Raw genomic sequence first — 144,179 nt, 5'->3', positions numbered from 1 at the left:
TATTCTTAATAATACAATGATCCAGGACAATTCTAAAGGACTTATGAAAGATACTATCCATCTCCATAGAAAGAAGTAATGACATCTGAATATAGATTGAAGCATACTTTTTTTTTTACTTCATTTTTCTTTTTTTTTTTTTATTTGGGATTTTTTAAAAAATCTATTTTCTTTCACAAAATGGATAATATGGAAATATGTTTTGAATGACTGTTCATGTTTAATACACATATAATCTATATCAAAGTGATTGCCTTCTTAGAAAGAGGTAAAGGGAGGGACAGAGAGATACAATTTATAACTCAAAAAAAATTTTAATGTCACATAAACATATGTACTCACACCAAAAAGATGTCATAATTAATTAAAGGAACAGTTAATTGTATTACATGAAGAAATTTTGGTATATTAAATAATTCTTCACAATTTTATGTATTCTTTTTAGAACTAGAGAAAACTAACAAAAAGGTAAATGAGAAATAAATACACCAAAACTGCCAACTAAGCACCAAAAATTGTTCTTTGAAAATTTATTAGAATTCACTAATTCTAGGTATTCCCTTTAATTCTTAGTTGGTGAATTCCCTTTTTTCATACTGGCATTTTGTGTTAGAGAATTAGACTAGCTAATGATTTAACCATTTTGTTAGTTTTTTTAATACCTAATTTTATTTATCAATTTAGTGAAAGTGGTTTTTGCTTTGAGTTTTTAATTACTTTTATAATTTTTATAATTCTTATTTTAGTGCTTAGTTAGTAGTTATGGTGTTTTACTTTTCTATTAAAAAAAACAAACAAACTCCACACCAAATTATTTGACACTTTTTCCTTTTTTTTTAATGTTCAGAGAAAAATAATCCCTAAGAACTACTCCAATTATATCTTAAATGTTTTTGTGTATTATCTTGGTACTTTGATGAAATTTATCCATTGTTTTGCTTTAGAATGAATTTTTTTTATTTTCTGGGTATTAACTTTTTTTTAAGCCTCCTTATTGATTATGTGAGGATAGTACACATTGGAAAAGATCCTAATGTTGGGAAAGATTAAAGGCAAAAGGACAAGGTGGATATAGAGGATGAGGTAGATAGTGTTATGGAAATAAGGAATAAATTTGTATAGAGTTCAAGAGATAATGAAGGAGAGAAAGACCTGGCATGGCATTATTCATGGGATATTGACCAAAATATATTATGACCAAAAAATTAATTTTCTCATTTTTCTACATTTATTTTTGAGGACTTTTGTGTTCTAACATGACAAGTTTTTATAAAAGTGAAATGTACATGAGAGATTTGTGCATTCCCTTCTAGTTCTATTCAGTAATTGCCAGATATCTATCATGCCTAACTTTTCTAAAATTCTATTCTAGGTCTTTAATAGAAATAAATTCTAATAAATATTCAAAGAACAGTTAGTTCCAACCTTACACAAGCTGTTTGCTAAAATAGGAAAAGTAAGAATCTCAAATTCCATGTATAATGCTTGCTACCTAAACTAGGGAGAGAGAAATTGGAGGGGAAATTTATACTTTTTGCATATATGATTTTCTTAGAGGACCCTAGAGATTCCATTGAAATTAAAGGAATTGCAGAGAGCTAGATGATATGGTGGATAGAGTACTGTCCTTGGAGTCAGGAGGACTGAGTTCAAATTCAACCTCAGATACTTGCTGTGTGACCATAGACAAGTAACTTGACCTAGATTGCCTTGAAAAAATTAATAATTTCAGCAGCATGTAAAATGAAGAAGAAGTAGAAGGTGAAATTCCATTCAAAACATTTCTAGAATGAATAAAATATTCATGAATCTTGCTACCAAAATGTGCATAGGAACTACATACAACTACAAAATACTTTTCAGAAAAATGAGCTCTAAATAATTAATATTAATTATTCATGTGTGGAAAGGTGAAGAACTTACAGATTAAGCACATATTGATCAAAGACTGTTAGCTAAAGTAGATCAAGCCTATAGGCTTCATTCACGTGATTTTAGATAAGGCCTGGACTGCATTCCGTTGTCCAAAGAAGGGGTGGTCAAAGAGGCTGTATATCACCTTGTCTACTGCAATCTACTGACCAAATAGGGGAATAAAGGTTTATGTGACCAATCACAACATATAGAGGGTGGGATTTTGGAGGTTCTTTGTCTAAAATGTATAAAAACTGTGAACATTTTCAAAGGAGTGGCTCTCTCCTGCTGTGAATTTGACTCACAGACCAGGATGAGGTCTGCTTCTCGAGATTTTAATAAATCTGCTTTCTATGAGTGATCTCTGAGTAGTCAATTTGGGTAGGTCTTTTTGTCCCAAATATTCATAATTAGTATAATACCAATACAATAAAAATTACAATACTAAATTAATTAACTTAGTGGGACATCAATAACAATACAAATATATTCACTACCAAACAAAACAGTTTTGATCTGGAAAACAGGGTGTGCAAAGATAAAAAAAGGACAATGTCTCCCAAAAGAATGTGATAATATAAAATCTTTAGCACCATAATTCAAGAAATAATACAACAGAACTTCCCAGAACTTTTGAACCCAAATGCACAAAATGAAATAGTAATTGAAAGAATTAATAGAACACTTACAGACAAAAATTCCTAAGTTGCAAATTCTAAGACAGTGGTTAATTTTGACAATTCATTTCAGAAATGGCAAGTTCTGCAAGTGATAAGGAAAATACAAAGACAATTCAGAAGGAAAATACAAAGAAAATTCAAAGTAATTCAAATACAAAGGAAGGGAAATAATACAAGATTGCTTTGCTCCCACCTGGAATGCAAGAGGGATAAAATAATATATTACAAAGAGCAACGAATGTCAAAATGTATCCAGGGGTGATGCAAGTATGAACTTAACTCTGGAAAATGTTAGGATTACTAAGTGAGAACTGAGGTTTTCTGGACAATTACAAGGTGAGAACTCAGGTTGACTTGATAGAGGGGGCAAGCTCATTGGCTGGGGTGGTTCTTCCCAGAAGCCCTTGCATTATCCCACGCCCATTCTCTGGGAGAATAAAAGAGAGGACTCTCAGAGAAAGAAGAGACTCTCTGCATTACATCAGGCCTGACGGGGCTCTCTGCAGGAAGGGAAGTCACTTCTAAGGACAAGAGTTAACAGCAACTGCCTGGAGACAACGGTTCACTACAGGAAGAAGAATCTGTCTTAAAGATTTGAGTAGACACAACAGATCTCTTCCCAGAGAGCGATCCGGCAGCTTCTGGAGACGATAGCTCGCTACAATTGGCGCCCAACGTGGGGCAAGGACATTTGCTTATCCTGACAAGAAGAGCTAGACCAGACCTTCGCATTTTGGCGCCCGAACAGGGACAGACACGGTCCTGATTCCAGTGGAAAAGCTTCCTATCTAGATCTCAGTCTCTCTGACCCAGAACCGTGAGTAACGAGGAAACTTTGTTAAAGATTAAGTGAGCGTGCTAATAGATAAATAAGGAACTTAACTTGTTAAGGGATAAACCAGGAATCTCTTATAGCTGAAATGGGGCAGATGTTAGCTATATTCAATCCTTGGACCTCAGCCGACTCAACCCCAGCCCCAGAAGCAACCTCAGCTCCACCCCCATTCAGGAGTGGTACTATAGAGAGTATAATCAACATAATTGAGGAGCAGAGTTTACTTGTAACCTGGGTACAGATTGCTAAACTCTTGGCTGCATTAAGACACACATCCCCTTGGTTCTTAGAGGAAGAAAAGATAGATGTAGATAAATGGAAGCTAGTGGGATATGAAATGAAAGAATTTCAAGCAAAAAATGGGCCTCGTTCAATTTCTGCAGAAGTATTTTATATCTACAACATAGTTCAATTAGCCTTAAACTATCAAGCAAGTTGTAGGAGAAGGAAAAGTTCTAAAAATGAACAGAGGAGGAAGTGTGAGGAAAAAAGGAAAGATCAAGATCTTTCCCTAGAGCAAGAGAATTTAAATGAGGAATTATGGTATGATTCTCTTGAAGAAGCTTCAACCCTGCCTAGAGAACAGATTATTGACAGGCCCACATCAACCCCACCTTCAGAGATGGAGGAAGAAAGAGGGGAAGAGGCAGAAACACAAACAGAATTGCCTGTGAAGAAGCCTAAGCCTATGACAAGATTAGAAAAAGCATTGGTTAAAGCTAAGAGAGAAGGACAGGATATAAGTGATTTTATACATGCATATCCTGTGATTGAAAATACTGACTCTGTAGGTAAAAAAAGGAGAAGATATGCACCTTTAGATTTGAATACAATTAAGGATTTGAAAAAAGGTTGTACCCTTTATGGGGCTACATCAGCTTATGTCAAAATGTTACTAGATGGTTTGTCTTATGAAGTCCTAACCCCGAATGATTGGAAATCCATAGCAAGGATATGCCTGGAACCTGGAGAAAATTTATTATGGCTTGCGGAATTTCATGAATTATGTAAAATTCAAGTCAGATGCAATTTGGAAATAGGAGTTAACACACAATTCACTTTTGAGCACTTGGCTGGTGAAGGTCGGTATGGAGAGAATTCAGAACAGACTGATTATACCATGACAATATATGAACAAATTGCTAAGGCTGCAATAAAAGCTTGGGGTGTCCTTCCTGGACAGAAAGATCGTGGAGAGGCTTTCACTAAAATACAGCAAGGTCCCAATGAACCTTTTGCAGATTTTGTGGGACGTTTGCAAACTGCTGTCAAAAGAACAATTGGAGAAAATTCAGCTACAGAAATAATGACCAGACATCTGGCTAAGGAAAATGCCAATGAGATTTGCAAAAGAATTATATGGGGATTAGACAAAGATGCTCCTTTAGAGGAGATCATAAGACGCTGTGCTACAGTGGGAACAAATGCTTTTTACACCCGGACAATGATGAATGTGGAAAGACAGGGTCCCCTCCTGGCAAGGGCCTTCTAGAGAAACTCGGCGATGTTTTCAATGTGGAAAAATTGGGCATCTAAGAGCTCAGTGTAGGTATGGAGATACAGTGAGAAGACAGGGTGAGAGAAGACCTAAAACCCCATGTCCAAAATGCAACAGAGGACTCCATTGGGCATCAGAGTGTAGAATAATTCAGAGAAATGGGATGAGGGGCCCAGGTCCAGGGCCCCAGGCAAAAAAGACTTGGGGCATGATGGCAGCTGATGTTACACCCAAAGAACCTTTAGAAGGCCAGGACTCTGATTTAATCAATCAGCAGAGAAGCAATCACATGGCAGAAAGGGATTACCCAATCAGTCAACCAAAAGGCAATCAGATTGCAAAAATGGATTACCCTTGGGGAGAATACAGGCCTTTTAAACCAATAGGGCTGTGTCCAGTGCAAACAATTCCAATGTAATTGCCAGATGATGAGAAGAGATTTAGAAAGTGGTAAATAGAAGGTAATTAGATAGGTTAAATGCCTGGGAGAGAGGGTTTGCTTGTATTTCTTCAGCAGGAGAAGGAATCAGATGGGTGCCAACGAGTCATATTCGCCTTATCCATCAGAGAGAGACAGAAAAAGAGAAAGACCTCAAAATAAAGGAGAAGATCTAAGAAACATCTGACACTGAAAGAGCATGGATAATAAGAAGACTGTTAAAGAATTTAGAAACCAGCAGGAATCATTGGACTTCCTCACACAAGATGAGACTAATGGACAATGGACTTATGGACATTTATAAATTTCAATTTATGATTATGTTATATACTTCTAGCATGTGTTACGTTACTATGTTACTATGTGCTTATGTAATTTATGTAATTATCTGTAATACTTCCCATATTGATGGATTTATGTTTCAAGGTCATGACTGTCCTATGTTCTAAATCAAAAGAAAGGGGGAGATGTTAGGATTACTAAGTGAGAACTGAGGTTTTCTGGACAATTACAAGGTGAGAACTCAGGTTGACTTGATAGAGGGGGCAAGCTCATTGGCTGGGGTGGTTCTTCCCAGAAGCCCTTGCATTATCCCACGCCCATTCTCTGGGAGAATAAAAGAGAGGACTCTCAGAGAAAGAAGAGACTCTCTGCATTACATCAGGCCTGACGGGGCTCTCTGCAGGAAGGGAAGTCACTTCTAAGGACAAGAGTTAACAGCAACTGCCTGGAGACAACGGTTCACTACAGGAAGAAGAATCTGTCTTAAAGATTTGAGTAGACACAACAGATCTCTTCCCAGAGAGTGATCCGGCAGCTTCTGGAGACGATAGCTCGCTACAGGAAAAAATCTGGAATTAATATAGCTTTAAGAGAAGATAGTATATGCTATATATATGTGTGTGTGTGTGTGTGTGTGTGTGTGTGTGTGTATATATATATATGTATATATATATATATATATATACACACATACATACACACATATATACATACATATACATATATACATATATATACATATACATATATATATATATATGTATATATATAACATGCTAATATATAGTATAACAAAAATAATCATTGATTCAGGGACCTCAAACAAACAAACAAAAAAAAAAAAAAAAACAAGACCCAAATGGAGACAATAATGAAATGCTAAATAATGAGTGGATCAAAGAATAAATCTAGAAATAAGAATTATGTGAAAGAAAATTAAAGCAAAGGAACTAAATCAGTCTTCAAGAGAAACATCATAATCATACATATATTAACAAAGTAGAAAAAGAGAATGTTGTGTAACAGAAAAATTAGAAAACCACCAGGTAGGATTCTGGGAAGATGGAGGAGTAGGTAAAAAATTTTTGAACTCTCCAGATTTCTCCCATTAGCAGAACAAATTTGCCTCAGGGTAACCACAGACTAGTGAAAAACAAAGATGATATGGAGCAGAAAAGAGGTCCTCCTAGGATAACCTCAAGATAACCTCAAAAGACTGGAAGAAAGACTGCAGGATGGAGATTAACCAGTATGAAGTGCAAACACCTCCAGGTTAACTCCTCAGAAACAGCTAACTGTAACCTGGGGCTAGCTGAATTTGGTTGGAGCCACAGAAATTTTCACCTCTCTGATAACCTATAGAATCAGGGGTCTGACTCCCAGAAGACTGAGGGAACCTCAACTGATTAGAAAAGCCAAGCCCATTTTTGCTACTGAGATGCAGTCCTAAGAGAGAAAAAACTAACACATTCAGTGCAGATGCAGTGGGGGAGGGATGCTGCTGGCTAGTGGTACTTGAAGGAGAGTAAAGCTTTTGGTTTGGGGTTCCATGTCAAAAGGGAGAAGGGAAGCTAGAGGTGTCATCCTTCTGCCCCAACTATTAGAGGTGCACTAATACTAATACACTAACACTTCTCATTTTTAAAAAATGAACAGGCAAAGAAAAAAAACATAAAAATTTACTGTGGGAATAGGAAAGATCAAGGTTTATCTTCAGAGGACAGTAAAGTAAAAAAAGCTTCTTCTTTCCCAAAGAACAACATTAAATGGCTACCTGCCCAGGAAGAATTTATAGAAGAACTTAGAAAAAATTTTTAAAATCAAGTGAAAGAGAGAGAGAGAGAGAGAGAGTGAGGAAAAACTAATAAATAGGTAAATAAAGACCACCACCTCCACAAACCCCAAACAAAAAGATTACAAAAAAAGTTAAACAACTAACAAAGGAGATACAGACTCTTAAAGAGGGAAATAATCCTTTGAAAAAATAGAATTGAGCAACTTGATCATTCTGAAATGAAAGATGGAAATCATAACCTAATCTCAGAAAAGCCTGAGAGATCCCCTAAAGAATATGTACCATTTGGATTATTCAGAAAATACTACTGAAGCCAGGCTATGGAAGAAAAGGTAATGTAGAACAATCTCTATTCAGGCCTTCTAGTAATTTCTAAACATTTTACTATGGGGTAAAAATGAAAGCTATTAAACAGAATTGAACCATCTCATGTGGTTAATGATTAAAAACATCAGGATAATCAGGAGGGTGACAAATATTTCTTTTCTAAAATGGAAATGAAGGAAGCTATATAGTACATTATTATACCAGCTCATTTTACAACCTTGTGTTGCATGTGAGGAAAGCAAGGAGCATCATGTAACTTATAGGGGACAACAGGGAGCTGAATAAAGTCATCAGCCCCATTACTACTGATGTCACTTCAACAGTGTTAGATGATAGGTAACATGGGGTTACTGATTTTACCAATGCTTGTTTCTCTATTCCTGAATCTGAGACTAGTTGGGAGGAATTTGCTTTTACCTGTGAATTTCAATATATCATCATTTTCTTTCCCCAAAGCTACTTCAACTCTCCTCATACTGTCACATTATAGTGGAGACACAGAACTCTCTCTTTCTTAAGGCTTTGATGAATACCATAAATTAATGATATATAAATTGAATGGGTCAGATTAGGCCAAAATTACAAAGGTCCTATATCAGACAAAAGAAAAGTGTTGGAAATTAACTCTAATGCAAGGCCCACATCACTCATACAAGTTTTGGGGAAGACAGTTATTAAGTAGGAAGACATTCCAGAAATGATGCAGAATAAGCTACTGATAATCATTTCCCAATAACCTACGTAATTTCAGAGACTTATTGGACTCTTCAGGTTTTTGTGAACTCACATTTCCAACTTGTCCTGGCCTGCTCTCAGGAGTGAATCCTGATCATGGATGAGGAGTGAAAGGGCGAAATTCTTGAAAATTATCAAAACAGGAGTTCATTTAATTAAAATTCCCTTAGCATTATATACCCTAATACCCTTATATAACTATAGCACACTCTGCATGTACTAACTATGCAGGACCACATAAATAACTTGCAATAGTATGCAGATATCTCTTTGCCACTTTCATAAACTCTGCTTTAATAATAGCACAGGTTGTCAGGCTCCCTGACTTCTCAGGAAAGCCGAGTTACAAGATCCTGATCTGATCAGTTCAAGATCTGCTCCTTGCAAGATCTGCTCATAAAATAGGTTGCTTATCAGCACTCCTGTCCACTGAGATATTCTCTTCTTAGTGCCATCCTCCATTTCTTTAATAGGGCTTTGCCACTGAGGAAGTCAGTTTTTCTAGCAAAGCTAACTTCTCATCCAACAATAAACTTCTATTTTTGCCACTTACTATTTCGGGTTTGTGAATTCTTTCACGAAGGACCTGGGTCAACCAAAAGGGGATTTCCACAACTCTCTGACTGCCACTAGAACCTCATCAAAATGACATTTTCCTATGTCAAGGAAAAAGATTTGCCTTGCTAATCAACTATTGAATCATTATGTACTTGATTTTTCAGGTTATATAAAACAATTTTTAGTAAACTGTGTCTCTGTAAAATTGATGCTATTCTCAAAAGGGGAAATAAAATTCCCTAACTTACTTAATAATTCTGAATTACTGTATGAAGAAGAAAGTTTATATGAGCCCCTGTGAGAAAAGGTGGCAGCTTCTTCACATAGGTTACCAAAAAAACAAAGATTTTATATCATTCCCTTGATATGACTCTGAGAGAGAGGAGATTTTGGTGAGTTAGGGAATACTGAGTGATTCCCAATAAGAGATTCACTGAATTGTAAAGATCACATTAGTACATGGACCAAATCCCAATTGTGAATTCCAATAGAGTGGAGCAAAGTAACACTACTATAGTCTTCCTTTTCAAGGTTACTTTTTTATCTGGTTTAGGCAGCTTTTTTTTTTTTTTTTTTTTTTTTTTTAATGCATTGCTTTGGTGACCAGTGGAACAAATGAATCATTTTATCATCTGGGCTAGAGGAAAAAAGGATATAGTACTGAATAAAACTGATTATCAGCATAATTATGGTAAATCAATTCAAATTATCTCTCAATGGTCTCATTTACACTTAATTAATCATCAAAACAAAATTAGGTAGTAGTCTATAGATGCCAAAATTGAATGAATAAGAACTACTTATTACTTCAACTTACAAAATTCTTGGTAACAAGAGACTACAAAAATATTCAGGCAACATGAACTTTTTGAAAAATAAATAATTCCTGAATTTCTGAATAGATTAGAAAGTGTCCAACCTATCTTAATAATAATTGCAATCATCATTCAAAGCTATATATTTACAAAAATCATAACAATTGTGGCACTGAATTACCTTCAAGCATTCTGAATCAAATATCTCTCAGAAGAAAAAGCAGTTATTTTTAAAGATATAGATATTCTCTGCTTGGAGTTGGACATAGAGCTACCCTTCTTCCAAACTCTTTTCCCACAGAAGATATTGAAAGTTGATGAATCAATACAATTAGATATAAAATAAATCTTAAAAAAAACCTAAGTAAATAGATGCATATAACTTTATCTATAGTTATAAATGATTTACACAAATATAGATATAGAGGTGGATAAAGACAAAAAAGTGTGTCATGTATCAAATTTGTGTTAAGATCATAATGCTCTTTTGTTCAAATGTGTTCTACAAGCATCATTTACTTAATGATTTACAATAATTTACAGTGTTTACATTATCATTTGATGCTGCTGCTTTTCTTTATAAAAATGCATCTTGCATATTATCTTTGCAAATCAACAATATAAGAGATTCAATTCTTAGAAGGGAAAAGAAAACTGTACGAGATACCCTATGGGAGCTCAAAAAATGCATATTGATTGTATCAGTATAAAGTTCATCTGATTTCTAATCGAAATGTACATAATTATATCACTCACATACTTTGAGCTCTTGGGCATGTTTGTCTCTTTATTTTGCAGTTGACATCAGGAGTAGAAAATGATTTTGAATGTTATAAAACATTTCCATTTTTTAAATTTAAAAATAGTTAGCTAAAGGTCTGGCCCTAAAGAGTCAGAATCTTATTTGCAGCTTCAAGGAGAAGGCTTCCTATTAAGGGGAAAACTTAAAATGATAGAATTTTTTATTCATGAAAGAAAAAAAGCTCCCTACACATTAAATAAAAAGCATTGTATTAAGCACACTGGGAAATAAAATGATACAATTATGCCCTCTAGGAGTTTACACTCTATTAAAATGAAAGATATAGCTGATGTTCATAGTTCTCTGCTTCTAAGAACATAAACAGCTTCAGTCTTCTTGGAAATTTTAATAATAATTTCACTGCTCTATATTACATATAAAGGTTAAGAAACTGATTGAACTGGAAGATCAAATCCTTTAATTAAAATACTTAACACCTTAGAAAGAAGCTCACAATTCTACAAATCAATTCAAAGGTTAGTCTATCAATCCAATTCAATAAAATAAGCTAGTTAATTTAAGTGCCTATTATATTCCAGGTATCCTGGAATCTGGTTCGGAGACTATAGGGGAAATCAGTACTGTCTCTGCCCTCTAAAAGTTTACATTTTATTGTGGTTTTATTCTTCAAATTATAATTCTAACAAAGTGATATTGAGGAGGGAAACTGAGGTCGGAGACCCTAAAAAAAAAGTTATTTTGACTTTAACCTCATGACTTAGAAGTCAGCTAACTCCACCTCTGTTAAGTGCCACTAATTTACCTTTCTATAGAGTTTAGCTGACACTACCCAAGTTTTCTATAGAGCTGAACTAAAGCTAAGTACCCCTACTTAACTTTCAATAGAACTGAATTAATGTTAAGTACCACCACTTAAGCTCTATATAATTTGAACTATCATTAATCAAACTTTCTATGGCCTTACTGAAGCCTATTCAAATCCAAAAGCTCTGTATTGTCTCAAATCATATATAAGAGGGTGGGAAGAATGGGCAGGGTGAGCAGAACTGACAGAACTCTAATTCCATCAGAGAGTTCTGCTCCACTGAGATCTCTCGATGACTTAAAATAAGCTTTTACTTTTACTTTTACTTTTAATTTAGTAAATTCTTTTACTTCACCTGGGCTTTGTCTCATACATCGAAAGCCTGGAAAAATCCCCAACAATACAAATAAAGGTTTTAGTATATAGAGTATTAGTGAGGACTAGATAATAGTTCCATTGTTTTGGGGTTTTGTTTTATTTTGTTGTTGTTGTTGTTGTTTTTTCTTAAATCTGTACCATAGGTACTTATTCTAAGTACTTAGTAGCTAATACACACATGATTTATCCTTAAGGATCCCTTGGAATGTCCTAATTTGGGTCTTTTTCTGTGCTTTGGCATGAATGTTTCCCTCAAATGACTATTTAGTTAGTATATGTAAGAGTCCAAAAACCACCCTTTTAAAAAATCTAAGATTCACAAAGCTAACAGAGATTTTTTGCTCTGAAAAATATCTTTTCTTCCTGCCAATACACTTTTCCTTTTCTGGAACCCTCTATACCAGGATATTACTATATTCCATGGTTTTCTAGGTGATCAATGGAGTTTCATTGCCATTGACATCAAAGATGGGAAACCAATAAGATATGCCTACTAGAAATTCACATCTCAGTTAATCAATCAATTAACCTATAGTAAATGCATACCATGTGCAAGGAATTGCACTAAGTGGGGAGGGGTAAAGATACAAAGAGGTAAAAGATAGTCCCTTCTTTCAAGAAGCTTACATCTAATGAGGAAGATAAATATATGCAAATATATACAAACACATGTAAAACAAGCTATATATAGGATAAATAGAAAATAATTAACAGAGGGAAGGCATTGAAATTATGAGTAGTTGGGGAAGGCCTCCTATAGAAGGTTGGATTTTTATCTGGTACTCAAAGGAAGTCTGTCATGGGGGACAGCCTGTGAAAATGTCTGGAACCAAGAGATGGAATATCCTGTTCTCAGAACAACCAGAAGGCCAATGTCATTGCATCAAAGGTCAGGTGGGGAGTAAGGTATAAAGAAGATTGGAAAAGGAGCTGGAGAAACAAAGAAAAACAAAAGATAGTCCCTATTCTGAAAGTGTTCACAAATTAATGGGGGAAAAACATTAAACAACTATGTACAAGTAAGATATCTAAAGAATAAATTGAAGATAATCAACAGAGGAAGACACTGGCATTAAGGGAGATCAAAAAGGTATTTTGTAGAAAGTAGACTTTTAAATAAGATTTGAAAGAAACCAGAGAATTTGGGAGCAGAAATGAGAAGGGAAAGAATTGAAAATGAACAGAATTAAGACCTGGAAGGAAGGAGGCTAGTGTTATTAAATTGCAAAGTATTAGTATAAGAATGAGATGCAAAAAGACTTTAAAGATAACAAGGGATCAGATTTTTGTTCCAAAAAGAGGATTTTATATTTGATCATAGAGGAAATGGTGAACTGCTAGAGTTCATTGAATGGAGTGTGTGTGAGAATGTGTGTGTGTGTGTGTGTGTGTGTGTGTGTATGTCCTCTGCAATCATAAAGAAGCCATGCTAAGAGAATGGAATGTGATGGAATGGTGTCCCTACGTCTCCTGAAGGCTGGAAAAAGCCAGGTGAGGAGACTGAAATGATAGAAATGTAATGGAGGGTTGGTTATATAGGTTCTAAAGCATGTGCAGCTATTCTCTTCCTGGTTGAAATATAAAAGACATTTGAAAACTTCAGGGGAGTTGATTTTTGGTCATAATGACTCAGGGTTAGTACTATGTGACAATGAAAAGCCTTTTGGTTAGGTTCAGAACTGAAAAGACTAATAACTAAGAAAAGACTGAGCTGGAATTGAGTGATCATGTAAAATGTTGGAGTTTTTAATTTATGGGTTAAAAAAGGATTTCTATAACAGAAAAATTTTAAAAAGATTACACATGAAATTACAAATCTTTTATGTACAACTTAATATTCCTTTTAAATATATACTAAAGTTATATAAGCTTCTTTTCATTTTTTTCTTTTCTCCATTCTTCTCCCACTCTAGAGATGTCTATCATCAGACACAAATATGTGTATATCTATCTATCTATCTATCTATCTATCTATCTATCTATGTGTATATATATATATATATATATATATATATATATATATATATATATATATATGGATGGATGTATCTCTCTGTGTGTGTATATATATATGTATACATATATACACATATTGAAAATCATTTAATATGAACTTCTATTTATCAGTTCTTTCTCAGGATGCAGATACCATTTTCCTTCATATGTCCTTTATAGTTAATTTTGATACTGAAATAATCGAATGATTGTTCACTCAAAGTTCTTAAACAATATTGCTGTTACTGTATACTTATCTCTCTCTATATATACTAATATATATATACTCTATATATACTAATCTCTTAATTCTGTTCCTTTTCCTTTTCATTATTTCTTGCAAGGCTGTCCATGTTTTTGTAAGATATCAGATCTTAGAGAGCTGCTATAAGTATCTTAGAACATATAAAGCTTCAATTCCCTCCCCTTTTTCCCTAATCATCTTTGGAAATAGACTTAGTAGTCACATTTCTGGGTCAAAGGGTATAAGCAGAAATAAAAGTGAGATTAAGGAAAAATTAGGGAAAAATAAAAGCCATTGAAGAAAATAATGAAAAGAAAGTTAACCAATTGGAAAAAGACATCCAAAATCTTAAAGAAAGAATAACTCCTTGGAACTTTGAATTGGGTAAGAGGAATCCGATTATGTTTTATTTGATTGTTCTGCCTCAGTTTCCCTAATTGTTTTACCTCAGTTTCCCTGAATTGTCCTGCCTCAGTTTTCCTAAATTGTTCTGCCTCAGTTTCCCTAAATTGTCCTGCCTCAGTTTCCATGAATTGTTCTGCCTCAGTGCCTTGGCTTATTCTGTCTCAATCCCCATGGTTGCAACCCCCCTTCCTGATCCATTAGGACTGAGATAATTAGGATTGTAGCTGGCCACTCTGACATTCCAAGAGAGTCATAAAACTCCAGATGTCCTATCTCAGATACCTACTTGGTATCCTCTATCTCTAAGTTCAGACTTCCTGGCTTCTAACTCCTCCTAAGTTATCAAGAATTTATGGTCCTACCCCTCAACCTATCAGAATTGGATTGATGGTCCCTTCTTGGAGATTTCCGTTCATCAGTGTTCTGACTCCACTGATGGCTTAGAGCCATGTATATAAAAAACAACTGGAATCTCACATGGATTCTTGGAGATGATTATGTTGCTACACAAGAAAGATCAGATCAAAAAGGAAAGAAAATGACTAAGAAAACAAAATGCAAACAAACAACAACAAAACATGAGCATGTTATGATCCACACTCAGTTCCTGGAGTCCTCTTGATGAGGAAACCCCAAAACTCTTAAAACCTCCTTGGACTCAGGGACTCTGCCCCACCCCAAACACAAACTCCTTATCTAAAAAGCCATTGAATTCTATTCAAATTCTAAGCCAGGCTGAAGCTCAAGCAGGAAGCCAACCTGGGATTTCACCCATGGGCCCCTTCAGATAGTCCAAAGCCGTCCCTATTAAAAGGGCTAAACTGGAGTCCATTCTTTGCAGAGATCCCAAACATGGCATTCTTATGCTGGCCACGTCAAAGATTCCTCCCCACTGGACCTGTGGTTCTGGTGCCTTTTATCTCTACCCTCAACTTTACTAACTAAACTTTACTTCCAAACCCCACAATAAACCTCTTTTATCAATCTAGGTTTTCGAGTCTGAAAATTCCTTTACAGAGAACTCTTGTGCTGCTACTAGACCTCATTTAACTCTATATCCTTGCACCAAATCCAAAGGGGTTGCAGGTAAGCTCTATTTGACTCCCTGTATCCCGAACCTGCCACTAGACCTCAATTAAGTCTAATTTCATTTAGGTACTCCTTATCTAGTTCTCATTACTCTCTCTAGTGTAGATAGCTATCTTTATCACAAGATTTTTTTAACTGGCTTCAATCATCTCATTGTTGGAAAGAGTCATGTCCATCAAAATTGATCGTTGTATTATATTGTTGTGGCCATGTACAATGATCTCCTGGTTCTGTTCATTTCACTGAGCATCAGTTCATATAAACCTCTCCAGGCCTCTCTCAAATCATCCTGCAGGCTGATCGTTTCTTATAGAATAATAATGTTCCATAACATTCATATACCATAACTTATTCAGCTCTCATTTCTCTTTAGCCCCACTCAGAAAAAGAATGTTGTGGTCCCAAGATCTCCTCAAATTCCACCTAGTTCTGAATTGGATCATTTTCTTTTGTTTTGCAATGTTTATTCATAAATATCTAAATTGGTTTATTAGATCTACTAGCCTTATTTTTATTTTTTTATTTTTTTTTTTTACTATTTTCCTTCTTCATTTCCCTGCTTATGTTCAAGGTCTCTCTGAGTTTTCTTCTTTCTGAATTTGGTAATTTCATTAATTTTTATTTATTTTCTTCTGTTGCTTACTTTTGGATTGTCTCCCTTCTGATTATGTTTTCCTTGGGGATTGGATCTTGAAGCATCCCAGCCTCTTCCTGTTGGATAATCCAAAATTCATCAGCCTAATCTCTTCCCCAAGTGACTTTTGTGTGGTTAGAACTGGTCCAAGATGAAGGTTTTGCTTTTCTCAGGTTTAATGGAATGCTGCACAGTGTCTCATACATATAATGTCCTGTCCTACTCCCTTTTCCCTTAGTTCTCTACCTCTATAGTGGAAGTTAGGGATTTTGCAGTGCTAGTCCTACAAGATTAACTGTGCATCATTAAGAGGTTTATAATGCTCTTTTTCCTTCAGTTTCTTTTTCTTTTCTTATTGCTATAGCTAATATTTCTAGTGCAATATTGAAAAATAATGGTCATAATGGGCATTCTTGTTTCACTCCAATATTATTGGAAAAGCTTTGAATTTATTTCCATTATAGATAACACTTGCTGATTCTTTTAAATTGAGACAAATGAAAAGCCTAAGGGACATAGTTTCTGGGTAACTATAAATTTACTAATTATTACTAGCAAATAATCAATAAATTGAAACCAGTGATTTCTCTAATAAGCAAAGACCCATATCCCACTTCCCAGCTTTGCTCCTGAAGAACATTACATAATTAAAAGCCTTTGAAAAAGGGAGTGTCCTTGAGGATAGAAATCAACTCTGATTAATTAACAATCAATGAGTGGATGCACATATTAATGAGGAAGTGAATAAAAAAATCTTCAGCTCCTCTTGCTGAGAACATGACCTGATAATAAAACTCATTTGCCATCTGGACAAAACAATCTCTACCCACACCACTCTGGGTTGGTTTTCTTATTCATCAATTGGGTCACTCTAAATGCTAATGGAAAGTTCCAAGAATAAGAACTTGCCTAAGGGCAAGTATTCACCTGGATTCTTCTTAAAGGTTTTCTATTTGAGTGGGCTCTCTTTCCCCAAGATGGAGAAATATGTATCCAAAAGATTTAAGCAATCTCATCTATCAGCAAAGTCCTTCAGAAACTGGCTGAATAACCAACTGATTTCTCCATGAAGAAATTGCTAATTGATTATTAATATACCAAAAAACCCCTTCAATCTCTCTCTCTCTCTCTCTCTCTCTCTCTCTCTCTCTCTCTCTCTCTCTCTCTCTCTCTCTCTCTCTCTCTCTCTCTCTCTCTCTCTCTCTCTCTCTCTCTCTCTCTCTCTCTCTCTCTCTCTCTCTCTCTCTCTCTCTCTCTCTCTCTCTCTCTCTCTCTCTCTCCCGAAGCCCAGTGTCACACAGCCAAGAAATGTTAAGTATCTAAGGCCAGATTTAAACTCAAGTCGTCCTGACTTCAGGACTATCCACTATACTAACTACCTGCCTCTTTCTTTCTTTTTTTAAAATCATTTCTCTCAAGATGGATACTACTTGTCATTTTAAGGAAAGCTCCATTTATTCCTATGTTCTCATTTTTTTTTTTAAAGAAGGGGTGTCATCTATTTTTTAGTATCTATTGAGATAAATATATGATTTATATGGTCAATTATGCTGTTAATGAAGTGGGTTGTGGACCCTTTAAGAAACTATATTTTCTAATGATTTGTGATGCCTTTCAGATTCTCAGCCCCTCCTGGCTGAGGTATATCCTCCACAGACAAGTTGCCTTTCCAGGATGCCAGAGCTTTTTGATTCAATTACAAATCTCCTGGTCAAAAAGCATCCCTTTGAATTCCAATAGGAGATCCGGCCTTGTCTCAGCCCCCACTGGGATCTGAGCCAACTTGGGCTCCCCAGCCCCCACTGATTCTGATCTGTTCCAGTTGACCCAGCCCCGACCAAGATACCCAATATAATAAGCTTACATCAACTAAAGTCTTTGCAGATGGACCTTGGCAGCTTCCTTTGCTGCCAGGACTTTCTGTCCACTATTGTATTCTCAGTGCAAAACTCCATTTTCCATAGATCTGCCATTATAGAAGTCAGTCTCTGGTTAAACTGATTTCTATCTAACAATAAACTTTCGTTTTGCAACTAATATTTGGGAATGAGTGAATTCTTTCACTCCTAAAACCTACGGCTGATTTAAAGGGGATTCTTAATAACTCTCTTATAGCTACTAAGCTCTAGACCACCAGGAATCTAGATCACTCAAACAGCAACAGGATTTCAAAAAAAATATTGAACTAACCCTGCATTCCTGGTAATAATCCCACCTGGCCATAGTTTATGATTTTCATGAAACTTTGCTCTAATCTCCTTCCTAATTTTATTTAATTATTTTTGCATCAATATTCATTAGGGAAATTAGTCTATAACTTTCTTTTTTTCTATCTTAGTTCTTTCTAATTTAGGTGTCAGTAACATATTTGTGTTGTAAATGGAATTTAGTAGGACTCTTTGATAATTTTTCCAAATTATTTATATTGTGTATGGGAATGCCTGCCATCTAGGGGAGAGGGTGGAGAGAAGGAGGGGGAAAATTCGGAACAGAAGGGAGTACAACGGATAATGTTGTTTAAAAAAAAAAAATTACCTATGCATATGTACTGTCAAAAAATGTTATAATTATAAAAATTAATAAAAAAGAGAAGAAAAATAAATAAATAAAACAAAAGTGGAGGGGGAAAATTATTTATGTTGTAGGATTTTGGTTTTCAATCCACGTTGCTGTTTTCATTTTTATGAATTTCCATTTTCATCGCATTCCCATTCATAGTTATGATTACTGTATATATCATTTCTTCTTATTTCTCCCCTCTTTATACCTCAACTTAAATAAATTAAAAAAAAAAAAACAGATATAGCAATCATAATATCAGGCAACAACAAAAAGAGTAAACAACAGCAAACAGAGACAACAACAGCAAAAAGAGACCTAATTAAAAGAAATAAAAGGAAAACTAGACTTTACTAAAAGATAATATAAACAATTAATTAGTATGATCAATTCTTTTTTTTTAATTTTAATTTCAGTTTAAAATTCTTTTCTTTCAATCTCTCTCATCCCCATCGAGAAGGAAAGAAATATGATACCTATTATACATATGAAGTCATGCAAAACATTTTTACATTAGCCATATTGGGATAGAAAAAAAATAAAATAAAAAAAAATTCTTCAACTTGTTCTCAGAAATTAATTAAAAAAGCAAAGAAAGATAAAATTTTAATTCTTTTAATTTAATTTAATAAAAATATTCTTCAACTTGTTCTCAGAGATCTTTCTATAAATGAAAGGATTTTTTATCATGAGTCCTTTGGAATTGTGGATTTATATTGATCATGGTAGCTAGATCTTTCACATTTGATTATCATTACAATATTGTTAATATGTACAGTGTTCTAGTTCTGATTACTTCTTTTTACATCAGCTTCTGAAATCTCAGGTTCTTTTGAAATCACCCCTCCCCCCATCATTTCTTATAGCATGTTATTAGGCACTACAACTTGTTCAGTCATTCCTTGATTTATGGGCATCCCCTCAATTTCCAATTGTTTGCCACCATAAAAAATAGCTGTTATAAATATTTTTGTATGTGTGAGTCATTCTCCTTTGTCTTTGATCAATTTCAGATACAAACCTTGTTGTAGTATTGCTGGGTCAAAGGTATTATGCTTGTTTTGTCCAATTTAATCCAAAAAACCTATTTAAGTTTCTAGTATGTTTTTCAGTTGGAGTACATCCCTTTTCTTTTTGGGGGTAGCTACGTGGTGTAATGGATAGAGCACTGAGCCTAAAGTCAGACCTGGACCTGGATTCAAATCTTGCCTTAGATACTTAGTTTTGTGACCCTGGGCAAACACTTTGCCTCAAGTTTCCTCATCTGTGAAATGAGTTGGAGAAGGAAATAGTAAAACACTCCAGTATCTTTTCCCAAGAAAACCCCAAGCTGATTCATGAAGGGTGAGATATTACTGAAACAATTGAACTACAACATCATGTGTCAGGCAGGAAAGTGGCAAAGGAAGGAGAAAATACCTGAGGGTACTCAGCACAGAGGCAATTTGATCCATGGTATTGAAACCAGGAAGAATAGCAGATGTAGAGCAGAGTAAGCCCAAAAATCTAGTTTCTCCCCTCTATTGTTGTTTTTATTGTTTGTGCTTCATTTTTAAAAAGAACCAATGAGATCATGGTGTAACATTTTGATGTGTAAATAAATTGGATTTAAGTGAGACAGAATTGTACAAAGTTTTCAGCCTCAATCTCTTTTCCAAAAATCAAGACAGTTGGTCATGATCCAAGATAGAGTAAATGATTTTGTCATTCTTGATGTCTGACCAAGCTCTAAGTACTTCCCAGTGTCTGGGAATGTACTTTAATGGCCATTAAAATAAATTGTTCTCATCTCTCCTGGGAATGTCTTCATGTGCTTGGAGTAGACATCCACTTAATTCACCAACATGTATTAGGCCTATCCTAAACCTGGTATAATTTCTCTGCTAAATGGGTTTTACTGGAATATGGTCATTATACATTTTACAGAGTCACAGGTGAGAATTGGGTGACAGGTGGCCCCTAAAGGTGAATAAGCAGCCCTGAAAAGGGCTTGGCAAGCCCTCACATCAGAAGTGCTAGTTTTTCAGGAACTTAGTATTCCATTCTCCAGCCCTCCAGTTATAAAAGAGAAAGCTGAGGGAAATAATGTCAGGTATGTGGTGTTACCATGGGGATGATTTCAATTAGGGAGGAGCATTTCATTCCATGAAGTTAAAACTAGGCTAAAGGAGTTCCTACATAAGATTTTTGTTATTATTTTTTCTAACTCTAAAAAAATAATTCTTTAGGTGTTTGATTATATGGCACTGAATAAAGTAATGTAGATGGTATTGTCATTTTTATTATATTGGCTCAGCCTACCCATAAGCAATTAATTTTCCTCTAATTGTTTGGAGTTGTATTTATGTGAAAAGCATTTTGTAATTATGTTCATATAGTTCCTAGGTGTATTCTTATAAGTAACCTCCCAAGTGTTTTATACTATTTATAGTTATTTTAAGGATTAATTTATTTAATCTCATCCTACTGGGTTTTGGGATTTTTTTAGACTGGGAGTAATTTATATAAATGCTAATGATTTTATTTGAGTTGATTTTACATGCTGCAATTTTGATAACAGTGTTAATTATTTCAACTAGTATTTAGTGGATTCTTCAGAGTTCTCTAAGTATGCCATTTGCAAAAAGTGAAAGTCTTCTTTCCTTGTTCCCCATTCTTATTCCTTAAATTTCTTTTCTTGTCTTATTGTTATTTCTAACATTTTTATTACTATATTGAATGATAATGATGATAATGGTCATCCTTGCATTGTTCTTGAACTTATAGGAAAGGTTCCTTATAGTTTATCCCTATAACTGATAATGCTTGCTCTTGATTTTAGAAAGATACTTATCATTTTTAGAAATACTCTATTTATTCCTATGCTTTCTAGAGTTTTTCATTGGAATGAGTTTTGTCCAAACAATAAAGAACAATGAATTCTAGTGCTACATAAACTGAAAAAAAAAAAAAAAATAGAACAAAAGAAGGGATTCTAACAAATTCCTTTTATGACACAAATATGGTCTTGATACCTAAACAAGGAAGAGTCAAAACAGAGAAGGAAAACCCCAGGTTAATCATCTTAATGAATATTGATGAAAAATTTTAAATAAGCTATCATCAAGGAAAGTACAGGAACATATATCACAACTATAACCAGACTGGATTTATGCCGGGAATGCAAGGGCTGGTTCAATATTGGGATAAATATAAACATATATGCAGGAATAGATGAGTTGCTAGACAACAGCAACTTAGTGAGAAATCTATTTGTATGTAGTATATTGAAAATTGGCTGAAGACTAATTTTTTTTTTTATTTATTTTTTTGTTGTTGCAAAGGAAGGATTGTATTCGCAAGGTAAAAATAATCTGGGAAGAGAAACAAAACAAAACAAAACAAACAATGCTCACAGTTTACACTCATTTCCCAGTGTTCCTTTTCTGGATGTAGCTGATTCTGTCCATCATTGATCAATTGGAATTCAATTAGCTCTTCTCTATGTTGAAGATATCCACTTCCATCAGAATACATCCTCATACAGTATCATTGTTGAAGTGTATAATGATGTCCCTAGTTCTGCTCGTTTCACTCAGCATCAGTTGATGTAAGTCTCTTCAAGCCTCTCTGTATTCCTCCTGTTGGTCATTTCTTACAGAACAATAATATTCTATAACATTCATATACCATAATTTACCCAACCATTCTCCAATTGATGGACATCCATTCATTTTCCAGTTTCTAGCCACTATGAAAAGGGCTGCCACAAACATTTTGGCACATACAGGTCCCTTTCCCTTCTTTAGTATTTCCTTGGGATATAAGCCCAGTAGTAGTACAGCTGGGTCAAAGGGTATGCACATTTTGATAACTTTTTGGGCATAATTCCAGATTGCTCTCCAGAATGGTTGGATTCTTTCACAACTCCACCAACAATGCATCAGTGTCCCAGTTTTCCCATAGCCCCTCCAACATTCATCGTTATTTGTTCCTGTCATCTTAGCCAATCTGACAGGTGTGTAATGATATCTCAGAGTTGTCTTAATTTGCATTTCTCTAATCAATAGTGATTTGGAACATTCTTTCATATGAGTGGAAATAGTTTTAATTTAATCATCGGAAAATTGTTCATATCCTTTGACCATTTATCAATTGGAGAATGGTTTGATTTCTTATAAATTAAAGTCAATATTCTGTATATTTTGGAGATGAGGCTTTTATCAGAACCTCTAACTGTAAAAATGTTTTCCCAATCTGTTACTTCCCTTCTAATCTTGTTTGCATTAGTTTTGTTTGTGCAGAAACTTTTTAATTTGGCGTAATCAAAATTTTCTATTTTGTGATCAATAATGGTCTCTAGTTCTCCCTTGGACACAAACTCCTTCCTCCTCCACAAGTCCGAGAGGTAAATCATCCCATGTTCCTCCAATTTATTTATGATCTCGTTCTTTATGCCTAAATCTTGGACCCATTTTGATCTTATCTTAGTATATGGTGTTAAATGTGGGTCCATGCCTAGTTTCTGCCATACTAATTTCCAGTTTTCCCAGCAGTTTTTGTCAAATAACAAATTCTTATCCCAAAATTTGGAATCTTTGGGTTTCTCAAACACTAGATTGCTATTTTTATTCACTATCTTGTCCTGTGAACCTAACCTATGCCACTGATCAACTTGTCTATTTCTTAGCCAATACCAAATGGTTTTGGTGACTGTTGCTTTATAATATATTATAGTTCTAGATCAGGTACAGCTAGACCACCTTCATTTAATTTTTTTTTTCATTACTTCCCTTGAAATTCTCGACCATATGAATTCTGTTGTTATTTTTTCTAGGTCATTAAAATAGTTTCTTGGAACTGGAAGTTGAATGGATGTCCATCATTTGGAGAATGGTTGGGTAAATTGTGGTATATGAAGGTTATGGAATATTATTGCTCTGTAAGAAATGACCAGCAGGAGGAATACAGAGAGGCTTGGAGAGACTTAAATCAACTGTTGCTGAGTGAAATGAGCAGAACCAGAAGATCACTATACACTTCAACAACAATACTGTATGAGGATGTATTCTGATGGAAGTGGAAATCTTCAACATAAAGAAGACCCAACTCACTTCCAGTTGATCAATGATGGACAGAAATAACTACACCCAGAGAAGGAACACTGGGAAGTGAATGTAAATTGTTAGCACTACTGTCTATCTACCCAGGTTACTTATACCTTCGGAAGCTAATAATTAATGTGTAACAAGAAAATGGTATTTACACACATATATTGTATCTAGGTTATATTGTAACACATGTAAAATGTATGGGATTACCTGCCATGGGGGGGGGAGGGAGTGGAGGGAGGGAGGGGATAATTTGGAAAAATGAATAAAAAAAAAAAGAGAAAAAAAATAATTAACCAGTAAATAAATATTACTTTAAAAAAAAGTTTATTGGGAGTCTGATTGGTATAGCACTAAATAAATAGATTAGTTTAGGGAGTATTGTCATCTTAATTATATTTGCTCGACCTATCCAAGAGCACTGAATGTCTTTCCAATTATTTAAATCTGACTTTATTTTTGTGGCAATTGTTTTGTAATTTTGCTCATATAATTCCTGACTTTCCTTTGGTAGATAGATTCCCAAATATTTTATACTATCAACCGTTATTTTGAATGGAATTTCTCTTTGTATCTCTTGCTGTTGGATTGTGTTGGTAATGTGTAAAAATGCTGAGGATTTATGTGGATTTATTTTGTATCCTGCAACTTGAAGACTAAATTTAAAACCAGAAATAAGTGCCTTATTTTGTTGTGGAAACTTTTGTGTAGAAAAGAAAATATGTTTAGCAAGGTAGACTGAAAGAAATAAGTGGACTAGAGCACATTTTGAGTCATTCATAATTCCCTATAAATCAGGCAGAGTTTTCAGAAGCTTCCTCATTATTTCAATTAGTCAAATCATTACCCCTAAGGTAAAAGTGACCAAAAGACAAAAAGAGATCCTCTAGTTCTTCAAAAATGAAGTAACAAATTTTTCCTTTTTAAAATTTACACTTATAAACTAGATGGTAACTCAACAAAATGTTACACATGAAACAACCCTTAGAGATCATGTAAATCAGTCTCTTTATTTCCCAAGAAAGGTTACTTCATAGTTCCTTGAATAAAAGTCATAAAGTTATGTGTTGCATCAAGAGAATGCTTCCTTTACATATATAAGTATTATGTATTAAATACATATAAACATATTTTTAATTTTTATCATATTTATGTTGTTATTTAATATCCTATTCAGTTCTGTAGCCTTCTTCATTTCCTTTGTCAACCTGCCATCCATTATGGTAAATATTTTAGAAAGGGGAGACGGGTCGGGGAAGCAGTTCAGGAAAAACCAAGCAACACATCCACCATGTTTGACATTAGATGTAATATTCTATCTTCACGGTTCTTATCTTTACAAAGACGCGACATAGGTGCAAATTCTTATCTCTTCTCAGGACCAAACTTGGTTATTAATATTGCAGAAGGTTCAGTTTCCCTTGTGTACAGTGTACGTTGTAGTCATCTTGTATGCATAATTTTTCTACTACGTAAGTTCGTATAAATCATCTGTGCTTCTCTGAATTATTCGGATTCCACTACACGTCTCTATTTTAGCTCAGTTCCAGACAAATTACATCATTTGGATAGTGGGAGAGAATGCAGTGACGGTCTGGGCAATGCGCCCTTCCTTAGCTAGGAAGGAGAGACAATCGGATACTTGTTTTTTTTTCCTTTGTTAGTTTTATATCTGACAGTCGACGAACTGAAGAGGAAAAATTTTTTTTTTTATTTGTCTCTGTGGAAATAAACTCTTAGTTATGCTTCCCCATAGAATCCTGTGATACAGTAAAGCGATTGCCACATATTATTTCCTGAGTCTCTGCATCTCCGCAGTGTAGAACGCGTCCTCGGCTTCTCTTGGTACTCCGCCCCTAGATTGCCCTGGTACAGGCCAGACGCACCTCCTATTATCGCAGAACCCTTCCCCCCGCTGATCCCTCCCAGTCCAAGTAAATGAGCATCCCGGAAGAAGGTTGGTAATAAAGTCATTCTCAGACTGTTCGACCAATCGAAGCAGTTCTTCTCGTGGGAGGAGGGGCTTCAGACATTGCTTCCTTCTTCCTCCTCTGCCCTGCCCCGCCCACTCAAACCACCACATCCCTTGCTTTTTCCCCTTTGGATTGGGTGCCTATCTTTCTTTGGCAGAGGTTCTTTAAGCCCATTGGCCCAGGTTAGACGGGGAGGGAGGGGCTTTCAGGAGCGCAGCCTCTGGCGCTGCAGGAGCCTCTGCCTCCGCCACCTCGTTGGGTGGGGCGGGGTCTTGTAGCAGCCGCCTTACGTGGGGAGGAGGCGGTGGCGGAGGGGGCGGTGGGTAAAGGAACCTGCGCTGCTCACGGCTCGGACCCGCTGCGGGTCTCGGTGAGAGGATTTTTCTTTACTTGGATCCTCAGTTCTTTGGCTCCTACGAGTTTGGGGGTGGGGGCGGTGCCTCCTGGGGCTACGGGCCCCCCTCCTCGGGGTCAGGGGATCCGGAGGACTTGGAGAGCCTCCCTCCGGCCCAAGGAAAGAGGAGCCGGGCCAGGCTGACTCCCTGAGGGGCTGCGGCTGCGGTGACATAAGCCGGAGGCCAAGACCTCCTCTGGCCCCCCGGGCCCGGCTCAGGTGGGCCCTTTTTGTCACTCGTGCCCTTGCGTACCCCTCCCTCTTTCTCCCTAGTCGTCACGTCGCAGTCCGGGATGGGTTTGATCTTGTTTGGGGGACTTCGGCAGCTGTGTCCTTCCCCCACTTTAGCCCCCACCCCCATCTTGCCATCCCATCCCCACCCCCTCTATCCTAGCTCCTTTGCGGGAGGACCTTATATCGCGCCTTTCTTCCCCCCCTCCCCACCCTCCATCCCCTTTTCACAAAAGCTTTGGATTTGTATTGAATTGCAGAGAGCGTCCTCCCTTCCGTCCTTTTCTGCCCCTGTTATGCCACATCGGATTTCTTTTCTACTGTTCTGTCACTACATGGGTCTTCTCTAACTAGTTTGTGCTAAACCTGTTTTCACTTGTCCCATTTTCCTTAGGCTGACCTGATGCCCCAAGCAACTTGCATTAATTCTTCTATATTTATCATTGTCCCTATCTGGCCTTCCCCAACCCTTGCGTTGTTCCTGTGTCCTTGTCACTGCATTGTTTTCCACATTCTGTCATCCATCCTGCTATCCCATATCTTCTGTCAGTTTTCCCTAAAGTCTAACTTAACTGCAAAAAATTCTTATACCAAATTTAAAATCTGTTCGTATTATGGAGTAAGGGTGGGATTGAATGTCCTGAGTTTTAGTAGTGGTAGATAAGCATTGTTAGATTAATTCTTCTCTCTGCGACAATTTGGTGCAGTTTTAAGCTTAAACACCCTCAAATGTCCTCAGTGACTTAGCATTTTGATTCTGCACAGGCCTATTTGTTACAGGTTACATAAAGCAAGGATAGGTTATCGGTGCTACTTTTGACATGATTTAGTTAATTACAAAGTTTGTTTTTTAATCGTGGAAATTATTTATCCTCTTCGAAGACCACGTACATATTACATTGTAGCCACTTAAATATATTGGGTGTTAGTACTTGGAGATGACGGAAACTGCTAAAAATAAAGTATTTCAAATAGGTCTTGGCTATTTTTTTAAATTGAAAATTGTCTTAGTATGCATGTATGCTTTACCTACAACTAGAGTAACTTTGGCTTGAGTTCTTTATTAGATTTTAAATATGTAAACTATTTATCTTTATAGTGGAAAGACATTTAAGGTAATTTCTTTTTTACATCTTAGTTTCATTGTTTAAATCTTGTATTTCCTTATCAGTTGTCCATTTTTGAAATCTTTCTGAATGTATTCCTTCCAGCATTATAAAACTAGTGTTTAATAGCATTTCTATATTTATACTTTCATGTTTCTTCAATACGTTTTTCTTTCATTTGTCAGCTAAAGCATTATTTGTAGCTGATAATCCTCTCCAAGATGCTATTTATTTTATTGAATTTTAAAAAAATTAATGAGGCCGTTTTGTCTTTTTAATATATGCGCAGGATTGCTTTTCTCTGAAAAACAATTTTCTACCTTCAGGTTTTTTTTACTGTTAACTAATTAGACAAAGAATTGTCAAGTTTTTCAGAAATTGAGTTGTGATTTAATCTTTTAAATTTTGTTATTTTTATAAATTCGATGCTTAAATATACTGCACTAGCATTTTTCAATATGTTATCATATGACTATTTTTTAATTTTGTAAGACTGCCTTGTACACAACTGGTATACATTTTAACATACAATCATTTTATTTCATTAATAAATAAAAACAAAAGGTTAAATATAGGAAAAATTAATTTTTTCTTGTAATAAACTAACTGAAACTATTTTTAGGGTTTTTTTTGTTTGTTTGTTTTGAGAAAATCTGCCCTTTTTCCTTCCCCATTTTAGAGTCTGGAATGCTTCATTTTACTGAATACTTGTGTGGTATCAAATAAAGCCAGTTGATGGTGGTTTTGGGAAACAACTGACTTATCTTGTGTTAATGAGATAGTAATGTCAGTATTTACTTGTATTATTCTTATTATTTATTGAGAGTTATCATGATAATTATGAATAGAGGGCTGGCCTCAAATAAAGGAATCAAAATTTCAAGTACTGTTTTTGTTTACTAGTCTTGTGACCTCTGGCAATTAATTTGACTTCTCTATGTTTTTGGTAACTCCCTAAGTATATAAATTGCAGTTCATTTATCAGTGTTTGGTAAAGGATGTTTCTTTGACCAGTATTCTCTATTGGGAGGAGATCACAGATATAAAATCTCCACAAAAAAAAAGGGGGTTCCAAAACAACAAACTTTTATTTACTCTGAGTTTGTTCAGATTTCTTGGTTTTGTCAAGATATTTCGCCTTTGACATGATGAAAAATAGAAATTAATTCACCTTCACATTTCTTTCTAGCCATCTTTTATTGGAGATGGTGGATTGTAGAGAAGTGGGGAAAAAAACTAGTGTTTTAAATTTGTCAAATGCGTTTTATATATTTGTAACATTGCTTTGTTAATATGTTTAAATGGACTATAGAATAATGCTCTAATCTTTATAAGGAAGTGAAAACTTCTCTTAAAAATAACAATGAAAATGGCTTTGTCATAACTTCCAAATTACCACAAATCATTATATTGCTGTTTTGTATTTTTTTTTTTAAGCATTTTAATTAGGAGTTTGGATATCACAAAAGACAAATTTCCTGCCTTCTTATTTGATGTTGTGATTTTTAAATGGAAAAAGAGATTTTAATTATCCTCCCCAACTTAATTTCTATTTTTTGTGGCTAATACTTCCAAAGGAATAATTATGATAAATTATCATTCTTAATAGGCGAGAGATCTGGCCTTTCTCTCTATCTTCCCAACCCCCCCTCCCAAAAAAAAGTGTTCCTCTCCTCACAACTTCACATATTTAAATGAAATTTACTAAAGAGTATTTTCACTGAGGACTGAGGCTTTAGGAAGGCTATATAAGGGGAGTAAGTGGAGAAAAGTTCTGATAATACATACAGACAGAATTTTTCATAGAATATTCAGTTTCCCTCTTTCTTCTTTCCCTTTTTATTATGAGAGAAACCCATCTCTGATTTTAGTTTTCTTTAATTTTCTGGGGTTTAATACATTAAATGGTGGAGAAACAAGTTATCTCATGATTCCCTTCTAAGACTTAAATTTTCACTTTGGTGAAAATGGTTAGTGGAATACAGTATAGAGAAAAAAGTAAAGGAAATATGTATGATTCTACCCCATGGAAGATTTTGGGCCTTGCTATTATGGCCTTGATTAAATTCTTTAAAAACTTCCCTTTAGCCCAAGAGCCATTAGTTCAGAATAAGCCTCATGGCAAAAAAAACAAAGAACAAAAGTTCCATTAAGTTTATTTATAACCTGAATTTGTAATTTAATTTTTAATTCTCTTAAGCTAGCATCCAGACACACAAAACTATGCCAATTGGATCAATACAAATTTATATTACATAATCCCAACTAGACCCTCATTGCACAAGACAATCCTTTTGTCCTCCCTATCCATTCACTATCCCACTTACCACATTGGCTATTCCATACTTTTTCACCCTTTCTCAAAACTCCGATGATTTCTGTCTCCCACCCACTCATTTGAGAATATTGTTTTCATGCTTAACCAAAAGATGAGGCCATTCAACAAGAAATCTCTCTTCTCTTCTTATGGTAGTAAAAACCACCACCAGATTTCTTTCAAATGATTTATTTAGCAATGCATTTATAATGAGTCTCTCTATAAGTCAGAGATTCCAAAATCTGGTTTCTCACAGTTAATAGAGAGTGAAAAGCAGGGAAAACTGGATTATAGAGATTTTGGCACCTGGTTTTTCATTGTTCTGAGGATGGGCATCAGGAGACAGGGAGGTGAGAGGGAAAGTGAGACAGGTGACCTTTGGGAAGAAAAGATTAATCTTGTGACTTAAAATTAGGTGACTTACAAGCAGCTGAAACTTAACTTCACGTAATGGTGGATAAAAGCAAAATGGAGTTACTTTTACTCATTTTTAATGTAACATTATTTCCTTTAATTCTGGTATACTCAAACTCTAGTATTCCTTATTTAAAGTTTTATCTGATAGGGATTTCTGTATAGAATGGTAATCTACTTTAAGGAGCATCTAAGTGGTAGAATGAGAGATACAAAAAAATACAAGCAGAATCATAATCTTATATAATCCCTAAGGAGACAATCTTTTTAAAATAGAATCCTAGGTAAATTAAGTCATACTATAGGTCAGACTATAGCTCATTATGGACCAGATTAAGAGAGGAAATTTACATGCTACCAAGGTCACCAAGAAAACTCAAACACAATGAAACAAAAAAGTTAAAGTAATATAATAATGATCATCAATATTAAGTAACATGAGGTTTTTCTTTTCTTTTTTTTTTTTTTGGTAATCTGAAATCCACTCCCAATGTCTATTTAATCAGCCCTTATCATTTTGGAGTCCTAGCTGTCCCATATAGTCATCTGGTTTCTAGAATTGTCCTTCCCTGGACATTTTGAAATAGATCTCATTCTCAAGGTAGTTCAGAAAGTGGTTCCTCCTAACAGATTTGCTTCTCTGGCTCCAAGTCACTTGTAGAGATTCCAGGAAATTCTGCTAGAATCTGCCAGTAATTAAACTCAGTACAATTTAATACAACCTTCTAAGTTTGCTTTTCCAATAACTTGTTCATAGGTTAAACTAGCTTGAGTCTTATGATTTCTAATCCTATAAAAACATCAAAGTAGGAACCCACAATTCATTTGAAACTTCAGATATTTTTCAGTCTTTATATACCACTTGCTGTTTCTATAAACTGTTGTACTTGATATGGAAACTGCCATCAACAGACTGAAGAAAGAATCTTAAAAAAAAAAAAAAAAAAAAAAAACCATTAGGACCTGACTTGGAAAATGAGCCTTTCTGTCTCTTAAATTATCAGGTGAAAACTTCAAATAAATAATTTTACTTTCTTTACAATTATCAATGTGATTTTATATGTAAAATCTTACTCCAAGTTTGAGAACTTGTTACTAAAACAAACTTCAGGTCAACATTTTCCATTAGAAAATTTGGAAACCAGTACTATACATATATAGATATAGATATGTATCCTAATTCTTATAAAACAGTCTGCTATTGCTTTCTCAAAATTTACAGTTCCATTTAATTAGAAAAATTTCACAGCTTTGTCCTCTCTCTCTCTCTCTCTCTCTCTCTCTCTTTCTCTCTCTCTCTCTCACACACACACACACACACACACACTGTTGAAGATATTATTGCCATATCATCCTGAAAGAATATATTTTAAGGACCTAATACAACTAGTAACAAAAAAAAGCCAAGAACTTATTTACCTAGTTAAATTGGATATAAAATTGACTACAAATTCAGATAAAAAACAGTTGATATCTTTCATACTTGCATCCTATTATAGTAATTCAGAGATATTTTTGTATTACTCTGTTGACATTTAATATTGCAATGACAAACATTAACTGCTTACCTGCTTTGATTATAGAAATTTTCTATTTTAAAAGGAAAAAGAGAGACATAGTTATACTAATTGCAAGACTTTTCTTTTGAGGGCAAAGGGTGATCTGACACAAGATATAATAAAGAAGGAAAACTTTCCGCTCTTTTTGATTTCAGGCAAGTCATAGTTAACAGCATATATGTATGGGGGTGTGGTGTGTATGTATATACAGTTCCTAGTGATCATAGGCATATGGCAAAATTTCACATTATTCACAGGTTGTTATGACCAGGTTCAGAATTAACCAAGTAGGAAAATGTATTTATTCAGGAAGGAACAACACAATGGAAACTGAGTCACAAGGCTACTACTTTAGCCTATGTCAAGATTATTCCTTCAACTTTTCTCAGTGACAGACATCCACTTGTAGCAGTTATCTGGTCTGCTTTTGAGCAGCACTTGGTGTTTTCTTTGAATGGTGGATTACTAGCTTAGTAACAGTTTGAACAATTGTTGAGTTTTTCAATTATGTCTAACTCTTTGTGACCCAGTTAAGATTTTTTTGGCAAAGATACTGGAATGACTTCTCCAATTCATTTTACAATAAGAAAACTTAAGTGACTTGTCTAGAATTATATAACTAGCATGTGCCTGAGGCTGTGTTTGAATTCAGAAAGATGAATCTTCCTGACTGCAGGCTTGGCACTCTATCTACACTTAGCCACCCAGCTGCCTCTCATTCATACCTGAAATCAAAACTTAAAACAGTGTCAATATCATTCTTATAACTGCCAAATCTAATAGCTTTTCTTCAGTTCTTATCACTTTCTTATTTTTGACCTCTCTGCAACCTTATCAGTGGTGATCAATCTCTTTTGGATACTCTCCCTGTTTTTCTGATAACTGCTCTTTCATTCTTCTATCTTCCCAACCACAGCTAAGTCACTTTTGCTAAATATTACCTCAGCTAACAAGATTTTACTCATCACAGGTAGGGCTTGGTTCTTATGTTAGCAATGACCAAACATAAGGATATTTCATTTGAATATTAAAATTAATTACATTCCGAACACATAAGTAAACACCTCCTAGTTAACTCAAAACCCCCAGAAAAATGTTAAACTATAGTAACCCTTCAAACTATATATTGTGCATCCACACCTAAGGCAAGATTGAAATCTTTGAATTGTCTGTGTTACTAAGCTGACTCAAAGATTAAGTAACGTAATATTTAAAGGGTACAATTTCATAATTTTTATAAGTATAGCCAAATAATTTGAAATGAAACTTATTCTTTACTATAAACAAACTTGTAAGCTTCCCCACCTTGGCTGGGAGCTTCTACTTTAAAATTTTATCACCCTTCTGTCAGCAGGGCTGATAAGATCTTATTCATTTGGCAATATTTTCAGTTGCTAAAAAGCAACCAAAAATTAAAATCTAAAACTTTAGGTAAATCAAGGACCCAAAAGAATCTCAAGCTAATATGCAGTTTGGAAAGAGACAGATTATAAGAATTTGAACACCTGATTTGTCATTGTTGGATGGGGAAAGTTTTGGGACACAGGTGAGAAGAGGGATTCATTTTGCCACATTTCTTAAACCTTGGCAGAAGAGATTAATCTTGTGACAAAATCAGGTGACTCATGAAATTTAGCTTCACATAATGATGGATAAAAGCAAAATGGTTTGTTTTTTAATGTAACAATCTCATATCACTCAGATTTATTTTCCTTTTTTCTTTTACCTGTATCACTTGTTGAAATGGTCCTTTTTGCTAAAACAAACTACTCTAAATGCATCCATGTGAACACATTCTATCTTTAGTTTTTCTGAAGATTGTTCCGTTTTATTATCTTTATCTCCAGTTTCTTTCTAATCTCTCTTACTAATCTCCAATTTCATCCATCCTATAGTATTTTCTTGTTGTCTAAAAACACTCATTTTTTTCTCATTCTTAAGAAAAAAATCTCTTGATTCTTTGCTTCTCTTCATGTTAGAGGCTAAATTCCTTAAGAAATCCTACCTGCCTCTCATTTCTCTCCTATCACTTCTACAGTCAAGTTTCTAACACCATCATTCAACTTAAATTGCTCTCTCCAGAATTAGCATCATTCTTATAACTGCCAAATCTAACAGCTTTTCTTCATTTCTTATCACTTTCTTATTCTTTTTTACCTCTCTGGAACCTTTTACAGTATTGATCAATCTCTTTTGGATACTTTTCCCTCTGTTTTCCTGATAATTGCTCTTTCATTCTTCTATCTGCACAACCACAGCTGAGTCACTTTTGCTAAATCTTTATCCAAATTATGGATGTCCTAACCATGGATGTCCCTCAGGAATCTGACTTGGAATTTTAGTCTCCCTCTGAATTCTCCTATTTGATTATCTCTTTAATTCCTAATAACTTCACTTATTTTTATGCATTTGGTGTTCTGATCTATATATCCATCTGCAGTCTCTCTCCTGCGCCACCAGGGTCATGTCATTGACCATCTCTTAGATGTGTCAAACTTTATAATGTAGTGGTTATAAAACCACTACAGAGATGAGGAGCATGTTTGCTTCCTGTGGGTAGTGAACTATACTTTTGTATCCCCAGTAAGTAGTGCTGAGGGAGTATAAAGCTTTGACAAATACTTGTTAACTGATGAATAGCAGGAAGATAATGAATAAGGGGAATAAATAGGTCATTGTTATATTCCATGCTAATTTTTAAAAAAATAAAGATTCACATCAGAGGTGATTGGTGAATTCAAGCACTCAAGAGAAGATTGAAAGATAAGAATTGGAAAAGATTGTTTATACACACACACATACAAAAGGGATAATTTATGATTAGCAGAGAAAGGAGGAAGAATTAATTAGATAAGGATAAAAAAAGTTAAAGAGTTGAGCTGATTTATCTTTAAAATAATAATTATCAACAAAGAAAAGAAATAATCATGGGGGTTTAAGCTCATAACAACTACATATTTATTTTCTGTGACTCATAATCATTAAAGAGCAGAAATTTTGAGAGACAGATGTGTATTTACTCCTTTTTAGAACAACTTTAAACCTTTTGGAAGTCTAGTAGAGATAGAAAAGGACATAAGATATTTGATTCTTTTTCTCTTTAAAGGGAATATAACATAAATATTTTTAATCTAATGGTTTAGTTTAGTACATTCTATTGAAGTAATTTATATAAATTCATATTTAAGCATAGTAAATCATAGTCTCAGTAATGGATATTTTAATTCATTTTATTGCATTTCAAAATTTTATTTGAGGAACTTTAATAATCTTTATTGAAAACTCTGAACTACAATTACTTTGTATTTAAAGATTAAGTTTCAGGCTAGATTGCCTGAAATCTCACTGACGTTCCCACTAACATAGTTCAGACCATTATTCCTTCTACCTGAAGTATTGACAAATACAATTTATCTCCTTTTGTCTTTCCATTTCTTAACCCATGTTTCACACAGCTGCCAAAATAATCCTTAAAAAAGGCTCTGACAACTGAAAAACCTTCAGTGGCTTCTTATTAACTAGAATAAAATGCAAGCTCCTTTGCCAACATCTTTGGCCTTCTTTAATATAGCTTCAGCCTACCAGTCTAGCATCATTTCATATTACTTCTTTTTACAACCTATTTGTTCCAGTGCTTAGTCCAATACCTGGACTTAAGTAGATACTAAAAATATTTTTTGGTTGATTGAACAAATTGCTGACTTACTAGACATTTCCCAGTCTTGTCATTCTCTCTTTTGCCTCCATGTATTTGTATGGGCTTTTCCTCACCTTGTAATATAGAATTATTTAAGGGTTCATTGATTCTACCAATCAAAATCATCAAAATAAGGTCTAAGAGGTAAAACTATTATTTACTCTGCACAGACTCAAGGTATCTAAAATTAACCACTGAGTACCTGATAAGAGTTTTTAATAATTTTTATAGTTTCTAGTTACTTTCAAAGGGGAAAAAGTTATAGTGGAAATTCATAGCTTCAAAATGAGAAAGGGGCAAGATTTGCATTTCAAAAACATGCCTGTAATAATTGTAGTAGGATAATGAAGAGAAAATAACATATGTCCAGACATAACAGAAGGGGAAAAATTGTTGTAAATTGATTAACAACTATTCAAAGTAGTAACTTTGGAATTTATAATTAGCAAATAGTTATCATAAAACTGAATCAAATTATTTTACTTATAAACAGATAATCATCTGAATTATTGGAGGTTTTGTTAAATTTTACACAATAAGAAAAACCTCATGTAGCCACATGATTTTCCTAACAAATAAAATTGCCACATCAAATATTAGAGAGGAAATTTTAAAATTTATGATACCTACAATTAACTCTCCTCATTTCTACTGGTTCAGATCCTTTTGTTCCCTCAATATAGATGCCACTATACCTTTCATCAACTTTTCCTTGTTCCCCATCCTTACAATTACAAGTTCTCTTAGTCCTTCAGTTTTGTCTATATCCTGGTTTTACTGTATCTTGTATTGTGCTTATTTTTTATTGTAATCTCTTCTTAAAAGGCAAGAGCTTGTATTATTTGAATCTGTGCATCTCCAGGGCTTAACACAATGTCTTTCAAATAACAAGTGCTTAATAAATGTCTGAATTGAATTAAATTATAAGTGTTTCAGTTTTTTCTTATTTTTTTTTTTAAATTATCTCTCCATCCCCTATGGAGCAATGAAAAAAACAAAATCTTAACAACAGTTTTCATACTGGTGATATCTAAATCTTCGTATCTCATTCCATATTTTAAGTGTATTACCAATCTAGCAGGAAATGGGGAAGCATGATTTCATCCTTAGTCTTCTAGATTTGTGGCTTATTGTAGCATTAATTGCAGTTCTAAATCTTTCAAAGTTGTTTTTCTCTACAATGTTGTCATTTTGTGAATTGTTCTGCATTTTTGCTCACTTTATTTTGCATCTGGTTACAGAGGTCAAGTTAACAAGTATATGTAGTACTAGTTGTCCAGGATATCTGGAATGCTCCTCCTCACCTGTACTTCAGAGCATTTCTGCTTTTCCCCCTAGACTCAGCTCAAATCCCATGTTCTGCTAGATTCCTTCCCATCATTAGTGCTTTTCCACTGTTACTTCTTTCCATTCATAGTGACTATATCTTGTACATAGTTTTTTTTAATGTGTGTTCATCAAATTCTAAGTTGTTCTTATTCTCCCTGATGGGCTACAAAACTGTACATATTCTTTGACCTTAACAATAAATATCACTACGAAGTCTTTTCCAACTAAGTTGACAATTTCACTTGCAGTGCATTAATATCCTGATTTCTCCATATCTCCTTTAGAATTTGTTGTTTTCTTTTTCTGTTATGCTAGCCAATGATAGGTTGAAATATTTCAGAATTGCTTTAATTTGCAGTTTTCTAATTGTTAGAACTTAAGAATATTTTTTCATGTGATTATTGATATCTTTCATTTCTTCTAAAAACTTCCTATAAATATCCTTTACTATTTGTCAACTGAGAGATGGCTCTTATTTTTATGATTAGATTTAGTTCTATATGTATCTGAGAAATAAGGTCTTTGTCAGAGACTTACTATAAAACCTTTTCCCCCATTACAGATAAATCTTGCTGATGGTTTTAGATAGATATTGCTTATCATCTTAAGAAAAGTTCCATTTAGTCCTATATTTTCTAGTATTTTAATAGGAATTAATATTGTATTTTGTCAAAAAGCTTTTATTGGATCCATTGATGTAATCAGGGCAGTTAGGTGGCACAATGGACGGAATACCAGGTCTGGAGTTGGGAAGATTCATCTTCCTGAGTTCAGATCTAGCCTCAGACAAGTACTTAAGTAGTTGTATAAATATCATACCCTTACCTGTGAGTACTCTGCCCTAAGAAATATAAGTTTTGGTCATTCAGTTCACTTGCTTGGCATGGTGTCATCACCTTGATGTCATGGTCCTCTTCAAGAATGAAGGATAAATTGCAAATAACAACCAGCTGTCTGACCCTGGGCTAGTCATTTAATTTTGCTACTTCAGTTTTTTTCATCTTAAAATGAACTGAAAAAGGAAATGGCAAACTCTTCCGGTGTATTTGCCAAGAAAACCCTAAATGAGGTCATAAATAGTTGGGCATTACTGAAAATTAGTACAATCATATGATTTTTTGTTGTTTGTTTATACTTTTCCTAATATTAAATCAGACTTGCATTCTGCTACAAATTCCACCTGGTCATTGTATATGATCTTTGTGATAAATTGCTGTAATCTCCCTGCTAGTATTTTATTTTAAATTTTTCTATTGATAGTTTTTAGGGAAATTGGCCTGTAATTTTCTTTCTTTGTTTTTGTTCTCCTGTCTTTAGGTATCAAAACTATATATGTAACATAAAAGTAATTTGGTAGGACTCTTTTAGCTATAAACTGTAATCTTGAAATGTATTTTTATATTTTGAAATGTATTTTATCTGGGACAGCTAGATGGCACAGTGTATAGAGCACCAGCTCTGAAATCAGGAGGACCTGAGTTCAAATCTGGACTCAGACACTTAACACTTCCTAGCTGTGTGACTGGGGAAGTCATTGAACCACACGTGCCTTAGCAACAAGAAAAAAAAAGAAGAAGAAGAAATATATTTTATCTCATGTATTTGAATTTATGTGTTTTATCTTTTATGCATACTTCTGTTTCTCATTTTGTTAAGAATTTTCCCCTACTCACAGTTATGAAAGCTGTCTTATCTATCTCTTTTCTCATTTTTATGTTGATACTTTTAATATTCCTTTTATTTATTTTATTGATTTTATATCACATTCTCTACAAAGACCTTTCATAACTTTTCCTTCAGCCCAAAATTTGATTCTCTTTTCTGTAGATTATTTCACTTTTAAGACATCTATTGTGAACTACTTCCTTTCTTATCTTCCACACCTCACACTGTCTTATTTTCACCCATCTTCTCTTTTTTAAATATAGTATTAAGTGGCCACTCTATTTTGTTGTAACTTTTGTCTTTATGCCCTTCATCCCACTTTTTCCCTTAATATCTTTCCATTTTGGTTACCAGCTCCTACTTCACTTTAGTGTCTTTAGATAGTTAACCTCATTATTCTTGTATTCCATATTTACAAATTTGCCTGTTCACTAAAATTTATTTGTCACCTCTAAATCAATACTCATGCTTTTGTAGTTATTTTCTGATGTGTACAGAAGTGGTAAGGAGAAAATGTTCTTTTCTGGTCTTTTTTTTTTTTTTTTTTTTTTTTTTAACATTTTCTTAGTTTTTCTTGGTGATTTTACCAACAGTAGTGCTAAAATACTTCAACTGTTCCTAAATCCAAGAAGACTGCAATATACTTATAGAGAAAATATGTATGTGAGATAAATAGTTAAGCTTGAGTTAGAGTGCTGTCATCTCTAATTTTAGTGTTAGTGAAACAATAATATTATACATCCAGAAAAAGAAAAAAGAAATGCACTTATCTATATATGAGGCCACTCTAAAAAGTGTTATTGACATGATGAAGCTATGGAGAAGATAGAAAAATGGTTAAATTTTTGGATTCATAAGATGATGACATAATTTTAAAACACTTAGCATATGGCTTTGTTATGAGGTTAAAATCCAGAGATATTTACGGTCATGTTACCCTAGGTAAGGAAAAAATTAAATCCCTTTTGATTAGTGCTGGTTGGCTCACAAATTATACAGCATGTTTATATAAGCATGTTTAAACTTGCAGATGAAGCAGTTTCTTGCAGATCAGAAACTGTGAATGAATTTTTACAAATATTTCTTGTTATACCTACAAGAGATTACATAGAAGAACAGTTTTTCATGAGACTCCTTGGCAAAGAACCAATATTATGTAAACTCCCTGGCTTTAAATCAAAGATTTATTGTGTGTCAATGCCAAGGGTAACTTTTAGTGCAAACCCCTAATAGTGTACAGAGTCCCATATCCAGAAGTACCTACAAAACCAAATTGTGTACTAGTCCATTAAAAGTAGAACAAGAAAGTGTGGATTATCAATATATTCTGGAATTGTTTCTGTAATTGCTTCATCCCAGAGGCTAAACTCTTCCAGAACAAAATATTTGGCATCAAAGTTTTATTAATTTTGGATAATTCTCCAGTGCATTGTTGTGAGGAACTTGAAAATGAATACCCTAACATAAAGGTTCTTTTCATGCCCCCACACATTACATTGCTCATATAGAACCTAGATCAGGGCATGATAAAAAGCTTTCAAGGCACACTACAGAAGAAGGCTCTTGACACCAACAGGAAAACCACTGGAAGTCATCCCATAACACAATATTATTGATTATGTTGGCATAATTTGGAACAGCATTAAAGCTACTAATTATTTTAGAAAAAACATTTGGACTGTGAAAAATTTCTGATGCTGTTATAAAAAAACAAACAAAAAAAAAAACACTGTCAAAAACATAAATGAGAGAAGGAGTAGGCTGATGACATAGAGCAAGAAGATATGCAAGAAATTTTGGTAAAGAAAGCAATAGAACTCAACAATGAAAACCTGGACAAGCTGACATAGAAGAAGGCATTGGAAGCAGCAATGTTGGCCTAAAACTCTAAGAATTGTCTCTCCCACAATGGATAAAATATTAGTATGGAATTCCATGTTTTTGCTGTGAGTACGTTTATTGTGTGCATATGTGTATGTATAACTGAAAGAGTTAAAGTATACAATCATAGCATAGTTGGCTATGCTAAAAAAAATGCTATAATTGAAATTGCTTTATTATAAAGAATATTGCATATAATTATTTGAAAGCAATATTTGTATTAAATAAGGAATTTTTACACAGAAACACGTAAAACATCACCAGAGGCTCAAAAGAACCTAGTCCCTTATTTTCCCTAGCAACAATGGCTTAGAATTTTTATTGTGTTCACAATAGCTTTATAGAATATAACTACCATGAATGATGAAAACTGATTTCAATACTATTTCCTTCCCTGTTGCCTACAAACATGTTCAGATCTCTCCTATCCTTACAATTATCTTCCCTAGGGGCAGCTAGTGGCACAGTGGATAGAACATCAGCCCTAAAGTCAGGAGGACCTGAGTTCAAATCTTATCTCAGACACTTAACACTTCCTTGCTGTGTGACTCTGGACAAATCACTTAATCCCAATTGCCTCAAGAAAAAAATTACCTTCCCTTAAATTGTAATTTTATGTTATTTGTCTTTATTGCTAAACTTCTGGAAAGAGTAATTAATGCCACTTATTACCCATTCAGTCTCTAACATCATTCTGTTACTGAAATTGCTCTTTAAATTTCACCTTTAGCCTCTTATTGCCATGTGAATATTTTCATTTGTAGTATCTCTGATAAAAGTTGTCAGTGGAATAGTAGAGAAAGAGCCAGTCAGAAAAATTGATTTCAAAATCTTGAGTGTAACACATATTTTCCATGGGACCCTGAGCAAACTTGCAGTAGTCTAAAAAGCTCTAAATCGCAGAGAAGAGTATTCTTGTATTGGTGGGTACAGTGATATAATAGCCAATATTTATATAGTATTTTAATGTTTCTACATACATTATCTCATTTTGTCCTCATAAACAACTCTGGAAAGATTGTGCCACTCTAATTTCCATCCTGAAGTATAGAAGTCAAGTATCTTTCTCAGGATGACTCAGTTACTAAAGTTGGGGAAGAACTTCTTGACTTGAGTTTCTACACTCCAGTCACCACACAACTTAAAGAGATAGATAAAATATTTACTAAGTTCTTATTTTGGATTACAAATAAGAGCAAACAAGGCAGTTCTTCCCTCAAAGAACTACATTTTAATGGGGTAGACAGTACATAAAAGAGAAATGACAGTGGAGGAAGAGAAAGAGGTATTACTTGGTTAGCTGCAAGAGAGAGATGGAGAAGTCTGCACATTGAGTCAAGATGGGAATGAAGTAAATTTTGCTGAGACTCCTTGTGATAAATGATGGACCTTGACTAGTCACCAACTAGAAGAGCAAGACTCCTGAAGACTAGAACATCGAGAAATTAAGTTATATAGGGAGTTTATTCATGCAGGAAATACCCTAATTCACCAAAATCACTTATCCTTCCTATCCTTATGACAGTTTTTACCATCTTGACCTGTTTCTGAAGAAGATATTTCTGGGTAGGAATCCCTTTAACTCCCAGTCTTGTCTTGAGAAAAAATGTTAAAATGATAGCCATCAAAGTCAGTTTTTCCTGCTCTGTGTACTCTGCCAATCCAGTGACAGTGGCTTCTTTGCTATTCCTCACACATGACTCTCCCTCTCCTGACTATAATATTTTCTACAGCTTGTGCCTAGAATTCTTTTCCTCCCGATTTCTGCCTCCCAGCTTCCCTGACTTTTTTTTCCCCTACGACTCAGCTGATGTCCTTCCTTCTATAAGAAGTCTTTCCCAGGTTTCTTTCTTCTTAATCTGCTTTTTCTAATTATCTCTAAAAATCCTGTACATGTTTTGTTTGTACACTTTATTTGCATGTTCTTGTCCTCATTATACTGAACTCCTTGAGAGCAGGTCCTGTTTTTATTTTTGCCTTATTTTGTATGTTTAGCACTTAGCATACTGCTTGTCACATACTAAGGACTTATTAGTTGCTAATTGTAATTTTGACTTCATAGTGTTGTACAGATGAACCTCTGTTCTCTATCTTTTCAACTAGGATTGAGTCATTTTTGTACAAAATGTTATTTATTTACATATATGATATATGTGCACATATATACATACAAAATGTTGATATATTGTAATTGAGTTCAGGAATCATATTATTCTTTCAACTATACATATCTAAATTCATTTGGCAACCTGTTCTGTGAGATTTTATCAGTTAAATAAGGATTTTTAAGTGACTTTTACAAAACATGATTTCTTAAAAGCATGGTTTCCCAAGATTTTGTCATAAATGGAGAACCAACTTTAATTTTTAAAAGTAACTACCTCTAAATTAACTATCAACCTCGTGGTATATGTGAGTCTCAAAATTAAGGCCCTGAAAAGAAAGAAAACTTCTAGAAAGGTAGAAAAGGGTTTTCTGGGACACTCAGAATTTAATCTTAGTCATGAGGTTAGCATTTTACTTGAGTACTTGAACATTTAAAAACTTTTATTCATATATTAGTTATACTGGACTATGATTTTTCATGACCTTGAAGTGATCCTGTGTTCTTTTTTTTTTTTTTAAGTTTTTATTTACCAGATATTTGCATGGGTAATTTTACAACATTGAAAATTGCCAAACCATTTATTCCAATTTTTCCCCTCTTCTCCCCCACCCCCCCAAGCTGGCAGGTTGACCAATACATGTTAAATATGTTAGAGTATAAATTAAATACAATATATGTATACATGACCAAATGGTTGTTTTGCTGAACAAAAAGAATCAGACTTTGAAATAGTGTACATTTAGCCTATGAAGGAAATCCAAAATACAGGCGGACAAAATTAGAGGGATTGGAAATTCTATGTAGTGGTTCATAGTCATCTCCCAGAGTTCTTTCGCTGAGTGTAGCTGGTTCAGTTAATTACTGATCTATTGGAACTGATTTGGTTCATCTCATTGTTGAATATGGCCACATCCATCAGAATTGATCATCATATAGTATTGTTGTTGAAGTATATAATGATCTTCTGATCCTGCTCATTTCATTCAGCATCAGTTCATGTCAGTCTCTCCAGGCCTTTCTGAAATCATCCTGTTGGTCATTTCTTACAGAACAATAATATTCCATAATATTCATATACCACAATTTATTCAGCCAATCTCCAATTGATGGGCATCCACGTACTTCCAGTTTCTGGCCAGCACAAAGAGGGCTGCCACAAACATTCTTGCACATCCAGGTCCCTTTCCCTTCTTTAAGATCTCTTTGGGATACAAACCCAGTAGCAACACTGCTGGGTCAAAGGGTATGCACAGTTTGATAACTTTTTGAGCACAGTTCCAAATTGCTCTCCAGAATGGTTGGATGTATTTGCAGTTCCACCAACAATGTATCAGTGTCCCTGTTTTCACAATCCCCTCCAACATTCTGCATTACCTTTCCCTGTCATTCTAGCCAATCTTGACAGGTGTGTAGTGGAATCTCAGAGTTGTCTTAATTTGAATTTCTCTGATTATTAATGATTTGGAGGATCTTTTCATATGATTAGAAATAGTTTCAATTTCTTTATCCGAGAATTGTCTGTTCATATCCTTTGACTATTTATCAATTGGAGATTGGCTTGATTTCTTATATGTTAGGGTCAATTCTCTATATATTTTGGAGATGAGGCCTTTATCAGAACCTTTAACTGTAAAAATGTTTTCCCAATTTGTTACTTCCCTTCTAATCTTGTTTGCATTAGTTTTGTTTGTGCAGAAATTTTTTAATTTGGTGTAATCAAAATTTTCTATTTTGTGATCAATAATGATCTCTAGTTCTCCCTTGGACACAAACTCCTTCCTCCTCCACAAGTCTGAGAGGTAAACTATCCTATGTTCCTCTAATGTATTTATAATCTCATTCTTTATTCCTAGGTCATGAACCCATTTTGATCTTAGTGTACGGTGTTAAGTGTGGATCAATGCCTAGTTTCTGCCATATTAATTAATAATTTTCCCAGCAATTTTTGTCAGACATTGAGTTCTTATCCCAAAGGCTGGAGTCCTTGGGTTTGTCAAACACTAGGTTGTAAGAGTTATTAATTATTTTGTCCTTTGGACCTAACCTATTCCATTGATCAACTAGTCTATTTCTTAGCCAATACCAAATGGTTTTGGTAACCACTGCTTTATAATATAATTTTAGATCTGATACAGCTGGGCCACCTTCATTTGATTTTTTTTTTTTTCATTAATTCCCTTGAAATTCTTGACCTTTTGTTTTTCCATATGAACTTTGTTGTTATTTTTTCTAGGTCATTAAAATAGTTTTTTTTGGGAGTCTGATGGGTATAGCGCTAAATAAATAGATTGGTTTAGGTACTATTGTCATCTTTATTATATTTGCTCGCCCTATCCAAGAGCATTTAATATTTTTCCAATTGGTTAGATCGGACCATGATTGATCTTACTATTTCTAGTGTTTTTTCCCCTACTTTCAGAATGATAGAAAACTTTGGTGAATGTTTAGTTTTTATTTCAGTTTACCTAAGGCAAAAATTCTTCTACCAACATTTGGATAATATTATTGAAAGACAATTATTTACTTTCTTTGTTGCTATGATTGTCAGTAAACTTTGAAATTTTGATAATTATTTTAACAAAAAGAAATCTCTGAACCAGTTCAAAAGTGATAGAGTAGCATAAATATCCTTCCATGAAATTTTACTACTAGCTAATTAAAAAGCTGTCGTTACCAGCAAGATCAGATATTTTTCTGGCAATTGTTGATGGGGAATTCAGTTTTTCATTTTGACGTGAAAAATTATGAAAATTATCTAGGTTATATGAAACACAGTAATATATTTTATATTTCTTTTTTTGTTGTTTGTTTTGTTTTTTTCTTTTTCTGAGGCTGGGGTTAAGTGACTTGGCCAGGGTCACACAGCTAGGAAGTGTTAAGTGTCTGACATCAAATTTGAACTCAGGTCCTCCTGAATTCAAGGCTGGTGCTCTATCCACTGCGCCACCTAGCTGCCCCCTATTTTATATTTAAGAATCTTTGACAATAATTAGAAAACCTGTTCTTTTTGTCACTCAGTAGATTTTACCCTGATAGATTTTTGATTTGCAGTTTTAGAATGCTAAGTTATTGGTTATTATCATTTACAGAAATTGTTAGAGGAATTTTATATAGATTTTTGAAACAGTTTTCCCTTTAGTTTATTGTTTATATAAGTAATAATAGATATGACAAAAGTAAGAGATATCTAATTATTGATTTTTTAATTTAAACTTTATTTGCATATCATTTTCATTACTTTATAAAAATACAATTAATAACAAGTATAAGGCTGAATTAATTTTTATTTTATTTTCTATTTAAAATTTTCCTTCTTTTATTTTTATTTTATTTTCTTGTTTCCATAATATATTAGTTTCATTTTAACCATTTTTTTTTTTGGTTGTACCATTAATGTGCTCATTTTTAGGAAATAATTTAGAGGTAGAAAGGACCTTAAAGGTCATCTGATTCACACATTGTTACCTGAGGACTATGAACATTGTTTTTTGGTTTTTTTTTTTTTTTTTTTAAATTAATTAATTAAATTAAATTTTACAAAAATTTTATACACATGTAATTTTTCAGCATTGACAATTGCAAAACCTTTTGTTCCAACTTTCCCCCTCCTTTCCCCCATCCCTTCCCCCAGATGGCAGGTTGACCAATACATGTTAAATATGTTAAAGTATAAGTTAAATACAATATATGTATACATGTCTAAACAGCTATTTTGCTGTACAAAAAGAATCAGACTTGCAACAGTGTACCATTAGCCTGTGAAGGAAATAAAAAATGTAGGCAGACAAAAATAAAGGGATTGGAAATTCTATGTAGTGGTTCATAGTCAATTCTCATAGTTCTTTCGCTGGGTGTAGCTGGTTCAGTTATGAACATTGTCTTTTAAAAATATTGTAATTCATGCATTTTGGTATAATTTGTTTCCCTCTTAATTCTATGTATTTCAATTTATAAATTTCAAAACATTATTCTGAGAAGCCATCCATATATTTTACCGAACTGGCAAAGCAATCTATGGCATTTTTTAAAGCACACGGATATATCAGACCAGTCATGTTTTTATTCTTCTCCAGGCTACCCTCCCGACTCTCATGGACTTTCTCTATGATGCCCCCACAACCTTCTTTACCCTGAAAGGTCATTTTGCCCCTGGAATAGAAGTAATTCTTATATTGCTGAACTCTTAACATTGAAGAGCTCACATAACATTTGAAAGAAGAGAAAATTAAACCAGTATGGACATTACAATTATTTAAAGGGTGACAATAAGATAACTTTATAAATTGATAAAAAAAATTTAGTGTGTAGATAATTGATAATTTTAATGTCTGCTATGAGTATATATTGCAGGAAAAAATTTGAACATTTAAAACAAACAGGTACTTGGAACTTGTATATTTCATATCATCACCAAGTTTATAAAGTCTTGGGCAAGAAATTGAAGATCTTATATTTAATATTGCTTCCAGGCCTGGAGAGACTGACATGAACTGATGCTGAATGAAATGAGCAGGATCAGAAGATCATTATATACTTCAACAACAATACTATATGATGATCAATTCTGATGGATGTGGCCATATTCAACAATGAGATGAACCAAATCAATTCCAATAGATCAGTAATTAACTGAACCAGCTACACTCAGCGAAAGAACTCTGGGAGATGACTATGAACCACTACATAGAATTTCCAATCCCTCTAATTTTGTCCGCCTGTATTTTGGATTTCCTTCATAGGCTAAATGTACACTATTTCAAAGTCTGATTCTTTTTGTTCAGCAAAACAACCATTTGGTCATGTATACATATATTGTATTTAATTTATACTCTAACATATTTAACATGTATTGGTCAACCTGCCAGCTTGGGGGGGTGGGGGAGAAGAGGGGAAAAATTGGAATAAATGGTTTGGCAATTTTCAATGTTGTAAAATTACCCATGCAAATATCTGGTAAATAAAAACTTAAAAAAAAAGAACACAGGATCACTTCAAGGTCATGAAAAATCATAGTCCAGTATAACTAATATATGAATAAAAGTGTTTTTAAATGGAAGAGTGGATTTTGTAGACAGTGTCTAAGAATGGGATTGAATTTTTGGACCCTGACTAAAAAGAAAGGGATGAAAGACCACCAACAAAGGAGAGAGTACAATTAACAAGAGCTAGTAAGAATATATTTTTAACCTGTTTTGCAAAGAAAACCATTTTAAAAAAAAATTTTTTTTTTAAGGTAGCAGTTAGGAACCTGTTATCATCTTCAAAAGGGTCTCTATCATGGTGTATCAGAAAATGCTTAGTCCAGCATTTATTCTGCCATTATTATTGATAAAAATGATAAAAGATCTGGGCAGTTAACAGATTGGATAAAAAAAAAAATCCTCAAGGATCTTAATAAATTACAATATTGAATTTCTCTGATATCTAATTTTACAATATGGAGAAGGGAGATATGCTTTATTTGCTGTAATGTAACTTAAGAAGAAAAAAAAGATGATTCTTTACATTTAAGACTTAAATTGTGGTTCAAAAATTCTACTTAAATCTGATTTAAAGTTTCTGTCCTGCCAATTTGTATTTATAAAGTTATCTAAAAGAAATTAGGAAGCAGTTTCTAAAAGTTAAAATTTGGTAGGAAGTCACTGGGTGTTAATATTAAGTAATTCATATAATATAGTTAATTTTAAATTGTTTTTGAAGCCTTTTCTTCACAACAATCTTATGAGCTAGATTACACAAATATTATGTATGTTGTACAGACAAGGAAATAGCCTCCAAGATTCTGATTTGCTGGTTGTAATATGGCTAATTAAGTAGATGATCCCAGACTTAAATTCAGGTTTACTGATTAAAAGTTCATTACTCTATTACACTATGCTACTATGATTGGATATGGCTTATTAGGGGAGGGGAAATGTTGAAAGGATATATTTTTCAACTCTTTACTTTATAAATAAATTTCAGTCATGGATTTTAAAGGTATTTTGAATTGTGTATTTTTCAACAATAGCCCTGTGGCTAAATTTTTACTCTTTGGATCATGTGGCCACAGCAAAGAAAGCACTACTTTGGTGAAATAGCATATAGAATTATAGGCAGAGTAAGAAGAGATAAATAACTTCTTGAATCTGAACTTACAATCCTAGACATATCAAAGTTGTAATATTATCACTTTACAGAAGAGAATTTCATCTAAAATTTTAACTTCTTCCCAGGTACATTTAGACACAAGAAGACCCAGCAGGACCAGGAAGACCCTCTCTTTCATAAAATCAGTATCTATAAGGTAAGTTACCTGTAATGTGATAGATTTTCTAATATTTATGGTCTTTATCTTTTGTTGATTTCACCAGTCATATTTGTTAGCACACAAAATCTTGACAAATAGTTCCCTGATGTGTAGACAGAATAAAAGATGCCACTCTGCATTTTGTTTAACTACAAAATATTTAGGACCACAAATTCTCCAACTTGAATTTATTTTGTTTTATTGATGGTTTTTTTTGTTGTTGTTTTTACATCTTGTTTCTGAACATATCCTTCCCTCATTACCCTATAAAAAGTTAAAAGGAGAAAAAGAAAAACCATTGTATATACACATACTCTGATGGCACACGAGACATTGCAGGCATGTAGTCCCTTACTTTTTAAATGAAAATAACATTTTCTAACTTCTTCTTTGGGGACATTCTTGGTCATTGTAATTAAATGTATTTTTTTCCATTTCATTTTTTTCTCTTTACAATGGTGCAGTTCTTTTTGTAGTGGAAAGGAACTGGAAATGGAATAGATTCCCACTAATGAGAATGGCTGTATAACTTAAGGATATACAAAGGTAATGGAATATTATTGTTCTAAAAGAAATGATGTTCAGGCTAATTTTTTAAAAATCTCAAAAGATTTATATGAATTTATGCTAAGTGAAGTGAGCAGAACCACAAGAACATTGTATACAGTAACAGCAAGATACTGTGATAGACTAGGTTCTTCTCAGCAATTCAATGATTCAAGACAATTCCAATAGACTTGGGATGAAAAATGCCATCAACACCCAGAAAGAAAACTATGGAGACTGAATGTGCATTGAAGTGCAACATTTTCACCTTTTTTGTTTGTTTATTTGCCTTTTCTTTCTTTTTAGTGGTCTTTTTCTCTTTTGCTCTTTTCTCATACAACATGACAAATATTGAAATACGTTTAAAAGGAATGTACATATTTAACCTATATCAAACAGCTTATTTTAGGGAAAGGGGGAGGGAAGAAAGAGAGGGAGAAAAATTTGGAACACAAAATCTTACAAAAATGAATGTTGGAAACTATCTTTATGTGCATTTAGAAAAATAAAATACCATTGAGGGGAGAAAAAAAAAAAAGAATTATTGGGCTACCTGAAAGCTATGATCAAAAGAAAAAAATAGAAACAGAGGATTCCAGGAAGATGGTGGAATAAATTAGAAAATTCCAATGTTTACACTGTATACAGGATGAACATAAATTTATTAAATACAAATAAGAGTTGAGGAGGAGCAGTAGTCCTCCCTGGGATAATCAGAGAAGATCCAAAGAAAGATGGAAGTTTGGACACTGAGGTGTAAACACTTCCATACTACTTCCACTGCAGTAGCCCTGGTAGTGAGCCCTGGGATTAATGGGATTGAGAGACATAATCAAAAAAAGAATTCTGACACAATAATACAAGAAATTTAAAGAAAATTGTCCTGAAGTGTTAGAACAAGAAGGGAAAATAGAAATAGAAAAAATCCCTCCCTTACCACCTGAAAAAGATCCTATGAGGAAACTCTACAGGAACATTATAAATAAATTCAGAAACCCCCAGATCAAGGAGAAATTTTTACAAGTATCAAGAAAAAAAATTCAAACACAGAAGATGATAATCACGTAAGACCTTTCTACTATAGCAGCTGCATTAAAAGACTGAAGGTCTTGGAACACTATATATAGAAGTACAAAACAACTAGGGTTGTGACCAAAAATATCACACTCAGCAAAGTTAAGCATAATAATGAATGAAAAAAATGAATATTCAGTGAATTGCCAGAGTTTCAGAATTTTGTTGCAAAAAAAATTCAATATATATAAGATCTAAGAAAAATATAAAAGTAAACATCCAAGACTAATTTCAAGGGACTCATTCAGGAAAACTTTATATTTTAAACATGGAAATGCAAAATAAGTCTAAGAATGTCATTAGTAAGTAACTGGGTAGTTCAAAAGAAAGATTGGGGTAGAACTGAAAGATTGGAGTAGAGCTAAAAAAGCAAAACCATGTATAAAAAGATAAAAAGAGTAATTATAAGAATGAAGTTAAAAGTTTAAAGTACAACCTGAAGGGCCTAGGTCAGCCAGAGTTAGAATAAATCAAAGTCCTTGGTCTTTAGGGGGAGAAGTGAAGGAGGCAGGCAAGCTGCCACTCTCATTGCCAAAGATATATCTTGGATTTTGGAGTCCGGAGTCTCCAGCCTCTCTCCTCCTCCTCCTGCAGTCAAGTGCCTCTCACTTCTCTCCCTCTGCCCTCCAATCCTTGCCTGTGATTATCTTACTGCCAAACATTTATTATCTATCATTCAGATATATGTTAATAGAGCCATTGTTTCACCTCAAATAGGGAACCTTAAGTGCTCTCTTGTCTGATTCAGTTTTAGCCCTCTACATGAAAGCAAGAATTAGTACAGAATAATTAGGTGTGGAGGGAAGACTAGTAGTTCTGGAATTCTACTCACATTGGGAATAATGTGGAAACAGAGGGAAATATATATAAATCTGGAAGGATATAAAAGTCTTCTAAATTTATAAAGAAATGAGAGAGGGAGGGAATAAGATGAGAGGCATAGAAAGGTGTGTAGATTAATGGGAATGGGATAAAAGGGAAGGAAAGAGTAGGGGAAGAGGATAGGGGAGGGATCCTGGAGATACAGGGAAGGTTAAGTAATAATAGCAAGGAAAAGAAAAGAGTAGAAATATAAAGCAGAGGAGTCAGTAAAAATAGCAAATAAGAGATACGATAACAGTGATTAGGAGTAGAACCTGTTATGAAAAAAAAAAAAGCAGAGCTAGTAATCATTGATCTCAGATAAAATCAAATAAATAGATTTAATCAAAAAAGAAAAACAGGGTAATTACACTATATGCCATCCATCTTAATATTGTTTTAGAATTATTTAAAATAGATAGTATAAGGTCAGACAGAATATAGTTATGGTATAGGAAATGAGGAGTTAGTGAATTTAGAAAAATTTAGACTGATGAAGGATGATGGTTTCCTTTGGTACAGGAATATGTGAGAGCACTGACCATAGCAATACTACATGGTTTTCTGACTCAGGGACTTAAATCAATCAGTTAAGTAGAGAAAAGGACCTTTGGTCTTTGTGTATTCTGTGTGTTAAATTTCATTTGTCCTAATTTTCATTAGGGACATTTCCTGTAATAGTTTGAGAGCTATTATGAGTTCAAGAAAAGTTTTTTAAGACTTGAAAAGTTTTTCCTACCCATTTCTACTCCTATATTTGTCAGCAAAGACTGCTCCAAGTGACTGATTATGTGGCTACAAATGGGAATAGGAGAAAACAGACATTGCATTTGTGGCATGGCAATTTTCTCCTTCTGTGTAGGAAAAACTCACTTCTGAAATGTGACAGGAATTCCATGGTATTGATTGATGTAGACCTATTTCCAGATTTTTTATTTGAGATTTTTAAGTATCATTATTGGCTTAGAGGGCTTTTTTACAAAGAGAAGGAAAGAAAGAATCTGACTCATGACATCTAAAATCATAGAAGGTAGAATGGAGTCTGTTCAGGGTGGTTTCTTACAAAGCAAAAAGATAGCAAAGTTTGCTTATTGCCTGAGTTTCAAATTCTATGTACTCTAGACTGCCTTTTGCTTATTACTTCATATACTAAGGTTATTTGCATCTTTGAGATTGTCTAATAAGCAATTAATCAATTACCTAGACATAGAGCTGGCTCTAACATGATCTATCAATGAAATTTAAGCAATTTAAGAGGGCAAACATTTTTGGGAAAAACCTTATCCTAACTTTGGAGTATAGTAAGGAGAAACATTCCCAGGAAAACATACTCCAGTTCTCCCCTGTCGGGAAAGGTTCTGGGTCTTGCTCTCTTCTTTGTCTTCCCTCTGCTAGGGCAAATGTTATCTTATTGAGTATTTCCTACCCCTATATAGAGAGGGCAATTGGTACATTTTCAGCCTGGCCCTGCTACTCAATCTCCTAATCTTTGTGCCCCCTACATTCATTCCTCACTGGTCTTGAGAAAGTTTGTAAAGGTAGGAGGGTAAAACTTTAGGAGAAAGATAAGCTTCCCATAATTAAGGAGGCAAAGTTGTCCCCCCAGAAAGGACAGTCCTTCAGCAGGATCAGTAATGCTGTCTCCTATTCCCGTCTTCCTCCCAGATACCACCTGGAAAAGACTCATGTAATACCTCTTCTATTCTTAGCATCCTGTCAGCTATCTTCCCACATCTTTCTTCTCCTTCTAGGCCTTGCTTGAAGAAAACAACTATTTCTTAATAGTTCTTAAACTCTCCTGCCCTTAGGCAAATTTCTTATCCTCCTGTAGTTGCTTACCCTGAGGCAGAACTCTAGTTATAGCTTTTAAATATCTCAACGTGTTATTCTGCTATTTTAAAAAATACAGAAATAAAACATATTTCTTCCTTGCCATTGAAAGTAAGGATATTTGAAAAGAATTTCTAGGTTCCAAGTTTCAAAGCCAATTATACATTCAAAGATTCCCTGGTTTGAAGATATGGAAGTTTAGCACTAAATAAACTGATGTGCTATCTTTTTTAAATATATATTTTACCTACCACTAGTTGAATTTTGATCTTTTTGTTATTGAATTTTGATCAGTTGTGAGCATGAATTTTCCCCAGTCTGTGAATCTTTAGCCCATAATCTTGTATGTGACAATGCAGTTGGAAGATTCTTGATTGGAATTAGGATAGGAATCTGGCTAACTGCAATATTATCTCAGTTAACAAGCATTTATTAGTGTCTGTGCCAAGCACTGTTCTAAGTTCCACAGGTACCAAAAGAGTCAAAAAGTCAATCCTATTCTCAAAAAGCTCAGTCTTCTGGGTAGGAAATAATAAGCAAACATGATATATACAGGATGAATTGGAGATAATAAACAGCATTTATATAGAAGTGTAAGATTTATAGAGCTCTTTATAAATGTTATTTCATTTGATCCTCACACACTATTGCTATTGTCCATGTTTTATAAATGAAAGTCTGAAGTTAAGTAGCTTATCATGGGTCTTATATCTACATTATGTCTGCCCCTCTACCACAAGACTATTATTCTATCATACCACACTGCCTCTGAATAAAACTGAATCAATTAGTTCCTAGCATTCTTAATATATTACTATAACTAACAGAACTAAAACCATGAACTATTTAAACAAATGCTTTTACTGTAAATAAACACAAAGTTTAGTATGTGAATATTGCCATATGCTTACCATAGAGTTGTGGATTAGTAAATAGCACTGGTTTGAGAATCATAAGACCTGAGGTTGAATCCTTCTTTTGCCACTTACTAACAGAATAATTTAACCTATCAGAGTTTCATTTTCCTTATTTGACAAATAGTAATACTTCCATTGCCTACATTACTCAATTAATGTGAAGAAAATACTTTATAACCTTATGGTACTTTATAAATATAAGCCATAAGTTGCTTGTGATATTTTAAGGAGAACATATTTAAAAAGTATCTATTTTGTTCAGATTGGAAGATGACATATTCTTAATTCTGGTTAATGTTAATGAGGTCAAGAAGACCTAGTATGAAGTCCTTCTTTTGGGACCCTGAGTCTGTTTCCCATTTATAAAAAGGAAATAGTAATAGTATGAAATTCACAGAATTGTTGTGATAACCAGATCAGATAATGAATATAAAGTGCTCTATAACTTCTCCCTTCCTCCCATATATACACACCTAGAATTCTTAAGAGGTATCTTCAATAGAACATTGGCTAAAGTTCTGGATTGAAAGTCCAGAAGCCATGAGATCAAATTTTGCCTAAGCCATTTACTACTCTTTAACCTGGCGCTCTTCACCCTGGCTCCCTAGCCTGGGTGGCCAAGCCAAGATGGATAGCCAAAAGAGGTAAGGATTTTGGTAGTGAACACGTGGGTCTTCTGACCAGGTGTTCACTAGGGAACCAACAAGTCAGGGCATTAGTTAGGGCATTATGTGAGTAGGTATAATAAAGGCTTTTAAGATTACACGTGGCTGTTCTTGAGTGCGCTACCGGTTATTAAGCTATAGATTCAAGAGATTGTGGCCAGAGACCTTAGAAGGCCTCAGAGGAGGCGAGCCGGGTAGAGTTCACACTGCAAAGGACAGTGGTCAAAGGTACTCTGGTGGGTCTAGGACAGACTAATAATTGTAACTGCCAGGAGAGCACATAAGCCAATTCACTTAATCTCTCTTAGTTTCATTTTCCTGATTGGTAAAATGAAGACAATAATAGCATTTACCTCACAGGGTTGTTGTAAAGATCAGATGAGCTAAGATATAAAATGCTTTGCAAACTTTAATGTGATATTTAGCTATAGATAGATATAGCAGTATCATATATGTGTATGTATAAATGTGTATACATACATATGGGTGTATATATATGTATATATGAGATTATCATGATTATGATAATATCTATTTTCATTCTTAGTTTTCCTTGCTTGCTGGCCAACTTCACTATTCAGACAGCATAACTTCCCCTCTTATGCCTCTTAAATCGTTGTCTGATTTTTCATTTCATTTAAGGGAAAGAAGATATCTAGGACCAGGACAGAAAAAAAAGGATTAAAAAAAACAAATCTCAGTTGGAAAACAATTTTGGTTTTAAGACTTACTGATTAATATTTTCAACAGCTAAGAAATGTTGTTATCTAAATTACATAAACCCTTAGAAATAGTACTAGTTGGAATTTTGGAGCCTTGGAAACTCTAGAAAATTGAGGCCATAATAGAGTAAGCTTATGCATCAGCATTGTTTAAGTAGGCCAGTTCCCAAAAGTATACTCCTTGGGGTTTTAGTTCCCCTAAACTATATGCTTCTAATTTTTTAATTCACAGTTAACTCTTAGGGCAGTGAGGACTTTGAAGGTTGAGCTATTTGTTATGTCATTTAAAAATAATGTTTTTATGTAAGTTGCTAAATCTTTTGGAAAATAGAAGTTAAAGCACTTTAATAATTTGCATTTTGCAAAAGAAATGATTTTGAAAGAAATTATATAGAAATTTTTTATTTTATAGATTTTGAGGAGGAAAAAAAATCTTCAGAGAAATTAAGTGATTTTGCCATAGCCAAATCATATAGTTAGTCATATAGTCATATACTAAGTTGGTACGGACATGTACACCTGATTCCATAGCTAGTAATCTTTCTGCTACATCAAACAATATTATTTTGGTATACACTTTTGAAGTTCTGATAAATCTCAGAAATTTAACATAATTCATTTTTATTTTTTCTATTTTTTTTTTGCAGTTACATGTAAAAAAGTTTTTAACACACGTTTAAAAGATTTTAAGTTTGACATTCTCTTCCTCCCTTCACTGCTCTTTGAGAAGGCAAGCAATTTGCTACAAATTACATATGTTCACTCATGCAGAGCATTTCCCTGTTAGCCATATTGTAAAAGAAAACACAGACCAAAAAAACAAGAATAATAAAAATAAAATTTAAAAAGTATGTTTGGGGGGCAGCTAGGTGGTGCAGTGGATAGAGCACCAGCCTTGAATTCAGGAGGACCCGAGTTCAAATCTGATCTCAGACACTTAACACTTCCTAACTGTGTGACCCTAGGCAAGTCACTTAACCCCAGCCTCAAAAAAAAAAAAAAAAAAAAAAAAAGTATGTTTGAAGATATATTCAGATGCTATCAGTTCTTTCTTGGAGATGGATAGAATTTTTCTTGATAAGTCCTTTTGAATTGTTTTGGATCATTGTAGTTCTAAGTTGGTCACAGTTGATCATCATACAATATTGTACTGTTGTACAATGTTTTCCTGGTTGTATTCATTTCCCTTTGCATCAGTTTATATAAGTTTTCCCACATTTTTTAGAAAGTATTGCCCCTCATCATTTTTTATACAATAGGATTCCATCACAATTATAGACCATGACTTTTTGGTCATTCCCCAATTGATGGGAATTCCCTCAATTTCTAGCTCTTTGCCACCACAAAATGATCAGCTATGAATATTTTTTAGACATATAGGTTCTTTTGTCTTTATTACTGGATCAAAGAGTATGCACAGTTTTATGGGTATAGTTCTAAATTACTCTCCAGAATGATTGGAAGCCCATGACTCTACCAACAATGCATTGGTGTCCCAATTTTTCTACATCTACTTCAACATTTTTCATATACATTTCTGTCCTGTTAACCAATCTGATATCTGTGAAGTAATACCTTGAAGTTGTTTTAATTTGCATTTCTCTAATCAATAATAATTTATCATTATTTTTATATGACTACAGATAACTTTGATTTCTTCTTAAAATTATCTATTCATATCCTTTGACAGTTAATCAATTGGGTAACGAACAGTATTCTCATATATTTCACTCAATTCTCTATATATTTGAGAAATGAGACCTCTGATAGAGAACTTATTGTAAAAGTTTTCCCCCTTCCCCCAATTTGCTGTTTTCTTTCCAATCTTGGCTATATATTTTTTTGTTTGGATTTTGTGCAGAATCTTTTAAAAATTTGCTGTAATCAAAATAATGGATTTTACGTCATTTAATGCTGTATCTCATTTGGTCATAAATTTTTCCCTTAGCCTTTTCTCATATAACAGGGCAAATATTCCATCCTCCTCTAATTTGCTTTTGATATTCACTCCTTATGTCTAAATCAGGTACTCATCTTAGTATATGGTTTAAGGTGTTGGTTTATAGTTTCTGCCAGTTTTCCAATTTTCCCAGCAATTTTTGTCTTCAAAGATTGGATCTTTGTATTTATCAACATTAGATTACAATAGTCATTTAATATTATGTCATATACCTCATCTATTTCACTGCTCCAGCATTCTGTTTCTTTGCATTGTTTTGATAATTTCTTTGTAATACATTTTGAGATAGGTACTGTTAAGTCCTTCACATTTTTTTTTCACTGATTCCTTTGATATTTTTCATCTTTTTTTTTTTCCCCAAATGAAATTTTGTTACAATTTTTTCTAGCTCTTTGAAATAATTTTGTATTATTGGTATAATTGTCATTTTTATTATATTGAATTAGTCTATCCATGAGCAATGAGTAGTTCTCCATTTGTTTGTATATTTTATTTGTGTAAAAAGTGTTTTATAATTTTGTTTACATAGTTCCTAGGTTTGTTTCAGCAGATAAGACTCTCAGTTATTTTATATTGTCTAAAGTAATATTTAAATTTTAACTTATATTATTAAAAATGAAATAAGAAAAAAGAAAAATACAAAATACAAAAGAAAATTAAACAAAAGAGAATATTTTCATGTGCCCAGCAGAACATCAGGGAAGATTCAAAATACGTAATAACAAATTACCAGTTCAAGAAAGTATATATATTTATTAGTAGAAGAAATTATATTCACGTGTCCATCTTTACTTCCTTGTAAATTGTTTTTCTACTAAATTGTCTTCGTCCCTCACACTTTTGTTTCCTTATCTATCTATCCTTCCCCCTTATTTCTTTATAGATTTTGGAGGGATTGGAATAACAACTACTATTTTTATCCTAACTTTGCTCTCTTTCTTTTGTTGATGTCAACCTTAAACATATGGTATACATTTCCTATGTAAAGAAATAAACAATTTGTTTATGTTGAGTTCCTTGAAATTGATCTTTGATTTTGGCTCTTACAGGTTAAATATTATATTAAGTTTGGGTTTGGTTGATATTAAGTACAAGAAATCCACAAGTTCATTGAATGCCCAATTTTTCTTATTCAATGTTATAGATAATTTTGTTGGCTATGATATTTTTGGTCATAGGCCTAGTTCTTTTGTTTGTCAGTAGATTGTCAGTGATTCCAGGACTTGTGGTCTTTTATTGCGGCTGCTGAAAAGTCCTGTACAATTCCACTTATAGTTCCTACCATTTTTCTTGTTTCCTTGCAGAGTTTTCTCTTTGATCTGGGGGTTTTGAAATTTGGCAATAATATTCCTACCATGCGTTTTCCACAAAGTATCTCATTGAAGTGATTTTTTCTATTTCTATTTTCCCTTCCATGTTCTGTCACTCCAGGACAAATTTCTTGGATTATTTCTTGCGTTGTTGTGTCAAGGTTCTTTTTTTTTTTTTTTTTTTTTTCCCCACAAGTTTCAATCAGTGTAATTTTTCTTATATTTTCTTTTTTTGATCTATTCTCCAGATCTGTTGTTTTTTTTTTTTTTAAAGAAGATGTTTCATATTCTATTTTTTTCATTCTTTAGAATTTGTTTTATTATTTCTTGGTCTCTCTCTCATAGCTACACTATCTTTCCCTTGCCCAATTCTAATATTCGAAGAGTTAGTTTCGTCTTTGAGATTCTGCATCTCCTTTTATAATTGTTTTTTTTTTTTTTTCATAATCTTCTTTTTCTTGGATGGCTTTTATTTTATTTAGTTTTTCCTCAATGTCTCTCATTCAATTTTTAAATTCATTTTGGAATTCTTCTATAAATTGGGGCAGGAAGCCATTTCACATTACTCTTTGGGTCAGAAGAAGCTTTTTACTTCATTGTCTTCCTCTGAAGATGAACCTTGGTCTTCCCTGTTCCCATAGTAAGTTTCTATGGTAGGATTCTTTCTTTACAAATTCTTTTTTTTTTTTTTTTTTTTTTTAAATAAGAAGTATTGGTGTAAGCATTTCTAATCATGGGTGGGAGAATGGTGCCTTTAGCTTCACTTGTATTCTCTTCTCTGACCTGGAACCCCAAACCAAGAGGTTCACTCTCTAGCAAGTGCCCACAGCCAGCAGTGCCATTGCCCCACTTCCTCTGCACTCACCAGGTGCTGGTTCCTTCTAGTCCAGGGCTGCATCTGCAACACAGCTGGACCTGGCATTCCTATTCAGCCTAGGTTTGCTCAGTCTTCCCAACTCCACAAACAGTCCAGGAGATGAACTGGGGTTCCTGCTGGGGCTCCAGCCAAACCCAGCTCCTTCTAGGGTTCTGCACTTGTTTCTGAGGAGCTACCCTGAGGTGTTTGCACTTCTTTTGCGTTAATCCCTGGCCTGGGGTCTTTCTTCATATCTTTTTGAGGACTTGAGGACTAAAGTTCTGCTCCTAGTCTTCTTGATTTTTCACTAGTCTGTGTTCAACCTGAGGCCCAAATTTGTTATATTTGTGGGAGAAACCTGGAGAGCTTGAAATTTACCAACCTGATCTGCCATCTTCCCAGAATCCTTCTCCCTAAAGTTATTTTAAAAGAAATTTCTTTTGTCATCTCTTCCTGCTGGATTCTTTAATAATATGTATAAAGGCTAATGCTTTATGTGGATTTAATTTTATATCCTGTAACTTTGCTAAAGTTGTTAAATATTTCAACTAGCCTTTTAGTTGATTCTCTAAAATTCTCAAAGTATACCATCATCCTCAAATGCAGAGTGACAATTTTGTTTCCTCGTTGCCTAGTCTAATTCTTTTAATTTCTTTTTCTTCTCTTATTGTCAGAGCTAACATTTCTAGAAGAATATTGAATAATAGTGATGGGCATTCTTTCTTCACCTCTGATCTTACATGAAAGGCTTTTAGCTTATCCACATTATAGATAATGCTTGCTAATTATTTTAGATAAATGCTACTTATCATTTTAAGAAAAGCTGCATTTATTCTTATGAATGCAATGTCTTTAATAAGAATGAATGTTGTATTTTGTCAAAAGCTTTCTCAGTTTCCATTGAGATCATCATATTGTTTTTGTTGGGTTTGGCCAATAATGTTGATTATTGTGTTGTTCATTCATGCCTGACTCTTTGTGATCCCATGGACCATAGCATACTAGGATCTTTTATCCTTCACTGTCTCCCAAAGTCTGTCTAAGTTCATGTTCATTACTTTCATGACATTCTTATCCTCTGCCATCCTTTTACCTTTTTGCTTTCAGTCTTTTCCAATGAGTCTTGTCGTCTTATGTGGTCAAAGTATTTAAGCTTCAGATTTAGTATTTGTCCTTCCAATGAGTTGTCTAAATTAATTTAAGTATGACTTGATTTCTTTGCTGTCCAAAAAAATAGTGATTCTGTAGCACTCAGCTTTCCTTGTAGTCTAATTCTCATAGCCATACATTGCTACTGGAAAAACCACAGCTTTGACTAAATGGACTTTTGTCAGCAATATGTTCTGTCTGCTTATTATTATACTGTCCAAAATTGCTATAACTTTCCTTCCAAGGATCAAGTATCTTTTAATTCCTACCTGCAGTTACTGTCTTCAGTGATCTTTGAGCCCAAGAATATAAAATTTGACACTGCTTCCATTTTTTCCTTGTTTGCCTGGATAGGATTGGGACCAGTTGCCAAGATCTTAGTTGTTTTCGTTTTTTGTGATGTTAAGCTTCAAGCAAGCTTTTAAACTCTCGTCTTTTAATTTCTTCAAGAGGCTTCATAATTCCTCTTCATTTTCTGCTATCATAGTGATATCATCTGCATTTCTGAGATTATAGATATTTCTCTAGGCAATCTAAATTCTAGCTTTTGCTTCATTCAATCTGGCATTTCACATGATATACTCTGTATATAAAATAAATAAATAAGATGACAATTTGCAGCCTCATCATACTCTTTTCCTGTCTTCAGCTAATCATTTGTTCATATTCAGTTCTAACTGCTTTGGCTGTTTACAACATTTTCTTCTTGATCGGGAGCTCTGGAATTTGGTTATAATATTCCTGGGAGTTTTCATTTTGGAATACAGCCCAGTAGTTCCATTACTAGATCAAAGGATATGCATAATTTTATAATCATTTGTAGCCCAATAATTCTTAAATCATCTCTCCTCAATGTTTTCCAAGTCAGTTATTTTTCCAATGAGATATTTAACATTTTCTTCTATTTTTAAATTCTTTTGATTTTGTTTGATTATTTCTGGGTATCTCATAGTCATTATCTTCCACTTGCCTGATTCTAATTTTTAAAGAATTATTTTTGTTAGTGTGCTTTTGTACTTCTTTTTTGATTTGTCCAATTCAACTTTTTAAGGATTTCTTCTCTTAAATGCTGTATTCTCTCTCTCTCTCTCTCTCTCTCTCTCTCTCTCTCTCTCTCTCTCTCTCTCTCTCTCTGTCTGTCTCTTTGTGTGTGTGTGTGTGTGTGTCTGTGTGTATATCTGTGTATGCCTCTTTTACCATTTGGCCCATTCTGTTCTTTAAGGTGTTATTTTCTTCAGTATTTTGTGTTGCCACTTTTACCAAGCTATTGACTCTCTTTTTATAATTTTCTTGCATCTTTTATTTCTTTTCACATTTTTTCTCTACCTCTCATATTTGATTTTTAAAAACTCTTTTTGAGCTCTTACAGGAATTTTTGTATATAATACTTTTTTTTTTTCTTTTTTTTTTTTTTTTTTCTTTGAGGCTTTGCTCCTAACTGCTGTGACTTTGTTTTTTGGGTTTTTTTCCCCCTGGGTTTGTGTTTTGATCTTCTCTATTATTGTCAGATTCCTTTTTTGTTGTTTGTTTATTTTTCCAGTCTGTTTCTTGACTTTTAATTTATGTTAGTGTTGGGATGTGCTCTTGGGATAGAGGGGGCACTGTCTCAAGCTTCAGGCCTTTCTTGCCTTGTCACTTGACTCCAGTGTCTCTGCAGGAGATTATGAAGCTGATGACTTGACACAGCTGTGCCTCACTTAAATCAGTTCATTTGCAAGTCAAGACATCACCCTCCTAATGTCATTGGTTCTCTTTGAAAACGAAAGCCCAACAACAATCTTTCAGATATAAGTTCTGGAGATCTTTAGGTTTTCAGTCTTTCAGAAGAAAAGAGGTGGGGTCAGTCCTTGATCTGTGCTCTGCCCTTTTCCCAGGAAGGAACATTATTTCCCTGCAGCCACCAGTGCTAGGACTCCTACAGACAACTGGGACTATGACCAGGTCCAGCACTCTTCTACAGTCACAATGTTGGTCCTCTCCTCTGTCTTGGTATTGAGACCCAGATACCTACTCCCCTAGTAAGTCCTCTCAGTGCTGGAACCATAACCTGGGGCCCTGATCATCCTGGGTGTGTCAATGTAACAGAGTCCTAAACTCAGTGCTAGCAAAGGATCCCTTACAATCTCCTTTCAACCCATCTTCCAATTCCCTCCCCTTACCATCTGTGGCCTGAGAGCTTCTGAAGCTGTTGCTACTTACCAAGATAATCTACATTCTGCTTGAGTGAGATAGATCTTTTCTGCTGACCTCCTGGGTTGTTTTGACCTGAAAAATTGCTTCACCCAACCTTTTGTTTGTTATACTGTTCCAGAATTTTATTTAGAGTTGTTTAGAAGGAAATTTAGAAGAGCTCAGTGGAGAGCTTTTCTTCTTCACCATCTTGGCTCTCCCTCCACTTTATTTTTTTATTACTATTGGAATTAGTTTTTTCAATTTTTTCTTTGATGATTACTTACAATTCACAATGAAAGCAAACTTAAATATGAATCATTGTCAACTTCTTGAGTACTTCTGAATTATTTTTGATAAACATGAATTTGATAGGCCTTTATTCTCTGGAACCTAATATATGATGGTATTTTAACAGGAAAAAATTTATTATAAAATGGTGTTATTTTACACCATGAACTAGTGACTATTGATAATTGGTTCTGTTTTAAATTTACTTTCCTTGAGGAATGGGATGAGGCCTTCCCTTGAGATTGGCTGAGGAAAATTTTATTGTGAAATAATGATTCATAATAATGTCAAATGCATGTTCTCACTATGCATATTATTCTCATGCAAAGGCACATAGTGATTTAATGTGCTGAGAACTCATGAGACTTAGATAATCCAAACTCATTGCTTTTTTTCCCAGCTATATAAAATACACCTTTAATAATATGGCATATCACTAAGATTGTGAATTAACATTGTTAGAATATTCTCCTAGCTTTTTAAGGATTTTTTTGTTTGTTTTGTTTTAATTTAAGGATTATTCTGTAATTGAACCTGCTTTTTTAAATTTTGACTCGCAAATAGTTATTATATTATAATTATTTTGGATGGGATTCCCCTTCCTATTAGTAGCTACAGGATTTTTTTTTTGTAATTTAGAAATGCTGTAAAAAATTTTTTTTTTGTAGCCTGTTAAGTTTGCAGAAGCTATTTATAATCAGTTTCTTTGCTGATTCTCCAGGATTTTCTAACTATCATCATAATTATCATAATATAAGTCAGACTCTCATCACATTATACCTGGATATCAGTAGACTTCTTGTTGGTCACCCTGCTTCAAATGTCTTCCTCTCCAATCCATTGTCCTGCCAGCTACCAAAGTGATCTTCCTAAAGCAGGTATCTGATATGTCATCCTTCAGTAAACACTAATGGCACTCTGTTACTTCCAGTATTAAATGTAAATCCTTTGATTGGCTTTTAAAGTTCTTAAACTTGACTCCTTCTGACTTGTTTCATCTTCCTACACATTTTTTTTTCCTTTCATGTATTCTACAATCCAGGCTCATTGATCCTCTTGCTTTCTTTACCTTTTTAATGATTGTCCCCTTAGTCCTTGAATACACTTTTCCCTTGAAATCTCCTGTATCTTAGGCTTCCTTGTGATTTCAGCTCAAATCTTACTTTCAGAAAGAGACATTTCCAGGGTAGGTCCCTACCACTGACAGAGATTACTTTCCACTTCCACTATATACATGCATACAAATATGTAGATATGTATGTATATATGTGTATATATGTATATATGTAGTTGTTATATGGTGTAATCCTTTCCCAGAAACAAACTTTTCTTTGCATATATTGTATACTTTGTATGTACTTTTCTTGTTTGTTTTGTTTCTTTTTGAAGACAATTGATATTAAAACGACTTACCCAGAATCACAACTAGTGTCTGAGATGAAATTTTCTTTCTGTCTTTCTGTCAGTCTTTCTGATTCCAGGACAAATGTATTACTTAGCTGCCCTACACATTTTTAATGTCAGCATTTTGTCAGAGATTTTTAAGTATTGAGTTATGGAATTTTATAATCTCCATGTAATTTAGAATGCGTATCACATGGCTACTTATGAACCATACACAATGTATAACAAATAAGGAACTTTTCATTCTCTGAGAAGACATAAAAGATCTGTGTGTGTGTATGAGGGAAATTATATGAACAAAAGATGACTTGGTCATGAAGCAAAGGAATTAACAAGGAAGATAGTCATCACTGTATAACAGAATTTGAAAGAAAGAAAATCTTTGACCCTGGAACTCATAGGACTGACTTTTCACCATCAGTCTAGGAAGCTTAAATTAGGACAACCCAGCTTTCTGCTTATCAATTTTATTGTGTGCTTGTGTTCTCTGGTCTGAATAACAACACTTTTTATACCTTTTCCTGAATTTTAAACCACTTGACTTACAAATAGTGTATTTTATATTTATTTTGATGGGACTTCCCTTCCTATTAATGCCTCCAGATTATATATATATATATATTTTTTTTTTGTGCTCCACCATTGATCACTTCTGTCCTATTTGACCATTGATTCAGTTTTAGCAGAGTGCATTTAATTAAAATATTTCTCAGCATCAGCCAGAAAAAATATTTGGAAAAGTCCTGAGTCTATAACACAAAGTACCTCTCCTGCTTTGAATGAATCTGAAGGAATCAAATCCATATAATATGCAACATTACTTTCTTCTATCACTTCTTTGGGTTCAGTACTTTCAGTCTTCTCAAAAACCGTTTTTTCCCCCTCTGTGCAATTTAACATTTGTCTTATCCATCTTTTCTTCCCCATTTCTCTTTAAAAAAAAAAAAAAAAAAAAAAAAAAAAAAAAGAACTAGAGCTGAAGCAATAGGCATTTTGGAAGGATCACCAGCAATAAACTCTGCCAAAGGTGTGGTGTCAACTTTCTTTGGTGCTGTGTATACAGATGGAAAGCTAGAAAGCTGGCTCAGGGGTACAGGCTCATTCATCTCCCTCTTCATCATACAGTGATATAAAAAGCCAGAAAATCAAGTAGTCCCCTATATCCTGTCAAATTTCCTCTCCAGTAGAGTAAAAAAACTGCAAAGAATCCTTGAGTAGCACTGATCAAAGACTCCTTTCAGCTGCAGGTATAATGATTCAAAAATTGGCTTGAAAACTTTTCTTTTGATTGTATTGTCATTATTTCAAAATGTAGAAAGAATAAGTCAGAGCTTTGGCAACAAAATGGTGATGTCATCAATGGGAGGGGCTATTTGGACAGTTGGGGTGGCTAGACTATAACCTCACAGGATGGGTAGGGCCTGGGGTGGGGCCAGTCACATCACAGTGTGGGTGGGGTTTTAATTTAATAAATGGTTGTGGCTTTAACATTTTGACAGGTAGTAAATATAGCTTCTTACTTCTAGCAGATTTAAATGTAACTAAAAGCAGCATAAGCCAAGTGGAACAGGTTGTACTGAATGGAAGAGTAATATGACTGTCTGCATTGCCTTTTGGTGTCTAGGAGGTATCTGTAGCATTTTCTCCACTTGTGAGGTCAAACACTTGTAAACTCAATCAGCTTTCATTAGTATCTTTTCATTTCTGAGTGTTGGTAGTTTGATACTTCGGTGCAGTTGGTCTTAACATAAGATGATAGATTAAAAATTGAAAGAGATGTTAAGGTAATCAAATTAAACTTCATTGTATTGTTCAGTTTTTCAATTGTGTCCAGCTCTTCATGATCCCATTTGGGGTTTTCTGTATAAAAATCTGGAATAATTTTCTATTTCCTTTACTAGCTCATTTTACAAATGAGGTGCCTGAGGCAAACAGAGTTAAATGACTTGCCCAGGATTACACAGCTAGTGCTTGTCTAAGGACATACTTTATCAGGAAGATGAGTCTTCCTAACTTCAGAACTAGCATTCTAGACACTGCTTTTACAGATAAGGAAATTGAGGCTCACAGAGGTTGTGATTTGCCCAAGCTAAACAAATGGTAAATAACAGCCAGAATTCAAACCCATGTCTTTTGATTCCACTATCAAACTAATGGCATCAATCATATGCCAGTCAGTGCCTGCTCTAGTAAGAAAATTGTTACTTTGTCATTTCACTAACAAAAGTGTGATGTGATGTCACTACAATTATTATTAGAGTCTCCACCCATTTGAAAAGACAATCTATCTACATATTTGAATTGGCACTACAAGACTGAGCAACTAAGTTTATAGTCAGTGAACAAATGTGAGAAATGATTTTAACTATTAACACTTTGCTATCCAAAGTAGATATTCTCCCTTGAACTCTTCAAGAATTTATTTTGTTTGCTTTAGCAAGTGAATGTGATAACAGTACATGAAATGTTAATTTGCACAATTATGAAACATTGTGATTTGTTGAGAAAAAGACTTGCTTTAGAATGGGAGGACATAAGTTTGAATATAAATCTGCAACTGAGACCCTCTGTGACATCAAACAAAATCACAACTTCTGTGATTCTTTTTGAGGAACCATGATTTCTTTGCTCCCTCAGTTCCAGGTTCAAATGATATGAACATGGGTTTTCTGAAATTCTATATAAATTTAGTCAGGCATAAATTTGTATTCAAAAGTTTCTAATCTATTTATGATCTGTAGCATTATTCTGTTCAAATAACCAAAATTAGTACATCTCATGTATGTTTGTGTGTGCCTGTGTGATTATAAAATCATTTCACCTTATAGAAATCTAAATCCAATGACTATTGAAACCTGTTATTTTTTCATAAAGGGAGCTTTGAACTAGTTAAATAATTTCATGGACCTGGAAAAAAGTTATTAGGTAAAACTAAATCGTTTTCTATTCTGTTTCTGCCTCATTCTTTTCTCCCTTTTCTTCCCCCCCCCAAAAAAAATTGGTTCTTGCTATTATTTATTCATTGCTTAAACTTTTCATTTCTAGAAAAGACCCTTAAAATACTAGTATAGACTTTGTGTTGAATCCAAAAGATCCCAAACAGAAACTTTCATCTTAATAACTACTGAAGAAATACTAACTTGTTTATTTTTTCCACTTAATCATATATATATATATATATATATATATATATGTATATATATATATATATATATATATATTTCTAATTACATGTAAAGGTAGTTTTCAACATTTACTTTTCTAAGATTTCAAGTTAGTTGCAAGTTTCTTTTTCTCCTTCCCTTTCTTCCCTCTTTCTCCAAAGCTTTTTTTCTTTAATCTTTTCGTTAGGGGTTAAGGTTAGTGATTGCTCTCTATAGCTTATTTAATTAAATTTAACTTCTAAAAGAGTAGTACTTTGATCTTTGTTGGTGATCAGAATCAAGATCAATTGATAATTGATTTCATTATTGCCAGTATGAATATCTCTATTACTTTCATGCTGGTGACAGTCTTGATAAAGTACAAAATAAAAGTTACCAAAGAGTATTGAAAATCTTTGGAATTTTAGTAGCTTTCAATATGTTAGTCTTCCTGCAGGCATTTATTAGGAGTTTACTATGCCAAGTACCTGAGCAAAGAGCTAAATTATACAAAATAAGATTAGATTACTATATTTAGTTGAAGATAATTTATTTTAACCTGTATTAGCGTTGCCACACTGGGTGTGTGGAGGGGAACATTTAACAGATTCCAAAAGAAAACATTTAAAGAATTAACTATTTAACTGAGATAAAGAGGATTTTGAATATATGTCACATTTTTGGCATAGGAACAGCTTTTTAGGAACTGGAAAATTTTTCTAGGCTTCTCACTTTCCAACAATCTTCCCATTTTTCTAGTTGCTATATACACCATTTTGGCCTTTTATTTCTTATTACTGTGTGGGATATAGAAGACCTTTACCCACAATGACTACTCAGAGATCACTCTGTAGACATCCCAAAGGTTGTTTATTAAAACTTCTGGAGGATGAGTTTTCCCATTCGGAGAGGCTAAAGAATTAGTAAAGATACACAGCTTTTATACAAGAGATTACACCACAAGTAAGAAAGCATTGAGAAGGGGAGGGGGAGGCAACTAATTGATTTGTTGCTATCTAGAGAGATTGGAATGGAAAGTTTCTGTTTCCCCGAAATCGCCTGATTTCTAGGAAACAGAAAATCAGGCCTTCAGGCTTTTAGATAATTAAACTGACTGTGGTCAAGCTAATAGACTAAATGTCAATGTCAAATACTGATAAATGTCAACAGTTCAGGTTAAGTAAATATGTTTAAAGCTGGCCAAAGCTCAAGTAAATATGGGCCTGCACATATTATACAGGTCATAGGGGAAACAGAAATAATGAAAATAAAATATAGAAAAAGAGTTCACATATTCCTGTAAGTTCTTCACCTTATCTCTCCATTTCCATCCGGGAAAGGAAAAGTCTGTTTTGCTCCTTTGCAAAGGAGATAAAATCATAGCTAAAAGATTTTTAAACATATTTATGGATGTCAAATCAATCCATCTTTAAATATGGTGGAAATTCATTTAAAAAATAATAAATAAATTGAGATATTAAACTACCAATAATTATATTTTGATGGGTAAAAAGTGGTAGATTTAGGCCTTTATCTCAAAAAGGATTCTGGTCAGGTATTCTCTGTTTTTGAGAATAATTTGTATAGTATGGGTACAGATTGTTCTTTACAAATCTGACAAAATTTTCCTGTGATTCCATCAGGATCAGGAGATTTTTCCTTTGGTAGTGCTCTTCTAACTGGTTCTACTTCCTTTTCTGATAGTGGGTTATTTAAGATATCTATCTAGACTTTTGACAATTTGGGTATTTTATATTTTTGAAGGTCTTCCTCTATTTGCTTTATGTTCTCATTTTGTCAGTATATACCTACCTCTGCAAAGAGCTTCTGATTATTCTTTTTATTCTGATTTTGTTGTGATTTTACCTTGCTTATATGCTATTTTAGGGATTTTATTGTCTATACTCTTCTTTTTAGTCAGATTAATTTAAGATTTATCCATTGTTGCTGATACTTAGCACTCCCTCTGATCCCTTCCACCCCTCCCCCACAAGAGTGAGGAAAAGAGCTTAAACTGCATTCTTATCTTGACTAGCTATCAAGGCTTCCTCCCTACCCTGACTTCTTAGTGCACACTCTTAATCACTACCCCAGGAGAAATTAGCTTTCCTGGAAATTAAGAATGAAGGTGTTAAACTCTAGGCTACTTAACACCTTTTGCTAATAGACAAATAATCTTTTGCTCTCAGCATTTTCTCCTACTTCTCTTTGATAGTTAGATGGGCCATTAGTATTCTACTAGCAGCCCACCAAAGGGACCTGATGCATTTCCCCATTCCCGAAAGTCACCATCTCCACCCTGGATGACACCCCACTTTTAATCTGCTCATGAGATGTTTTCAAACTTTGGATCCTCAACTGCCCTTCAGCCTGAAGAACATGGGACAGCTGACTAGGGACAACTGACTGGGACAAACACCCCTTAGATGTCCTGCTGACACTCCCAAACCCCATACGCCTCACCTCCTGGCATAAACTTCCAAATCTCTATGACCCTTGTCAGCTCAAAGAAGTAAAGAGGAGATCATCACCCCTTTTCCCACATGCATTTGGAGATGCCTGGTTGAGGGGGTAATGAAGAGGGGAACCCAGAACTCTGAAAATCCTTGAAGGAGAAAATCTTCAATTCTGCCTCAATAAGAGACTGCCCCAAGTCTTTTTTTTTTTTTTTTTTTTTTTTTTTTCCTTAAATGAATTTAAGTTTTAACTGCTTGGGGGGGGGGGGGGGGCGGGAATGATGTGGGTTATGGTCCCTTTAAGAAACTTGTCCTTTCAGATTGATATATTCTTTTCTGATTCCCAACCCCTCTTAGCTGATGTATTGCCAATTCAAGAAACAAGGACCACTGATTCACAAATTCTGGTCAAAAAGTACTCCTTTAAATTCCAATAGAAGATCTGAGTTCTCCCAGCCCGTCAGATGAGCCAACTTGGGCTGTCCCAACCTCCATTCTAATGATCTGCTCAGGTTTCCCAATTCCCACCAAGCAAATTCTAGCCCTCGATGAAACCCTGTGAGGGAGCCAATTTGGGACTCCATCCATAGGCCCCTTTAGCTAACTCTCTCAGTATAAAAGAGCCAAGGTGGAGACTTCTCTTTGCAGAGGTCCCAAACATAGCAGCCTTATGCCTGGCATGCCACAGATCTCTGCCCACTGGAACACTGTTTCCGGTGCTCTCAATAATTGGTTTGTTGTCTAGACTTTTTTCTAATATAATATAACTTTCTTGTTTTGTTTTTTTTGTTTTTTTTTTTGAATGTTGGAATTTGCTTTATCAGATAGCATGATTGCAATTCCTGTGGGGTTTTTCGCAAGAGTAGGGAGGAAAGTCAGATTCATTTGATCCATAATAATTGCTTTCCTTTTTATTCTGTATATTCTTTGTTTTTAAAATGAGTTTTTTATAAGGAACAAATTGTAGGATTTTGTTTTGTTAATCCAGTGTATCGCTCTTTGTTTTATTAGATTGTTCAATTTACATTTAAACAATTAGGGTTGGGTGGTTTTTTTCCCCCCCAGGTTATAGCTTTTTCTCTCTTCTGCTGTAATCATATTAATGTCTCTTCAGTACTTTAGTTTAATCTTTCTTAAGATGACTCTGTTCTCACTGACTCTCTTCTCATAACTGCTGGTCTTCCCTTCCCATTCCCATTCTCCCCATGCCTTTCCCTTTGGGATTTTGCTTATTAGTTCCTTTTTCTTTTCTTTTATCTAACTGTTCAATTCTTCCCTTTTTTTTTCCTTCTTATATAGTCAAGGATATTCATCCTTACTTTCCTCTCCTTCAACTAGTCCTGTTTTTTATTATTTTTTAAAATTTTATCTTTTGGTGATATTTTTCCCCCCCCAGGAAGAATTTTTTGCTCTGTCAGTCTTTTCATCATTAATGCATTATCTCCCATAATCAATTATTAATATTAAATGTATTTGTTCTAATTGCCTTTGTAATTCCACCTTGTTCAGTTGTATCTGACTCTTTATGACCATATTTGGCAATGATAATAGAGTGGTTTGCCATTTCCTTCTCAAGCTTGTTTTAGAAATGACTGAGGCAATGTCAGCATTGACATCTTTTGTTATATTTTGTATATTTTGAAGTTCTTTAATTTTTTTGGATTACAACAAAGGAAACTAATGATATATTTGGACTTGCAGTCAAGAATACTTGTGTTCAAATCAAACTTTAGACAATAGCTATGTGACCCTGGACAAGTCACTTAAATCTCTGCTTTAGATTTCTTAACTGTAAAATGAGGATAATATCTATTTCACAAGAAAGTCTTGAGGATAATATTTGTAAAAATGCTTAATACGACATGTCGTATGGCACATAGTAAATACTATATGAATGCTTATTTCTATCTTTAAGGATTTTTATTTTTTTTTGTTTGTTTTTTATTTTTAATGTATGCTTAATTTATTGCCCTGTTCTTTTTCATTTTGAATGATGAAATTGTTTAGAGATTTTTTTTTTTTTTCCTCTAGGGACTGATTTGTCGTCATTCCCCAAATTTTGTTATGCTGTCTGATTTTTGTCATCTGTGATGAAACTATTGGCTCTGTTTAGTTTTTGGACTTACTCATTCTTGAAGATTGTTATTTCCTTTTCAATGAATTTTTAATCTATTATTTAATAGTTATTTACTTTTTTGCAAATATTTTATTTTTCCCAATTACATATAAAAACAGTTTTTGACATTAGGTTTTTTTTTTTTTTTTTAATTTTGAGTTCCAAATTCTCACCTTTTTTTTTTTTTTTTTTTTTTTTCTTAAGGGAATTTTTCTTAGGGAGATTGATGGCTTGTTCAATTTATTTTTTTCTAAAATGGGCTATTTAAGTATTTTACTTCCTTTCTGTTAATCTGGGCAATCTGTATTTTTGTAAATACTCATCCATTTCACTTGATTGTCAGATTTATTGGCATACAATTGGACAAAATAGCTCTTTTATTTTTTCTCTTCATTTTAAGTATTGGTGGTTTGAATTCTTTTCCTTTTTCTAAGCAAATTAAACAAAGATTTATCTATTTTGTTAGTTTTTTCCATAAAACCAACTCTTAGTTTTATTTTATTAATTCAATAGTTTTCTTATAATTTTGTTAATCTCTCTTATGATATTCAGAGTTTCTAATTTGGTATTTAATTGGGAATTTTTAATTTGTTCTTTTTTAAAAAACTGTTTTATTGCATGCCCAATTCATTGATTTCTCCTTTTTCTATTTTATTCATATAAGCATGTAAAGATATGAACTTTCCCCTAAGAACTGGTTTGGCTGCATCCCATAAGTTTTGGCACGTTGTTTCAATATTGTCATTCTCTTGAATGAAATTATTGATTGTTTCTATGATTTGTTGTTTGACCTATCCATTTTTTAAGATTATATTTAGTTTCCAATTAATTAATTATTTATTTTTCCCATGGCCTTTTATTTTATACAATTTTTATTGCATCATATTCTGAAAAAAAATGCATTTAATATTTCTGCCTTTCTGCCTCTTATTGTAAGGTTTTTATGTACTGATAAATGATTAATTTTTTTTGTAGGTGCCATATATTTATGAGAAAAAGGTTTAGTCCTTTCTAGCCCCATTCAGTTTTCTCCAGATATCTAGTAACTTTTCTAAAATTTTATTCTCAATTTTTGTGTGTGTTTATTTTGTGGTCAGGTTTATCTAGTTCTGAGGATTCTATTCTATTGGGTGCATAAATGCTTATTACTGATATTGCTTCATTATCTATGGTATCCTTTAGCAAGATGGAGTTTCCATCCTTATCTCTTTTAATGAAATCTATTTTTGCTTTTGCTTAGTCTAAAATCAGGATCACTATCCTTTTTTTTTTTTTTTAAACTTCAGCTGAAGCCTAATATATTCAACTCTAGCCTTTTACCTTTACTCTATGTGTATCTTTCTACCTCAAATGTGTTTCTTATAAACAGCATGTTGTAGGATTCTTATTTTTAATCCACTTTCCTGTTTTTATTTTATGGGAGAATTCAACCCATTCACATTTACAATTAAGATTACTGACTATAGGGGCAGCTAAGTGGCCCAGTGGATAGAGCACCACCTCTGAAATCAGGAAGACCTGAATTCAAATGTGACCTCAGCCACTTAATGCTTCCTTGCTGTGTGACCCTGGGTAAGTCACTTAAACCCAATTGCTTCAGCCAAAAAAAAAAAAAAAAATTACTATATTTCCTTCCCTTCTGTTTTTCCCCATGTATACTTTCTATTCTCCACTTAGCCCTTTCCCTCTTCACTAGTGTTTTGCTTTAGACCTCCTCTTTCTTTCATCTGCCCTTCCTTTTATCAACCTCCCCTATTTATTTTCCTTTTCCCCTTCTAATTCTGCCCTCCTTTCTGCTAGCCTACCCTTTCCTTTCCCTTTCCCATCCTACTTCCTGTGGGGTGAGACAAATTATTTCCTTTTTGAGCCAAATCCAATGAAATTAAGGTTCAAACAGGGCACATTCCTCTTCTTTCTTTCCTTCTACTATAATAGTTTTTTTTTTTTTTCATGTGATGTAATTTAACCCATTATGCCTCCCTTTTCCTCTTTTCTCAGTACAATCCTTTTTCTGTTGCTTAATTTCTTTTTTATATCATCATATTCAACTTATATTCACTTCTTCTCTCTATGTATATCCCTTCTAACTGCCCTGACAAAGATACTATTCTCAAGAGTTCCATGTATCATCTTCCCTTGTAGGGATGTAAACAATTTAAACCTTTATTTTTTTCCTGTTTACCTTTTTTTTTTTTTCCTCTCTTGAGTTTTGTATTTGAAAATTATGTATTCTGTTCAACTTTGGTCTTTTCATAAGAAGTGATTAAAAATCCCCAATTTCATTGAATAACCATCTTTTCAAACCCTGGAAGATTATGCTCTATTTTGCTGGGTATTTGATTCTAAGTCCAAGGTACTTTGCCTTACAGATATCATATTCCAGGCCCTCCAATTCTTTACTGTGAAAGCTGCTAGGTTCTGAGTAAGACCAATTGTGGTTCTTCAATATTTAAATTGTTTCTTTCTGTTGCTTGCTTGATCTGATAATTTTGGAATTTAGCTACAATATTCCTTGGAGCTTTCATTTGAGGGTCTTTTTCAGGAGGTGATCAGTAGATTCTTTCAATGACAATTTTATCCTCTGATTCTAGGATATCAGGGCAATTTCTTTGATGATTTTTTTGAAAGTGTTGTTCTGGTTCTTTTTTTGATCATGGCTTTCAGGTGGTCCAATAATTCTTAGATTATCTCTCCTAATTATGTTTCTAGGTCAGATGTTTTTCCAATGAGGCATTTTACATTTTCTTCTATTTTTCTTTTTCTTTTTCTTTTTTTTTTTAATTTTGTTTTATTGATTCTTGATGTCTCATTGTGAGTCATTCACTTCCATTCTAATTTTTAGTCACTTGCTTAGTTTTTTTTTTTTTTTTTTTTTTAATCATCACTTTTTCCATTTGATTAATCATACTTTTGAGAGTTGTTTTGTTTATTGGGGTTTTTTTCTCATTCCACCAAAATTATGTTTTTAAGGAGTTATTTTCATCAGTATGTGTATAGATAGATAGATTGATAGATAGATAGATGCATATACATATATGTACCATATATTTTTTTCATTTTGCCAAATCTGTTTTTTAAGTAGTTGGGTTTTTTTAGTCAATTTCTGTGATTCTTTTTCCAAGCTGTTGACTTTTTCACCTGAAGGTTTTACACTTCCTCTGTATAGCTCTCATTTTTCTTCTGTATCTCTTACTTGATTTCTAAAATCCCCTTTGAACTCTTTCAAGACAAACTTTTGAGTTTGAGACTAGTTCATATCCCCCTTTGAGGCTTTACATCTAAGCATTTTGTCGTTGCTGTCCTATTATGGGTTTGTTTTCTGATCTTCTTAGTTATTTTAGTAGCTTTCTATGGTTAGGGCTCTTTTTGCTCATTTTAAAAAGTTGAGCTATGTTCCTAGAGTACAGGGAAGATTGTACTCTAGGAAAGATTGTCCCAAGCAAGGGTGCAAGGGGCTCCCTTACTTTCCATGGTCAGTTGGTGGTGCTGCCAGCTCTCCCACTGCACTGGGTTGATCTGACCTAGGCCCATCTGATATAGTAGTATTTGGGGGCTCATAATTTGTCTTATTTGGTGGGGTTGGAGGTTTCATAGCTGACCTGCTGAGTCATTGGCATTCTGAACTAGGATAGAATGGCCAATGCTGCTATACTTTAAGCTAAGATCCTCCTGCTAGATTTCCCATGCAGTGTCCCCTTCTGGGCTCCATTCCCCCGAGCTCAACTGAGACAGATCTTTCCTTAATTCCTTCCCATTATATCTTTTTTTTTTTTCCCCCCAACCAAAAAACTTTATTTTGAAGACAAGAAGATGAATAGCAGTTTGAAGGCCTGGTGTATTCAACTCTTATCATTAGATTTTAAATATTAAAGTGGGTATATATGTTTTTTTTTAATTGTAGCTTTTTATTTACAAGATATATACATGGGTAATTTTACAGCATTGACAATTGCCAAGTCTTTTGTTCCAATTTTCCCCCTCCTCCCCCAGATGGCATGTTGACCAGTACATGTTACATGTTAAAACATAAATTAAATATAATATATGTATACATGTCCAAACAGTTATTTTGCTGTACAAAAAAAATTGGACTTTGAAATAATGTACAATTAGGCTATGAAGGAAATCAAAAATAGGGATATTCCTTCCCATTATATCTTAAGCTGGAAAATTGTTTTACATCAAATATTTGTGGGTTCTGTCACTGTAGAATCTAGCATTGATTCTGAGGGGAACTAGGAAGAGCTCAGGGCAGTATCCTGGCTTCTTTCAGCCATTTAAGCTTGGCCTTCATAGCATTTTAGTGTTTTTATTTACATTATTCATGTGTAAGATCCATGTGTAATTCATGTGTGAGATACATTTTTCTTTTTGTTTTCCATTTATGTATAGATTTTTCACATTTTCCTGTGTATCTCTGAACCCTTAAATTCATAGGCTTTGCTGGTTTTTGTTGTTGCTTTTACAATGCATTAATATTCTGTTACATTCCTCTACTACTTTTTGTTTACCCGTTACATAGGTGATATTCAGTTTTTGCTTCCACAAAATAAAGAACCTTCCTTTCTGCTGAGGGATGAAGCTAGGAATCACATCACTGGATCAAAGGATGTAATCAGTTTAGGGACTTCTTTCACATAATTCCAAATTGTTTGTTTGTTTTTCCTAAAAGTTGTACCATTTTATAACCCTGTTTTTAATGCATTACTATTTTTATCTCTCCAAAGTTCTACCACTATTGACTGTCTATTGTCTTTATCAACTTAATGGCTATAAGATAAAACTTTAGAGTTCTTTGATAGGAAGATACAACATATTTAAAGACAGTTAAGTATAAGATATATACAGAATAAAGTACTTAGGACAAATGAAACTGTTTTTGCCTACTTGGATAAAATAATCATTTGATAATTTAATTGATACTGTCTTAAATCTGTCAACATTTTATTATATTGGCATTGACCAAATATGAATAATAAACATTTCTCCAATTGTTTAATTCTTCCTTTATTAATATAAAGCATATATTGAGTGTTATAAAATTGGTAAACTAACTCCTAGATATTTTATGAATTAATTAGTTATTTTGAATAAAGTTTCTTTTCTTATTTCCTTTTCACTTCTTTGTAGTATGTAGAATATTGATGCATTATAAATTTAACATGTGTCCTACAACTTTTAATGAAGTTATTGTCATGTTGATTTTTCTAGGGGTTTCCAAGTTACCTATGTGAGTTGTAAATGGATGTAATAAATAGTGTATTCTTTTTACTGATCTATCTGTACATAAATGTAAATTATATCATTATATGACAGATAAATCAGTACAGTAGATAGAATTGATGGGCCTCCAGTTAGTAAGACCTGAATTCAAATCTGGCCTTAGATACTTAAAAGCTGTGTGATCCTGGCAAATCACTTAATCCTATTTGCCTCAGTTTCCTCAAATGTAAAATGAGCTGGAGAAAAAAATTGATAAATTACTCTAGTATTTTTGACAGAAAATGCAAAATAAGATTCCAAAGAGTCCAGAAGTATTCATTTCATAGTAGTAAAATATTTTGTGATTTATAATAATTTTTCTATGATTATATGATATATAACTCACTTGTCTCATTAATCTAAATAGAATCTTTCAGACTTTATAAAATCATGAATAGAGTAGTTATGCTAGAGTTATTCCTGTATGTATTGGAAAAGCTTCTAGAGTTCCTCCATAATAAATAATATTAATGTCTTATATATACACATATTGTGATCATATTAGAGAAAGCTCCTCTTCCCCATGTCTATGCTTTTTAGGTGTTGTGGTTTTTTTTTTGTTTGTTTGTTTGTTTGTTTTTTTGTTTTGTTTTGTTTTGTTTTGTTTTGTTTTGTTTTTGTGGGGAAAGGGGAGAAGCCAGATCATCAAGGAAATATCTACCTGGGAAAAATCTATAAACACATAAACAAATATTCATGTTAAGGGAAGGAGTAAAGTATGAGCACATCAAGAGTCATATATGAGGGTTATTGGAAGATCAAAGGATTACTAAGAATAAAAGATTGTGTTTAAGAGAATAGATTCTAGAATGCCTTTGAATATATAGGAATTAGAAAAAGGAGGGGAAAAATGTTACTAGTCATAAAATGGACATTTTTTTTTTAGATGCAATCTCCTACTTCATTACTGAGTGTACATTTATTATCAAATTTTGAAAAATATGTTTAAAAATTTTTTTTGTATGGGATAAACTTTTTTTTAAATTTCATTTTTATTTTATTTTATAATAATAACTTTTTTTTTTTGACAGTACATATGCATGGGTAATTTTTTATAACATTATCCCTTGCACTTACTTCTGTTCAGATTTTTTCCCTTCCTCCCCCAACCCCCTCCCCCAGATGGCAGGCAGTCTTATACATGTTGAATATATTACAGTATATTCTAGATACAATATATGTGTGTAGAACCCAATTTCTTCTTGTTAGAATTGGATTCAGAAGGTAAAAATAACAGTTTATACTCATTTCCCAGTGTTCCTTTTCTGGATGTAGCTGATTCTGTCCATCATTAATCAATGGGAATTGGATTAGCTCTTCTCTATGTTGAAGATATCCACTTCCATCAGAATACATCCTCATACAGTATCATTGTTGAAGTGCATAATGATCTTCTGGTTCTGCTCCTTTCACTTAGCATCAGTTGATGTAAGTCTCTCCAAGCCTCTCTGTATTCCTCCTGTTGGTCATTTCTTACGAACAATAATATTCCATAACATTCATATACCATAGTTTACCCAACCATTCTCCAATTGATGGACATCCATTCATCTTCCAGCTTCTAGCCACTATGAAAAGGGCTGCCACAAACATTTTGGCACATACAGGTCCCTTTCCCTTCTTTAGTATTTCCTTGGGATATAAGCCCAGTAGTAGTACGGCTGGGTCAAAGGGTATGCACATTTTGATAATTTTTTGGGCATAATTCCAGATTGCTCTCCAGAATGGTTGGATTCTTTCACAACTCCACCAACAATGCATCAGTGTCCCAGTTTTCCCACAGCCCCTCCAACATTCATCGTTATTTGTTCCTGTCATCTTAGCCAATCTGACAGGTGTGTAATGATATATCAGAGTTGTCTTAATTTGCATTTCTCTGATCAATAGTGATTTGGAACACTATGAGTGTTCCACATATGAGTGGAAATAGTTTTAATTTCATCATCTGAAAATTGTCTGTTCATATCCTTTGACCATTTATCAATTAGAGAATGGCTTGATTTCTTATAAATTAAAGTCAATTCTCTGTATATTTTGGAGATGAGGCCTTTATCAGAACCTTTAACTGTAAAAATGTTTTCCCAATTTGTTACTTCCCTTCTAATCTTGTTTGCATTAGTTTCGTTTGTGCAGAAACTTTTTAATTTGGCATAATCAAAATTTTCTATTTTGTGATCAATAATGGTCTCTAGTTCTCCCTTGAACACAAACTCCTTCCTCCTCCACAAGTCTGAGAGGTAAACCATCCCCTGTTCCTCCAATTTGTTTATGATTTCGTTCTTTATGCCTAAATCTTGGACCCATTTTGATCTAATCTTAGTATGTGGTGTTAAATGTGGGTCCATGCCTAGTTTCTGCCATACTAATTTCCAGTTTTCCCAGCAGTTTTTGTCAAATAATGAATTCTTATCCCAAAATTTGGGATCTTTGGGTTTGTCAAGCATTAGATTGCTATTTTTATTCATTATCTTGCCCTGTGAACCTAACCTATGCCACTGATCAACTAGTCTATTTCTTAGCCAATACCAAATGGTTTTGGTGACTGTTGCTTTACAATACAGTTCTAGATTAGGTACCGATAGACCACCTTCACTTAATTTTTTTTTCATTACTTCCCTTGAAATTCTCGACCTTTTGTTGTTCCATATGAATTCTGTTGTTATTTTTTCTAGGTTATTAAAATAGTTTCTTGGAAGTCTGATTGGTATAGCACTAAATAAATAGATTAGTTTAGGGAGTATTGTCATCTTAATTATATTCGCTCGGCCTATCCAAGAGCACTGAATGTCTTTCCAATTATTTAAATCTGACTTTATTTTTGTGGCAAGTGTTTTGTAATTTTGCTCATATAATTCCTGACTCTCCTTTGGTAGATATATTCCCAAATATTTTATACTATCGACCGTTATTTTGAATGGAATTTCTCTTTGTATCTCTTGCTGTTGGATTGTGTTGGTAATGTATAAAAATGCTGAGGATTTATGTGGATTTATTTTGTATCCTGCAATATTGCTAAAATTCTGAATTATTTCTAATAGCTTTTTAGCAGAGTCTTTGGGGTTCTCTAAGTATACCATCATGTCATCTGCAAAAAGTGATCATTTCTTACTCTAATTCCTTGAATCTCTTTCTCAGCTCTTATTGCTGAGGCTAGAGTTTCTAGTACTATATTGAAAAGTAATGGTGATAGTGGGCAACCTTGTTTCACTCCTGATCTTTTTATATATATATATATATTTTTTTTTTTTTTATAATATTATCCCTTGTATTCATTTTTCCAAATTACCCCCCCTCCCTCTATTCCCTCCCCCCGACGACAGGCAATACCATACATTTTACATGTGTTACAATATAGTCTAGGTACAATACATGTGTGTGAATATCATTTTCTTGTTGCACAATAAACATTAGAATCCGAAGGTACATGCAACCTGGGCAGACAGATATTAGTGCTAACAATTTACATTCCCCTCCCAGTGTTTCTTCTCTGGGTGTAGCTACCTCTGTCCATCATTGATCAACTGGAAGTGAGTTGGATCTTCTTTATGTTGAACATTTCCACTTCCATCAGAATACATCCTCATACAGTATTGTTGTTGAAGTGTACAGTGATCTTCTGGTTCTGCTCATTTCACTCAGCATCAGTTGATTTAAGTCTCTCCAGGCCTCTCTATATTCCTCCTGCTGGTCATTTCTTACCGAGCAATAATATTCCATAACCTTCATATACCACAATTTACCCAACCATTCTCCAACTGATGGACATCCATTCATCTTCCAGTTTCTAGCTACAACAAAAAGAGCTGCCACAAACATTTTGGCACATATATGTTTCTTTCCGCTCTTTAGTATTTCTTTGGGATATAATCCCAGTAGTAGCGCTGCTGGGTCAAAGAGTATGCACAGTTTGATAACTTTTTGGACGTAATTCCAGATTGCTCTCCAGAATGGCTGGATTCTTTCCCAACTCCACCAGCAATGTATTAGTGTCCCAATTTCCCCACATCCCCTCCAACATTTGTCATTATTTGTTCCTGTCATCTTAGCCAATCTGACAGGTGTGTAGTGGTATCTCAGAGTGGTCTTAATTTGCATTTCTCTGATCAGTAGTGATTTGGAACACTCTTTCATGTGAGTGGATATAGTTTCAATTTCTTCCTCTGAGAATTGTCTGTTCATATCCTTTGACCATTTATCAATTGGAGAATGGTTCGGTTTCTTATAAATTATGGTCAGTTCTCTATATATTTGGAAATGAGACCTTTGTCAGAACCTTTGTTTTTAAAAATATTTTCCCAATTTGTTACTTCCCTTCTAATCTTGTTTGCATTAGTATTATTTGTACAGAAACTTTTTAGTTTGATGTAATCAAAATCTTCTATTTTGTGATCAATAATGATCTCTAGTTCTCCTCTGGTCATAAATTCCTTCCTCCTCCACAAGTCTGAGAGGTAGATTATCCTCTGTTCCTCTAATCTGTTTATTATCTCCCTCTTTATGCCTAAATCATGGACCCATTTTGATCTTATCTTAGTATATGGTGTTAAGTGTGGATCCATATCTAATTTCTTCCATACTAATTTCCAGTTTTCCCAACAGTTTTTTCCGAATAATGAATTTTTATCCCTAATGTTGGAATCTTTGGGTTTGTCAAAGATTAGATTGCTATAGATGTACCCTTTTTTGTCCTTTGTATCTAATCTGTGCCACTGATCTACCGGTCTATTTCTTAGCCAATACCAAATGGTTTTGGTGACTGCTGCTATATAATATAGCTTTAGATCAGGTACACTTAGACCACCTTCCTCTGAGTTTTTTTTCATTAGTTCCCTTGCAATTCTTGACTTTTTATTCTTCCATATGAATTTTGTTGTTATTTTTTCTAGGTCATTAAAATAGTTTCTTGGGAGTCTGATTGGTATAGCACTAAATAAATAGATTAGTTTGGGGAGTATTGTCATCTTTATTATATTCGCTCGGCCTATCCAAGAGCACTGAATGTCTTTCCAATTATTTAAATCTGATTTTATTTTTGTGGCAAGTGTTTTGTAATTTTTCTCATATAATTCCTGACTTTTCTTTGGTAGATGGATTCCCAAATATTTTATACTCTCAACATTTGTTTGGAATGGAATTTCTCTTTGTATCTCTTGCTGTTGCATTTTGTTAGTAATATATAAAAATGCCGAGGATTTATGTGGATTTATTTTGTATCCTGCCACTTTGCTGAAATTTTGAATTATTTCTAGTAGCTTTTTAGCAGAGTCTTTGGGGTTCTCTAAGTATACCATCATGTCATCTGCAAAAAGTGATAGTTTAATTTCCTCATTTCCTACTCTAATTCCTTGAATCTCTTTCTCGGCTCTTATTGCCGAGGCTAGCGTTTCTAGTACTATATTGAATAGTAATGGTGATAGTGGGCAACCTTGTTTCACTCCTGATCTTACAGGGAAAGGTTCTAGTTTATCGCCATTACATATGATGTCTACTGAAGGTTTTAAATATATGCTCCTTATTTTAAAGAATAGTCCATTTATTCCTATACTCTCAAGCGTCTTTAGTAGGAATGGATGTTGGATTTTATCAAATGCTTTTTCTGCATCTATTGAGATGATCATATGGTTTTTATTAATTTGATTATTAATATGGTCAATTATACTAATAGTTTTCCTAATATTAAACCAGCCCTGCATTCCTGGTATAAATCCCACTTGGTCATAGTGTATTATCCTGGGGATGATTTTCTGAAGTCTATTTGCTAATATCTTATTTAAGATTTTAGCATCAATATTCATTAAGGAAATTGGTCTATAGTTTTCTTTCTCAGTTTTCGATCTACCTGGTTTAGGTATCAGTACCATGTCTATGTCATAGAAGGAATTTGGTAGGACTCCTTCAATCCCTATTTTTTCAAACAGTTTACATAGCATTGGAGTTAGTTGTTATTTAAATGTTTGATAGAATTCACCTGTAAATCCATCTGGTCCTGGGGACTTTTTCTTAGGAAGTTGGTTAATAGCTTGATCTATTTCTTTTTCTGAGATGGGACTATTTAGACTACTTACTTCTTCCTCTGTTAATCTGGGCAAGCTATATTTTTGAAGGTATTCTTCCATTTCATTTAAGTTATCGAATTTATCGGCATAAAGTTGAGCAAAGTAGCTCCTAACTATTGTTCTAATTTCCTCTTCATTAGTGGTGAGTTCACCCTTTTCATTTTCAAGACTAACAATTTGCTTTTTCTCTTTCCTTTTTTTAATCAGGTTTACTAAGGGTTTGTCTATTTGGTTGGTTTTTTCATAGAACCAACTCTTAGTTTTATTAATTCAAAAGTTTTTTTACTTTCAATTTTATTAATCTCACCTTTTATTTTTTGAATTTCAAGTTTTGTGTTTGTCTGGGGTTTTTTAATTTGTTCCTTTTCTAGCAATTTGAGTTGTAAGCCCAATTCGTTGGCCCTCTCTTTCTCTATTTTATGCAAGTAGGCCTGTAGAGATATAAAACTTCCCCTTATTACTGCTTTGGCTGTATCCCACACATTTTGGTATGATGTCTCATTATTGTCATTTTCTTGGGTGAAGTTATTAATTATGTCTATGATTTGCTGTTTTACCCAATCATTCTTTAGTATAAGATTATTTAGTTTCCAATTATTTTTTGGTCTATTTTCCCCTGGCTTTTTATTAAATGTTATTTTGATTGCATTATGGTCTGAAAAGGATGCATTAACTATTTCTGCCTTACTGCATTTGATTTTGAGGTTTTTATGCCCTAGTATATGATCAATTTTTGTATAGGTTCCATGAACTGCTGAGAAGAAAGTATACTCCTTTCTGTCTCCATTTAGCTTTTGCCAAAGATCTATCATATCAAACTTTTCTAGTATTCTATTTACCTCTTTGACTTCTTTCTTATTTATTTTGTGGTTTGATTTATCTAATTCTGAGAGTGCAAGGTTGAGATCTCCCACTATTATAGTTTTGCTATCTATTTCCTCTTGCAGCTCTCTTAATTTTTCTTTTAAGAATTTAGATGCTGCACCACTTGGTGCATATATGTTTAATATTGATACTGCTTCATTATTGATGCTGCCATTTAGCAGGATATAATGCCCTTCCTTATCTCTTTTAATTAGATCAATTTTTGTTTTTGCTTGATCTGAGGATGGCTACTCCTGCTTTTTTGGTTTTGCCTGAAGCATAGTAGATTCTGCTCCACCCTTTTACTTAAAGTTTGAATGTCTCACCCTGTTTCAGGTGTGTTTCCTGTAAACAACATATAGTAGGGTTCTGACTTTTAATCCAGTCTGCTAACAGCTTCTTCTTTATGAGGCAGTTTGCCCTATTCACATTTATGGTTAGAAGGACTAATTCTTTATTGCTTGCCATCCTGTTAACCCCTGCTTATGCTTTTCCCCTTTCCTTCCCTCTTACCCCCCTACCCAGTATTAAACTTGTGAACAGCCCTCCCTTTTTAGGATCCCTCCCCCACCTTAAAGATCCTCCCCTTATTTTACCCCTTTTCCTTGAAATTTCTGTTTTCCCTTCCCCTTAGCTTACTCCTTCCCTTTCACTTTTCAATGAAGTGGAAGAAGTTTCACCATAAATCGAATATGTCTATTGATACACACTATGTTCATCTCCCTCCTTTCTTTCTCTCAGATATAATAGATTACCTTTGCCTCTTCATGAGATGTAGTACCACCACTTTACACTTTTTTATGATATAATTTCCTTTCCACCTCTAGTTTCTAAGACAAATTGTACATATGTTCTTTACATATTTTTTTTGGCAGAAGTATAGTTCTCAAGATTTCTTTTTACCTCTTTAGAAATCTCATGAGTTCTGTATTTGAAGATCAAACCTTTTATGTAGGTCTGGTTTTTTCATCAAAAATAGATGGAATTCATTTATTTCGTTAAATGTCCATCTTCTTCCCTGGAAAATGATGCTAATTCTTGCTGGGTACGTTATTCTTGGCTGCATACCAAGTTCCTTAGCCTTTCGGAATATCATGTTCCAGGCCCTGCGTTCTTCTAATGTGGACGCTGCTAGATCCTGGGTTATCCTTATTGTGGATCCTCCATATCTGAATTGCTTTTGACTAGCAGCTTCCAATATCTTTTCCTTTGTCTGATGGTTCTTGAACTTGGCCACTATATTTCTTGGCGTTTTGATTTTAGGGTCCCTTTCAGTAGGTGATCGATGAATTTTTTCAATGTCTATTTTGCCCTCTGTTTCCAGAATGTCTGGGCAGTTCTCTTTGATAATTTCCTCGAAAATGGTGTCCAAGCTCTTTTTTTCCTCACATTTTTCAGGGAGTCCGATTATTCTCAAATTGCCTCTCCTGGATCTGTTTTCCAGGTCTGTTGTCTTTCTAATAAGGTACTTGACATTCTTTTCAATTGTTTCATTTCTCTGGTTTTGCTTGACTACCTCTTGGTTTCTCCTTGAGTCATTCATTTCTACTTGTTCCAGTCTAATTTTCAATGATGTATTTTCTTCACTCAGTTTTTAAATATCTCTTTGTAATTGTCCAATTGAGTTTTTATCTTCTATGGAATTTTTTTCCATTTTATCCATTTTATTTTTTAGAGAGCTGTTTTCTTTTTCCAGCTCACTAATCCTGTTTTCCTTGGAGTTGTTTACCTTTTCCAGCTCACTAATCTTGTTTCTCAATGATTTGATTTCTTTATCCACTCTGTCTTTGAATGCATGGGATGACTTCTCCAGGCTCTCTTGCCAAGCTTCCCTTTCCTTTTCCCATTTCTCTTCCAGCTCTCTTGTGAGAGCCTTTTTGATTTCCTCTATGAGATTCTTTTGTATTGAGGAGCAGCTCATATCCCTCTTAGGGGATTCATCTGGGGACAGTCTGTTTTTAGTCTCCTCAGTGTTTGAAGTCTGCTCTCTCTCCATACAAAAGCTGTCTTAGAGCCCTTTTGAATTTTTTTGTTCATTTTGTCAGAGTAGGAATCGAAGAAAATAAATTGACAAGAGAAACAATAGATCTGTTTTGGGGGGGGATGAGGCTGGATGGTATTAATGGGCTTCCTCTACAGACTGGGGGTAGGGCAGCAGAGAGCCACTAACAGAACAGCAATGACTGTACTGAGTCTGCGCTCTGAGGCTCTGAGAACGCACCGAGTCAGTCCAGGTGGGGGTTGGGGGTGGCCGTGTTCCAAGAGATGCTGGCTTTCCGGGGTTTTAATCTTCACCTCTGGTGTTTACACCTTCTCTGCTACTCCTGGCTTGCTGCCAAGACAGAGTATCCACACTGGGGAAAAAGTCTTTTTGCAGAAATGGCAGAGATCGTACCCCTCCCCCTTGGGTCTGAGCTGTGTGAGCTGCCTGTCTCACTCTGGCTTGCCTGCCCTCAGTCTGCACCCAGTCTGATTGACCCTCCCCCGAGCAAACACAGACCTTTTCTGGCGAATTTCAAGGATGTCTTCTCTTGGTGATTATTTGTGGATTTCTTTCTGGGTCAAGCATTAAGTCTGAGGCTTGTCATGAAGTAAGTTCTGAGAGAAAATGAGGAGCTCAAGCAGCTGTCTGCTTCCACGCCGCCATCTTGGCCGGAAGTCTCTCAAATGGACATTTCTTAATGGAATTAATGGACCCATGGAATTTAAGAGTTCATAATCTTTGCATTGTCATTATTTTAGTGGCTGCAGTCTTCTTTTTTGAAACAATTTATCTTTTATAATCAAGTTTTTTTTTTTTTTTTTCCAAAACTTGGAATGCTATAGTCTAGGAAGAATTAAAAGTTATAGGTCAATCAGAGGGCAGTAGAGTGATTTGTAATTAGGTATTAGAAGGCTACAATATATACGATATGAATAACTGCACCAGAAGAGATGTCATAAAAGATAAAATTTATTTTCAGAAACATATGGACAAGGAAAAAAAAGTGGGTCAGAGAGCTTCAGGGGGGAAAAGTGATCTTGAAAGCAAGAAGGATAGAAAACTCTTTTATGCATTGATTATTGGCACAAGTGAGCTAGATGATGGACCCCTGAGTGAGTAAGATGGACTCTGTGGAGGTTTTATGGGGATTACATGAAAAGCAGTTTCTAAAGAATAAATTGTCAAAATGTTATTAACTGTGGCCTTAGATGGAAAAATCTATTTTCACATGATCACAAATTTATTAAAATATATAATCAGTAATGACTAATGAGACATGTCAAAATAAATTGTTACAGTTAAATCTAATGTTTTATATAGTCTCATCCAAATTCCACTGTGATAGCCCTATGATTTACTATGCTTGCTTTTATAAGAATCAGTTGAACCCATGATTTGGGGGATTCTAGTTTCATTAGTTCCTGCAAATGCCCCCTACCTCCCAAGCTATATCTGTTTCAAAACTCTGGTATAACAGATTATCTAAAAAAATTGTGAATTCTCCAATTGTGTGCATGATGCTAAGGATTATTTTACATTAGTTTGTGAGAATTGCTAGGGAAAATATAAATATAAAAGCTTTACTATCTAGTATAAGAAAGCAATAACAAAGAAAATTAATTTCTTTTGGGTTTTTGAATATTTGGGGGCAGTTATATTTAAAAATGGGATATTTGGATATTCACCCTGAGACCTTAAGAGAACTTTCTTGAGATTTTAGTCTTTGTACTTTGTACTAAATAGCACTGCTTGTTCCATTTGTTGAATTCAAATTTATTGAACATTTGGCAAAAGCTTTAACACATATGAGCATGTGCTCATGCACATACACACCCATATGTTTTTACACACACACACAGTTTCTCTTCTATTAAAATATATATAGAGATAGATAGATATAGATAGATAGATAGATCCATAGATATATGCATTTATATAAATGTATGTATAAATATATATCTTTTCTCCATTAGAATACACTGACATATTTGTTGTAAACCTCCTCTAACAATAAAAAAACTAGCATGTATCCCTAATATTTGTATGTTTATGAGCCATATATATGTACATATATACTTATGTGATATAAATATATTAATTTTACTAATGTATATTAGAAAATAGGCAGCTAGGTGGTATAACTAATAGAGTACTGGACCTAGAGCCAGGAATACTCCTCTTCTTAATTCAGATCTCAGGCTCTTACTGGCTGGTTTAATCCAGAGCAAGTCATTATTTGCCTCAGTTTCCATATGTATAAAAATGAGATAGAGAAGGATATGGTAATCCACAACAGTATCTTTGCCAAGAAAATCCTAGATGGAGCCACAAAGGGTCAGATACATCTGAAATAATTAAACAACACAATAAAATATTATAAAACATATATTTTAAAACAGATAAATCTGAAAAAAATATTTTAAAATAATTTAAATTTTTATGAACAGTAACATTTCTTCTCATTAAAATATAAAAATTATACTTTTTATAAATACTTTTAGTGAGAATAATGTGATTTAATATGTTATATTGTTTTCAAAAGTCTGTTTCACTTTGCAATAGTGATTTCAAGAGCTGTTTCTAAGTTGTTTATATTTTGATATTTACCTTTTTTTTCCCCTCTGAGGCAACTGGAGTTAAGTGACTTGTCTGGGATCACACAGCTAAAAAGTGTTAAGTGTATGAGATTTGAATTCAGGTCCTCCTGAATTCAGAATTGGTGCCTGATGCATTGCATTACCTAGCTACCCCATACTTACTTTTTAATTGCTAACAAAAAAAAAAAAAAAAAAAAAAAAAAAAACTGACCAAAATACTTTTGCTAGAGGTATAAATTTGTTCAACCAGTCTTCTACACAATTTGGAAGTATGTCCTCCAGATTACTAAACTTTTCTACTAGGGTCCATAAAAGTATTGTACCTCTTTTTATAGTAGTAAAGAGCTATAAACTGAACTGCCAATGGCTGAACAAAGTATGAGATGTAAATGTAATAGAATGTTGCTGTGGTATAAGAAATGATAAAAGAAATAGATTCAGATAAATCTGGGGAAGTCTAGAGGAATTGATACAGAATGAAATGAACAGAAAAAAGAGAACAATTTATACAATAGCATCAACATTATAAATATGACTTTGAAAGACTTAAGATGTTTCATCAACATAGAAACCATCTCTGATTTCTAAGGACCAGTGATGAGGCATGCCAGTTACTTCCAGACAGAAAAGTTGATGGGAGTTCAGGATGCTGATTGAGGCATATATATTTTGGACATTTCTGAGGAAGGAGGGTCTGTCTGTCCCTATTGCAGCATAGGCCCTGTGGGAGATCTGGACAATGTGGGAAGAGCAGTGTTCCTTAAGTCACCACCAAGGAGTAAGCCTTGAAAGAATCTTTGCCCCTGGGTGAGCTCAGTAAGTCAACAAATATTTATTAAGTGCCTACTATTTATCACACTTTCTGCTCAGTGCAGGAGATATAAGGAGAGGTAAAAGGCAATTTCTGACTCAATTTCCATTGTAACATGTGCCCCCTGGGGTCCAGATCATTTGTGAAGCCTGGACCTGGGAACATGAAATATCTGCTGTGGTTGTGGTGGGAAAATAATTACCTAGCATCATTCTTGCTTGGGAAGGAGCATTCATGACTGACTTAGCACTCAGTGAACTATGAATTAGCACTGACGGGGAGACTGAAAAGCCGAGATTGTTGGCATTTGCATATGTACTAAACAGTTGTACTCTTTTCCTTAGTCTTGATTTTTTTCCATGCACCACAAAAGATTTTCTTGTGCACCTTACTTTGGAGACTTTTGATTCACCTCTGTTATTTTTAATTTGGAGAATCATAATTGTGTTTTCTTTTCAATTGAAATTGTAAAGTACCTTTCTAATACCTAGTTAATTTTATGTTAAGCATTTTGAATTTTATCTTATGATAATCACTGTTTATTATATAGACTATTACTGTACACATAACTTCTTTATGCTTCATTTTCTTTGTCTTTAAGAGTGTTTGACCAGATGATCTCTGAAAGTCTCTTCCAAATCTGAATCTGTGATCCAATCAACATATAGTATTACTGTATTTGACATAAAAATAGTGTAAGTGACTTATTTTTAAGCCATCAAAATAAAAGTCACTTCATCCTATTGTGATATATAGGTTAAAGTAACTTTGCTCTTGGTTGCTGAGTATTATTAATTTAGATAATAATGAAACATTAAAAAATATTTGCCTATTTGCCTATTGCTCCATTCTTCTAGATCAAATAGAAATGAGGCCAAAACTCAAGTAGAAACAGGAGCCATTAAGTCATATATAAGGATTTCTGCAGGCAGTATGTTGACGACTTTAAAATGTAATTTTATGTTTTGTTTTATTTTTTAAAAATCTTTCCCAATTTTATTGAATATTTCCAAATTCATTTAAATCTGATTCAAACTTCTCTTGAAATTATGAGACCTATGGGCTACATATTTGCATTTCTTTTCTAGATAATTCATTGTCCTCTCCCCTTCTAATTTGGATATGTCCATTTTTTTTTTTTTTTTTTTTTCCAGACTTCTTCAGCAATGGGTCAGGAATCTGGAAAACCTACTTGGCCAAAACCAGCTGGAGGCTATCAAACAATAACAGGCAAGAGATATGGAAGAAGACATGCATATGTTAGTTTTAAACCATCTTTAACCAATCAAGAAAGAAGCTCAAGTCAACAGAGTAGTGAATGTGAAGGATTGGAACTAGATGATGTTCAAAAGAAAAAAGCATCATGTGAGTAATAGTATGAATATGGATATTTTATGGATTATTAATGATTAATTGTTTAATATCTTTGAGATTGCATAATTTACAGTTTTCTATAATTCTGAGTGAGCTGAGCTCTAAACATTTCACCACAGGGCAGAAAATTTTTAAATCAAATTTAGTATTCTTAGTGTTTTAAGAAAGGACAAATAATTAAATTATAAGTACACTGTCATATCCCTTCAAAAGAGTGCTCCGTGATATTTATATAATCATACTAGAAAACCTTAAAGTTTTAAGGTATAATTAGGTACTATATAAAAAACCAAAGAACTAGAAGAACCCAGTTTGTTGAGTAATTAGCCATGTGACTTTGGGAAACTTACTTTAATTCTCTTAATCTTGTTTTCCTCATTTGAAAAATAGGAAGGTGAAACAGTACTCTCAGGTTCTCACCAGTTATAATAGTTATAATGAACTCTCAATCTAGGTTCTCTTGTCTAGCCTCCAAAACATCACAAAAATGAAGTATTTATCAGCCCTGACAGTTTTTAAAATTTTTCTAACCCATTGGAATACCTGAAGAATCAAGATAGAGCAAGAATATCTCATATCTTTGACAGTGTTAATAATAAAAAGAGTTTTCTTTTATTGAGCCAAAATCTGCTTCCCTGTAACTTCTAGACATTTGGTCCTGCTTCTATCCATTACAACAACACAGAATAATTTTATATCTACTCAGCCTTTCCAGGTATTCTGAAAAGTTAATTTAACAAAATGCTATGAACTCATTTTTCTTCCTCTTGCATCTACAGTCTGTTTCCTTTGATTTAATTCTTATTCCTAAAGATATATTTAATAAATACCAAAGTTTTTTGTTGTTAGACTTCCCTAAATATTGTTATTTTAAAAGTACTGTAAAGATGGTTCCCTTTGATTTCATTCTTTAGGTTGTAATTTTTTTTCCTTTGGACATGAGCAAATCTAATTACTTAGTTTTTCAAGATATCAAATTAAAGCTATTATTATTATTGCTATTTTTTTCAATAATAATTTCTTATAAGCCTTGTCTAGCAATTTATTGAATAAAATAATAGAAAAAGTTTAATGTTCTGACAAGCCAGCCCAGGTCATTGTCCATTTTCTTGTCTGCTGAAAAATATCAGTGGTGGGAGCCAAGTGAAAAAAATCACTTGTAGTCCATTAATAGAAGAGATTGACAAAATGTGATGTTGTGAATAGGTTTATCATTGTGACCTTTTTATCAAGTTAATTACTCGAGTTTTCAGCTGGAGTTGTAAAAGACCCACCCCCTCCCTCAAAAAATATAAATGAATTTAGGGGGAGTATTGTTATTAATAAAATAGTTGTGGAAGCAAGTGGACATAATATGTAAGTGTCTTATAGAGACTTATTCATAGAGTTAAGTGGGTAGTTGGCTGCTATAGATTTCTCATTGCATATTTATTATTGAATCAAATTTTATTATCTTTCTCTAAATATGTTTTCTTACATTCTCCTATGAAGGCTGCAACCCACTGGTTCAAGTTCGCCCTTCCTTATCAGGCATACCTTTCTTAGAAAATGCTGGAGCTGAAATTCCCATTTGTAGAGCAGCATTGACTCAAGCTACTGAGAGAAGTCCATCACCATTTTCTGCTATACATCATAGTTTGGAAGGCAGTGAGACTTCAGGGAGCAGTTTGAATATTAATAATAATTCTGAGTACTCGTCAAGGTATACTCCAAGAAAGTATAATGTTTCATATGTCAAAAATGGAATTGCTTTTGTAAATATTGACTCTTATGAGCCAGATAGCAGTGATGGAGAGGACAATAGCCAAATTGGTGTTTCAGGAGTTAAAATGGAAACTGGCAAATTTCAGGAAACATTGGATGATATGCTGTCTGACCTGGAAAAGGGGGTAGATTCTCTCAGTGGTTTACAATCTAAGTTCTCCTCTTATAATTTAAGAGAAGGGTTTGAAGACAGAGCCCCAACATCACTAGTGAAATGTTCCAGTAGTGATACTGAATTTGTACAACACAGTGACAGGACACTTGAGAGTTCTTCTGCCGAAGATGAAGCTGTTGCAAAGAAATACCTAAACTATTCCGGTTGTGAGAGACAGAGGAAAAATTTATTTGAAGTCCCAATCAGAACTCCGGTGGATGTTCATAATGAACTAAATACCAATGATGGAAAGAAGAACCAGGGAAATTCATCTGAATTAGTAGTGAGGCCCAAAGTTAGAAAACAGGCAGGTTCAAGCCAGTTGGACAGGAAAAATCTTTTTAATAGTGATGAGGATGAAAAAAGCAGTATCGAGAGGTGGCAAGAGAACTCAGAAGCTGAGGAAATCCATTCAGAAGGTCTTTTGAGAAGCTTTAAAGACAAAAAAAATTCAAGCATGTTCTTTGACCCAAGAGACTATGATGGTGCACAAAAGAAAATGAAATATAATCAAATTAAACCAGAAACTGTAACTGTTCAAGAAAGGCAAGCCATTGTAGATGATAACACCTTTTGGAATAGTTTTGAAGATTATTGCAGATACTACTACAAAGGTGAAGATAGGTAAGCCTTTCCTCTCAAATAGACATAGAATTCTATTTTATAATTTTGTTGAATGAAATGATTTTGCCTATAAAGCATGAAATTAAGTTAAATTCCCAGTTGTCTGCTCCCTGGGTCAGAGAATGAGCTTTTACTAAGATAAAAGGGAAACAGTCATTGCCCTCAAGGAGTTGGGCCACTGTCTACTACTCCAATTGATTAAGCCTTAACATTACAGAATTCTTACTTAAACAGATATGTTGAAACCTGTCAAAAATCACATTTCTTTTAAATATACTGCAGAATTGGACATGAAAAAAATGAGTTGTAATGGTGATTGAGATGCATATACAAGTTTTTAATCTAGGTAAGATGTGTTGCATATTTTATAAGCTAAAGTTGAGCTATTGTAGAAGCATGTTTGTTTTAAAGAAAAAAGAAAACTTAGTTCATTAGCTCTGAAAATTGAGAGGTTTTGCTTAATTTTCTTGCTTAGCTAATTTGCCTTTTTTTCCCTAACACCTCTGCTTTTTAAATACTTTAATTGCCTTGGACAGTACTGAATTTTTTGCTAGAAGCAATTAAATGCCCTTAGGAGAATGAAAATTCCTCCTTCCTAAATCAACAATAATTACATATTTCCACTGTGAGTTTTTATACTGTTCTTTGGTAGAACATATGGCTTTAAAAAAGAGAACAGTTCTTTTTGTATTATTTTCTTATATTAATCCTAGTTTAACATTTATTGATTATGTAATATGTTTAATGAACAGACTGAGGGATATCTAGATATGAATTAAGACACCATTTCTGATCTGAAAAGAGCTTATAATGCTGAGAAAAATAAAAGTCAGTGAATTTGATGGACAATCTCAAGACAATATTCAATTAAGAGAAATGGAAACAAGGGACTATTGTTTTTAAAATTCTTTTCTAGTAAATAAAAACTTGGTTAAAAAGCAGAACTTATTTTTGCCTTTAAATATTGAATCTTTAGGTGTTATAGGAATTCTTAGATTTAAAATTGAAAGGGATGTTAAAGATCATGCAGTTTAACCCCCTTTTCAGAATAATTCTTAATAATTTTCCTTAATATAGTTCTTAAATAGTATGTGTTGTCAAACTCAGGATTTTAATTTGGAATAAAAAGTTTGAAGATAGAATAATAGGGAATGGGGAGATTTCTTTAGTTAACAGAAGCTTTTTTCCAATCTTGTTGGTGATGTATTAGCTTATTGAGCCTACACTTGAAGGGCTGTCTCAAATTCTAAATGACTGAGTCCTAACTTTGCAGCATTTTGACTTAAGCAGGCATTTTGAAATATCAAAACATTAGTTATTTCTTATATAATTTATCAGAAAACAATATTAAAAATGGAGTTATACTTATAATTGAGATTCTGCTTAGATGTGCATAAACAAGCCTTTAACATAACAAATATGCACTTTAGTAATTTTCTTCAACAGTCTACATAATTTCCAAAAGTAATTCAATTTTTCTTCTCTGTCCCCTTTTCTCATTATTCTACATTGATTCCTCACACCCTCTCTTCTCTCTGCTCACTTTGATTTTACTGCTAGCTACCTGTGAAAGTGTTATTAGTATAGCCTTTTCAGTTTAACAGTAGCAAATCATTGAAGAGGAAGCATAGGAAACCCATCATGAGCAGTCTGAGAAGAGAAATATATATGATGCAAGCTTCATTTGACTTTTAAGATTATTTTTTTGCTTTGTTTCATAAAAGTTACCTTTGGTTATATTCTATTTTTAAAATGTAAACAAAAATAGTTAACTTTCTTTAAATAATCACATATATTTTAATGAATGCATGCTTCCTTTTTCTTCCTGAAGAACTCCCTAAATATTCGCCTAATTCACAATCAACCTATTAAAACTCTTTAGGATAATTACAATTCTGGTACAAAATTACCATGGGCTTCTACAGGAACTGAACAATTCACTGTTAAATTTGGAGTGCAAAAAGGAATTTTTATAATCAATTGGACCAGAAATCTAAAGTTAATATCCTTCCTATACAAAATGAGAACTTCAATAACCACAAGGAGCCAATATCTTGGTTTTTTTCCTTGCTTTAAAAAAGTGATTATTCTGAATTTGGCAAATATTAAATAAAATGGTCATTTCGATTTACAGAGTTAGGACAGGAAAAGTTTTACATGAAATTGTACTTTTCCCATTAATATAAGCTCAAGCTGTAGCTTTCAGAACTGTCCTTCTCCTCTCTGCTTATTTCTGACTTTCCTCTCCCAAGATTTTGATTTTGAAAGCCCCTTTTTTATTATTTCAATTTCTATGGAGTGTTCACAAAAGATGCTAATATGTTTTGTAAAACAACTACACAGGGATGACTGGATTTCACATTCATTCAGAAAGAGGTCGTCTACTACCCCACCCTCTCTAACCTTTGTAACAAATATTTATTTTTTAAAAATCTCTTATCAAGGCAATGTTCTATAAATTTTGGGAACATAAAGTTATATAATATGTAGTTTCTAAACTCATAGTGTTTACAGTCTACCATATGAGTACCATAACATTTCACTTAACTGAAATTCAACAATCTGACAACCTAAACTGATGGGTTCGGCAAAGAAATTACTGATTTGAAAGGTAAGATGCAAAGTGAAAAGCCCTTGTGATGAATTCACAGTGGTATTTTCTTTGCCAAAAGGCACCTTTCTTTATGAGAAAAGGTTACAGACAAAATCCAAAGGTGATTCTGTGACATGTTTTGGGAGAAGGCTATAGAGAGAAGGAAGGGGGGGAGAAACCAGGAAAGAGATAAGGAGATAAAGGATGTTTGAAGGAGAAGTTGGGAAGATTCTTGATAAAGGAGAAAATGGTTTCAGAGTAAATGATCTGATTAAGGAATTTCCATCTTAGAGAGAAAACAAGTTGACTTGAGTTTCCATCAAAACTATCCAGGAAAAATCCAGGAACCATAAAACAAACCAAAAAGATTCAAACATCCAAAACATATAATCAATCATGGCAAAATGTATATATTTTTAAAATTTATGTTCTGTTATTTCATAATACTATACAACTATCACAGAGTCCATGCAATTAAAACCCATGCACTAAATTTATTCAAAATGTGTAGTATAATCCTCAATGAAAAGTTATTTTTTGTATAATTTAAGATTAGTTTATGATGCTGGAGAAACTGAGGCAAGATAGAGATTAGGGAGTTTTTAATAATTTATTTGAAAGGGAGAGGTTTACTGGGACTACATGGATACATGGTTTGGTCCCAGGGCTGAATGAGACTATGGTCTCCAAGAATCCAGCATCCAACAGCCAGTTCGAGTTCTCCATGAAATATTTATACACGGGGGTGGGGGGTGGAGGGGTGGAGTCCAAACTCTGGTGAGCTGAAGTCTCCAGGCAGGAACCATTAACTCAGTTCTGATAGATTGGGGGATAGGACCATAAATTCTAACAAACTAGGAGTTAAGAAAATGTCTGACTATAGACACAAAGTCTGGAGTCCCCCTTTCCCAATTTACAACTCTAGAGCAAATAGCCCTGAGTTATATCAGTTTTAATGAACTGGAGTTGGGGGGGGGGGGGGGAGTTGCCACTAAGGGGATTGAGGCAGAACAATAAAAGAGAAATGTTGTACAACAAGTTGTACTCTGCAAAAACAACTCAGTTCTTCCTTAACCATTCTGTGGCAAGTTCAGTTTCTATCTATATTTTACAGATGAAGAAACTGAGACAGGTTAAGTGTTTTTTCCTAATCATTATGTGATTAGGTAATCATACTGTATGTCTCTATGGTAAGATTTGAACCTCCAGGTTTTCCTGATATCAATTTTATAATTTTTCTGTGCTGCATTTCCAAACCCACAACTAATTGAAAATGGCAAGTAAGAAAGGAGAAATGGTCAGTGAAAGATAGAAACCTGGACTACAGTTAGAATTTATAGAGAGTAGCTAGATGGCCCATTGGTTAGAGCACTGACCCTGGAGTTGGAAAATGTTCAAAATAAGAGGTAAAATAGGCACCAGGGGGCAAATATGAAATAAAATTGAGAGAACAATAGGGTTATCATCATTGTAAAAAAACAAAATATTTTATCAAGAACACCACTGACTCACTGATGAATGCAGTAAAGATTTATTTTATATTCTTGTAAGAATAGTTGTCTAGGTAAGTAGACACATCATTGAAACTCCAAAGACAGCATTTTATTTCCTATCCTGAAGCACAAGTCCTTTCTCTGATTCCCCATTAATTAATTGGATGTTACAGAAGTTACAAGACATGAATCTCTTCCCCTCATTATACTGCTATCCCTGCCCTAAAGGAGCTTACATTCTAGAAGGGGAAAAGGTAACAGAGAAGAGAGCTAAGGGCAAATAAAAAATATTCTTTTCAAATCTCAGGCCACTCCCCACCCCCCATTACAAAAGGCAGTCCATGCCCCCCCAAGGAGCTTACATTCTTTTGGGAGAAGATAACCTTCACTCTTCATTATTCCTTGATGTCCTTGTGAGTTTCAGTTTTCTAATTGAAGTTTCATTTCTCCAATTTAATTTTCATAACTGTGGAAACCAAATGCCTATCCATTTATCACATTATCAAGGAAAGAAGTTTGAAAGAATCCACTAAAAGAATATGCCATGAGACCTAGGTTGTCCATTGAGTGGCAAGTTAAATCCATAAAGGAATTTAGTAGACCAGAGTTAGCTATATAGTAGGGGGAAAGATGCCATTATACAGAAGACACTGTGTTTGGAGGAGAGAGAGAACTTCATAGCAGTCGTAGTCCTGAAAAGGGCTCAGTAAAGATCCTCATCATGAGCAGATCTTTTATAGGGGAAAATATGACCTGAGGAATTTCTTAGGATCTGGGAAGAATTTGATAGCCAGAAGGAAAGGTCAAGGAGGAGCCAGATAGAATACCTGGCAAATCAGGTCCCAGACCTGTCTAAAAGAAGTACTAATCAATATCTCAAAAGTAGTTTAAAGATGCCAAGAGGTTAGAGAATAGACAATGGAGGTTAATAAAGAATTTCAACCTCACAATCACACTACATTAATAGGATAGTCAGAGAATTGGTCATATCTGATAATAGCCATTTGGGCTTCTGACCCAGGAAGAGAATCCACATCACCACCGCATTCGTCAGTTTACTTTACTCATTTTCCTACCTTTCTTATTACTGGCTTGGCTGCTCTTTTTTAAAATCAGCTAAATATAAATTTATCCCAGTTTAGACCAGAACTCTCCCTTTTTTTATGTTTCTCCTCCTGAATATTTCAATACCTCTTGCAACTTGACTAATTATTTCTTTGTGAAAAATTCTCAAATCTGCATCTCCAACCTGGGTTTCATTCTGCTTTTTGAGAAACCTGGTGGAGATTTCCATATGCAAATGTCACTTCAGATCCAAAACTAAACTCATCTGTTTGTATTCTATGTTTTCCTCATTAGAACTTCCTTGGTTCTATGGTAAAAATCACCTAAGCTTAAAATTTCAGTTATTTTGAACATTATTCTAATGATAGCAGTGTTTTCAACCTAAAATCTACTGGAAATTGGTAAATACTTAGTGATAGAAACCAGAATCTTCTCCACCATCTGAAGGCTTACCAGACAAATTTTTGTTGTTACTATTCAGTCATTTCAGTCTTGTCCAACTCTGTGATCCCATTTGGGGTTTTCTTGGCAGAGATACTAGATTGGTTTGCCATTTCCTTCTCCAGCTCATTTTTATACTTGAGGTACTGAGGTAAACAGTGTTAAGTGATTTACCCTGAGTCCCACATTAATAAGTGTTAGAGGCCAGATTTGAATCCTTATCTTCCTGACTCCAGGCATAGTGCCAGAGTGATTGGGACTGAAAGCTAGCCCATAAAACCCAATATATCTTGCAAGGTTTTAATAATCAAAATTTGCATTCCTTTGGGCAGAGCACTTATAGGTTAGGGTATGATACCCATATTCATTTGATACCCTATATGGACAGAAGGAAGAGAAGGGAAAGAAGAAATGAAAAGGAGCTGTTCTGCCCAACTGGCCAGTTCCAGTTCAGTGAGGCACCTTTTACTCCTTCTCACCAGCATTTTATTATACCACAGATCTGTCTGTTTTCTTTTCTTTCTCCTTTCCTACCCTCTCTCTACAGGATTTCATACCTGAGGGCTCTGTCGAAAGGAATATAAATAAACTTTGATTATTGAAACTTCACCCAAATCTTGTGGTTTATAGGCCAGGATCTAGCCTTACACCTGTATCACTTTGGTTCTCATTGATTGACTAATAGGGTTCAGGCCAAGCCCCATTTGGTCTAGTTTAGGTCTCCTTTGTCCCCTAATGAATGTAAATAGCTGTTATTTCTAATTTGGCCAGAAACCTTGAGAGGCTTCCTCTCCCAGACTGATTTGTTTTTTCTTTGATTAGGTAAAAGAAGCCTCGGATGTTACTAGATTTAGTGATTGGGCATTGCCTCAGCCAAACTGAGATTTTTAAAAGACATAAGCTTAAAATTGATGTTAGGAAAGGGGCCCTTTTGGGTCGGAACAAGGATAGTCCAGTGACGGCATAGAGTCCCATGTAAAGGAATTTACAGGCCCGAAAACAGATTGATTAAAAAAAAAAAAAAGAAAAAAAAAAGTTTATTGTAAGGGTTTAGAAGTAAGGGCAAAGGTAGAAAGACACCAGGATCAGAGGTGGTTGTCGCCGGTGGACAGGAACCCTTACATGGCCAGAAGGATACCATGTTTGGGGGGTTCCTGCAAAGAGCAGACTTCCAGGGTTACTCTTTTTATAATCTTAAAGGTGGGTGGAGTCCCAGCCTCCTGACCAGGGTTTAGGCCAGGGTTAGCATTGAATAGAATTCAGTAGGTCCTTAGGTAAGGAAGAAGCTGTTTGTGGGGGTTGGGGAAACCTGAGTAGAAAGTGGGGACTAGGAAAGCTGGATATCATTGGAATTCAAAAAGGGTGCTTTTTGACCAGGATTTGTGAATCAAGATCCTAGCTTCTTCAGGCATTGGGGTGAGGGGGTTGGAAATCAGAAAGGAATCTTAAAGGGACCTCAACCCCCATCAAAATGATTAAGGTTTCCCACTGAATCTATGGCCATTTCCAGTTGTCCTGATCTATAGCTGGACCTAGATGGCTCTGGAGGAGAAAGTGAGGCTGGTGACTTTGCAAAGTCCTCCCTTACTTAAATCCAATTCGCCTGTGTATTTTGGCATCACCTCCTGAATGTCATGTCCTCTTTGAGAATGAAAGACAAACAATAACAAGCCTATACTCTATTTACTGTGCCACTTGGGCCACTGAACTGCTTATCAAACAATAAAACTCACCGTTTGAGCTTCTTGTCTGAAGTAATAAGGACCTGAATTAATGTGGCAGAGAGACTGATTTTGATTTTCCTTTTTAAGAAAAATAGGGAAGACAAAAGACAACTGGGTTTTTTGGGGGGGTTGAGGGAATGGTGAATAGACTATATTGAGTTTTGTTTTTAGGGAGTTTAAGGTGAGCAAAAGCAAACTTCTTAACTGACTTGTTGAAGGCATGAAAGTAGAGGTTAAGAGAAAGGTCAAAAATTTGTTACAGATTTTTTTGTTACCTTCTTTCAGTTATCCTTTTATCTTTCCTGTTATCTTTAATACCCTAGGGAGGTGATAATTGTAAGATAAGTTACAGTTATACAACAGACAGACATATTGTTTTTTGATTACTGGGATTTTCTTTGAGTAGAAATTTTAAAATTTTCAGAAATTTTGAAAAGTGCTAATCATAGTCTCCTATATATTATGCTGCAGCTGCTGCTGGTATTGCTATTACTACTACACTATCACAACTACTACAACTACTTCTACTGCCTAATGCTGTGGCTGCTGCTACTACTACTAGTAATAAAAAAAAATAACTAGGATTTATATTGCACTTTAATATTTTTAAAGCACTCTATATCTGTTATTTCAGTTTACCCACATAATAATACCCTGTGATTTAGATTCTATTATTATTCTCACTTTACAGTGGATAATCCAAAGGTCACATAGCTAGTAAATGAGTGAGGCAAGGTAGAACTCAGGTCTTACTGACTTTAGATCCAACCATTGTATTCACTTTATCACCAAAGGGTAATACTCTGTGATAAAGGAGGAAGAATTTTCAAAAAAAAAAAAAGTCATAGTTGATTATCATACAATTTTCTTGACTTTCTCTAGAAAAGGGCATTTAAGTAATGAATATTAAGGCTTGTCATTGGCAATAATTTAATTGTGAATTGGTGGGATTGGTAATCATGTGCATATCACAGGGAAAAATATGACAGTGATCTTATTTTGGAAAGAGTTGTTTTTTGAGTCATAGAGAATTTTACATATAGCCAAGTATGATCTAAACCCAGTTGTGTTTGCGTGGTCTATATCAGCTACTTTGAAGCTGTATCTCTTCATGAAAGCAGTTTTTCCCACCACTTTCTGTCCTTTAGGCCTAATACATTTCAAGTTATCTCTGCTGTTTTTTCAAAGGTCAGGCTAATATTTTTATGTTTTATTGGTATCATCTTTTAGGTAAAAGGGACATTGAATCTATTTAAAATGTTACTATGTTGAATATAACATAAATTAATATTTGGGAAATTGTAAAAGACTTATTTGGAACCCAATGAAAATACAAACAACTTATCTAGATATATTATAGTTGTGAAGAAAAAATATTGATGAAAGTTTTATATATTTTGCTTCATACTGTTTTCATATTTAATATGTTTGTATTTCTTTAAATATGTGTTGCTGGACTTATAGAAAATTCATTCAAATTTATATGTAATTAGCTAAACATACATTTTTCTGATCTTGGATGATAGCAAACTATATTATCCAGTGTATACTATTATAGATGGTTAAAACTTTAAAAGAAATATCCAGATGGCCAATAATCATTACCAACTTTTTCCTTTGTATCATAAATTTGCAGTTCAGAATGCAGTGATGGAGAATGGTCTGCTTCTTTGCCTCATTTTTCTGCTAGAGAAAAAGATCAGTCGTCAAGTGATGAAAGCTGGGAGACTCTGCCAGGAAAAGAGGAACATGAACCTGAGCTACAGAGTAATAGTAGTGGTCCTGAAGAAGAAACCCCAGAATACTCTTTCCATACAGGGTATGTTGAATTGTACTCCCACCCACCACCACATAGTGAGTGTGTGTGTGTGTGTGTGTATATACATATATATATGTGTGTGTGTATATATATTTCAAAGAAATAGGAATTTTATTGATCATATATTTCATATAGCATTAACCCAATAATCTACTGTTACTGAAGTTATAAATGTCAACATCCAACCTCCCCCTCCAAAAAAAAAAACCCAATCATTTATTCAGTTCCGAAGTGATTAAATTGAAAACATGGATGGTTTTAAATACAAATGTTCAGTAATTATATATTCTGCTCTAGTATAGAGCAGAATCTTAATAAAGAAATAGATATTTTTAGATAAAAGAATAATTATTATAGTAGGATACTTATGAAAAATGAGATTTGAGTTGTATAAGTGACAGGTAATTTTGGTGGTTTCATTTTAACTGAGTTACCTGTATTGGAGAAGAAATTTTCAAGGCTCACTAGAGAATTCCCTATACTGTTAAAATTACAAACAAACAAAAATAATAAAATTCCCAAATGATATATTAACATTCTTTCATTAATCGATGCCAGGCTAACGTATGAGCAGTTGGCAGGGGGAAGAGGGTTAGAGTAACCTGTGATTTTGATACCCCAAAAAGATATGAAGTTGGGACATCTGCCAGAGGCACAGTAACCTCGTTTTTTGTACTGTGGGTATCCACCATTAAGAGTTGTTGCCATTCTAAACAGGATAGTCTGGCAATATCCTTGAACACACATACAAGGGAATAACCCTTGAGAGTAAGTAGAAGTGTATCTATTTTTCAATTTTCTCCTATACAGGTACCTGCTTCATATCTTTCTGTCATATTTCTCTTCCTCCAGCTTTATTTTCTTCATTTTACTTAAAGAGGTAGTTGCTATTATTTCTTAACATGAAATCAAAGTCAGGATAATATTAAACTCCATTTCTATTCTCTAAGCAAGTGGAGGAAAATAGTTCAACATATATTGAGTGGCATAAGAAAAGTGGATAAAAAGGATACACAAATTATCTAAAAGAATGCCACTAATGAACTGTGGCTTAGATGAAATAGAATGCAACAGTAATTAAATAGAAAGTTTCATATATAATTTGAGATAAAGCCTACCTTAGAAACTTACTAGATATGTGACCCTGGGCAAGTCACTTAGCATCTCTCAGCCTTGGTTTCTTCATCAGTAAAGTGGAAATAATAACATTATCTACCTCACATGGTTGTTATAAGATTCAAACAAGGTCATAGATGTAAAATATTTCATAAAATTTTAAATATTATATAAATTAGTTTTATTATTATAAAGATGTATAAGGTATAGATCAGTTGTTTTTAACTTTATTTTTTTAAATCACAAGTTCGGTTCATTGTATTATAGTATATGAATTTGCACTATAGCTGTTCAGAAGCTTTGAGAATATGCATGATACAGGCTCTCCTAAAAGTCTTATTAGTGCTGTTTTAAATTAGCTTTAAACTGCATTATTTGGCAAGATGTTCTTGAAATATAAAATTTTATTTTACTCAGAACCATTCCAGCTAGCCTTTTCTTTTGTGCTTTAATGCCAGTATATATCTTTTCTGTCTCTGAAAATACAAATTTCCTTAACGAATAAGCACTATTAAAAGTAAACTTGTAAAAGTTTGCAAAGATTAGTGTTATAAAAAGCAGACTTTTCTGGGGAAGTTGACAAGATGATTGAATAAGATATGTATATCAAACTCCTCTCTTGTTTATCACCTCAAAACCACAAGAAATGGTCTACAGTTTTCTTTAAAAAAGGAAAGATGGAAAAAAAAAACTCATAATGAAAATCCCATAGAAAAAATATTGCAGAGACTTAAGGAAATAAATAAATTTTAAAAGACTTCTTAATGCAGTAAAGCTTGTGAGGTAAAAAGAAGACAAGCAGAAAATGGAAATAACTATCATGATTTGAGAGAGACAGAAATTACATATCCAGAAATGAAAACAAAACTATTCTAACCCCAGGATTTGATCAGTAATTTAATAATTAAATTAAATTAAAATACAGATCAAATCTGGAGGCATAAAAAAACAATTTGACAGTAGAATTGATGTTTTACATCTGGAGGAGTAAGAAACCAAGAAAACTTGGAGCAAATGCCAGACCATTCAAATTTATTCCAAGTACTGATTTTTCCAGATTTTACTGACAATTCTAAGAGGATCAAATATATTTTGTAATTTTTGTGAACTTCATTTTTCAGTTTATTTTGTAAATCTTTGGAACTTTACTTTTCATTTTCTAGAAACAAGCTATATATACAAAAAGTTGAAAGGTTTAATACAACAGTAGGAAAAGAATGAAAATGAAAAAAAATATATATATAGCCAAAAAAAGTTAGAGAAGCTTAAAAAACAGTAAAATTAAAAGACTTATGTAGGATTTTTACAAAGCAAAGCAACTGACAATGACAAAAGAGCTCAGTGAAACAATTTAAGGTTTCCTTGGCCCTCAGAAAAATATAGTGAAACAAAAAAAAGACAAGTATATATCAGTAAATAATAAAAGGAAATTAGTCAGAAGAATTTAAACCAGAGGACAGAGAAATGCCAAGCTCCAAAACTCGGTGGCCAAAGAAAAAGTCTTTGAAGCAACAAAGTGTAAAGGGCTCTTTTATCTAAGGACACCACTATCGATCATACAGAACTTGTAGGGGAAAAAAAAGAAAAATAATCTTGTAATAAATGCTTGATGATTACAACACTATAATCTTAGGAGGAGAGTAGAAAGACATATGGGAGAAAAGATGGATTTTTAATAGAATGATTTCCAGGCAAGGTGAAGGTCAGCAGAATTTTGGAATACCAACTCAGTGGGAAAAAAAAAAATGTACAAAAGGTAAACTTAACAAAATATTTTGAAAGTTCTAAGAAATTAATTACTACATGCTATATATACATGGTATAAGGAAAAAACAAGACCATTTTTATTTGGTTGTCCCATCTTGCCTGTGGAATATTGAAGATAACACAGAACAATAATCTGTGATGTTGGATGATTAGACAAAAGTGTCTAAGAAAAAGCAAGGAAAGGAACATAAAAAGGGACTTTTTTAGAATTTCCTGAAATCAAGGCACCATAGATAAAAGTTATTCTAAAAAAAGAGAGGGGAGACTAAATTAGGAAAGGAAACCTAATTAGCCATATGCTTATCTGGGCTGAGAAACAGAAGGATGGAGGTTATTTGTAGGAGGCTACTTCATGGGTTACTTTTGGTAAAGCTAGTCACAACAGCATAGGGCTGATGTTTTTTTGTTTTAATACAGTGATTTGAGTTGGAGCTAGGAAGAGAAATAATGGCATGATTTGAGAGAGACAGATGAGACTGTGTGTGTGGCTTATTTCATGCAACATAAGCTGCAGGTAATGAGTGCAAATTTTTATTAATTAATTAATGTAGTCAGGAGGACTTGAGTTCGAATTTCATCTCAGATACTTAACATTTCCTACCAGTTACTCTGAGCAAGTTACTTAACCCCAGTTGCCTCAGCAAATAATAATAATAATAATAATAATAACATCACAGGATTTGATGAAGGGGAAAATAAAAAGCTTGTTATAACCTTGAATAAGCAGAGCTTATCCTAAAAAAAGGAAAGTTGCAAAATGAATTCAAAACTAAAAATCCAAATTTGTTTCATACAAGAATATCAATCAAAACTTTAAAATTCATAAGAAGTTAAAATGAAAAGTGGGGAAAAATTATATTTCAACCGAATAAAAACAAGTAGGAATGATAATTATTTTAAATAAGATGATAAAAATATTCTTGAGAAACAAATAAGAAAACTTATGTTAAAGACACCATAGATCAGAAATATATATATCTATATTAAATATACTTAGAGACAAACACACACGCACTTACAACACACATATACATACCAAATGTCATATAGCATCTAAGTACTTAAAAGAATAGCTTTCTGAATTTCAAAAGAGACCTAGATACTAAGAGAGTAATTGTAGATGAACAGCATCTCTTTCAATCACTTCTATTAGAAATCTAAAGAAGGATCTTAAAACATGTTCTAAATCATTGGCAATTACTGAATTGGAATGTGAAGACCTTCAAGATCCTTAGGATCACATAGAGCTAGAACAAACATTAGGGTTCACCTGCTTCACAATGCCCCCGTTTTGCAGATGTAGAAGTGAAGCTTAAGAAGGCAAGTAACTTGCCCAAGGTCACACAAACAGTGAGCAACAGAGGTAGGGTTTGAACCCAGATTCTCTACTTCAGAGTCATTGCTCTGCCACTTTTAATGTCATTTCTCCAACTCCAGCCTTTCATAAAATCTTTAAATATTGTACTGGCCTAAAGATCATAAAAAACCCATAGGTAAATGCAAAAAAGTAAAAACTTTAAATCCTTTTCATACTCTTAAAGATAAAAATTAAAAACAATAAGAAATATTAATAAAATACTTAATTGGAGATTTGATGTTTGCTTAATGAATGTTACTAAAAAAGTCATAAAAATGATAAGTATATGAAATAGAATGAAAACAATGACACATACCAAAATTTATGCAATATGGATAATAGTTGGGTTTTTTTTCCAGTTTTATAGTATTATATTTTTCAAATATGTGCAAAGATCGTTATCAGCATACTCCTTTGCAAAATCCTGTCTTCCAAATTCTTCTCTCTCTCCCTGCCTATTCCATCCCCAAAACAACAAACAATCCAATAAAGGTTAAACATATGCAATTCTCCTAAACATATTCCCATATTTGTCAGGCTGAGGCCCTAAGTGTTTTTTAAAAGCATCTAAGAACCCACACTAGTGAGAAAGATAAATGAATTTGATTATGCATTTTTAATCTGGAAAATAAAAATTTTTTTCAAAGAATTGCCAAAGTAGATATTTTGAAAATTCACTGAGCATTTATTAAGGATCTCTCTACTCTGTGCCAGACATTTGCAAGTTACTAAAATACAGGGACAAAAAGAAAAACAATCCTTATCCTCATAGAGCTTCTATACTATAAACAGTATGGAATATTTATATAGATAAGTATATACATGATATTTAATAAGAGTCCCAAATACCAACACTTGGAGGAGGGGGGGGGTCTGGAAAAGCTTTTGGTAGGAAATAAAATCTAACCTGAGCCCCAAAAGAAACCAAAGATTTTGAGAGGTGGCATTTAAGAGGGAGCACATTTCTGGAACTTTAGGACAGCTTGTACATGAAGGCAAGAAATGGAATTCTGAATTTGGAAATAAAACCAATAGAGTAATTTGGTTGGATCATTGAATATGAGAAAGGAAAGTAAAATGAAGTATGCCTGTTAAGTTTGTCTAGAGCCAAATTGTTAAGAAAGCTTTTATTTGATCTTGTAGACAAGAAAGTCATTGAAGCTTCATAGAACCTGTGATTTAGGAACATCTATTTGGCAGTTATTTTAAAGATGTGCAGAAATTAAAAAGGGAAAAAACAGAAAAATTCACAGTTAAAATGGATTTGGGTATAGTATTTTACTTAGAATGTGCAATTTCAATACTTTGAATGTAAGCTATTTCACCTAGCTTGATATAGCAGATGTGGCCTCTAGTTTGATTAATGAAATGTGTTTTCAATCTGCATCATAGCTTCCTCCAAGAAGTTCCATGGGTGGATACCCTATGGATCAACCATGATCCTGTCTTTGACTGGATTTTCCTGGCCAAAACTGCTAGCACTTTCAGGTATGAGCAGAAAAAGGTAGCCTGAGTCAAGAAAGAAGAAAGTGAGGACTTCATTGTTTTTGAGGGCCTTGGTCATCAGAAACAGAGTGCTTGCTTCTGAAGGGGAGTTGAAGGGGGAGTCCAGGCAGTTCCAAATAACTGTGTCTTAAAAGCTGTAGTTTAAAGTATAGAAAGTCAAGATTGTCGTTTTGCTAGTTAGGAGTTAGCTCTATGTATTAAATACTTAAATGTAACTTATTTTTCTTTTGATGTTTTGGATCTCATGTAAGATATCAAAGGGGGAGACAAGATACAAGCAAATATATCACAGAAAATATTAATGTTCCCAAAAAGACAATTAGGAAGACGTCAATAAATAATGATTTATGTACAGATTAAAGGTGTGTTGATGAAAATGTGAAAGAAATATATAAGCTTTTAAAATTTTTCTGTTTTCAGATAACATCTAAAGAATGTCACTAAATTGACTGAAAGTTACAGAGAATACAAAATTCTGCTATGTTTTTGTTGTTTCTCTTAAAATAGTGTTAGAGTCAGCAGAATAGAATGGAATTTTAAAGGATGCTCTTCAACCGTGAGTCTTATACATGTATTAAAATCTTATAAGATTCTTTGGTGACACAGCCATATAGAGTAAGCAAGGCATCAATGTCAAGTGAGGTATAAAATGGGGAGCTAAATGTTTGTCAGAAGTTTTTACTACGAAGGATATCTTATGCCAAAGTCAAGATGGAAGAATTTCAGATGCTCATGCTAATTGCTTTGTCTCTAAGTGTTATTTTGCCTCCTCAGTGAGATTTATCATTATTCAAAAGAAGTCAATATGATGGCCTTTGTAGAGCAAAGTAAATTGATGAAAAGTTCTTAAAGTCAGTATTATGACATATAGTAAAATGGCTAATCCTTTGAAATTACTGTGTATGTCCCTGAGAGGAATGTTGACCTGGACCTAGGTTTGAATAGGAATTTTTATTTGTTTCTATTTTTGTACTCTTACTGTCCAGTGCAGCTACTTGTTAGTAACTTAATATCATAGAGACTTGTTTGGAACACTCAGACATAAAAAAGATTTTACATTGATTAAATAAGTAATATGTGTCAGAGGCAGAACTTAAACCCAGTTTTCTGTGACTCCAGATTCACCTTTCTATTATGCCCTATCATGTTGTCTCTGAATGCCTTGCAAAAGAAGGCACTTGAATAAATCTTAATTGAATTTTGTTGAATTACTTCCTTGTAAGAAGTTACATAATGATTATTAATAAAATAAATGAGCAGAAAATGAAATAGATTGATTCTTTATGGAAAGCAAGAAATTAGTTATACAGATAGCATTTTTCTTTCCCCTCCCACACCTCCCCCAAAATCTGTACTTGTACCTGTAAAGTATAAAAAGATGCATAAAAAAACCCTTCTGAACATTGAGTGTGAGAAAAACCTGTTGAAGAACATGTTTAAAAATCACACCAGATGAGAAAACATGGCTGGTTAGCAGTCTGTATTAGAAATACTTATGAGTATTTCTATTATGAACATAGAAATACTATGCTCATAGATTTAGAGCTAGATCTCTTGTAGTCTTATCTTTTTATTTTACAAGTAAGGAAATAGAACTCCAGAACTTAGAAACTTGATGGAGGACACACATGGAAGTAAAGCCAGAATTCATACTTAGTTCTTCTGATATCTTAGCAATTGCTACGTAACCTTATATTCAGTCACATAACCAGTGTACATTCAAGGAAGCTTTGAACCCAGGTCTTGAGTAATGGTTAGTTCTTTATCCACTATGCCATGCTGCCACAAATTATATTAATAAATGAACATAATTTTTGTTCTGCCTTGTGTCTATGCTCTGGGCCCTAGGATCTTGTTGAGTTTTTGTTGTATTGTTTGTTGGAGTGGAATAATCATCTCTTAATTGTTTCATCAAAGAAGCTAAATAAAGCCTTAAGAAAAAAAAATAGATACATTGGAATTATCCACAAGCCATTCAGTTCAGCAATTATTTGTCATATCCATACTATGGTTGAGGAGCCAGGCCAAGGGATAATGATCCAAAACAGTCCCTACACTCAAGGCCCTTACATCCTATTTATTTACACTTTCTTCAAGAGTGCAGTGTTGTTGTCATCCTCAAGTCAGTAAGATTCAGTTGATTGTGATTGAGTAGTTGGCAAAGCTTGTAATAGATTTAGCAAATGATTTAAGTATAAAAAAAAAAAGTGTTTCCAATTATGTAATATTACTAGAAATAATGTATTATATTATTTAATTTTAATTAACAGTAATTATTTTCATAATAGTATTGACCCCATTAAAGTTACTTTTTATTTAATCTGCAAAGATTTTTGTAGCATTTACACCATGAATGACAAAGATGCCATCAGATTTATATTCTAACTCTTTAGTCATCAGTGAACTTCATGGAAAAATATAATTACATTAAAAAATGTCCAGATGAGAGTAACAGCTGGGACTTTAACAACTATGAATACATAGAAAGCATCTTTGCCATAAGCAACAAAAATTCAAAGTATTCAATAATGGAGTTTTTAAAGATACTGAACACTTGGAAGTATCAGAAATAGAAATAGAATAGAAAAAGATGTGTGATGGAAGGAAGGGTCTGAATAGGCACAAGCAAATAAGACATTCAAAGTTCTGCCCCATTCCCGTTAATGGTAAGAGTAGTTAATAAGGTACATTGAACAAAAGCATCTTCCCTTAACTCCCTCCCCCCCAAAAAAAAGGCCATTTAAACTTTTTAAAATGTATATAAGTAAGCAGAAGTAGTTCAAAACAAATAGAGGATTGTGACCTTATCAGGGCATTTTATTTGAATTATACGGTTGATTAATCTATTCAAGTCACTATGTATCCTTCCCTATTTTTGTGCCATTCTGAAAATAGTTTTAAGGTATGAAGGATAAAACACATTAATGGATTTTAAATCTTGTATCCAATGGTGGTATGAATTAACTATACAAAATATATAATAAGATAAACTTATTTTCCAGAACAGCATTTCTTTTTTCAGAACTAGTATTCTTTTGCTACATTTTTAAAGCCTTTTCTTTAAAATTTATGCGCCTCTTAAAGTTTATGCTGTGTATGATTTATTTTCCATGGCCTTAACACTCTTGAGTCTTCTTTCTAATTCTATTAAATAACCATCCAGAACTGTGTATTGTATACTTTCTGTAAACTATTGGGGTCACAGAAATTCATGGAACTTGAAAATTAACTTTTCCAAACCAAACTTCTATAATTTACCCAATATAAACTCATTTAACTTCTACCTGAAGACTTCCAATGAGACAAAAATAATAATTTCACTGTTTTAATTATGAAGTTAAGCTGGGGTTAAGCCTAGACTTGTCTGTGTTAAGTTTCACCTGTTATTTCTAGTTCTTCCTTCTGGAGTAAGCAAAACAAATGTAAGTCATTCTTATGATAACCCTTCATATCTTAGGCGGCTATGATATCTCCATGGAGTCTTCTCCAAGGCAAATATTCTCATTTTCTTCAGTCAGTGCTCTGATGGCATGAACTTTACTATATAATTCAACTAATGAAGCCATGTTTCTCCCATCTTATAACTGTGAAGCTGTTGTTTTTACACCCAAGCATACATTTTATCCTGTTAAATTTTATTTTATTTGATTAAACCCAGTGTTCTAGCCTGTCAAGATTTTTCTTTTTTTTTTAATCCTGACTGTGAACACAGTATGTTTGGGTCCTGGCTATCAACACTGTGTTCTTCCTGTTCTTCCTAACGTTGTGCCACTCGCAGTTTTGATAAGCATAGTATGATTTTATCCACATGCTAGATTTAAAAAATTTTTTTTTAAAAAGAGAAAAAAAGAACAAGCATAGATCCCTGGGCTCTCCACTGCAGATATTTTTCCAAGTCATCTTTAAATTATTCATGACTAGCTCTGAATATTCAATTTGTTCTGAATCTATCTAATTATGATATTATTTAGCTCATTTTTCATATTTTCCATACATATTACTTGAAAGATTTTGCCAAATCTAGAAGACCATGGCTACAATATTTCCCTGATCTAATATCCTACTGTCATTGCCAAAAAATGAAATGAGTATAGTATAGGAGAACCACCTGTATTTGATGAATTTCTGATAATAAGTTCCATAATTTTACTTAGGAATCATAGTCAAGCTTACTAAATAGTCTATATTTCCAAGATTCTATTTTCTTCTCTTTTTTTAAGTTAGGATAATATTTGCTCTCTAGTCCCACAGTATTCTTCCATTCTGTATTGTTTTTCCAAGAATACGCCAGATTCACACATGCTATTTTTTCCAATACTTTGTAATTCATCTCTTTATATGTTCTCTTTATATCTCCTTACTTATCTTAATTGTCAACTCCCTATTAGCAATTTTTCTGTCATTTCCAGCATATATATCAGCCTTCTTTGTAGGAAAAAAAAAAGGAGAAATAAAATTAGTTCTTCCTGTACTCATCAGACATTCTGTTTAATTCGATAAATAATTATTAAGCACTTTTCATACACCAGTCACTGTTGTTAGGACAAAAAGACCTATCCAAATTGACTATTCAGAGATCGTTCATAGAAAGCAGAATTATTAGAATCTCAAGAAGGGGATCCCATGCATATTACTGTGGTCTGTGAGCCAAATTCACAGCAGGAGAGAGCCACTCCTTTGAAAATGTTCACAGTTTTTTTACTTTTCAGACAAAGAATCTCCAAAATCCCACCCTCTATATGTTGTGGTTGGTCACATAAACCTTTATTCCCCTATTTGATCAGTGGGATACAGTAGACAAGGTGATATACAGCTTTGTCCACACAATCCTTTCTTTGGACAATGGAATGCAGTCCAGGCCTTATCTGAAATCATGTGACTGGGGTCTATAGGCTTGATCTACTTTAGCTAACAGTCTCTGATCAATATGTGCTTAATCTGTAAGTTCTTCACCTTTCCACACACTGTGATAAGCACAACTCATGTTTTTGAAAATCTTCAATAACTTCTTTGTCATATCGATTTGAAGGTCTGCTTCCAGATTCTTTTTTATTACATTTTTGGCTGCACTTAACAAGTTATAACACCCAATTTTTCCATTCTCATTCATCAGTTATACAAAGGTTTTATTGAAGTTTGGCTTATAATTTTTTATCTTCCCTGATACCATTGTTATTCTTGTACACTAATCAGAAAGTGGTGTATTTTTCATATTTGCATTAAATTAATTTAAAAGCTATTAAAACTCTTCATTGAAAATTTGCTTAAATCTCACAAGATATCTTAGGGTTTGCAGGCTAGATTCCTTTTCTCTTCCCTACTAGTTCTTTTCCCAAAAAATAAACTAGGACAATTAACTCTTTTTCCCATGTAGTTTCATTTATAATTTCTTGAAGTAGAGCTTTGCAAAACCAGGCTTTGATAAATCCCATTTGGGATTCAAACTGAGCTGCATTATCATGCCTTACATTCAAATTACTCTGGTTCTAACTGATTGACCAATAATAAGTAATAAGCCCAAGTCTCACTTGGTCACTTAGAGTGAGTATAAATAACAATTGTTTCTATTCTAACTAGAAATCCTGAGGATCTTCCCCACCAGAATTGATTCTTTTTCTCTCTCCCTCCCTTTCTTCCTCCCCTAAGCCATTTTTTACTTTATTTCTTACCTTGCTTGAATCACTGAATGGGTATTGCCTCAGATAAACTGTGGCCTGAGAAAGATCTTAGCTTAAAAAGGCCAATGTCTCCCATATCTGTGTCCATCTCTAGTCATCTTGACAATCATGTCTCTGGACTCAGATGACTCTAGAGAGTGAGACTGATGACTTTGCACAGCCCTGCCTCACAGAAATCCAGCTCACCTATAAGTTGATGTCACCTTCCTGATGTCTTTAATCTGACTGAACAACAAATATGTTCCAAATTATACTTCTGTATTTTAGTGTACAGATGAGAGTTTTGACTGGCAACATTTTTTTTCAACCCATAGAGGAGTCAGTATCTAAGACAGTGGTCCTCAAACTTTTTAAGTAGGAAGCCAATCTGGGGTGGGGGGGAGGAGTGGGAAAATTAGAACAAAAGGTTTGGCAGTTGTCAATGTTGTAAAATTACCCATGCATATATCTGGTAAATAAAAACTATTAAAATAAATAAATAAATTGGGGGCCAGTTCACTGTTCCTCAGACTATTGGAGGGCCAGACTATAATACAAACAAAAGCTCACACTCTGTCTCTGCCCATTTTCCACAACCCAGCTGGACGCATAAACATCCTCAGTGGGCCACATCTGGCCCACCATAGTTTGATCTAAGAGAGTAGTCAGCAGTGTCAAATGCTTCCAAGATGGTCAAGAAGGATGAGGGAGTTATATGATTTTGTCAGTAAGAAGTTAAAAGGTGGTCATTGTTAACTTTGAAGAGAATATTTTGTGTTGAGTAATGAATGACTAGAAAGAGAATGATGCCCTATGGAGAAGATTAACAGTGTTGATAACAACCTAGCCATGTCCACTCAGTCTGTGCAAATTATTCTATTAGAAATTGAAAAGCAGACAGGCTACTGCTGCAGAACACTAAGGCCATCTTTCCTGGTACCTGCCACAGCAACAATGTGATCTGGGGTGGGAGCAGTGAAGTGGAGTGCCTTAGTTCTAGGTGTACTGCATGATAGTTTGTTGGGGGGTGTAGAGTAAAGGGGATTGGTTTTTACCTGTGTAGATCATCTTTTCCCTCCTGGTTGTTGTTTTGGGCTTCATCATCCCTCCAGAAATTCATCTTTCTACAAAATCACCTCAAATTTGAAACATAACTCCTCTGTGCCCTCTGGGGACCCCCCATTCTGTTTGGAGAAGTCAGGGGATGATTATCTGGAGATCCCCTCCCAGATCTTCCATTTAAGGAAGCCATGAGATCGAGGTGCCTTTCTGCCCTTCCTCTCTTCTCTCCCTTTTCCTGACTCTCTTCTTCTCTTCTCCTGACAGCTTCTTTCTATATATTAGATTGTGAGCTCCTTGAGGACAGGGATTATCTTTCTTTTGTATCTTCAAACAATGCTTGCTACTTACTAGATGCTTAATAAATATTTATTCAGTATTAACTATATGTCGGAATGGGTTTCTGGTCATGATTATGACATCACTAAAATTATCTTTTTAAAAGCCTGCTCTGATATTCAGTAATCATAAGAAACAAACTTGTAAATAACCATTTAAGTAATGACATAATAATTTATGATAATTTCCAAATATTTTCCCCATTTTAACTTTGTACATAGAATACACAGCATTGTTCAGCCCCCCTAATGTTAAATGCGTTTTCTTTAATTTTTTTTTCAATTTTCATAACAATGACTTGGATTGTCAGAGTATATGTAGTATACATATGTGTGTGTATGTATATATATATATCTATATATAGATCATTTATCCTATTATGGCAAATTGTTTCAGAATATTTTAATAAATCCATAGAATCACAGAAGTAGAACTGAAAGGAACCTCAGAGACCATCTAGCCAACACCCTCATTTTATAGATGAGGAAATTGGTTAGAAGATAAATGATATGCTTAAGTTGATCTGGATAGTAATATAAAAGGTGAAATTTTAACTTAGACTTTGTGACTGCATTGCTAATGTTCTTTCTATTGTACCTTAGTCTTAAATGTTATATGTTTTACTTAGGATGAAATTATACTTTGCAGAAAATCTGTTATGTTTACAGGGTAGGATTCAGAAGAATGAAAAATAAGAAAATAGACAATTGTTCAAAATCATATTTAAATCTTAGTTATCATTCATTGTTATTACAATAGTATTAAAAGTGGTTTGAATTTCTAAGAAATTCAGTAAAAAATTAATATTATAAGTTGAATTTAAGAAGCCTTGAATTTTAAAAAATTTAATTATTCTAAGCTCAGATGAATCTCAGATTACTCATGATAATAGATATGCTGACTAGCATAAATTAAGAAATGTGTTGCCAAGGAGGGGTCCCCACAGGCCTACTTCAGTATATGGGCAAAATTGATTTATATTCAGAAAATTACTGGCAAAGGCAAGAAACAAATTCTATATTACTGAAAATTCCAAATTTAAAATTATTTTTGGTAAAGTTATTTTATATAGGTTTGTGTTCCCTTGAAGTGTAAATCAAATTTTCAACCTAATTACCAAGAAAGTATTGCCACCTAAAGGTTTCAGTGGACTTATTTTAGTGCAAAGGTAAAACTCATATTTGGTGGATTAATTATTCTTGTGTAAATAGGTACTACCAGAATTCTTTAAAACTTCATTTAAGAAGATTAAATATTCCCTAGTGTAGTCTTGTATACATTATTTATGCAAATAAACCTTTCATGTATAAACTTTACGTACAAATATGATAAAAAATAAATGTCAGCTGAACCTCAATGGGCAGAATATGACAGGTTCTGAATTAGTAGACACTGTTATGCTGATGTTTTACTATATTTTCAGAGTGGCTGGTAACACATAAAGTTTGTTTTATTTAGTATGGTTGGATTTTTTTTCTTTCTGCAAAAGGAAAGAACACAGAATAGCATATGAAGTTAAAAAAAATCCTTAGCATATTATATACAGAAAGAATGTTAGGTAGTATATTGTTCAGTCACTTTTGTAGAAAAGTAAACCAAATTCTAAATAGTTAATGGCTTAAGATCACACAGCTTTCACAGTTAATGAAATCTAGAATCCAGGTCTCCTGAACCCCAGCCCGGTCATTTTTCCATTATATCATTACAGTTATTTATAGTTGTTTGTATGTAGTCAAGAAAATAAATTTTGTTGTTTAAAAAAAACTATAGTACTGGTGCAGGTAATTATAAAATATGAAAAACACTAGTTCTTTTTAAAACTTAAAATCCATTTGCAGACGATAGAATTTTAATAGAATCATTTTTATAATAAGTTTTAAAATTATATCCTTTTTCCCCCACAAAAAAAAATGTAAAAGGGACCAGACTTCTTTGGAAGAGGGAGAAATTCCTTGGTTGCAATACCATGAAGAAATTGAAAGTAGTAGTGATGAGGAAAATGACCCTGTCAGCCATTTTATACACCCAGGATTTTTCATGCTGGATGGGAACAATAACCTGGAGGATGACTCCAGTATGAGCGAAGACTTAGATGTGGAATGGAGGTATGTATTACAGTATTATGCGGTATAATATAATTGGTTTTTTCATTGGGTAAGAGATATGTATGATATTAAAGTGTCAAGGTTAACATTTGAGAGCTAGTTGTGTTTTCTAGCTTCTGATCTATTCAAAAATCTATTCAGAATCCATGATTGATAGTCAACCTGAGTGGCTACTTTATTATCCTGAAGATATTTTTAAAGAGGATAGAAGGTTTTTCAATTTGTTAGGTAGGTCAACTCTGCATGAAAATCAATACCAGTGAGGGTACACATCCATCTAAATGCTTTAATATTTTTATAATTAGGAACAGTGATCAAAATATTTAATAGATTCTCTTTTCTGCTAATATTCACTGGCCACAAACAAGTAAATCATTGATTCATTCTTCCTCAACTAAAACACAAGAGTGATACTACATTCCCTGATATTTTAAAAAATAATTCTGTGTATTTATAAAGTATATATTTCAGAGCAGTTGAAATGTATGAATGATTATCACTCCATCTAGCTGCAATTGCTAAGCAAATTAGAGAGTGCTACTTCTTTGTAAAAAATATAATTTATTCCTAATTCCATTAAAAGAATTTTTCTCCCAGAAGAAGCAAGCTTTTTATTGCCTTTCTCCAGCTACAGAAATAAAGTATTTGAAAGAGAATATTAAAGACTTATATTTTCATATAATTTTAACTTTGAAGTTTCTTTCTTTCTTTCTCTCTCTCTCTCTCTCTCTCTCTCTCTCTCTCTCTCTCTCTCTCTCTCTCTCTCTTCTCTCTCTCTCTCTCTCTCTCTTTTTTTTTTTTTTTTTTTTTTACTATTAACTTTGCTCTAATTCACCCTTTTCTGAGGAATGGATGCTGATATACCTAGTATTTCTTGGCCTTCTGCTAGTATCTTCCCAACTCCTAACTCCCAAATAAAACACGAACAATCCTCTAGTATAATTTTCTAAACTGGAAACAATAATTTTCTGATACAATATTAGGTTTTCTGATTTGCTATTTCAAACCAAATTTTTTGTGAGGACTTTAATTAGTGAATCAAGCAATAGCTTGAATATTATACATTTTTATGTGGCACCTATTGACTTAACATTAGTGGATATGTTAAGTTCTTGCTATATCAGTATTGTAAGTTTTTAAGATTTTGTCAAAGGAAAGAATATGTTGTTACAAATATTCTCTATTAGGTAAACTGTTCTACCTTTTTTTATTGTGTAGGGAAAAAAGAAGAAATATTAGCATATTTGTCGTCATCATCTGTGGGATGTTCTCACAGGCCCCGTTGAGTTCTCACAGGCTCAATGCTGTCTCTTTTATCCTCACAGAGAATGGGCCTGTGAGAACTTGGGTCTGTGGGAAACACTTCAACCAATGAACTTGCTCCTTCTAAAGGTGCAAACTCCTTTAAACATGTAAACATGAAGTCCAAAGGTGTAAACTCCCTTCAAAGGCCTGAACCAAAGGTATTGTTTAGACAACCTGAGTTATCACCTTGTAATCCTAACAAGAGAAGGCTATCCTACTCAAAGATTCCATTTCTTCCTATATTTCTTTTCTGCTTGGCTGCAATAAAAACTTATATAAGCATTAAAAAAGAGCATCAACATAGATAATGTAATTTAGATTTCCTTTCAATTTTTTTTTTTTTTTTTGCTCATTCTATGCTTCTTAGCTAAAAACAGTATTTTCTGCTCTGTTAGAAAAAACAATTCATTTAAAAGTGAGTACTTTTTAGAAATGTGAGTTTCATTTTAATTTTTTAGAATACTTAAAATTTATTTGTATTTTGAAACTTAAAATCCATAAACATTAACATCACCATATATAAAAAATAGACTAAGATTGTATAAGAAATCATGGATCTCTATTATGTATAGATTAGTTTAGGGACGGGAGAGTGAGGATGAGAAGTTAAGAGTATATAATTAGCACTGGAAGACCAAGAGGATATAAGCAGCTTCTCCAGAGTCTCACAGCTAGAGAATGGCCAAAGCATGATTCAAACCCAGGTCTTTCCAATGCCAAGTCCAATATCCAATCCATTATAGTGGCATGCTAGTTCCAGAGTTCTAAATAGCTGCGTATTTGTGTTTCCTTCTGAATCTCCTTCTGTTCTCTTCTATTTTTTAATGCTTCAATAACTTATTTCCTTTTACTTTTTGAGTGATGAAAGGGACATCACCATCAATGTCATTCTCTTCTTCCCACCAATAGAAATAGAAAATCTTATAGTGAATAAGCATGACAAGCAAAACAGATTCACACAGTTCTCATTGGCAGTGTCTGGGGAGCATGCTTTATCATTAATCCTTTGGGTTAATGATTAGTCATTGCTTTGATCAAAATATTTCACATTCTCAATTCTTCTCACTTTGCTCTGCATCATTTCATACAAGTATTCCCAGGTTTTTCTGAATCCATCTCTTTCATCATTTCTTACAATGTAATAATATTTCCCTATTATATTTTTCATTATTCTTTTTGACATTCACAATCTTCTGTTCCTCCTATAGAATTGTTATTCTAATTCTATAAAAATAACCCTTTGTCAATTTGATATAGTACTGAATAAATCAATTAATCTATGTGTCACTGGCATTTTTTTTTTCATGTTGACACTGTCAGACTATGAGCACTTATTATTGCTCCAATTATTTAGATATGTATTTGTGCAAAGAGTATTTTGTAATTATATTTATGGAATACCTGAGTGTTTTGGTATTTTGCTCGATATTTAATATATTCTACAAATTTACCTTGTCTTTTCCCTCAATTTCCTTATTGTTATAGCTAGCATTTCTAGAACTATATCAAATAACATCCTTCCTTAATCCTTGATGTTACTTAAAAAGATCTTTAATCATTTCTCCATTAGAAATTAGTTTTATATAGTTTATGTAATGTTGAACTTAATTGTTCTTTGAATATTTGCTAGAATTCACATGTAAGTCCATCTAGTCCTAGAGATTATTATCTTAGGAATTCCATTATGGTTTTTTCTCCTTTATCATAATCTCTGCCCGGTTTTGTTTATTGTAGCTGTCATACATTGAATTCTTTTTGGGGAGGGGCAGATAGCAATATTTTTAGTTTGATCTTGAAGTTCTGGATTTGGGTATGAGATTCCAGGGAGATTTAATTTGAAATTTCTTTCTGAAGCAGCCCTGTGGCTGTTTTCTATTTTTATTTTACTGCCTGCACCTAATAAATCTAGTCAGTTTTCAGATATGATTCCTCAGAATTAAATATATAGAGTTTTTATTTGGTCCTGATTTTCAGGAATTCTAATGATTCTTTTATCCAGGTCATTGTAAAAATAGAAGACATATTAAATTTTCTAATTTTTTTTTCAATCTTTTTTTTTTCCCCCAGATATTTCTTGTCCCAATTCTTTCCTCCAGAGTTCTAGTTTTCCTTTATAGTTCCATTTTCTTCCAGGTACTGTTGTAGTTTTTGTGACCAAACCATTTGTTTTATTTTTTTTAACTCCTTGCTGCTTGCCCAATTACAGTGGAATACTCTCTTCTTCTGATTAACCCTTGATAATAATTTATTTTTTTTCTTTTTACTCATATCTTTAGTCTCATCTAACAATTTGGAATTTTATGCCAGGACAATCTTCACTGTTTCCCACACCCTTGAATGGAGTCACCAGGACCTGTTTGGTTTTGACTTCAATTTCTTGGGCTTCTGCTGCTGGACTTTGTTTTCCCTAGTATATCCGTGGTCAAAGAACTGGCAGCCTTCAGTGTCCTCAGTTAGAGCTCTGTCAAATTTCAACCCCACTAGGACATGCCAATTTAAAGTAATGCTATAGGCTTCTTTCCCTTTTGATCTATCAGAATACTTGGATTTCTCTCTTCTTTTAGGACATCTTAACTCTTCCTGGCTTCTTTAGTGATATCAGTCTTCTAGTATGCTTAGTTTCTAGCTATCTCTGTACACAGTGTTGACTAGATAAAGTAGTCTCAGAAGTCATGAACTGGCTCAAGTTTAAAGTGAGCATAGTTGGCGTGGATACTTTTTCAAAGGGGAGTATAGAGAGGAACTCAACAATCAGAGGAAGAGGCAGTAGAAGTGAAAACTTTGTCGAAGTAAGAAAAATACCACTGGGGTAGAAGTAAGTCTTAGTCCAGGAAGTCTGGGCTATTCAGGGTTTAATGAATCAACAATAGATCATTATTAGCTGAGTCTTTTCTTTGTGTTGTCCATAGTACTTCTCAAGCAGGCTTTCACTTGCTACTGGAGTTCTTCAATTTTTTATACTTAAACAAGAAAGGCAAGTCAACTACCAGAGCCTTAGTTGTAACCTACAAGACAGTTTCAGTAAGAATGAGAAATTGAATAAGCCCATTGCACATAGCAGATGTCCCTAGTAACTATTTCCTTTGCATTTTCATTATTCACACCCACCATACTCCTTGTCTTCAAAGTTAAAGTTTGTTTTGGCAGTATTTCAAATAATTTACCCTATCTCTTAATCCCTCTTTTCCCTTCTCCATGTCACACCTATTTCCTAACTTTCCCTATTCATCTGAACTCTTACTGGCTTCTTTATTGGAAAAGTAAGATTTATGTGAAGTCTTTCCTTTCTTAAGATCCTTTACACCTAACACAGCAACTCTTAGACTAGAATTAACTCTTTTTATGACTTTTGGAGATTTTAGGATTCTGGGTGGATACTTGTTTCTTCTCATCCTATAAATATGAACACTTTTGCTATACTGCCCCCTTCCGATTGTTCAAATAAATGTACTTTTCTGGCCTTCTCTGGACTATTGTGTTTGAATTAAGATGCAAAAAGTTTTTACTCGGCTTTGATCTTTTCATAGGAATGTTTGGAAATCTTTTAATTTCATAATATTCTTTGTCTCTTTGTAACATAACACTTAGTTGTGCTGGGTATGTTATGTTTGTAAACCTTTATCTTTTAGTTTTTGGAATACAATATTCTAATTTTTCTCTCTTTTGTAGGGGTAACTGTCAAGTATTATATTGTGCTTACTGTGTAACTTTAGCATTTGAACTCTTTCTGTTTGTTTTTGTTTTAGACCTGGAAACTCTGGATTTTAGCAGTGATGATCTTGAGAGCTTACATTTAGGGTATATTCTTCCAGGAGTTATTCTATGGATTCTTACTATTTTCATTTTGTACTGTGGTGCTAATAAACCTTAGTAGCTTTCATTTATGATTTCTTAAAAGATGGTATCAAAAAATTTTGTCATAATTTGGGAACAATCTGATAATTCCTAAATAGTCATTGCTTATTTCTTAGGTCATTTTTTTAATAGAATGTACCTTAACTTACATTTTAATCTATTTTTTCTTTTGATTTTATCCCAATATTTTTTATTGTCTCATGGAATCATTCTCCATATAGTTCATCCTAATTTTCTAAGAGTTTGCTACTTTTATAAAGTTTTAGTTCTGTACTGAGCAGCTCTAGAGATATATTTTCTTTTTTAATAATTTGATCATTTATTTTTCCTCTATTACATGTAAAAATTTTTTTAATTCTTTTTTTCAAATTTGGAGTTCCAAATTCTCTCTCTGTTCTCCCATCATTTTAAATAGGTAACACATATATAGTCATGAAAACCACATTTCCATGTAAATCATCTCTTATAACTTTCAATTCTTTCTTCTAGAACTCTCGTTTCATTTATAATATCATTTTTTTAAACTCTTGCTTCACTTTTCCCTGAAATTCTTTGGTGTTTTTGAAGTTTACTTTTAGATTTTATAGCATTATTATGATTTAGTATATCAGGAGCACCAGTTCCATATGTATCTATCATTAGTGTCCTCTTCTGTTTTGTTTTGTTTTGTTTTGTTTGCTTTTTTTACTGAGACAATTAAGGTTAAGTGACTTACCCAGGATCCCACAGCTAGGAAGTATTAAGTATCTGAAGCTAGATATGAACTCAGGTCCTCTTGACTTTTCAGGGCTGGTGCTCTATTCACTGTACCACCTAGCTGCCCCATCCTCGTCTGTTTTCTCACTTTTTAAATCTTATTTAATTTGGACCTTTTGTCAGGTCCAGGCTCTGTCCACCTCTGGAAGAAAATTTGGGGACCTGTTTGCTCTGAATTGGTATTATATGGCCCCTTTACACTGTGTCTTCCAAGTACTAAGTGCTATGTGCTTCAAGGACCTCAGGAATGGCTCCAGCTAGTGACCTGCCAACTTTTAGGTATCTATCCTCCCAACAAAGTTTGCAGACTCTTGAGACTAATTAAGAGTCAGAATGGCCCAACTTGCAGATTCCAATTTTGCTGGCTCACCTTTGCTCTGTGTTTTCCTCTTTATACCCTAGTACACACCAGCAGGCTCCAGGTTCTCTGATTCAGTTCTGGTTCATATTCAGTAGTGTTGCTATGTACTATATTGTCAGTCTAAACTTTTTTTAACTAAACCTCTTCTATAGTTCCTGCTTGGCTTCTAGTCTGATTTTTCTTTGGAATTCTTAATAATTATTTCAGATAGTGCTCTATTTTCATCCTTGCCGAGGTAGCTTTGTGAGATTTGAGCTGCTTTTTTTCCCAGTGACATCACCATCTTAGCCTAAAGCCCTTTGAGATATGATAGCTGTTTCTGCTAGTAAAAAGTAATATATTCTGGCTTATTTATTTTCACAAGCAGTGAACTTTCCCTAGGGAAAGCATTTGGAGGGAGGGAAAGGCAGAATATAAATGTCTGATAAATTCAATCACATTCAGATTGTAGTACAGTTTTTTTTTCCTTAAAGAGAAAACTCCAATAAATTATTTTTAATTAGTATTGCATATGCTTGAAAAGTCAATATGTCCTATCACCTGTTGTAAAATTGTTACTACCTAATTTTAGCAAAAATATTACTATATCTAATGTTCAAAAGGACACAAATACTTATAAAAATTAATTTATTTCTATTTATGAGATGTTTTGAACCTGATTATTTTCAGATTTGTTAACAAGTACTGAAGTGATACACAGTATATTTTGAACATTGTGAATGAAACTTTATTTTAATTTACAAATTAATCTTGTCTATAATAAATAGCTATTCTGTATTCATAGTATATTGTGATTAGAGAATAATCTCTCTGAATACCTTGTAAGGTTTCCTTATTAAATTTTGGACTGTAGGGTAGCTTATATGATTTATAACAAAGAATTCATTACCATGATTATAAACATATAAAATAGCTTGAGAAGTTATAGAATTTTTTCATTACAGCATTTTCTCAAAAAACTCAATCAGTTTACTTTAGAGAAAAATAGTTGAAAAGACTTACTTGTAACAGAAGTCTGATTGAAAGTTCGCATTCATTCTTTTAAGAATTAAATTTGGAGTATCTTTTAAGAATAGGAGTATCTGTCTTTTTCTTAAGACAAAATAAGCTGCTATGTAGGTTGTTATGTTTTTTTTGTTTTGTTTTGGAGTTTTGTGTGTGTGTGTGTGTGTGTGCATGTTTTGTTGTGGTTTTTTTTTTTTTTTCCTGAGACAATTGGGGTTAAGTGACTTGCCCAGGGTCCCACAGCTAAGCAGTGTTAAAGTGTCTGAGGCTAGATTTGAACTCAGGTTGTCCTGACTTCAGGGCTGATGCTCTATCCACTGTGCTACCTACCTACCCCTATATAGATTTTTAAAAGAGGTTCTTAAGATTATTGGGAAAAAAAAAAAAAAAGAATTTATTTGGCTTTTTCCTTTGTTGCCAGCATTCGTAGTGATATTAGTCGTACTACTGAAATTAAATTTACTGTGATAAACCACTGCTGATATATAATATGATTGGCTAAGTTATTCACCTTGTCAGTGCCTCAGACTACTCTAACAATATAAGTTACAGAATTATTTTCAGTTTGCATTGCTACACAAAATTTTCCTCATCAAGAGTTTCTTTTTATCAATCTCAGGTCCAAGTCCTATGGTTGCTTCAACTTCCCCCCCTCAAAAACTTATAAAATAATAAATATAATATTTAGATTCATAAATAACAACTTTCTTTTTTGGATGAATAGACAATTTTAATATATTTTAAGTAAGAATATTATGAATAATACATTTGGCTGAATAGTCAAGATTTGATTGAGTGTGACCAGTAACCCATCATAGCAAGGAAAAAATCATTTTTAGGATATTACATATTTGTAGCACATTTGTATTTGTTATATTGTTTGTTCATATTCATTTGCCAATGTTGGTGGTGGTGTTTTTAATTTCCATTTCCTCTGGTGTTTGGCAACTTTTTTTTTTTTTTTAATTATACAAGTCTTTTTAAAAAACAGCACCATTTTCAAGCTATGTTATGTGACTATCAATTTTTTTGGCATTGACAAACACATTTTACTTATAGTCTGCCAAGGGTGTTTCATTTTATATTCTAATGATAACACTTAATCAAAGCAAAATCCTTCAGTAATTATCATGCCTTAAAAATGGCAAAGGAATATTGTTTTGATAGGATCACTTAATGATATAATCCAAGGGTAAAAATGTTTAGAAATTAGAATTAATGCTGTGTTAGGCAGATAAATCATTCATCATATTTATTGATGTGAACATACTTCAAAATTTAAAAAAAGTAGATTTCAAGTTTTACCATATCTAACTTTTAGATGCTTTTTTTTCTGTGAAGTGTGTTACTAAAGTTGTCTGCTCAGTGTACTCGATTGATTCAATGAGTTTTTTGTTACATATGTACAAAATAGAAAATGTTTTTGATAGCTTTTACTGTATTAAAAACCATATCTGATACCATGGACATGAAATTATGGGAAAATTTGTACTAATACTGTTGCCCCAAATATGTTTTATTGAATTTCTTACAATGCAGTAGAATGTCCAAAATCAAGAAGATCCCATATATAAGTCAGTCTGCATCAAGAATGTGTTTATTAAATTTGTGTATTAAAAGACTGGGAAAAAAACATATTAGGAGAATGAGCATTTATGTATAAAAGTAAGATTAAAAATTAAGAATAATGATAGTTCATAACAATGAGTTGATATAAATTACTTCATAGTTAAGTGACTATGAAATGAACCACTTAAAAAAAAGGTACTAATTTAAAAAGATGAAAAGAATTTTTTTTAAAAGCCCGTGTAATTTGAACTCTATGAGATAAAACTAAGAGAAGGGAATAGTGACATGTTCACAGTAATAGAGAATTTCTAGAGGTTTGAGGGAAAAGATGAATTTTATTTTGAACATGTTGATTTTGAGGTGCTTCTAAGACATCTAATTTGAACTGTACAGTAAACAATTCATATAATCTTTGTATAGATAATTATATAGTCTTTGGTATTTCATGCTACACATTTTGTGTCGTAGGTGTCAACATATTATAAGGACTCTTCTAATGTACTTGGTAATTTGAAGATTCATTGGAGAGGTGCTTCCTCTTGCTACAAACGAAAGTTGTTTCAAATTAGCAAATTATTTTTGTTTAAAATTTTAAATCCTAATAATGTGAGAAGTTATCATTCAGTCAGCAAGTATTTACTAACCACCTGTTCTATGCTAGGCACCATGCTAGATGTCACAAATAAAAATATAGTGAGTGAAATAATTTCTACCTCTAAGGCACTTACCTTCTAATAGGGAAGGCAAAAAGTATATGACTAAATATATGTGGAAAAGGTATAAGAGAATACATAAAAATAAAAAGCCAGCGAATACATGGTAATTTAAGAGAAGGCACTAGCAGTTGAAAGGATTAGGAAAGTCTTTATATAGAAATTAATGATTATCTCATATAATTTTAAAAAGGAACTTATCTCACATAATTTTCTTTAATTTAAATTTTAAAATAATTCCAAAATATCAACAAGCAAAGCTCTAAGAAAAACACAGCTTGGGACACAAATTCAACTAGAATTCTAGAAAAGTCTTCATGAAGCAAGAGTTAAAAAAGTTTTATATATTAAATTAGAAGACTAGAAGGAAAAGAAGACAGGAAATTAGAGCTATAAAAAAACAAATTAGAGAAGAATTAACAGCTGAAATAAGAGATACAAAACCCTTCCAAAGCAACAAATTCCATGAAAATTAGGATGGACCTAATCAAAAGCCAAAGAGACTACAGGACAATGAGAAATATTAAATGAAGCTTAAAAACTTGGGGAAATAGAAGAAAACATAGGATGTCTCCTAGCAAAAAATTGATCTGGAAAACATATTGAAAAGAAAAAAATGTCAGAATCATTGAACTACCTGAATACCATAACCAAAAAGAAAAATTGACAAAATCGATTGACTATAAAAGAGAGACAAAAATATAGCCAGAATCCAGAGGTTCCAGGTTAAAGAAAAATTACTGCAAGCAGCTAGAAAAAAAGAGTTTGAGTACCAAGAACCCACAATCAGGATTACACAAGATTTAGCAGCCATCACAGTGAACAAGCATATATTAGCATAGATTTCTAGAAGACAAAGAAATATTCTTGACTTACAGCCAAGAATAACTTAACTTATAAAATTGAATGTAGCGCTGGGGGATGGGATGGAAATGATAGATCTTTAATGAAATAGAGAACTTCCAGACATTTCTGATGGGGGGGAAAAAAATAGAGCTGTATAGAAATTTTAACATTTGGAAATAGGAGTAAAGAGAAATACAAAAAGGTAAATATGAGTGAATCATAATAAAGGGACTAAACAAGGATAAGCTGTTTTCATTCAACTATGAAGAGACCCCTTTGAACTTTTTCATCAAGGGGGGAGCTCTTAATTAAATAAGCTCTAAGAGTGATCTTATTATGTCTTGAATAAGAAAGGAAAGAGAGGGGAAAAGGGATACATTGAAGAGTAGGAAAGAAAAGGAAATGGAAAATTAGGGGAAATTATCTCACATAATCAGGGCACACAGATAGAATTATATACAAAAAAGGGGGAGGGTTGGGTGAACTTAAGCAGGTGATATTTGAATTTCATATTCATCTGAACTGGAGTCATTTTGCCTAATTACATGCCAATAAAATTAATGATTTAAGTGAAATGGAAGAATATTTATAAAAATATAAAGTTCCTATATTAGCAGAAAAGGAAATAGAATAAGTAGAATCATTTTAGAAAAAGAAAGGGCCATAAATGAACTTCTTAAGAAAAAAGCACTAGCATTAGATGGATTTACAAATAATTCTCAACTGATTTCAGTATTAAATTATTTGGAATAATAGATAAAGAAGAAATCTTATCAAACTCCTTATATGAAACAAATTATGATACGTATACCTAAACCAAGAAGAGTGAAAACAGAAAAAAATATAGAGATCAATTTCATTAATGAATATGGATACAAAAATCCTAAACAAAATACTAATTGAAAGATCACAACAATATATTAATAGATGCAAAAAAGGCTTTTCACAAAGTGTAACACTCATTTTTATTAACACTTGAGAGTATTGTTATAAACAGATTTTTCCTTAAATTGATTTTTAAAAGAACATTTATCTAAAATCATTAGCTAGCATTATTTGTAATGGGACCTTCCAAGTGGTGTAAAACAAGGATGTCCATCATCACCAATATCATTCAATATTACAGAGGTAAATCCTAGAAGTAACAATATGAGAAGAAAAGATAACAGAATCAAAATAGAATGAGGTAATAAAACCACCTCTTTTTGCAGATGATATAATGATATATTTTTAAAATCTCAGACTCAGCTAAAAATTAGTTGAAATGATAATTTTAGCAGAGTAGCAGGATGTAAAGTAAATCCATACAAATCATTAGCATTCCTATATCACAATCCTACAAGAAGAGATAGTAAAAGTTACCCCATTTAAAATAACTCTAAACATTATAAAGTAACTGGAAGTACCCCTGCCAAGACAAATCCAGGAAGTATAAAAACAAACTGATTAAAACAAAACAAAACAAAAAAAAACCTTACACAATCAAAATCAGATTTAAACAACTAGAAAATAGCCATGTGTAGGCAGGATCAATGTAATAAAAATGCTAATTTTATTTAAAATCAATCTATATATTTGATGCCATTCCAATTAAAGTACCAAAATTATTTTTACTGAATTAGAAAAAAGAATAACAAAATTCATTTGGAAGAACAAAAAATCACAAGTATCAAAGGAACTAATGAAAAAAAAAATAAAGAAAAAAGGTTTAGTGATACCACATCTTAAACTATATTATAAGTAATTATCAGAACTATCTGGTACTAACTAAGAAATAGAAAGGTGGATCAGTGGAACAGAATAGATATGCAATTTATAACAGCAAATAAATATAACAATTTTGTTTCTGGCAAGAATAAATATGTAATAATAATTCATTATTTGTTTAAAAAATTGCTGAGAAAACTGGAAAGCAATTTGGCAGAAACTGGGCATAGTCCAATATCTTATATCATTTACCAAGGCAGATTTTTGCCAAATAAAAAAATAAAATTTTTATATAAACATATATATGTATATATATATACAGCCACATACACATATGTATGTGAGTCTATGCTTTTAGAAATATGTACATATGTGTACACATACATGTATATATACATCTATATGTATATAATGACTTGTATCATTTACCCTGTTTCAAAATTGAAACATGGCCTAAATATAAAAAAAGATATTGCAAGAAAATTAGAAGAACATAATAATTCTCAGACTTAAGTATAAGTGAACAACTTATGAATAAACAAGAAGTAGAGAACAAATTTAGGTGTAAAATGGATAATTTTGATTAATTTGAAAAGGCTTTGTACAGATAGCCAAGATCATAAGGAAAGCAGAAATTAGGGGAGGGAGAGAAAATTTATAGATAGTTTCCCAAATCAAAGTTTTATATCTCAAATATATAAAGTCAATAAAATACAAGTCAATACAAATATAACTCATTACTTAATTGATAAATGATATAGACAATTATCCAATGAAGAAATCAAAGTAAATTATAGTCATGTTCTAAATCATTATTTATTAGAGAAATGCAAATTAAATTAGTTTTGAGTTATTATTTTGTACCTATTAGATTGGCTAAAATGATTGAAACAAAATGTTGGAGGGAGTGTGGTAAAATTGGGGCACTACTTCATTATTGGTGAAATTGTGAATTGGTTCAACCATTTTGGAGAGCAATCTGGAATTATGCCCAAAGAGTTACACCTTTATAACTATGCCCTTGGACCAAGCAATACCACTACTAAATCTATTTCCAAAGTTGATTAGGAAAAAAAGAAAAGGACCTTTGTGCTCTAAAATATTTATAACAGCTATCTTTGTAGTAGCAAAGAACTGGACTTTGCCAAGGGTTCTCATCAATAAGTGGTGATATATGATTGTGATAGAATACTACTGTGTTATAAGAAATGATGAGCTCAATGATCTTAGAAAAATATAGAACGACTTGTACAAAATAATGAAGAATGGAATGAATAGCATTAAGAAAACTCTGTATATGGGTAACAGCAATGTTGTTTTAAGAATAACTGAGTGAATAAGTCATTTTGACTTAATTTACCGAATTTTTTTATTCTACTGTGTTATGAAAATATTTGTTTTAGCCAATAAATTGAAAAATTATACATGTATTCAGTTGGGTACAGTAATATAGTTCATTCAACAGGGAAGTAGAAGGGAGAAGAAAAGGGAAGGGTGGGCTAGATAGAGGGTGGAAAGAATAAGGAAAGGATTAATTCTAAGCAAAACAAGGCATATTCAAAAATATTTTTCACTCTTTTTGAGGTGGCAAAGAATAGGGATTTGAAGAGGTGCCCATAAATTGGGGAATGACTGAACAAGTTATGGCATATAAATGTGATATAGAATATTATCGTAGTGCTCAAAATGATGAAGGTAATGGTCTAAAGAGAAACTTGAGAAGATTGTTTGAACTGATTAAGAATGAAGTCAACAGAATCAGGAGAATGATTTATATATAATGACAATATAGTAAAGAGATAAAAAACAACTTTAAAAGAATTGATTAGAATAATGATTAACCACCAAGAACTAATAAAGAAATGTATTACCCACTTTTGGATAGAGAAGTAAAAGGACTCCAAAAGCAGGATAAGCCATATATTTTGAGGGACATGGCCAATGTGAAAATTTGTTCTGCTTGATTATACATATGTAACAGGGATTTGTTTTTCTTATTTTCTCAGTTATAAATGGAGCTTCGGATGAGAGGGAGAGAAAGCAGATTTTGCCAAATAAAAAAATAAATTTTTATAAACATATATATATGTATATATATAGCCATACACACACAGCTTCTAGAAATATGTACATATGTGTATAATGATTTGAAGTTCTCATTGAAAGAAAAGCAGGAAGGGAAGATATGGGAAGTTTGAGAGAAAAGTTGATCACAAAGTTATTAGACTATAAAGTCCTTTGGAGTAAAGAATGTTTCAATTTTTTTTTTTGTATTTGTTTCCCCAACAATTAACACAATACCTGCCCCATTATAGCCATGCAATAAATGTTATTTGAGTAAAACATTTTTATCTATATGTGTATTCCTACTGCCTAGTACAATAGCTGGCACATATTAAGTACTTGATACATGTTTCTTGATTGATTATTCTGGTTCTTGGTATTGGCATATCCTTTTGATAAGACAAAATTATGTCTAATATAAATATACAGTGTTTAGCCATCTAGCTGAATATTACATTTTAGAAAGCATTAAAAACTAAATTGTGCTGTATTGGGGCAGAATTTTAAAATATAATCTTGTAAAAAACAGCAAGCAGATGCAAATAAATTTTGCATTTCATAATATATTACATCTTCAAGAACACAGGTACAATTAGCATTCTTACTGCTTAATTTCTCAGCTCAAGGTAAATCAAAGATTTGAACCACAAAGACTGATCCTCCCCACTTGTACTTCCAGAACTAAGGTGAAAACACAGTGGGAAAGAGTTTAATTAGCAGAAATTGTCACTACATTGATAATTTCCCACAAATTTGTTCTATGTTTTTGACTCTTCTAACAAAATGTTTATTGCTTATGTATGATTAAATTTCTCATACAAAAACTCAGTAATGTGATATATTTTTCCCCAGAGCAAAATTATTTCCCAAGTCATGTATGTTTTTTCAGGCTCCTGGATGAATTTGGTGATGGTTTAGGAGTTGCCCAAGCAATTTCTTATGTGGATCCTCAGTTTCTTACCTACATGGCATTAGAAGAGCGGTTAGCCCAGGCTATGGAGGTATGTTGTTAAAGTTTCTTTTATGTACACGTACATAATGAAGAATGCAGAATTTAAAAAAATGGGTATCCTCATGTTGCACTTAATTTCCTGTATTACATAACTCAATGAATAGTTATAAATGTCCTTAGCATATCTTTTAATAACACAAAACAAAAAATGTAGTAGTCATTGCCCATCCTGCATTCACTTACCCTAGAAAGAATGGCATTTTCTCTAAGAGAAATACTTATAATAGCATTTTTAATACTCATATGTGTGTATACATATATATATATATACATGTTTGTGTGTATATACACACACACACAAAACAAACATACATATACATACATATATATATATATATATATATATATATATATATATATATATATATATATGTATATATATGCAAAACAGTAGTAAAAAAAAAAAACGCTGACCTATGATCTGGAAGTTTCTGGGTACAAGTGCCTTCCCTGACATGTGCTAGATGCAGCCCAAGGATATAAGTAATTTTCTGAGACTGCATTGGGAGGAGAAATTTCTTTTTCACTGAAATTGGAGTTCTAATACTTATCCCACTATGTTTCTGTATGTGAGGTATAGAAATGTGTGTGCTTATGTACATGTAAGAAACAGCCTGTGTTATTGTAGATCAGGGCCCCAGAATTGGAGTCAAACTTGGATTTAAATATTAAGTAATCTCTCCCAAATCACTTAACCTCTTCACTTTTCAGTTCCTTCAGGTGAAAGTCTTTGGATTCAATGGCTTATCTTCCAATGACCTTTTAACTCTAGATCTATAATCCTTTGTTTACATGTATATGTATGTATACATTATTGGTTTTAGCTGTATCCATGTATGGTGACTGAAACTACATTTGAATATGTTTATATTTCATTGTGCATGATGTTTGTCAATGTATATGTGTGGGCTTGTGTTAAAGTGTGTCACTGCATAGATGCATTGTAGATATGTTGTTTTATACTTGTGTGCATTGTGTGAATATGTTCATTTGTCCATGTGCCAGTGCATGTAGTTAAATTTGTGTGCTTACATATTTGCATGTAGATTTATGTTTATTTCCATATGAACATTTACATTTGTGTATGTGTATGTCTTAATTTGATTGCACTGTGTGCAATCAAGATCAAAGATACTTGTGGGTGTATCTATATACCATCCCAAAAGTCTTAGGGTAGTTTAAGTTTAAATTAAACTTTTTTTAAATACCCTTAAGCGTTGATAGAAAGAAAAATATTTTTTAAAGTATTTTTCATGACTCTAGTATGAATACATAGATAACTAATCAGAAATGTTCACAATTCCAGCTATGTCTTACTTTGAAATTAGATTAATTTTGACTATATATTTTGTTTTTTAATTAAAAGTATTCCAGTTCATACAAAAGTAATTTCACTGCACTAGTAATTTATTACACTAATAACAGCATGAAGCAGTATTCTAAATAAGCTTTCATCATATATTTAGTTTTAGTAATCCTTAAATATATACAATCATTTCTTTTTTTTAAAAAGTCCTGATGGGTCTAGCCAAATGATGAGGTCTTGATAAGGGATACCTAAATAAAATTAGGATTAATTGAGGTCTAGTGGCAGGTTTGGGGTACAGGGAGTCAAATGGAGCTCCCCTGCAACCCCTTTGGATTCAGCGCAAGGATACAAAGATAAATGAGGTCTAGTGGCGGCACGAGAGTCCCCTGAAATGAATTTACAGGCCCGAAAACCTAGATTGATAAAAAAGGTTTATTGTAGGGTTTGGAAGTAAGGTTAAAGTCTGGTTACCAAAAGGTATTAGATAGAGAAAAGAATGCACCATAAGTGGCAGACAGAGAGTCTGTGATGCTAAGCATGGTGCTTGCATGTTTCCATCCTTTTCAAAGAGATGATTCCAGCTTGGCTCTCTTATTTGCTTGAAGGCGCCTATGGGTGTAGTCAAAGGTTGATTCCTTGAGGGCCAGAACCCGCCAGGTGGGGGTTGGGAAATCTGAGCAGATCATTAGAATGAGGGCTGGATACAGCCCAAGTTAGCTCATATCTGGATCTCTACCTTTAGAAAACAAAAGGGTGGTTTTGACCAGATCTTGTAAATCAAAGGTCAGTCCCAAAGGGGGAATCTTAAAGGTACTTCTCTTAAAAGAGAAAAGACTACTGATTTTCCATGTTGTGTACAATAGACAAATTCTCATTCAAGTTATATTTGCTATACATGTGTATTTGAAAAATAAATTGAATGGATTCTATTATTTGAACATCCTCAAGTCTCATAATCACTGAGAAAATGGGAGGAGAGGGATTATTTACTTGCCAACCCTTTAGTAGTTTTTTAAGTTCATAATTATCTAGTTCTTGCATTCCTAAAATATGTACTGTCATGGCAAAATCCAGCTTAAATTTTAAGGAATATTTCCTGATTCATAAATATTTTTGAAAGGACATTCTTGACTAATTCAGTTCAATTCAAAGAGCATTTATTAAGCACCTGTTATGTGCTAAGTATGGGGAGGGGTGAAGGACTAAAATTCAAGGAAGTTGCATTCTTCAATGGACAAACTATATATATTTTGTTAAAGTAAATTAAAAAAATGTCAAAAAGTCAATATAAAGTAATTTTTTAAGGATTAACAGTATCAAAAAGAGGACATCCAGAAAGACCTCATGGAAGAGATAGATGGCACTAGAGCTGAGCCTTGGATGAAGCCTGAAGTCTGAGAGACAGAGGGGAATGGAATTGTTGAAGCAAAATCAGAGCTTGATGTTCTCATTTTAAAAACATGTAGTTCAGTTGTTTTAGAGGGGAAGGAAGCAATAGCACCAACTTCTAATTATAGTTAAATATTAAAAACTATGAGAATTATGCCCATTAATTGAAGGCAAAAATGGATTGGTTTTGTTTCTTATTAATATTTTAAATGTAAGATTAATGCATAAATATATATATATCTTTAGTAATATTAACAGCAAACATACATATGGAATTCTTTTAATCTAAAAAGATGATTTTTTTAAATTACATTTGATATTATTTGATGCTTATAACACCCCTATAAGGTAGGTATTGTAAATGTTTGTGTCTGGGTTTTAGCGATGAGGAAATTGAGGGATCAAAAACTGAAACTACTCAACTAGGGTCACAAAACTAATAAGTAATATGAGTGGTATTCAGAGCCATATTATTATTATTTCCCAGTGTCTTACAAATTGGTATGTGTATATTTATATGCACACATATATGTGTACGTGTATATGTATTCATGTGTGTATATACACATACACCTACACACGTACATAAAATATAGTTCAGTATTTTGAATTTCATTTGTCTTAGAAATAGAGAAAAGTATGTTTCTGTTTTTTAAAAAAATATTTTTAAGTTTGACCCCTAAAGAGCAACTTTTGGTGTTGATAGAAACATTTTTATTTTATTTATATTGACTTTTTTGATTTTTTTTTTTTACCAGACATATGATTTTATTGATAAAAGGAACTCACAGTGAGGAAATTCTTTCAAACAGTGCAGATCAGTAACATTTTGAAGATTCTTATTTTTAAAAGTTGCCTATAGCACTGAGAGATAATGTGCCTTGCTCAGCATATGTTTGAAAGAGGGTCTCCTGACCTCATGTCCAGATTTCTACATGGTCTGTGAGGCTGCCACTTTATTTGGAACACAATTTGGACTAAATATAGCTTGTGCTTCAAGAATAGTCATGTTCAAATTTTGTTTTTGTTTCCTCAGGATTGGCCATACTTCACCTTTTCCTTAGCATTGGCTACACTTCCCCTCCCTCCATCATTCACATTGTTAGAACTTGATTATTACCCACTTTGAATAATTATTACAATTAATGACAATTACAATTATTACCTCTTCTACCAAGGTATTCTGCCTCTGGTCTTCTTTCCCTCCAATATCCACCTTCAAATAATTGGGACTTGGACTTAAAACTCCTTCAAGGATTTCTTGTTCCTTTTTAAGTGAAATCTCAAAATTTTGCTGATTATTGAAGGCCTACTGCAATATTGTTTCACCCTTTCTAGCTTTATCTCCTATTTACTTGCATTCAAACTTGCCCCCTTATACCTGCAATGCTAGCTACACTTCTCTCTCCCTGTTGAATTCATTTTCACCTTTTAAAGCCCACTTACTTAAGAAAATACACTTATTATTCTCTCCTCCCTCAAAGTTGGTCATAACTTTTATCTCCAAAACATGTTTGTCTTTTGTACTTAGTTTAAATTAATTGTATACATGTGGTATTCTCGTACTGTGTTAAATAGGGGAGTGATGGTGTCTTAACTGAAGTATGTATCTTACCAGCATCTAGCATAGTTTCTATATCCAATGTTTAATGAATATTTGTTGAAATGAATAAAAAATTGACTAATACTGTCCATAAATCAAAAGTTCAACTCTGCTGACTTTAACATTAATTATGAAATAAAGTACCTGAGGTGAGTGAGATTTTTCTTGCCTCTTTGTCCACCATGCTTTCCCTTTTCCACCATACTCAACCTGTGCTTCCATTCCTTCTCTTCCTTCATATCTTATAGTACTTGCTGATAATCTTTAAGACCTAAGATAGGGAATGGGAGGAAGGCAGTGCCTCCATGGGACTGCCATTCCTGGGGCCAAGTTCTATTTCCAATGAAACTGTAAAATACTTTAGAAAGATGGATTGCTGATAAGGCAAGTAACATTTTTTCCCCCCTAAGGTTCTGTATCTTGAAGAAATAAATTAAGTTAGTCTGTTGTATTATGATTAAATTCTAGATAGTCACCATGAGACAGATTATTTGTTGTTTGAAGTTGTTTTTGAGTAAACCATCTTGACTTTTTCTCTCTCAGACTGCTCTGGCCCATTTAGAGTCTCTTGCAGTTGATGTTGATCAGGCTCATCCACCTGCCAGCAAAGAAAGCATTGATTGTCTTCCACAGACCATCGTTACAGAAGATCATACTGGTAGGAAAAGAGTGACCCAGGATATATTCATTATATGCTAACATACAGGATCAGTCTACCTGTAAAATGGAATTTTAAACTTATAGAAGCTTTTGTTGCATTTTGCATAGCAGCTACATTTCATAGAATATGAAATGACATACAAGACAGATAGTCCTCCTTCAGTGTAGATTGTTAAAGACTAAATTGAACACCTGTTAGGTGCAGTTTTGCAAGTCCCAGCAGAATATGGATTTTCAAGATTTGATTAACTCATTATTCTATTAGGAATTGATCAAGGTTTTGTTCTGAGTATTCTCTTAAGCAGTGATTTTCATTTTCCATTTTATTTAAGTTAAAAATTATTAACATGTAGTTGAACTAAATACTTTGTTTTTTCAGCTGTTGGTCAGGAACAGTGCTGTGCTATCTGCTGCAGTGAATATATTAAGGATGAAATAATAACAGAGTTACCATGTAGCCATTTCTTTCATAAACCCTGTGTAACTCTTTGGTTGCAGAAGGTAAGTTTTTATTTGACTTTTATTTCCCCTTGTTAATCAGGGATTTATACAGTTTTTATCTAGAAACTAATGCTGAAAGATTAGTTCTACAGCATTTTTTTTTAATCTTTACCTCTTTCTTTATCAAGAACATAGAGATGATCAATCATAAGCTCTATTGTTTTCCCTTACTCTCCCTACTTCAAAATCCCCCATTCTCTTTTTCTTCCTTCACTTTCTCCAAGGTTAAACATCATTTATATTTTAAACCCCACCTCCTTTCTCCTTTAGAAGATTTACCTCCTTTAATCACTTGTTTTTTCTCATATTTTCAATATCTCTTTATATCCCCTGGCTTCTTCTCTACAATATAAAATATGTCAAGGTTCCTAAAACAACCTTCATTTGACTGCCATACCCTCAAGCCTTCATATATTTTTTTAAATCTTCACCCTTTCATAACCAATCCTTAGAAAGTTCATATGCTCTCACTGCCTCATCATTTCCTATTTCTCTCTCCTTAGTCTGTTGCAATATGGCATTTAATATTTCCACTCAACAGAAAGTTCTCTGTCCAAGATTAGTAGTGTTTTCTTGATGACTAAAATCCAAATCACAGTTCTGCCTTACCTCACTGCAGATTTTGACATTATTAGCCACCTCCTGAGAAATTTGCTTTCCCCTTAGCTTCTGTGATAATGAGTTCTCTAAGTTCTCCTCTTACCTGTCTATTTCTTCTTAGTGTCCAATTGCAGGATCATAGTCATCTTCTAGCCCACTAAGTGTAGGAATCTCATAAAGCTCTTCCCAGACTTTGTTCTGAACTTAGTATAGTGGTTGATACATGGTAGGTGTTTAGTAAATGTTTGTTCGCTTCCCTTCCTCCACCTCCTTATGTCAGTTCCCATAGATTTAACTGTCATCCCTATGCCAACTCCCCCAAGTACATATATCTATCCTAATCTCTTTCCTGAACCGTGGGAGATACCCTATATTGCCTATTGCCTCCTGGTCATCTGCTGCACAACAGTCCCATATAGGGATCTCAAATTCAGCATGTTCAAAACACAACTTATTTTCCCCTCAGACGAACCTTTCAGTTTTCACCCCCATTCTGTTTGCAGTCATCCAGATTACCACCTTGGTTACCACATCCAGGAAACCTCTTTGACTTGGAAACCTCCTTGACTCTTCATATTCCTTATAACCCTATCCCTTATCCAGTCATTTTCCAGGTTTCTCAGTTTTGTCTTTACTGCATCCCTTACAATTTTTGCCTTCTTTTCACTGATCTAGCCTCTACCTACTCTAGTTCAGGTCCTCATTACCTCTACCTTGGACAAATATAATAGCCTTCTCTTTTGTTTCCTTACTTCTAATCTCTTTAATATATTTCCTACATGAATCTGACCATTCCATATCTCCACCTCATCTGCCCTGGAAATTTCCAGTGGCCCTTTATTGCCTCTAGGATGAAATACAGAATTTTCAGCTTGATATTTAAAGGTCTTCACAGTCAGCCCCCTCCTCCCCATCTACTTTTTCACTCTTTATTTCAAATAATTGCCCCTTATACACTATGTTCCATTCAAACTGAATGGCAGGGTTTTCATTGTAAACAACATTCATCTGCTTCCATGTCTTTGCATAGGTAGATCCTCATGTTGGGAATATACTTCTTCACTTCCACCTCCTTCAGAGTAACTCAATTGTTGCCCCATAAACAAGTCTTTTTTTCTGATAGTTTTTTGATAATTTTCTGTTTGTTATCCTTCTCTCTTTTCTCTTTTAAAATTACTATATTTTGTATATACTTTATATTTTACATGTTGCATCCTGTCTACTTCCCCTTGATGAAAAAAAAAGAACAGTTTTATTTTCATCGTTTCACTCTCACAACTTAATAAATATTTTTTGTTGAATTGCTTATTTTTTGAATAATGTTTTTATTCACTATTAAAAATGCATGCACACATAACTACAGATTAATAATTTTAAACCATTTTGCTAACTGATAGTGTTGGCAATATGTAACAGAAAACAACTGTAATTAATGGAAATTCTAGAAATTTACAAATAATTTTTAGTCATAATCTTAAAAATAATTTAAAAAACCTTTTCCAAATATATGTTTATTTTAGTATAACTATCAATATCTCAGACAGTGGAGCTTTAAACAGTCCACTTAATGTATATTAAATAGTATTAGAGTAGTTCCATATATCTCCCTTTTCTCAAATCTTTGTGCAGATAGAAGAGAATATTGAGATTTGGGAAAATTTTCCTTTATATTGATTTCCTTTATACATTCCATAAATATTTGATCAGCTTCATTTTAAAGAATGTAAATTTGTTTAGGTTTTTTGTCTAAGTTTTTTCCCTTTTTTTAAAAAAAATATCATTGTTTTGCTTTTTAAAATGTACTTGGAATCATTTAAATTTAAATATTAATAATCTGATCAGCTTAATTTATCTCTTATTCCATTTTCTAAGGAAAAAAAAATCCACTAAGTTATTTCCTTAAATCTAATTACCAAAATTACTTAAGAACTATCTATTCAAACTAATTTTCTACATTATGCCCCAGAAATTTCCGAAAGTATGTAATGTGGATCACAACATTTGTATTCTTGACTTTAATAACTTATAAATTGATTATTGAAATTACTTATAGTGATCAGATTAATGATTTTATTTATTCCTTGCTTTGCTTATTGTAAAAATGCAATATTCTTCTTAATATTATACCATTTATGTCATCCCTGTTTAGAATGGCTGTACTATTACTATATAGTATTTGACTTACTCTTTTAACTACTTAGATAGTTTTCTAACTCCTACATGCCACATTTGTTATTTTCATTTTAGTTAGATTGTTTAGCCTTCTTATCTTTGCTGCTATTTAACACCAAATATGGCACCTGATCTTTGAGTCTTGGTATATTTGCTTATATCCTATGCCTTTCCTCAGTAGAACTTGTAAGAGCTACTTTCTTTTTGAGATAGAGGAAGATAGATAACTTGTGATTTAAAAGTTTTTAACCATTTTTTTCTGCGTTTTGGTCCTTTGAGCAAAAAGGACTATGAATTTTTTTTTTTTTTTGTCATTCTTTCATCCCAAAGAAAAGAACTCTTCATTTTCATGTTTAGTATATTAGAATCCTTAATGAAATAGAACAGTAGAAACTTGGAAAAGTTTTGGTCTTGAAACATTGCCCTAAAATGTCACAAAATATCTCATGATCTATTTATGTTCTCTTTCACATGGCAATATTGTAATCTAATTTTAAATGCCCACAGTTTTGTCCCAAATATTATCTACAATGTCTTATATCCTTTATAGTTTCATCATTGTGCCTGTTAAGCTATTAAAACTAGGCAGGAAAGAACATGTAACAACAGAAAAAGAAAATCACAAACAACATTGCATATACATATATCTGACATACATATGCATGTGTCATATATACTGCTTTTTTTGGTCTATTTAGAAAGCAACCATTTTTCCCAGTCAGTGAACACTGAATTGAACCTGGTATTAAAATGAGGCTCTTGAATTAGATCCTTTGGCTAATGGCTTTGGAGGAACAAGCTTAGTCTGTTAAATGGGTTTTTTATTCCCCTAATATTTATATTATATTTTAAATTATCTGTCTAAAGTCTCCATTTAACTTGGGCCTCCCATGCTGTGTGGTTTTTGGTTTTGGGGTTTTTTTTTTTGAGTGGTTTTTTAAAAGTATTTCAGCTTTAAGATGTTTTCCAAAAAATATCAAGGTACTTTTCATTGACAGTCTTACTATGTCTTTACTATCTGTTAACTTGTTTTTTTCCTCTCCTTCAGTCAGGAACATGCCCTGTTTGCCGTCATGTGCTTGCATCCATCCTTCCTGAAGCAACTTCTGCCACTTCTTTCCTGTCTGATCATGATTCCCTGCTTTCAATCCACACTGCTACAGGAACTCAGTAAAATTTAGCATTTGAAATGAGATCATTCAGTCCATCAAACTAAACTTGTAAATTCTTTCTAATTAATTCCAATGTGAAAATAAGTATATATAAATACCCATTAAATATTATATATAATATATTGTTGTTTAGAAAGGAAGCATTAAACTTTCTAAAACAAATTTAGGTTTGCAATAAAAACTGATATTTTCAAACTGAAAGTTGAAGTAAATTGAACCAGTTTTCTTCAGTTGAATGTTATTATCAATTGCAGTTAAAAATAAGCATTAGTTAAATCTATCTAAAATAATTAACCATTTATGTGACACATTATAGGTTTACTTTCTTGCAACTGCAGTGCAGTTAGAGCTTATTAAAGTTATGCTTATAATCTATTTTACACAGTATAATGAACTTCTTCGGTTTGTCAAAAATAGTGCCACTAAGTGACTTTGTAATTGATCTCTCATATTTGCATCAAATGTGAAGACTTTTGTGGTCACAGAAGTAATAAATATTTGGTTTCACTGGAAATAAAATACATAATAAAACATTTGTGTTTTTTTCATCATTTCCTATCCTTATATTGATGGATGTTGGTTGGAATTTAACATGGAGTGTATTAAATGTCTGCCTTTTTCTCTTTAAGATTGTGTTATCAGAGGCAGTTAGATGGCCTAGTGGAGAGAGCACTGACCCAGGAGTCTGGAGGACCTGAATTTAAATATAGCCCACAGACACTTAATACTTACTAGCCATGTGACTCTGGACAAATCACTTGACTACAATTGCTTCATCAAAAACAATGTTATTATGCTTGACAACATTGGGATTCTCCCAATTATAATTTGTATTATAAATTATAAATGAAAAGTAAACATTCTTTTCAGACCATGAAGAAAAATACAAAATTTCTTATATTATCCTGAACAAGGCAGAAAACAGTTGCTTTTATTTTCAGTTTTGAAATGAGAATAAAATTTATCACTTAACTTCCCTCCTTTAGCTTTCTCTAAAAGAAGAAAATAAAAGATAAACATTCTTAACCCAAAGTTGAAATAACTCTTAATATTAGGCATAATATCAATGTTTAATATTACATAAATAAGCCTAAAGGGATGCAGATGAGTTACAGAAAAATGAGGAAAATAAGCCCTTTTTTAAATGTGACTCAGTATTGTTCTTGTATGACTCAATACTAATCTGTGTAGAAATGTTTAATCTTCTCAGTATAATGACACCTATTAGAAAAATACAAACAGTCTAAGACTTGACTTTACTGTTATCATTACATATTGTAATGTATTACATCCCAGAATATGAAGTGAAGGGATATCATAATATAAAACAGCTTTACCAACGCAGCAAAAGCTCACATTACTATTTTTAGTTTGCACAAATACTACAAAAAAGAAAGGGCTCAACATCAGAAGTCAGAATTTTATGGCAGCATATATGACATCATATAGCAATATAGCCTAATAACTATTGTTCTAGACTTGAAATCAGCAAGGATTTTAATTCATATGCTTTCCCTGATACTAAACATCACTTAACCTGAGATGACAATTTTTTAAGGTTTATCTACTAAGAGATGTCTGTATACAGACATCTGTATACATACAGATGTATACATCTCTATAAGAGATGTTTTTTTGTAGGAGGACTTTCTAATCAAGTAAAATCACTAAATCTTTATATATTGTCATTTTTCTTGTGTATCTCTTTCCATAAGTCATTTTCATTTATTGAAATTGAGTATCAAATGAAGATTTACAGTTTGTACAAGAAATTATTC

The 144,179-nt window shown here is 33.3% G+C and overlaps 1 protein-coding gene across 13 annotated transcripts; it reads left to right on the top strand.

The window, feature by feature from the left end:
• Window positions 1-26,063: 26,063 nt before the first annotated feature.
• PJA2 (praja ring finger ubiquitin ligase 2) lies at window positions 26,064-142,932 on the top strand. Of its 13 annotated transcripts, none has more exons than XM_074281931.1 (11): window positions 26,064-26,183; window positions 48,729-48,799; window positions 91,000-91,210; window positions 92,711-93,761; window positions 102,714-102,896; window positions 108,529-108,624; window positions 117,617-117,802; window positions 132,873-132,984; window positions 137,840-137,954; window positions 138,336-138,457; window positions 142,278-142,932. In XM_074281931.1, exons 3-11 carry the CDS (start codon window positions 91,012-91,014, stop codon window positions 142,401-142,403), a joined length of 2,190 nt encoding a protein of 729 aa, XP_074138032.1. In that variant the 5' UTR covers window positions 26,064-26,183; window positions 48,729-48,799; window positions 91,000-91,011; the 3' UTR covers window positions 142,404-142,932. The 13 variants fall into 13 exon arrangements, with proteins under 13 accessions (XP_074138032.1, XP_074138038.1, XP_074138043.1 ...); XM_074281930.1 differs by having other exon boundaries at window positions 26,097-26,426; XM_074281937.1 differs by lacking the exon at window positions 108,529-108,624.
• Window positions 142,933-144,179: the final 1,247 nt, after the last annotated feature.

Source organism: Sminthopsis crassicaudata, chromosome 1, assembly GCF_048593235.1.
Source record: "Sminthopsis crassicaudata isolate SCR6 chromosome 1, ASM4859323v1, whole genome shotgun sequence".
Lineage (NCBI taxonomy): Eukaryota > Metazoa > Chordata > Mammalia > Dasyuromorphia > Dasyuridae > Sminthopsis > Sminthopsis crassicaudata.
The sequence above is the reverse complement of the archived record's forward strand: the minus strand, read 5'-3'. Positions and strand labels throughout refer to the sequence as shown.

Bases quoted from the DNA above. Each gene is read 5' to 3' on its own strand.
- PJA2 (XM_074281931.1), top strand. From the start codon at position 91,012: ATGGGTCAGGAATCTGGAAAACCTACTTGGCCAAAACCAGCTGGAGGC. The intron at 91,211-92,710 runs GTGAGTAATAGT...TCTCCTATGAAG, and splicing joins TCAAAAGAAAAAAGCATCAT to GCTGCAACCCACTGGTTCAA. The intron at 132,985-137,839 runs GTATGTTGTTAA...TTTCTCTCTCAG, and splicing joins GGTTAGCCCAGGCTATGGAG to ACTGCTCTGGCCCATTTAGA.